General features: G+C 40.5%; 1 protein-coding gene across 5 annotated transcripts; it reads left to right on the top strand.

Annotated features, from left to right (window-relative positions):
* Window positions 1–23,971: 23,971 nt before the first annotated feature.
* On the top strand, window positions 23,972–140,911 carry ALCAM (activated leukocyte cell adhesion molecule). 5 transcript variants are annotated; one of them, XM_035116766.2, is made up of 17 exons: window positions 23,973–24,494; window positions 97,419–97,519; window positions 100,122–100,341; window positions 102,611–102,675; window positions 105,317–105,404; window positions 105,925–106,104; window positions 107,291–107,418; window positions 108,241–108,370; window positions 112,772–112,884; window positions 113,926–114,061; window positions 114,419–114,546; window positions 117,633–117,765; window positions 120,057–120,095; window positions 123,896–124,013; window positions 129,429–129,485; window positions 136,882–137,001; window positions 138,679–140,911. In XM_035116766.2, the coding sequence occupies exons 1-16, from the start codon at window positions 24,377–24,379 to the stop codon at window positions 136,967–136,969; spliced, it is 1,842 nt and encodes a 613-aa protein (XP_034972657.2). In that variant the 5' UTR covers window positions 23,973–24,376; the 3' UTR covers window positions 136,970–137,001; window positions 138,679–140,911. The 5 variants fall into 5 exon arrangements, with proteins under 5 accessions (XP_034972658.2, XP_034972657.2, XP_034972659.2 ...); XM_035116771.2 differs by lacking the exon at window positions 23,973–24,494 and adding an exon at window positions 25,661–28,229; XM_035116767.2 differs by lacking the exon at window positions 120,057–120,095 and having other exon boundaries at window positions 23,972–24,494.
* The last annotated feature ends 3,268 nt before the right edge of the window (window positions 140,912–144,179 follow it).

The following is a 144,179-nucleotide window of genomic DNA, read 5'->3' as shown; positions in this document are numbered from 1 at the left end:
GAAAATGAATTTGGAACAAAGAATTGCCCCTTTTTGGTAATAGAACCTTAAGAGCCTTAAGTCAGGAGGAAAACACCATTTCATACGGCCCAATAACTAGAAGAGATTGCAGGATCTGTGTTTTATCTCAGTATAGTCAGATTGGCCTTACACACTTTCTGGAATTCTTACATAGAAGTGTTCATAACCCATAAAGAAGTATTTTTTACTAGAAATAATCTCACACAATCCAACTTTTATTTTGATGTATGAAAGTTTCAACAGATTTGATCTTATTCTACCCACAGTATTTTATTTGCTTATTTGAAAGCTTGAGTCTTTATACCACTAAAGCCTCAATTGCTGAATCCTCAAATGCAACAGTTTGAACCAGGATTATAGTTTATTGGCTGCCTGTTGAGTGATGTTCAGATTTCTAAGCAAAATGTTAAAATATTGCTACCAGCAGAGTGACATACAATCACATGAATCCTGCTTTCTTTCTTCTCATTTTAACTCATAGACATTTATCAAGTTCTAACATGAAATATGACAGCTAAAGCTTATTAGTATGTCTAGAATAGATTTTTCCTGTTGACACAATCATTTCATTCCTCTTTCTCATAAACATATAATGCTAAACAATACCAAAATATTTTAAAAGTAAGATTATAGGGTGTATGTGAAACTCAGCCCCCCTGCAGCCCCCTGTACACTTCAGAATCTGATCCAGAGGTTTGCAAGGGGCTGGAAGGACTGAAGAGAAACTGGAAGTCAAATTGAATGTGTGGGTTTTCATTGCGCAAACAAGAAGACACCACTAAATATCATCCATCAACATTGGAAATACAATTCAAACTCCAAGATTTGGGAGGGGGTGAGTATTGAAAGCAATCCTACATACCTGGGTGAATTTCCAGGAAGAGTACATTAATCATGTCTTTTGTGATCATCTCATCTTGTTAATGAGCAGTTTCAGCTGTTGGCACATCCCGGCTGAATTCCCAATATGGTATGAAAATGCATCACAGTTCCAAGTCAGATTTTCTACTTTAAAAGTTAATGCCCTAGTCCAGCTAGCAGGCTTTGTTGCCAAACTATATGCATAGCTTGTACATGCAATAGTGCCAAACAGCCATTTAAAGAGGGTGGTCGCTGATTGTCATTTCCTGTAGGAAAAGCACAATTGCGGATTATCTGACCAGGCTATGTTTATGCAGCCAAGGCTAATGCAGCATGGTTGGGAGATGGTTCCCTAAATCCAGCAAGGTGGGAGCTACTGGAATTCAAAATACCACCAGCGTCTCCTGCCTGTATATTGTCAGACTTCAGAAGTTGAAGTTAACAACAGGATTCTGTTTTAGTGATTAAGCAGGTTCTCCCCCTAGAGGAGAACATGGGTTGCGGAAGGGTTAACAAGACATCCCAGGGTTGGAGAGGCAGGTCAGTTTGGATGGCCACATGTGTGATTGGTGGGTGTGTTATTGCTGTGGAAATTTGCATGTAGCAAATGATTGATTGACAGCCTTATCCTATATGAAGAAGAAGAAGAAGAAGAAGAAGAAGAAGAAGAAGAAGAAGAAGAAGAAGAAGAAGAAGAAGAAGAAGAAGAAGAAGAAGAAGAAGAGTTTGGATTTGATATCCCGCTTTATCACTACCCGAAGGAGTCTCAAAGCGGCTAACAATCTCCTTTCCCTTCCTCCCCCACAACAAACACTCTGTGAGGTAGGTGGGGCTGAGAGACTTCAGAGAAGTGTGACTAGCCCAAGGCCACCCAGCAGCTGCATGTGGAGGAGCGGAGACGCGAACCCGGTTCCCCAGATTACGAGTCTACCGCTCTTAACCACTACACCACACTGGCTCTCTTATATATGCTTAGCGAGCAGCTTTCAGTTCCACTTTTGCTGCTCGCAACGAATCTCCCACCTGCCCTCCTTTAATTTTAGGCAGTTTTGTATTGACCTTGCTGCGCCTCTCATGGGGTCGCCTGTTTTGTATCAAGGACCTGGTAGGAATTTTGCCACTTGGCTGATTGGCTGGTGCCAGGTGGTTTTTGCCTACTACGCTGCAATAAGTCACAACTTGTAAGGTTGGCGGTTAGGCATTGGTTCAAATTGGATGGTGGAGGGGTACGGATTTTGGTTGGGCCTGCCCCTCATGGTTGCTGCTGCCTTTAGGGGTATTCCTTTAAAGGAATCCTGGGGCTCTTCATGTTTGTCCATTTATCCCCTTTAGGGGCCAGGGCCGCACATGAGCCTCGGGGAGCATCTGAGGGTCAAGGGTGTGGGCCCCTGCCCCGATCTCTCCCAGAGGGTGCTTACCTACTGGCTCCCCTACTAGGCTAGTGGGAGTCAGATCTGTCCCAGGCGGAGGACAGATGGCAAGAACCAATGCCTAAGCAACCACTCACATTCAGTTGTATTTAAATAAAGTTGTGGCCAAATTAATGCCAAAAACCTTAAACTTAAAATATTGTGTGAAGTGTGAGTTATTGGGGGGATGTCTTGGTACCTCGGCATGCAAACATTTCTGTGATTACGTTTTCTTCCTTGGTCTGTATTCAGATGTACTGAAGCTCTTCCCATGTTGTTGTATTTTCTATTCAGGTCCTGATTATGTCAACTCTCCACCCCTGCCAAGTTTCAGGAAAAACTTGGCTTGGTGAACAGTTTCCTGTTGCCATCAGAATGACAATGTGGAAATTAGCGAGTGTGCCCTTTTGCAGGTAGATCTGCAGTTGTGTTCAGGATCCGACAATCTTTTAAATAGAATGTACAATCAAAGCAATGGGGTTATGAGCTATTACAATTTTTTAAAAGGAAACATTAATAATGTCAGTTGCAAATTATGTGCTTACAGCATGTGATGTTTACTTTTGGTATATGTTCACTCCCTCCAACATTTAGAACACCTCCAATCCAGCTCTATATGAGGTCAGGAATTCACGTATCAGTATTGTAATCAGCACCATATTCAATGCAAGTTAATTGCAAATGAGCTTGGTGGAGAAACACTTTGTAATTTTCTTTGGTGTGAATTACAGGTATTTGTCTGCATTTGCTCAGCATCGCCAGCTTCTGACCTTCACAATTTGTAAGGAGATTTTTTTTTTCCCATGGGATGGAATATTTTAAAATGTTATCTAGAATAGGTCCCTGCCATAAAGTGCTGGCTGGAAAAGAATGCAGGAAATGGACCTAAATTAAGGAGAAATATGAACAAATGTAACCATATGCTTGTGCATCACAAGACTTATGCAACAGCAGGAAGATGTTGCACATAATAAATAAATGATGATGTACATAATTAACATCCACTAGCCTTTTCCACTTGTTAGCCCTATGCCATGGCGGACCTTGAGGTCTCAAATTTTAGTGGCACCCTGTGTGATATCAAAATTCAGCACCCCCACCTCTTGCCTTCCATTCTACATCATTGTTGTGGTGCCCCTTGCCAGCCGTACTCCCTTAAAGCCACCTCTGCCCTATGTATGGAGAGCTACTAACACATGGAAGGGGGCTGTGCTTTCTAGCTCCGTCCCTAACACTGTGAGCCTGCCACTTCCATGGACTATGCAATGATCTAAAGTGGGAGTGGGCTGTACAGTGCTTGCATAATCTTCTCCACACTATTGAGAACCCTGTGTGATGGGGGCTTTCAAGCACATAAAAGGGCGTGTGCATCTACAAGAAGCTCCTTCAACTCTTTGCTTAATGCAGAGAGCTCAGAGGGATAGATTGATAGACCTTCCAAGTGTCCCTATTTTCCAGGGACGTCCTTGATTTACAGAAACCATCCCGGTTTCTGATTTGATCCCAGAATGTCCCACTTTTCCTTAGGGTGTCCCTATTTTCATTGGAGAAATGTTATGGGCTATGGAGCTATCTAACTCCCAAGCTGTCTGAAGGCAATCCTGTACAGGAAAGTTTTTAAAAAATGTTTTATTATGTTTTTATATATGTTGAAAGCTGCCCAGAGTGGTTGGGGCAACCCAGTATGATATCTGGGGATGAATAGTAAAATTATCCTAATGGAATGGGATGTCCCTATTTTCATTGGTGAAATGTTGCAGAGTATGGATTTATATAGGTGTGAAGGCATAGCCAGAAGGCACACTGCTACTTCTCTTTGTTATGTTAACCCATATTGCAAAGGGGGCTATTGGTTATTACATCTTATAACTTCTGGAAATTGGAAAGAACAGATTACCAATGAGGAGGGAACGTGTTGTCATGATGCCTCAGACCCTAGGGCCTTCCAGGATATGTAAGAAGACTCAGACGCGAAGGTGGTTCAGGATTCAATCCCTGAGGGATACTCTTGAGGACCTGAGGGATACCCTTGAGTGCCCTTCCAGGCATAACCTTCCCCTCAACCACAGAGGATTAGCCCCCAGCTAAATAACCCTTTTATCAGCTTTGCAGTTTAAAAATACAAAAACATCACAAAGTTGTCCCTTGTCCAATTTCTCAGAAAGACAATATTGTTTCTAATTACAGTAATCAATGTTACTTCTTTGGGGGGGGGGTTATGCAGTTAGCTGGTAATTATGTGTTTCACCCTTTCACTCTTTTAATTTCTGGTTATTCTTTGTAGATTAATTTTGAAAGTAATAAAAAGAAGACAAGAGAAAAGAAAATCAGGCAAGATTCCTATAAAGAGTATGGCCAGCTTTTTCCAGAGGACAGGGCCTACTACAAAATAGGCTTTGTTGGTTTTTGTAAGGCCTCGGATGACCCAAACTGCTTGCTGTAATGACAACATTTACCCATGTTGTTTAAGGAGGGAAGAAATTATTCTCAGGCCAGGCTCACTGGAAGCTCTCTGAATTGCTCATCTCGTTACCAGAACTTGTACACTCTGATTATACCTTACATGACTAAACCTATTGAGACTGCTACAGAGTTGAGCAATTACCTATAGCGGTTATACCTGAGGAGATGCTAGCTGCTAAGCTTCCCCTGAAGACTTGGTGCTAGGGTTGCCAGACTCAATAGAGGACAGGACTTCTGTGCCTTTAATTGCCCTGCTCTCTTTTGAGTCTGGAAAGCTTAAAGAAAAACCAGCAGACCCTTTGTTTAATTTCCAAGCAAAGGGTCTGCTGGTTTCTCTTTAAGGTTTCCAGACTCAAAAGAGAGCAGGGCAATTAAAGGCACAGAAGTCCTGTCCTCTATTGAGTCTGGCAACCCTATTTGGTGCTATTGGGAAAACAACACAAAACAAAGCCCCAGACAGGTTCTGTTTTATTATCAAAATTTAAAGCCACACAGTAAGGTATTCCAATGCACACTGGGCTCCTGATTAAAGCATGGATATTGGAATAAAGGTAAAGGATATGTTAATTTGTTTTAATATTAAAGTACATGTTTCCTGCATATTCAATCCTCTACATATTCTCCTCAGCAAAAGTCAGAAGAGGGAGGGAAGAATATACTTCCTTTTATCTCTGATGCATTGAAAATATTGCTGCTGTTTATGACATAATTTTGCACGTACTTCATTATGAAGAAGATCCCTGTTGGATTTGATGAAAAGCCTCCCCAGCCCAGTCCAGTATTGTGATTCCCACAGTAGCCAGCTAGGTGTCTATGGAAGCCCACAAACAGGGCATGCGGGCAAAAATCCTGTTACACTGTTGTCCCCAAGTGACTGCTAGTCAGAGAAATGGTGCTCTTGTTATACCAGATATAGTGCAGAAGCATCGTGACTAGTTGATAGCCTTATCCTTCATGAATTTGTCTATAAAATAGATTCTAAAAGTGAAGTTGGGTGGTTGTCTGTGATCATTGGAATGGAGCATGCTCCTTCCCCAACAGAAGCATGACCAAAGCACATATTGTCAACTAGGACAATTCAGTCATAGCAGCAAAATACAACCATCAGAGTCATCTGCAAACGTAAGAGCATCCGTGTCACATGGGTAGAACATTACTACTGAGGTTCAGCAGCCATGCATCCAGGAACCCTACACCATTGGCTCCTCTTCCTCCCGACACATCAAGTAGCAATTCTTTGTTTTAGCAGGGCCCATGTTGTAAGTTCTCCTAAGTGCTATATTTATATTAGAAGCATGGGATATAAGTGTTAGAGGATAGATAGATAGATAGATAGATAGATGATATAGACCAGGCATGTCCAAAGTCCATTTGGGGGCCTAATTTGGCCCACTGGCCTATTTAATTCAGCCCCCGTGGCAGTATATGTCCTTGGGTAAAATCCTTAAAAAAAACACAGCTCAGCAACTGAAAAAAGCTTTGGGGTAAAATTGGGGTAAAATTGTAAAAAAAAAAAAGCTTTGGGGTAAACTTTGGGGTAAAATTGTAAAAAAAAAAAGCTCAATCCTAAAAAAGCTCAACATGCATGTTCACTTCATCAAATCTGGCCCTCTTTGCAAAAATTTTGAGCACCCCTGATAGAGACTATTGTTTTCAGATGCCCAGGACACTGAAAAACAATGATCTATATTCAGGCTTAAGCTTAATAGATGACATTTGATAGTTCCTTCCCTGCAGAGATCCACAATCAGACTGGCTTCCTTCCTTCCAGAATCCCCCTTGCCCCGACAGTGACGTATATGTCTTGGAGTAGACTAGTAGTAGTAGAAGGCATTTCCAAAGCAGTAGCTATGAAGGCATGTTGCAGCAATATGAACTAAATCAGCCTTAGGTTGCAGATATATCAGTAAAGGGTTGAGGAGAAAGGTGTGAGTGATGAAGTGAGAGGAAAATGGAATGCAAAAAGTATAGTGGCAATTCCAAGTGAGCTAGAATGTATACAAGGTTAACATGGTAACCCTTTATAAGAGCAGATATACCTGCAACTGAGGGGTTCACTTCATTCAGATGCATGATTTGATGAAGTGGACTTTCGTCACTAAAAACTTACCGTAACACAACTTTCACTCTTTTAATTTCTGGTTATTCTTTGTAGATTAATTTTGAAAGTAATAAAAAGAAGACAAGAGAAAAGAAAATCAGGCAAGATTCCTATAAAGAGTATGGCCAGCTTTTTCCAGAGGACAGGGCCTACTACAAAATAGGCTTTGTTGGTTTTTGTAAGGCCTTCTACTACTTAGCAGCTAGCATCTCCTCAGGTATAACCGCTATAGGTAATTGCTCAACTCTGTAGCAGTCTCAATAGGTTTAGTCATGTAAGGTATAATCAGAGTGTACAAGTTCTGGTAACGAGATGAGCAATTCAGAGAGCTTCCAGTGAGCCTGGCCTGAGAATAATTTCTTCCCTCCTTAAACAACATGGGTAAATGTTGTCATTACAGCAAGCAGTTTGGGTCATCCGAGGCCTTATTCAGATGCATGATTTGATGAAGTGGACTTTCGTCACTAAAAACTTACCGTATACCACAACAAATGTGTTAGCCTTCAATGTGCCACCAGTGTGTCTGCCAATTTCCAGGGCACCCTGAAATTCTGGCCTGGATCAAAGAAACGATCAGCTACAAACATTATATGTACATATCATATGACCAGAGAAAACATGTTTTGTAACCAATGGGCTCCAAACACAATCAAATGTAAGGGTACCTACTGGTTTGTGACACTTCTATGCGAAGCTCAAATGTACAAGGTAAGAACAGGGTATCTTTTTACTTTCTAGCTACACTGTGTTAATTTAACACCTCTAGAAGATAGAAACCCAATTTAATGCATAAGCTTTCCTTTGAAAACTTTATTGAATGGTGGTGACCTTCAGATCATCAGCAGGATATCCCTGGGAGAGTGAAACAATCTCCCACTCATTTCTGAATGCTGACTTTTTAAGTGTCAGTTTTGTCCATTTAGTCCCTGTGTTTTTCCTTTGTGGGCAGCAGATGGTGGGCATTATTGGCAGGTGATGACATACAGTATATCACACTAGAAGATGAACAGAGCCAAACTTGAACATGATGGGTGGGGGGGGAACCATGCGTGTTTAATGTCAGACAGATTTGTATATAAAGAGCAGCAGGATCCAACTTCTATTCCAGGTACAAACAGCTGAAAGAAGCTGAACACTCACATCTTCTCTACCTTACCTCCTGGGAGACCATAGTTGCAGGGAACATTTTCCTTGCCAGGCTTACTTATACTATGAAGGATAAGGGGAAGGAAAAAACTGTCTAAAGTGATGGAGTACAAACCAAGTGAAGAGGGAGGGAAAGTTAATCTTCCTTCTCTAATATGACCCCTTTGATGTAAAAAAGTAGTCCTTAATTTTCTGTTTAATACAGTGGTACCTCTGGTTAAGAACTTAATTCATTCCGGAGGTCCGTTCTTAACCTGAAATTGTTCTTAACCTGAGGCACCACTTTAGCTAATGGGGCCTCCTGCTGCCACCGCACTGCCAGAACATGATTTCTGTTCTCATCCTGAAGCAAAGTTCTTAACTTGAGGTACTATCTCTGGGTTAGCAGAGTCTGTAACCTGAAGCGTTTGTAACCTGAAGCGTTTGTAACCCGAGGTACCACTGTGCATAAATGGACCAGGCAGCAAATATGGCCACCACCCTTGGATCTACTTTGGTCCTGATGGCATAACTGATATTAGGTTCAGTGTTATGTGTTGCCTGCAAAGACAAAAGGATGGAATTGACATCTTATAGTTTGTTACAGGGCCTAGTCCTGGGGCTTGTCTACCACTGCAGAGATCAGTGTTACTGAGTAGGGATGTCAAAGAATTCCAACCAAAACAGAAATGGGTGAAGAAATCGCCACTGTTTGCCTATGCACTTGTCTGGGCGAGATCAGCTTCATGCAAATGCAAGCAGCAGCTGCTAACACTGAATTTCAAAGCAGTGAATATCTCTAACAATTTAATGCAGCATCCAACTTACATTTCTTGGATGCAAGTTCCAGTGAACCCTGTGAAACTCACTCCTGTGTAAACATGCATAGGGTTACTCTGCAAATCTCATACATAACATAGGCTTTTGACTCTGTGTTTCCTTGAGGCAGTTTGTGTTTTGCTTTCTCCAGGGTTACCACTGTTTCTTACAGCAAAAGTTCCTTCCAGGGGCATGCAACACCATCTGGAAAAGTCTGTTTCCCCACCTCCTGAAACTGAGAACTTGGGTCACATTATACCTTTGTCTTTTCAGGATTCAGCTTCAGTTTTTTTGGCCCACATCTACTCTACCACTGCATCCAGACACTGTTCTAATACTTTGACTGCCTCTCCTGATTCAGATGGAACAGAGAGACAGAGCTGGGTCCCATCCACATATTAGGGACACCTCACTCCAAATTTGCTGATGACACCTCCCAGCATCTTCACTGATTGTAAAATAGCACAGGGGACAAGATGAGGACAACTCCTGCAGCACCGATAGATAGGAGCAGTATCTTATATTCCCACCTCCCTGAGTGGATCCAGGAGGAGACCATGGTTAATAATATCAAAAGCCACCAAGAGATCAAGGAGGGTGAGTAGGGCCCACCCTGCCATCTCTTTTCTTCCAAGCCTGCTTGAAACTGTACCGCCAACCACCCTTACAAGCACCTAGCTCCAAAATGAGATATTAAATGCTGAGCAAGAGTTACTTCTGGGTACAATGAGGTCTTCTTAGCATCGAGATCAAGGGAAGTAATTGTACCACTGTATTCTGCTCTGGTCAGACCTCACCTGGAGTACTGTGTCCAGTTCTGGGCACCACAGTTCAAGAAGGATACTGACAAGCTGGAACGTGTCCAGAAGAGGGCAACCAAAATGGTCAAAGCCTGGAAACGATGCCTTATGAGGAATGGCTTAGGGAGCTGGGTATGTTTAGCCTGGAGAAGAGAAGGTTAAGGGGTGATATGATAGCCATGTTCAAATATATAAAAGGATGTCATATAGAGGAGGGAGAAAGGTTGTTTTCTGCTGCTCCAGAGAAGCGGACACAGAGCAATGGATTCAAACTACAAGAAAGAAGATTCCACCTAAACATTAGGAAGAACTTCCTGACAGTAAGAGCTGTTCGGCAGTGGAATTTGCTACCAAGGAGTGTGGTGGAGTCTCCTTCTTTGGAGGTCTTTAAGCAGAGGCTTGACAGGCATATGTCAAGAATGCTTTGATGGTGTTTCCTGCTCGGCAGGGGGTTGGACTGGATGGCCCTTGTGGTCTCTTCCAACTCTATGATTCTATGATTCTTAAGGAGGGGATGGGAATCGCAGTCCAACAACACTTAGAAGGCACCACAATGGCAATTTCCAAGTACCATATGAATCTGCTCCTTTGCTTTGGTAGCCTGGAATTGCAGTTTTAAAGAACAGCTAATGTACATCCCTCATGTGTGACTGTTGAGGAAAATGGAATAAATGCCAGTGTGTCAGCCTTGGTTATAAACAATGGGACATGCAACATGCTTTGGATAGAAGCAAGAAGTGGGATAGGGATGGGAATGAACGGCTTTGGTATAAGATAAACATTACCACCCATCTTGCAGCTGTGCTGTGCTGTCCAGAAAGTCAACCTGTCTAGGCTCATACTCACAGGTAATGGGACAGGTATGCTTCCTGTATTCTTTGATTTTAGCGTCCTTGCATGCCACTAGGTCTTAAAGCAGCCTTTCCTCCCCGCCCCCGTTTGCTTTATATGCACTTGGCACATTTGCAAAAGAAATGTTTCCTATTGAGAACTAAGGTTTTCTCTCCCCCCCCACCCCCCACCAATCTGGAAATGCTGATGCAGCACAGTAAAGGACAGGCCACAGTAACAAAGGTGATAAAGTTGTTATTACTATGCTGAAACATAGTTGGTAGATTAATTTACATGGTCCTGCGTGTAGCCAGATAAAAAGGCCCCATTGATTTCCTGCTGACCCCCTTTCCCAAGTTAATGAACGAAATCTACTTGTGTCAGGAGGCAGGCCTAGACCAAAAAAAAGAGATCTGTTATTTGCATCAGCATTCTGGGGAAGATGCCGATAAGCAAGACAAATGCAAGGATTTTAGGGAAGTTCTGTCATAATTGCCCAGCATACCAATTTGGAGCACACACACTATTATTAAATCTCTGCTGCTAGCACTGCATGCTAATGGCTGGCTTGAGCAGTTCTCCTTTCTTTGCATTACTTAGCCTGCCTGTTGCTACTCGACTGCATCCGAAGGATCTTCATTCTGTCGACTACTCCAAGGAGCTGCTGTTCAAAAGTAGCTGAATCCCTTAGTGTGCCAAAGCCAAGGCAACAGGGGCAGAAAACACTAAGGCTTTATCAACTTTTTGACCGGTTTCCAGCAGCTTCCTCGGAATGGGTGGCAAACTGCAAGATTCCCAAGGGAGTTAAATTTTCAAGGAAGCAATGCCAAAATTTGGCACAGGCTGGATAGATTTGTTTTAGGGTAATTATTAGGTGAGTAACATGTGCTTCCTTCTCCCAGGTTGGTATGAGCTTCGGGATTTGCTTTTAAGAGCTTAATATCCCCACTTCATACTGCAGAGAAGCAGGAACCCCCCCCCCAAAAAATGTGGGAAACTGTCCTTAGTGTCCTAAACTGTTGAATAAAAATAACTCAGTGATGAAATTTGGTCTTTGTTAGTTACCCATTTATGTTCCCAATAAACCCAAAACCACCAGTCCCAATAACCTGGCAATGGACTCAAAAGGTTGCTGTGACCAAATAAGTCATTGTGTTTTAAGTAGGTGAGGGGAAGGTGTAGCTTGTATTATGGCTTTATAAAGAGGACATTGTGGGCCAGTGCTTTTCCTGGCTATTTTGCTGCTGAGCTTTCTTCCCCTTGTATCTCGCTGTTTCCAATTCCCCTCACTCTGAAAGATAAAGCCATTACCTGCATTAACTGCAAGTTACAACTTGATTTTCTGCTTTTCTCAGAAACAAGTCTTACTGAGTTCAGGAGGGCTTGCTGCTTTGTCAGGGTGCTTAGGATTGAAAGTGGCATCTCCAATAAGATAATTTTTATCATAGCTGCCAAGTTATCCCTTTTTTTAAGGGATTTTCCCTTAGGCTGAATAGGCTTCCTCGCGAGAAAAGGGAAAACTTGGCAGCTATGATTTTTATGATTTCTTGTGAGCTAGTGTTGTGCCCCACAAACAAAATCTATTGCTTTGCACATTTTAATAAACCCAATTTCTCTTTCGTCCTGTTTAAAGTTTTATACTTTTAATTTTGCATTTCTGATATGATCTTCCATTTCTATCTCATGCTTTCAATTATCTATCTTATGCATGACTCTAATTCCTTGTGTTCTTCCTCAAATAAATTCATTCATATGGAGTTGCTATTCACCAAAAGTATTCCTGTCAATAAACACTTCCTTGAGTCTGTGCTCCCTTTTCTTCTTCTGATGCAAGGATTATCTATACTCCAACCCTCGGGGGATCATCTCATGTGATCTCCTGCTTAAATTATAACATTTTAAGTCCAGCAGCAGTGAAATGAGTTGCTACTTCATATATATTGTGAAAGCGTAATCTCAGCAATAATATTCCTTTTGGGGAGAGAGAGAGAGAGAGATTATTCTGGAATACTTGATGTGCTTGATTCCATTTGACTCTAGCACAGGTTGTACCAGGAGGTTTTGTATACCGTACTTGAATAAGCTGGTTATCTCTGCAAGCAAAACATTGTTAATGAACTTATTTGTCTATAAGGTCCATACATCACATTTGCAAGTATCCAGCTCAAATATGCTATGTGGGCTTGTTTTGTTTTAAGTCTCCAGGCAGTATCCGTATACCATTCAAATGCACCTCTTCAATGAACTTTAGTACCCTGTTTCTCCGAAAATAAGACGTAGCCATAAAATAAGCCGTAGCAGGATTTTTAAGCATTCAATGAATATAAACCATACCCCGAAAATAAGACATAGTAATAGGTGCAGCAGCAATGCCGGCCACGGCAGGAGAAGGAGGGAAAAAATAAGACATCCCCTGAAAATAAGCCATAGTGTGTGTGTTTTTTTGAGGAAAAATAAATATAAGATGGTGTCTTATTTTCGGAGAAACACGGGTAGTGCTAGCCCAATTTCTTACATTGTCGTCCTTTTTGCTTAGTGCAGAGTTGTTATTATTAAATAATTAGTACATTTATATTCCAACCTTCCTCCCAAATGAGCCTACAGAGGTAAACAAAAATGCAGAAAACAATACCAATTGTTTGACAATACCAATTGTTTGACAATAAGCAAACAAACACTTAAAAACATTACAAACATCTAAAAACAGATCCTCACAGCTAAGAATGTCAAGGTTGCCAGCAACAGTGTATTCCGGGCGTCAAATGCTTGGCTGCACAGCAGAGGCATAGGAAGGGGGGATGTGCGATTCGCCCTGGGCGTCATGACTGAGGGGGTGACAAAATGGCAGGTGAGTGAGCGGCACATTTTGCGCCTGACGGAAGCAGCTCTTCTTGCCTAATAGCAGAAAGCAGCCCTCCTCAGCCGTGGCGAGGTGTACCCGGCCGCAGCAGCTCCGTTGCTGGGTCATGTCTGACCCAGTGGCGGAGAGCAGGAGGAGAGTGAGCAGCACTCTCTTACCCTGAATTGTGGCACATGGGAAGGCACCCTCTGCGCCCCGCCCCAGCACGCTCCGCCTCCCTTGGGAGCACACACGCTCTGGGCAGGGCGGGCATATGCTCTGCCACTGCTGAACAGCAAAGCTTAAAATTCCTCCTCAGTGTTACTAATGAGGGAGCCAGATGCACCTCACCAGGGAGGGCATTCCACAAAGTGGGAACCATCACTGAGAAGGTCCTGTTGCAGTGGTGAACACCAACAGGGCAGCACCCAGCAGTGTAGGGCCCAAGAGGGAAGCACTATTTTAGGTGCAAGTTGGGATAGTGCAACAGCAATTTTGGTGGGCACGTGGAACAGGGGATCCAAATCACTGGAGAGCTGTAGCGATTTAATAGGACTAAACACAACATGCATTCATTTCATTTGCTATGAATAATGTTTTGTCAATGAAACCAAATGTTAAACTGAGAAGAAATGCACCATATGGATGCCGAAACTGCAGCAATTCGAGATCAATCAATATTATGCTGGGTAAAATGTTTTTTTCAGCTATCTTTGATCTAAGAACAATATGTTGCCAGCTCTTCCTCTCATCTCTGCAGGATCTTTATTCTCCTAGCTTTCTTATCATTGTTTTTCTTGCTCCAAAAAAACAGAAAAAAGACATTCAGAAAGAACACTAGTTACCATCTTGGTAAACTTTGCTTACTTTACTACTTTGCCATTAGGAAACTGCCCAAAATGAATTTATTAAAATTCGTTAGGAATTCATTCATTAGGGAAGTGAGCAAACGGGAGGAAGAAGAGAAGAAGAAAGAACAATTGACAATAGAACTTTACGAGTGGTTCCTATGTTTGACATTTTGTTTAGGAATTTATAAAGTCAGAAATATAACTAATTTATTTATTATTAGTACTTATAGCTCTCCCTTCACCAAATGTTCCCAGAGTGGGTTACAAAAATAGAATGATTAAAGTAAGTACAATGTGCAATTAAAATAATTGAAAATTTAAAAATTAAACAATATCCAGCACTAGAAGAATGAAACAGCAGCACAGACAACAGTTCACAGCAATCAACAACAATGTAGGAGGGAAGATAAGCAGGTTCTTTTATAAATAAAAACCACACGTTACAAGCTCTGCATGTCCATACATAATTTGAAAAAAAAAATGGGGGGGATTTGGCTAATGCCCACATCAGCTATCAACATTCATTGAGTGACCTTAAGGCTTTATTTGGTTGATGTGGGCATTAGCCCGTTTCATTTCAATGTTTCTGCATCTCCAAATCATACAATTTGAATTAGTTAATGAGAAAATAGCTGGATAGTGTTGTTGACTTTGAGTGTCATCCAACTTTAGTTTGATAATTTATAATTAATAGTTGCAGTATCCAACTTGTCTGGATTATTGTGCACAGTACACTGTGCAATTTCCACCAAGTCAAAGAAAATATCACCTAATAGAGACTGGATAATTGGTATAGTAGCTGAATAATGAATGCACAGTGGGTCAATCTCTGAGCTCTTGCGGTTCAGTGGACATAATCTTGGAAACTTGGTTTTACTCTGCAGCCTTGGGCAAGACACTTTCCTTTGGTTCTCTTAACTGTAAAACAGAAATAAAGCTCAGAAGGCTGTTAGGAGGTGATAAGAAAATGTGACTATCTGCCCTGAGCCTCAGGCTATGTACAAAAAAATCTAGATAAATAATAATATAGTTGACTTCTGACATTATCCAAACCAACTTGGATAAGAAATTTAACTGAAATGTCATGTAAGCAGAGCTGGATATATTGGAATATTTACTTGTCTCTGGATGTTAACTGAATTACCATGTTATGGTTTGGAAGTATTCTTGAGTTGCCCATGAACAGAAGGGTTCTCTCTATCCATGGGAAATGTGGAGGGATCCTGCTGGCAGAAGAGAACCATTTCACTGATTCCTCCTCTTCTGGAGGGCAGATAAACATCCAGGGCAGATTTTTGGAGGAAGGCGGGGGCAGCAAGGAGGTGGGAGACATTCACAAATGTCACTTCCCCCTGTTCTGCCAGTGGAAGCATCCTCTGAGCCAAACTCTGCTTGGGAGATGCCTGTCAGGACAAAGTATGGGTCCAAGCCAATGTTTATGGCATGTCTCTCTTGTGCAAGGTGCTACTAGAATTATTTTGGATAACAGAAGGAGGGGAAAGGTAGATGATGTGTGTGCCATTCAGTCACTACCTACAATATAGACATGTAATAAACTACACATGCAATTTAATACTGCAAGATATAGTGCAAAGCTTGATGAAGATGTCAACTCAGTATGCAGCAGTGGTGAAAAAGGCAAATTGCACTCTAATGATCATCAGCAAAGGAATTTAAAATAAAATTGCCAGTATCATAATGCCATTATACAAATCTATGGCATGACCACCTTTGGAATACTGTGTACAGTTCTGGTTGCCCCATCTCAAAAGGGATGTACAGTCATACTGCAGTTTAAGTGCACCTCAGTTTGAGTATTTTCAGTTTAAGTACTCCACGGACCCGTCTGGAACGGATTAATCCACTTTCCATTACTTTCAATGGGAAAGTTCGCTTCAGGTTAAGTACGCTTTAGGTTAAGTACGGACTTCCGGAACCAATTACACTCATACCTCGAGTTGAGTACGCATCAGTTTAAGTACTCCACGGACCGTCTGGAATGGATTAATCCACTTTCCATTACTTTCAGTGGGAAAGTTCGCTTCAGGTTAAGTATGCTTCATGTTAAGTACAGACTTCCGGAACCAATCGTGTTTGTAAACCAAGGTACCACTGTACAGACTTCCGAAACCAATTGTGTTTGTAAACCGAGGTACCACTGCAGTAGTATTGGAAGAGATTCCAATAAGGGCAACCAAAATTATCAAGGGGATAAGAGTGATTCGCCTATGGAGAAAGGTTACAGTGTTCAGGACTTTTTCATTTACAGGAAAGGCAAGTAAGAGTGGTCAGGGGGAGAAGACTGGGAGGAGGTGTCAGAAGCTGAAGAGGTAACAGGGCTTAGTGAGCAGAGGGAGGCTGGGGCAGAGAGCAGTCGAGAATCAGAGCTAGAAGCTGCAGCAGGAGAGTGGGATGTGGGAGATGAAGAGTCAGTGGGAGATGAGTCAGGCTGATGAAGAGGCCTGGGTGTCTCCCCTCCTGTTGAGACATGCCTCCCCTTCCCCTTGGTCTACCACAGGCATCCTCAAACTGCGGCCCTCCAGATGTTTTGGCCTACAACTCCCATGATCCCTAGCTAACAGGACCACTGGTCAGGAATGATGGGAATTGTAGTCCAAAACATCTGGAGGACTGAAGGTTGCTTATGCCTGGTCTACCAGAACCAGGAGAAGCATGACGCAGGAAGAGCAAAGAGAGGCACGCAGGTTGCTTGGGGAGTTTTGCAGACTTGGGCAGCTGGGGAAAGACAGGGACTTTCAGACTCTGCAACTGGCTTCATAGGGGCAAGACCTACCAAAGAAGAGTTGCTGCGCTCATTAGGCCTGACACTACTGTGCAGATCCTGTTTCTTCTAATAAAGAGTTAACTCCACTTACTTTGTGTAATTTACTGATGACTCACTCCCCGATACTCCTCTATTTGTGTGCTACTACGGTATCAAGTTAGAATAACAAGAAACAGTAAACTGAATAGACAAGCCTTTACAATTTAAATTTCAGAGACATAGATTGAAGTCAGTACAGTGGTACCTCGGTTTACGAACTTAATCCGTTCCGGAAGTCCGTTCTTAAACCAAAACCATTATTAAACTAAGGCACGCCTTCCCTAATGAGGCCTCCCACCACCGGTGCCTTCTACCGTTCGGATTCTGTTCTTAGACCAAGGTAAAGTTTGCAAACTGGGAAACTACTTCCGGTTTTGCGGAGTTCGTAAACCGAATAGTTCATCAACAGGGCTGTTCTTAAACTGAGGTACCACTGTATATGTAATCAATGTTCTGTATGTGTTTGTAAAAAGAAGTATGGCTGCAATCTTAACAACGCTTCCTTGGGAGTAAGCCTCACTGAATTCAATAGGAGCTTTCAGTAGGTATGGTTAGGATTGCATGGTAAGCCACCACTGATCTGCACTGTGAGCTCTTCTAGAATATTCTTGGCCTGTGGTGTTCTGTTTGTGGACCAGCTCACAATTCAGATTGTTGTAAAAGTTGTGCAGGTATGCTGCTAGTGAAACATATTGTGTACATAAACCAAATAATTATCTTCTTTGAAGTTTTGAGGAAGAGAAGGACAGTTGGCTTTGAATACTTTAGCTTTCATGTTCAAATCCACTGAATCTATATTCCAATCCTCATTTCATTTCATCCTTGAATTTCTGGGATGTAGGACTTGGCACAGACTTTAATAGACAAGACTGTAGTAGCGTTCTAAGGTGTTCTGCTCATCAATATTTTCAATTGCTCCTAGTAGATATTTGATTTTAAAATGTCAGCACAGAATTTCATTAATCAGCTATCAATTGAAATTTTTAGCCAACTTTTTATTGATACATAATTCATCACTTATGGATCACTCAATCGTCTATTGTGTCAGATAACGGCAAACCCTGTAATCTATTGGGATTACACAACTATTGAACAATGTTTTCTCATTGCTAAACTGCTTTATACACTCTCATTTTTCAGGGGTTGAGGAGGGAATCCTGTTTTAGTTTAGACTGCAGTTCTATGTACAATGTAGGTGGGTATACAAGACTGCAGCTTTAGCTGCTGCTATGTAAATTTAATGAATTTTTTGAAACACCACCTTCTTCATATTTTAACAGCTGAAGAATGCAGCCATTGCACAAGGCATTTCAGCAGCAGTAGTCTCACACACAAGCTCATTCCTACATACTGCAAGTAATATGATATCTCTGCATGGAGGCTAGGGCTATGTACTGTATGTACTGTATCTTTAAAACATGCTGAAGCACCTTCTTTCCTTCAAAGAATTCTAGGTGCTGTGGTTTTCTAAAGGTTGCTGGGAATTTTAACTCTGTAAGGGATAAACAACAGTGACCAGAAGTCTCTGAGCAAAAGGATGTGCTTTAAAGACATAAGGTGTACACAGTCTTCAACAGGAGAGAGCCAAGTTCAACTGCTTACTCAGCCAGAAAGCTCACTGGGTGGTGACCCTGGGCCAGTTATTTTCTCACGTGTTTTGTTGAGCTCCCTGGGAGAAAATTGGGGTAAAAATATAATAATCAATGTACCGATGTGACAAAAGGCCATTGCATGGAATGGATTCGAATCCAAGTGAACCTCCCATATCCACATTTAATCTTGTTTCCATGTGCCAAGCAAATTATTCATATACTAGAGCATGAAAAATTTGCATGGCACAGAAGCAGATGGCTGAATGGAGTTATGGGAAGCAAACACAGACCTTTCCCTCTTGCTGTCTGCAGGCATATGGCTAGAGAAGGGAATGGAGGAAACAAAGTCTCGGTTGCTCCTAGCAAAAATCCTGTGCTGACATTGCACCTATGCTTCTACTGGGCTTAGCTCCCCTAAGTATTATTATTAAGAAAGACCATGGATTGTTTTCACTGGTGATACATATGGGTACTAATGACAAATATATCAGGGCCAGGGTCTAACGTATACATAACATGTACATTCACCGCTACAAAAAAAAAAAAACTACAGAAAAATCCAAATGTAAGGTTGGGGGTTATTTGTAAGAGCTGTGCATAGTAGTCCTTATTTATATGGTGGTTAATCTTTGTGTTACTTCTGCTGCTTTATTTCAAAAATTTGAAAAAAGTAATTGCTAGGCATTTGAAAGGTGCCACATCTAGTGATTTCCCAAATGCGGGTGGCGCTGTGGTATAAACCACTGAGCCTAGGGCTTGCCGATCGGAAGGTCAGCGGTTCGAATCTCCGTGACAGGGCGAGCTCCCATTTTTCGGTCCCACCTAGCTTCTGCCCACCTAGCAGTTCGAAGGTACATCAAAGTGCAAGTAGATCAATAGGTACCGCTCCGGCGGGAAGGTAAACAGCGTTTCCGTGTGCTGCTCTGGATTCGCAAGAAGCGGTTCAGTCATGCTGGCCACATAACCCGAAAAACCTGTCTGTGGACAAACGTTGGCTCCCCCGGCCTATAGAGCGAGATGAGCGCCACAACCCCAGAGTTGACTGCGACTGGACTTAACTGTTAGGGGTCCTATACCTTTTTTTAATAATGATAATAATAATAATAATAATAGGCATAGACTTCCATGCATGGACTGCACCATCTGCACTAAAAAGAGGCTGCTGCAGTCATTAACCTCACTTTGCAAGGACAGAACTGGCAGCAATCCAGAAACACAGTAGAGGTATTTATGTTAGGGTGGGTGGGTGTGCGTGTGCGTGGGTGGGTTTGTGGGGGTGGTATTATTTGCTTTTCTCATATTACGAACACATTACAAAACAGATGCATGGTTTTCACTGGAGTTGTACAGCTTGGAAGTGAGATGTTTCAAATAAGTGTCTTAAATAATTTTCACATCCCAACTCTGCTATTGTATTAATGATCCAATACTTTAGGAAACAAAAGTAGATGTAATGTTCACCATAGAAAAACATTCCTCTCTCCATTTGCACACCCTTGTCTCTTGCAAAGACTGTGTGTTGCACCACCTGCTCTTCTGTTCACTGAAGGCTTCAGTCCGTACTTTCTTAATCCTTCTTGATGAACCAATGACATTCTTGCTTTGCGTACCTTGCATGATACACATACAAACACAGGTTGTATCCAGCGTTGCCATTCCACTCACACAAGACTTCTGCTTGCAATAGAAGTTCCCCCTCTTCTCCACTGCCCCCCACCCTTTTGAGAGGATTTTCGGGAGCAGATTTTGGGGGTAGGTGGGCAGAGATGAGGAAGTTAAGTATAGGAGTGTAGGAGAAGTTTTCTTCCATCCTATCCACATCATACAGTAAATGAATATTCTAATACAGATACCCCAGTATCGCTGTTGCATTGCAACTATTTTACTTACTTTCATTGCTTTTTTTCTGGGGGGACGCAGGGGAAAGCATACCCCTAAACATTTTGTGAATCTAAGTTTGGCCTCATTGAGGGACAGTATTTCAATATGGGTAGGAAAATGAGAGTATCCCCTAAACATTTTCCCCCAGAAAAAAGCACTGCTTACTTTCATATTATGTTGGCATAGTGAAATTATTATGAGTATACCAAAGCATGAGCCGAGTGACTCATTCTTGGTATAGAATGAACTTGGTGACTTGGGTTACCAAATTGTCTACAATTGGGTTTTCACCCATTCCTCATTTTGTATTTCCCTTTTGAGAGTAAGATGTGATCACTTCTGGTAAAGCCCAACCACAATGAGCACATGAAAGATTATTCATAACGGAAATGTGCTGTGTGTTTTCAGACCGTCTTTTTCAAGTGGTCTCGCTCATCAGGTAACAAACAGTGCCAACTTAAGACCACCTATATCTCACCATTAAAATGATCATTTCCAACCTGCCTGAATAAGAATTTATGAAATCACTTCACTTGTGTTATAATTAATTTTCAAAGAAATATTTGCTGCCTTAGGTGCAAGGAAGCTTACTGGTTCATTAAATCTTGTTCTGCAATCATCCTTTCTAATGCTGAACTTGGTGGTCCCATTCCTATCAGCTGGGCAGTGAAACAGGGCCACCTACAGACAAAGGAGTAATTTTCACATACTCAGGGGACACCCCAGCAATAACATTAAGAATTCCATCCCTCCAGGATGCTTACTATAAGCTGTTAGGAGCTTGTGCAGCCTGTTATGATTTTTCCTTCCTCCTCCCCCAAATACATTATCCATGAACCCTGAACAGTGCTACTAAACTCCTTAATAGAAGCACTCCCATTGTGGGTCACTATTTGTCACTTTTCATGCCATACAGGTGGTGCCATGCTTATCAGCTCAACAGGGAAATGGGATGCCCTCCAGGAAAAAAATTGTTGTGGGGTGTTCAAGAGAACCTGTGTTAGGTGTGTTAAAAAATGAACATTTTTAATTTGTGTTAGGAAAAACTCAACACACACTGATGACTGAACATAATTATTGCTCTCCAGGAGGCAGGTGCTGTTAAGGATATTGGCTGGGGGGAGATGGCTGGGGGGCGCGGTAGTTGAGGAAAAGAGTAGAGGAAAATTGGCTTGTTAGAGTTCATAACAGTTTATGGTATCTTGGAGGTAGGCATTACTGCCACCATTAATTATGCTATATGTTTTTAAGGGTTCTGAATGTTTGGAATGGAATGGAGTGAAGCATTTACAACATTCCTAATTAATCACCCCTCAAATAAGTCTTTAGACTGAAGGAGCAGAGTCTAAGATAAAAGTATACTGGAAGGAGGAATGCAATTAGGACCTGAAACTGTCCCATATGCTATATACTCCCTTACCCCACATTAACCACTCAAGAGTTGGGGCTCTAAATGAGCAGCTTCCTGTTCAACCACTGGTAAAATTCAGGAATCAGCAGTATAAGGGAAGTGAACAATAGTGCAAAACCACTATGGTTATGAAGCTACTCAGGTAGCCAAAGAGCCCAGCAGTTCCAGACTCCTGAGATATGGAAGGAGAAGTTTCCCAGTTGTTTATCCTCTTCATGCGTGTGTGATAACCTAGTGAGTCCCTAGCCTGCATGCACTCAGCCCATAGCTGCCAAGTTATCCCCTTTTTAAAGGGATTTTCCCTTATGCTGAATAGGCTTCCTCGCGAGAAAAGGGAAAACTTGGCAGCTATGACTCAGCCTCTTCTTCTCTTTGCGCAAATTTCCCCATGGCATATTATATATACCGTATGTGCATTGTCAATTTAAACATTTTAAATAGTTATTTTTAAGAGCTTTTGCCACAAGAAAGGCTTCGTTCAGATAAAACAGAAATATTCTGTTTTAAATCACTGTAGTCAAAGGCATTGCAGGGCAAAGTACATCTGTACTACCGAGATACAAGGATGCGCTCTCTCCCTGCCCCCCCCTCCGCTTGATTCTGCAAAGCACCCGGGACCACTTCACATGTTCTGCTTTCCTAACAAGCGAGGGGATATCACATAGGAAAAAATAAGCGTAGAGTCTGTTCATAGATCAGCGGTGCAACAATTGCACAGGTGTGTATTGGGCTGTGAGCAGATGTTTTACTAGAAAAATTGTGCCCCAATATAATAGCATTTCAGCAGTGTGTGTGTAACCTACTCCACGCCATCAGAGACAGCAAAATAAAAAGGCTAAGAGGCACAATCCGGGAAAGCTGCAAAAGATGATGCACTTGCCCTGAAACCAGTTTCTGTTTAGTTCCTTTTAAAATCAATGAGATTATTCTAGGGAAGGATCAAGGGGCTGGCAGTGCAGAGTTGAGGATTTAAGAACAGTTTCCCTAACTAAACCAGACCCAACTCACCCTTTCCATCTATCTCACACCGACTGAGCTGTCAGCTGAAGACTTTGGTAAGATCTGGGATCACAGAGGCAGCAAAACTCATGGGAAAAGATCAATTTAAGAATTGAAAGACTCTGTTCACTGTGGAGTCAGGCTGCTGAAGCACTTTTGGTATGAAGCTCCTGAACAGAAACCGTGTTAAGTCTGCTGTAGCAAAAGCATCCAAAAGCTCTTTGGCCCTTTAGTGCCTTGCCCTATGTATGAAGAGGAGTCCCACTGGATTCACCACCAAGAAAGGATTTCAAGTAGATGCGTCTCGCATTTTTAATTCATGGTGGCTCGAGTTTTCTGCTGGCTCCTACTTTTTCCGATTAACATTGTACATACATCCTGCATCGCCCAGCTTCATGCTTCTGACAGAGGACGGTCTAAGCCCAGGCCAGCTCAGACCACTGAGAGGACAATCTAGAGAAGCAATTCACGTGCCAGCCATTTCATCTTCGAAATGGTCAAGCTTCCTTCATCCACACGCCCCACCGCGTCTCCGCGCACTTCTCCGCTCGATAATGCTGCAATCCTATGCGCCCTTCCCTCGGAGCAAGCTCCGTTGAACACAGTGGGACTTACTTCTCCGCAAACGCGCCTATGGGATCCCACAGCACGTGAGGATCTCCAGCTCGGAATCCCAACCGCGCTGTTCCCTATCGATGCACTTCCAGCCTCCTGCAACCGGCTCGCTCCCTAAATTGCCACTCCCCAGCCCTACTCCCGAGTCCCAAGCGGCAGCTCCAGCCCCGATTTAAAACCATGATGCACGAGGACGCCCCCCCCCAAACCCCACAGACGCTTCAGCAGCGACGTCTCCTTCCGCTCAGAAAGGGCTCTAAGCAGCCTTTCTCTGCCCCCCACCTCCCTGTCCATGCCTCGAGCGCGCCCTGCGGGGCCAATGGGAAAAGCTTCTCCCCCCCCCCCGCGCGCCCCCTGCAGTCGCCACGGCCTCTGGCTCCCTCCTCCCACAGCCGAGCACCTCGCACTCGGGAGAGCCGAGCGGATCCGAGGGCTCTCGGCAGACGGCGCGGGCGGGGCCAGGCGAGCGAGGGGAAGGGGCGTGCCTTCCCAGGGCTGGCCCCGCCTCCGCTCGCCGCTCTCGGTCCTGGAGCGCCGCTAGGCTGCCAGAGGGAAAGAGCCACCTGCTCGTGTGCAGTCGGGGCCGGCCAGCCGCTCGCTGCCTCTCGCTCTCTCCTCGTCGCTCGCAGGGACCGCCGGAGCTTGCCGGTGGCTCGCTCGCCCGCCGCGCCTCCAACTTCTGCCTAGAAAGTTCCCGGCGGGCGGAAGTTTCGCTTTGTAGGAGGACCGGGTGGAGGAGAGTAAAAAAAAAAAAGAAGAAGTCGTCGTCCGCGCTGTCTGAGGGAAAGCGAAAGAGCAGCTCAAGAGAGCGCGCGTGAGGAGGAGCCGTCTACGCGCCTTCGCCTGTCCGTCCGCCCGCCTTCCTTCGTCCCCTCGCCTCGGGAGTGGCAGCGCCCGAAGTCGCCGTTTGCCTGGCGCTTCGCGGGGAGGCGGGATGGAGACCCCCTCTGCCGCCGCCGCCGCCTGCTGCTGCCCCCGCCGCCCGCTGCAGCCGCCTTCGCGGCTTCTCCTGCTGCTCTGCCTGCTGCTCTCTGCCCTTTGCCTGCGGCCAGGTGAGTGCGGGGCTCCGGCGAGGCGCAGGTGGGGGGCGCTGGGGGGCGTCCGGTAGCCGCGCTCGGGGGAGCTGCTCCGGAACTTTCCGAAGGAGAGGCGGGGGCGGGCAGGGGCGAGCCCTGCGGAGGAGGCTGCAGGTGGTGGGTCTGACTGTCCCCGGGTTGCGCGCTCCGTCGGACTCGCCGCTTCTTCCTGCAGCCTGGGAGAGAGGGGCTCCTTCCCTCGCGATCCCCTTCCCTCCCTTGTGATCTCGTGGCCGGCTCGCGCCTGGCGATGGAGATTTCCAGCGTTTGGTGGCGGCGGCGGCACCTACGTAGTTGCGATTTGGCGAGGATCGATCGCATTGCTGATTAAACAGGCTTGTCCCCCAAACCCTCAGCTCTGTGCCTGCTGAACTCAGTGGGACTTCGCCCCTTTACTCAGAAAGATCGGCTGCTGCGGAGATCCTTTGGATTATACTGGTAGTGGGTGCTTTTTGAGAGATGCTTTAATTCTTCCATATAGTGCTCAGGTGTTGTTTTTTAAGGTGTGTTCATTTCCCACCCTCCAGCCTTGCAAGGCTCCGATCCTGTTACAGGTCTTGGAGAAGCCTCACTGAAAACGGGGGAGGGGTAAACTGGTTTAGGATCGCGCTACGTGACACTTCCACTGCGATTCGTAGTCCTTTTGGAACGTACCCCATTTTCAGCACAAATTAGTACGTAGAAACCAGTATTAAATATTTTCGCCCTGCATAGCCTACTTTCTTTTCTTATTTTCCCCACCCTACCTCCGAATATATGCTGGTTAAGTTTTCAGCATTTTCTCCATTACAGTTTGTGGACTATCTCTCCCCCCCCCCCCCCGCTGCTTTCGTTTTATTGTGAAAGCAAACAAAATCTGCTTTCTGTGGTTGCCAGCAACCGTTTGGCTCCCAGAGGAATCCTCCAAGATTTGTCGGAAACAGAAAAGCCTCTAGTTCGGTGGGTTTCTCCTCTCTCCCTTTCAAAGTTGCCTTTCTGCCTGTGCTGCTGGAGAGGGAGCAGAAAGAGGTGACCTCACCTGCATTTGTTAGGAAACCTATGACAAGCAGATCTCTCTGTGTGTTGATTTTGCTGTGTGTGTGTGTGTGTGTGTGTGTGTGTGTGTGTGTGAGAGAGAGAGAGAGAGAGAGAGAGAGAGAGAGAGAGAGAAGGGGTATGGGGAGGGGAAGTAAGATTCTTAAATAGCAACCAAGATAATTCAAACGGATGCTAGTTGCCAGCTAAAGGCAGATCTGTGAGGCGTGTCACTTTGGATTGTGCATTTTCAATCACTAATACTTTAAGCAGCAATATAATAAGCCCCTTAGAGAGACTTGCCATTGTATCTGCGTCTACAAATGTGGATACATAGGAATAGCAGAAAGGCTTTCCAGCCTTCCTGGGAATAGTTCCACCTCACAGTTTGGGTTAGACTTTGTTCATATGTATGAATGAGTGAGAGATTTGTTCTAATTCTCATCCAGAGTCAGTCAGCCTGAGCATTGCATTGGTGGTAGGATAGATACCTCTGATTGAATTCGACTGATCACAACATATTGAGCTAGAAAAGCTCCCTTGCAATACCTATGGCTGTTATTCAGGGCTCGCAATTTTGGAGCATGCAGCTCATTTGTTTGTTTTGTGAGCTTTTTAACTCCCACCCCCTGCAAAGGGTTGAAGCTCCCCTATGTCAAAGTCCTCCTGACAGTACCTCCTAGAGCTGTAATTTGCCCACTGAGTTCTTTTAAAACAACTCTCTGAATATTAGTTCTTCTAAAATTATGAGTAGTATTGCGTGCAAGTGAATGTGGATTCCCATCTACATTCCTTTTCTTCTGGAGCAGAATAAGTCAGTTGGAAATCTCTGGAGTAAGCGGGCTGTAAGTGAAAGTTCAGTTTGACTCCTGCTATCACTCAAGCTTCTTGGGATTTCAGCAAACAAGAAAGTTCTGAAGTGTCTTCGAAACAACCTGGGCAGTTCTGTTTCTGATTTTCTATCTGTCTCATTGTGCATGCACTGAAATCAAGGGAAGCAAACTGTGAACTGTGTTCTTCCTTCACTGTGGAGAATGTCTCATTATTCTTGTAGAAAGAGCGTCAGCCTGTGGTGACATTTTGTATTGCTCTAAGAGAGAGAGGCTTTGTGTGCCTGCCTTTAGAGTCAAGACAGAAGGGTTGCAGTGTTTTTCAATCACCAGACTGTACATTTTGAGAACTCCCCTCTTAACCACATAAAGGCCACTTTATAACTTGGGAAAGCAGAAATTAACTTTGCAGCAGGCACACATTTTTCAGGGCACGTATGCCTAGCAATACTCCGATTTGAATAAGTTCTAATTTCAATGAATTCCACTAAGTAGTCTAGTAACAACAACATTGCATTTTTTCCTGTTACAATATGCCATTAACCACAGTGTTTAATTATAATGACTTTGTGTAGCAGTCCTATTGTATTTAGAAGGAAACGAATTACAGTGTGTCATGAAACCATCTAGGTAAACTCAAGAACAATGCATGGATCAAGGCTGCAATTTTATGTATGGTTACTTAGGAGTAAGCCCCATTGAAGATGGTAAGTTTTCTGTTTGGGAAATTATATACAGGCTGCATAGTAAGTTTTGCGCTATAGAGCAGAAGAAGAAGCTTTATAGCAAAATCAAGGTATTCCATTGCGAAATAATTCCTCTGATTTACAATGTTACTTAAACAAGTACAGTGACACTTTCAAAATTCTGCCACTGACCTGCAGCCCAATCCTATGCATGTTTACTCAAAAGTAAATTGCTTTGAGTTTGGTGGCGTCTGTTCCCAGGTAAGTGTGCATAGAATTGCAGCCTTTGAAATGGAGCCTTAAATATACCTGCTCTTCTTGAGTAGTTCCATTGAAAACCATTCCCATTTAATAGCAAAGTGTTTCTATGATAAGTCACTGAGACTGCAAGCCTAAACACCATTCTAAGGAGCCTCATTGAACCTGGTGGCTTACCTCTGAGTAGACAATGGGGGGTGCTGTGAGGATGCAATCTTGTGCATGCTTACTTGATAGCAAGGCCTATTGAATCCATCCTGTTTCTTACTCAGGCTGAGACATGTCACATAGTACCGGTATATAGGCAACAGAATATATAGTACAGTACTTCATTGCATGGTGGCAGAGGGAGACCTTCTGCAAATATTAAGACATATTCCGCTTATATTCAGATTTTCATGGAACGTTGGGAGATGATACCGGTACTACCTCCACATGGTTATTTATTATTATTTATTTTATTAATTTATAGCAGTTCTATTCTGCTTCTGCTTTGCAACAGAGATGTTCAAAGTGACTAACAGTGTATAACAAGCAACATCACAGGTAAAAAAAACCCCAATAACCCTCGTCAGTTAAAATAGTCAAATGAATAACAGCACATCACTCGTCTAAAAACTAGCATAAAATAAGTGGAGGATTCCTCCCTGTACCTTCCCCAAATTTGCTCCAGAGGGTTCTGGAAAACCCCAGAGCTGGGGTTGCTGGGGGAAAGAGGTGGGAGAGGATGTTCCATTGTGTATGTCCTTGCGCCAACTGGCACTACTTCATTGGATACAGCAATTAGGTTGCAACCTTACTCTCACTTACCTGGGAGTATGCGCCAATGAATTCCCTATGGCCTACTTCTGTGTAGCAGAAACAGCAGTAGAATTACAGTGCATGCTAACAAAGCAAAGTCATTCAATTTATCCAGGGCACAGGTAAGACGAAGATAATCTAAGCTTTGGGATCAAAAAGTTCCTCACATTTGGGGCACTGCCACTAAAAGGGTTCTTGTGTATGTTGCTGCCACATATACTCCAGTAGACTGTGGCATGCGTATTACCTATTCTTAGGGAATGTAAGCATTATAGACATAGTACTAAATAAATAAATATTTCTGTACTGCACCTATTACAAAGCAATGCATAAGTGTAAATGTGCATTTTAAAACAATTTAAATAATCAGAAATATTGGGCAGAAGGGTGGTGGAAAGCCCAAGCAGTTTTTTTAAAAAATAAATAAATAAACGACTCAACAGCCCATGCCTTCCAAATAACAGGGAGAGAAAGTGTTCCAAAGGGTGAACACCACCACAGAGGAAGTCAGCTTTTGAACTGCCACCAGATGACACATAGCAAGTTACGGTATAATCAGCAAGGCCTTCTCTGGTGATTTTAATGATCTTCTCAGCCTATATTGGGGGGAAATGCACATTCAGGTAACCTGGTTCTGAGTTTTTCCAGCCTTTAGATATTAATAACAAGACCCTGAATAGTTCAGTAGCTAATAATTTGGTCACTCCATTATTCCAATCATTAGTTCAGATGTAACAACAAGCTGAGGGTTGTGTTTTGCTTCTTCCCAGAATGAGTGCGGAGAAAGTGGTCTATCACAGTGGTAAACTGTGGTTTGTGAACGATGTCAGTCTTACTTTTTCTTTGAAAATCACAAAAGTTAGGACTGGCTAGATGTTCGGTGTCTCAGATTTGAGGTGTGAGGATAGAGAGAAATCTTGTGTACAGAAGTATGGATACAGCCTGTGCAAAGTCTTGACTGCGTCCATAATGTAACAAGCCCCAAATGGAGGCCAAGGATACTGATAAAGTGATTATTCCATTTGAGGCATACTTAAAAACATTCTGGCATAAATCTTAAAATGACATCATGCTTTTCTTGGGGTGGAAGAATGGTGCACACATTTCTATTGGTGGCATATGAACCAGGAAAGATAACATAACATGTTAGTTTATTGAGCATGGTCTAATCCCCACTCCTCTGCATTCCGGTGGGTGTTAATCTGGTACTCTAAAGGATGGTTCTTTGGTGAATGTCTGCTTGGTTTGAGATTAAATGGCTTTTCTTAGCAGATGTATAAGTTTCCAGAACAGCAAGTCTATATCTATTTGCTCAACCGCTATTTGCTTTGCAGATAAGAAATATGTCTTTCCTCTGCTTTATTTTTTTGAAAAGGTGATAGATAAGATGTTGAAGAGAAAGTGAGTGTAAAGTTTTGGGCTGTGTTACAGAGGTTATCACATGTTTGGAATGGTTTTATAATGTTTGGTTAAAAGCATTTGAAGTTTTCTCAGTGGATTTGGTAACGAAACATTAAGGTACACATGAGAAAGTGAACAAAGGGCATTTGTTTGTTTTATTCCTACTTTACAGATTAAATGAATAATGCAATTAAGATTAATCTTAATTGCAGCTAAACCACAGCTCTATTACATTTTCTCATCCTGCTCTTATTTTAAACCACATTCAGTTGTGGTGTCCCCCCCCCCCCGGTCAATTCTTAAGAAGGCATTTAAGTGAAGAGAATGAGATTTCAATGCCAAGCAGTCTCGCAGTCATTTATCCTGTAGAAATCCAGGGGACATCTAAAGATTTACGCTACAATTTTCAATATAGATAGTAATGTTAGAAAATGAATGTAAAACTATACAGTTGTAATGGATGCTTGTGATAGGTTTTCAGACATTTTGAAGGAGACATTCATTTGGACATAGAATATAATGTTACTAAGTATTTTCCCCAAGTACTAACATTCGTAAATTAATGTATAGTGGATCATACTTCTGCATAGTGGTGTGTGGTTGGAGACATGATTTTGAATCATAGAATTGTCATCTGGTCCAACCTCCTGAAATGCAGGAATCTTTTTGCCCAAGGTGGGGCTCAATCCCATGACCCTGGAATTAGGTTTGAGCCCCACATTGGGCTAAAATATTATTGCATTGTAGGGAGTTGGTTTAGATTTTAATTATTTCCCATGACATTTCAAAATATTTTCTGGTGTATATACATATACATATATACATATACATAGAAATACTTTATTGTCACTGTACCACTTGTTTACAGTGAGATTCAACAAGCCCCCACCCACAATTTCTCAGTCCTTGTTACACTCTGTGTGCTGTCATACGACCACCAACCCTGAACGTCAGCTGCAATGTTGCTGTCTTCCATTCAGCAGCCTCACAGCCCACAGGCAGAAACTGTTCTTTAACCTGTTGGTGTGGCCTATCATGCTTCTATATCTCCTGCCCTGGGGCAGGAGATTAAAAAGGTGCTGGCCGGGGTATGAGTCATCCCTGAGAATGTTCCTTGCTCTTCTGAGACAACGGCCTCCCGCGATGACATCTAGCGGACTCAGGGGACAGCCCACGATTTCATCTTCACCACCCTCCATAGGGACTCTCTGTGCATGGCTGTCAAACCAGAATACCACACCGTAATACAGTATGAGAGAACATTTTTTATCGTGGACCGATAGAAGGAAATCATCAGTTGCTGTCCAACCTTGTTCTTTTGCAAGACCCTAAGGAAATGAAGTCTCTGTTGGGCCTTCGTAACCACCTGGGCTAGCACAGCATAAATCACTGAAACAGATTTAGGCAGGAGTTTTGGCATGCCCAGGAATCCTGTTTTTTGAAACACATGTTGCTTTCCAGTAATTGACATGATTCAAAATTCTGTAGGGTTCCCGTGCCTATATGGGTTTGGATGAAGACTTTGTTCCTTCTGTGAGATAACGTTTGGCAATTCCCATCCCCCTGTAGCTTCAGCACCACCTCCCGTGTGTTCCTAAAGGTTGAGGGATCCAAGAGTTGCAAGAGCAGGGGGATTTCGCAAAAAGTTGCCTAGTCTTCCCCCACCCACATACCTACATACCACCAGGATTACTCCACAGGTCAAACACCTTTCTGTTTGAGGAAGCAGGTCTTTTTCCCGCCCATGGAGTTTCACATGCTGCTTTCCATGTCAGGGAGTGTTCAGTGGTCACATGCGCAGTGGAGAATTCCCATGCTAATCTCATGAGCTTTTCTTCTCACATTAAAGAATGGGGAAGTAGTGTGTATTCTCACCACAGACCCCTTATTCACACAGAATGTGCTGTGTCATGGTAGATGTGACTTGGGATTGAACTTCACGTACTGTTTAAATCACTGTGACTGGAAACTCTGTAATAAAGATTTCGTTGGGCAATACTGCCATATTTCACCTGTAACACTAGTGTAACTGTGGTTTTTTGAGGTTAAACTTATGTAGCTCTCAAAAATCCAGTCCTGATCGCAACTTTACTTGGGCATGAAGGGCAAATTAGAGATACATACACCATGTTCATGTGCTTAGGCTCAAAGTCGAAATGGATCCTAAACACGGTGCTGGAAAGCTAGTCTCATTGACTTCACTGGGACATGCCTCCTTTTAACATGGTTAGCATTACTATGCAAAATGTGCTACATAGTTTCAGATGCTAACAGTTGGGAAATGCCCCATTCTTCTTATTCTCCCATACCCGTACTGCTCTGCATATGGAATTCCCTTATCAATAATCATCCCTACCTCGCATAACATCTTCCTTGTGTGCCCAGAACTGTGTGGCCATTACTGATTGCGCAGGATAGACCTAGTGTTTTGTAAAAAGGGCTAGGGACATATAAACAGAAACTTGGTACATTATTGCAAAACATAATGTCATACTGGCATACTGAATGTTTGTTTAGACAGATACTGGATAACATTTTGAAACTTATTGCGGTTTTTATCAAAAACCTTTCTTGTATGCTTAAGAAGAAAGGCCTTTTGAATCTGCCCACTTTCTAATTAAATTATGTAAGTAAATATTAAGGATCTTTTTGAATCTAAAATCTTGATATCCATGAAGTATTGTACAATATATGTAGATATTTATATTTTTAAGGAGTTGAGTCTTTGCACATAATCAGCACAAATGCATTATTTCATTAGCTTTTATTTCCCTGCCATTTAACAAAAATGAATATTTCAGAAGTCTTATATTTTACGATATTGATAGCCCACATGTAATAGAAGTGTAATCACACCCTTATTAATTATGTATTATGTATAATTGTACAGTATACACATTTATTCAATGCAGTAACCTGAAACGCTTCAATAGCAATTGCTGGATTTAATGTGCATAAACAGAACTATGCTACTGTTATATTAGATATGTGAAGGCCCGGAGGCTCAAAATCTCATCTATGTTGCAGAAAGAGGTTTACTAATTATATTTCAGCAACCATGTGATGGGACTTGCCCTGTGGGAAATGAGGTGTTTTTTTTAAGGAATGATAGTTAAAATTCTAAGGCTATTATTTGCTCTCCATTACCTATGCATATATTAAATTTAAAGTCTGTGGGACTTATGCAAGGTAACTAATAACAGAAGGGCCTCCTAAGGGTATTAAAAGTATGTCAACCTAGGAACATTTTAATTTATATATATATATATTTAGAAATGAAATGCAGGTTCTTTGAAGAAATATTTCAGACTGCTACTTGAGATTCATATTAACAATTGATAAGTACTATGGGCATAGCTGTCACGTTCTCCCCCCCCCCCTTTTTAAGGGAAATTCCCTTATGCTGAATAGGCTTCCTCGTGAGAAAAGGGAAAACTTGACAGCTATGACTATGGGGTGTGTGCCTTTGTGCCCCTCCCTTTATTAAAAAAATGCTTTTAAGACATATGGTCTCATTATTGCTGGGACAGTATAAACTAATAGGTAGCAAACCAGTACCACCTGACATACTAGACCACCTGTTTCTATTTCATGAAATGCAAGCTCTTAAACCACACCCTCAAGAGGAGCAGTAATTCCAGAAACAGTAACAGGGTCTGAAACTGTGCAAGAAAGAGATACAGTATTGTGGTCTTGGTGGAAAACTTCACAAAAATGTCAACCTAGTATACATCAGCTGTGAAAAAGGCAAATTGCACATTCGGGTTCATTAAGAAAGGTAATGGAAATAAAATTGCCAATATCACAATGCCTTCATACAAACCTATGGTGCAAACACGCTTGAAATATTGTGAATAGTTCTGCTTGTTGCACCTCAAAAAAGAATATTGTAGAGCTGGTGAAGGTAGAAAAGAGCAGCCAAAATCAAGGGGCTGGAGCAGCTCCCATATGAGAAAAGGTTACATTGTTTGGGTTTTTTAAATTGTTCGTTATAAAGAGGGCTTTATGCTGTCTCCCGGATCAGAGACAGCATGGGGTTTGGACTTTAGTGTCATCTATATGACACATAGCTTTGTTTTCCAGCTGCTCATTTCAAATATGCCAAAAAACCTCTTGAGAAAGTGTTTGGAGGAAGTTTTGGGATGGACGAGGACAAACAAGTTGAAACTTAATCCAGATAAGGCAGCAGTACAAGGAAAATGTCCTGTCTACATGGAGTTGCCCTCCTCCTGAAACACCAAGTTCACAGCTTGGGCACTATGTAGAAGGGCAGGTGATGCCTTAGAGGTCTTGCTCATAGGCTCACTTGTCCATATGAGAGACAGACATTTTCAGCAGGGGTCCAACATATATGAAATTTCCTTTGGAGTGATTTGACAGAAAAGACCTTTAAATGAGCGGTGGAAAAACATTTGTGCTGCGCAGCTTTTATTGATGGCCTTCTGGTGCTGCTGCTCTGAAATTGTTTTAAAGGTGTTTTTAGGTATATGTCTGGCCTTTGTTTTTATGCTGCTGTTTTAAAATTGCTTTTGGGTTGCTTTTGATGATGTTGTTTTATGATTCTTCAAGTGCTTTTCACTAGGGATGCATAAGCATTCCTGCATTTGCCCTAGAAGGGGTTCAATCTTTCTTGCATGCTCATAAAGCATGTAGGTGCTCAAAGTGTCAGTGTTTGCATCAGTTTCCAGCAGGGCAAAGGCCTTCCAAAATTCAGAGAGCTTTGTCCCTAGTAGCTGAACAGAAACTGTTGGCTCTGCTTTAGTGCTCTGTCTGGGACTGATGTAGGATCTATAAGATCAGGATGTCACATTAAAACAATTTGTTACAATGGGTATAATCCAGTACATAATTTTGGATTCTTAAAGCCAGTTGACATCAAGGTAGGTTAAGGCTGGTCATTTGGTGTTGGGAAATACTTGATCAGTTAACCAAATACTTCTCAAGTACCTCAAGCACTTATATAATAGATCTGCAATAGTGAAACATCTGCTAATTTTTTAAAAGTTAATTCTTGCTATGAATCAGCTGTAGTGAATTATTATTGGTTGTTAACAGTGTTGAATACAGATGCATGTAAATGATAATCAAGAGACAGAACCTTTGTTCTTCCAGTTAATTGACAACAAAAGAATAAACTCTAACTGCATGGCAGAATGGCCACATAATTTTCTTAGCTTTTTATAATCAGATGCTTAAAGTTTGAAGCATATGCTGAGATATTTTTATTTAACTTCCAAAGTTTTTAAGAAAAACTGCCAGACAAGATACTATTCATCATTCGCCTATAACCTCTCTCTTGTCTACATAAGTAATCATCTGGTTTACATCTAGGATTTAATTTTCTTTTATAATTCACTGGAGGAAGTACTACTAGATATAATTGCTACAATCCTATTATTTGATATGTCACAGACCACAAATTAATTTTATCTTTAGTTGCCTATTCTTTTATTTTCCCCGATAAGCTACAAAACAGACAAGTGCTATGGTTTTCAGAAGATAAACCCATTTTTACACATAGGTATTTCTTTTCTAAAAATTAAAGAATATTGCTTGTGCACATACAAAGCTACAGTTTACATCCCATATTTTCCTGTGTAATCCTTGATGTAAGACTAATTTTCCTTCAATAGATTTTATCTTCTAAATACTACTTGAATGATATTTTTTAGCTGCCAGACCATATAAGGATCGTTTTTTAAAGCTCTCTAATACATTCCGATGCAATTTCATAACCTCATCACAAGTCTGAGTTTGAGAACTAGAACGATTCTATACAGAGCATGGTCCAGGCTACACGGGCATAGCAGGTGCACTGGAGAATTCCCATGAACTCTGTAAGCCCCGTTTTCCATTCCCTGCCTAGGTATGTGCAAGCAGATGGTTGAGGGGAATGAGATCTCCGCATGAACCTCCCATACCACTCTGAGCCCTCTGTGTTCCCTCAGTAGATAATTGCTGTGCTGTGCAGCAATAGTAGCGTGCACTAAGCAAAGGGAAATGTTTGGATGGCAGGTTTGCACAGATATTCCATTGGGCTACTGGCCAAAACATACATGCCCAGAAGCAGGCAATGGTGCCAGTGAAGGAAAATGGACCTCTTATTAATGTATGGAAATTTTCCATATATGGGTTTTATGCCCAGGTTGGATGGAGTTTTGCAGTACTGTTCTCTGATTAAAGTGAATGTTGGCTTGCAGGACCGAGGGCAAATCGAATTATAATTGTGTATAGTGTATTTGTTATGGTTCTGTTATGAAAATGTCCACCTTGCAAGTAAAGTACTTAGTTCTGCTCTGTTAATATGTTAGAGCTGGTTTAGCGGTTGTACATAGGAACCCATTTAAGAGCTTTGTAATTGTGATGCCTCATATTAATTCTGATAGACATAGAACTTGCCCACAACAAAGGGGCTAGTTGGACAACAGATATCTTAAGTGGCTAATGCAAACCATATATAGATACACAGTGTTATGCTGTTGTTGACTCCGTAGATCTACTAGACATAAATCACCTATGCTTGTGTCTCAAAGCTTTCGACAACCTTCAAATGCTAGGTATTTAAACACTGTATAAAAATAATAAAGATATAAAATTCCCTTGGTTGTTGGAATCTTGCTGCATAATTGTTCCTTTAGGTTTTTAATATATTTGTGCCTTTGACCAAACTGTCTCATGTTTGCTATATAATTTTCACTTTTTATTTATTTTCCCCCAAAATGGAATTTAATAACTTATTTTCCCTAAGAGTATAAGTAAGCCTTTTGTGTGAAGGAAACTATAGCATAATGATGTGTGTTTAAAACTCCTGTGGGAATTTGCTCCAGTACCATGAACTAAAGAATACTGTGTATCTCAGCACTGACAAGCTTTACCCTTCCTTGTAGCTGGAGTTAGAATGGTTGTATTCCACTTTATTATCCAAGTTTACATTGTGCTTTTTATATACAAGATCTAAAGTAATGGAGACCACTCAGTGACCTTGGGGCACCACTTTTGCCCTTAAGAACCTGTCTGGAGCTTGAAATCAACCCCAGAGGCCCTTCTTGCTGGTCTACCACTAAGCGTTGTTAGGTTAGTGGGGACCTTTTAAGTGGTGGTCCATCAATTGTGAAATTCCCTCATCTGGGAATAGGTACAGTGCCCTCACTCATTTCCTTCTAGCTGAAGGAAAAAAAAACATGTTTGATTCCACTTTCCTTTTTATTGAAGACCTTTCTGGTTTGAATTTATCTTAAATGCTGTGCTCTACACTATTATTTATTTTTATTGCTCATTGTAAGGTGCCTTGTGTGGGTCTCTAAAAGGCATAGGTCAATTAAATAAATAGTGGTCAAATATTCATAGGAAGCTGCTTTAAACTGAAGCAGGCTCCTAGCGGCGAGGAAGAGGTGGCAGCTCCGGGGCTCGCCCTCGGCGGCTGGCCACCTCCTGCCTTCACATGCTGCGAGGGTCTGGTGAAGCATGCGCATTGCGGTGTGCCTTGGCGTGATTCGGCAGCTCCCGCTGCTGTGCCCTGAGGGCCCCTTCGCTGATGGGCCGACAGGAAAGGCGAGAGGCAGCTGGAGCCAGCGGGACTGAGGCTCTGGGCGCGGCGCAGCAGGACAGCAAGCTGATGTGGGGAGGCACCGCATCCAGCCTCCGTCTCTTCGGTGGCACCCTCCAGAACTTGGCGCCGTGGTTCCCCACGCCACTAGCCTCTATGGCTAAGACGCCCCTGGGTGGAAGTGGCAGGAACACTGAAGCCTCTGCAGCCAGAGCATCTTTTTATAACCTGGGCAACATGGACCAAGGAAGCATATTCTTCTGTTTGTTCCACACCCAGAACCCGCCTCATTCTAAGAATCAGACAAGAGTGCTGAATGGTTTCTGGGGCTGGCAGAGGCCTGAGTTTGTGTCACTGAAAATGAGCTGGTTCCCCACTGCTTGCTGTGTTGGGATGCAACCTGGTCTGCTGCAGAGGAGCAGCAAACCTACATGTGCCAGGGATTGAATCTGGGACCCTCATGTTCAATCATATGCTGTAGCATTGAGCCAGGAACCTATTCCATGTTAATCCTGATGCACTTGTGGTAGCTTGCCAGAAAAGATATGTGACTAGGCTGCATTGTGGGCTAGGGAAGTTCCTTTTAGGACTGACAACCTTTTGGAAATATGTAATGTTCACTTTAATGCATATGGAAGGGAATAGAAATATGTGCTCCCAATGTGTAGCAATATGTCTTTGTCAGCCTGAGGTATTCAAAGCTATGGGTTACAGATAACAGTATCTGATGGCTTAGTGTCAATAAGGAAACCAGGAATGGTTCCAGCATTATGAAATGAGTCCACTCTTTGGTTACCTGTAAACTCTTTGGATTACATTTTTTCTGCCCTATAGCAAAATATTGCATTTCTCAGTTTGGCTTTTTTACACAGTAGGAAGCTTGATGGAAATATTGTATACATTTTTGCTCATAGTTGTCGTTTGTAGTAGCCAAATATATAACTTTGACAGCACAATCCTAAATATACATCTTACTGAGTTACATTGTACTTTCTCCCAGGTGTGTTTAGGAGATCATATTTATCAACTGAAAGTTAGCAACCTGTGGTTATGCTACTTACCGGTACTTTAGTATGTTTTAAATTAAACATAATTTAAAAGAACAGCCAGCCTGATGGATCAGTCCAAAACTAATAACTGATTCACATGCACATCACTTAACACTGAAAATATCACTTAACATTGAAACCAGGGATGGAAGGATGTGTCAGTTCCAGTTCTTTCATTTTCTCATTTTTCCAGTCTTAAATTCAGTGTGCTCTCCACATTTCTACAGTGATTTGTGGAATTCAAAGAAATCCTCATGAAAATTCACCAGCATTCATTTTGTTTCATAATGTGTGAATTAAGTAGTTTGGGCTTTAAATGCTTCATGAACTGAACTGAATTTCTTTTCCACTGCCTTAATTGCTCTTTCATTCGTTGCTTCAGTGGATGAACTGCTTCCATTTAAAAGTACCCTGCTTGAAATGACATGCTTGTGATGTCTGTTCCGATAGTTGTTCCACACATGCCGACACAATGCTTTCATCAGCAGGTGGTGCTGCAGTCATCCTTCAGAATTTGCCTCTTAGTCTAGAAGATCCACAGTTGTGGAAGAAGATGCAGCAGTTTCTTCTCCTACTAGGGTTGTTGAGCTTTTTTGGACGTTTCTGAGCATTTTTGAGGGAAAGCAAAAATGGCGCTGCTGACATTGGTTGCCATACGTCTGGATTTTCCCAGACATTTTCCCATTTCCCCCCCAGACACTGTTTTAGACTGCAGTATTCCGGTTATGTCTGGGAAATTCTGGACATATGGCAACCCTATCTCCTGCCCTTCTCCCATTTATCCTTAACTTAAAGCCATTGGCTTTAAGGTAACATTTCTGTCTCTTCTCCCACCTTTTCCTCTTTTCAACCCATTTTCAGTTCCTGCTTTTGCACGCTTTTTGTATGGTGACATGCAGCCAACCCACTGCAGTTCCTTTTAATGTGCCTTATGATATACACCAGACCGACAAGGGAAAGAAGGGAAGTTGATGTTGGTGTAGGAAGGAGCGTTGCTGTGGGCTCTGCTCATGAGGTCATACATACATTCTCAGAGTCATGCTTGGCCACACTTTGGGGGAGTAGTTTCCATTATGCTGTTGGTACATATGAACCAAGTGTTGTTAAGCCTCTTGTCCATTTGAGGTTTCATTCTTTCTTATATGGCATGGAGATTTTATTTCTGTGATTACACGTACTCTAAAATTAGAAAGTTTCAGTTTCTGATCCATTTCTGTCCTAGCTTAGTGCATTTGCTTGAGTGCTCACGGTGTGAGCGATTTAGCTCAGTGGCTGAGCATTTAAGGTTTATTTGCTTTGGACATTTTTTTCATGTGTGAGAGCATAATATGCAAAAGGAAGAAGAATGCATTTTCAACTGCTCAGCTAGGAGTATGCAATTAACAGTTTTTGGCTGAGAACATAACTAAAAGGTAGAAAATGAGTCTGTACAAATTGCTACGATTATCTCATCACAGTTGTTTTATGTTTAATTAAAATACAAAGAAGTCCCTTAACACAGATTTGTGGTTTGGTGGCTGTTTTTAATGAGACTTTTGTGAAAGACATGTCTTTACAGATACTTATCTTTATTAGTTTTGCGATCAGCATATATTTAATTAAATGCATGGCTATTGGAGCTTGTGATTTGTTTGTTTTTGGTTTCAGTTTGTAATCTAATTCAATTATATTGTCATTTGTATGTCATTGTACCACTCCCCCCCCCAGCCCAAGAGATGTTGCAATGCTTCAGTATTATTGAAAGCATCTGCTAGAACATTGTGATTATACCTGGACTGGGCATAGTGTTTAAGATGCCTGCTCTTCCCAGTGCAAAGGAAGATCAAGGTAATATCAGATAAAGAGAAGCTCTTCTTCGTGCAGTGCAGCCCATCCTGCCTTTGTGTGTGTGATATCTAATATTGGACATACTTGAGGTATGTCTATGTAGCCTCAACTCCAAAGTGTCAAAAAGAAACACAGGACCTATTAAATGATGAAAAGCACACAGATCAATCATTGTCACTAGGTCACTGCCCCTTGTAGTGGTGTCTCTGGCTGTCCAGGTATATAATAGTTATTTGCTTACAGTTTGCCCAAACTTGAAGCTATCTAGATTCAGAACAGCTTATATTTTCCTGCCCTGCTAATTGGATTTGGTATTCCTTGCTGTGAATTTTGTTTTCTTCGGGAACTCTAGTTATTACTGTTGTTAATACCTTCCATTCTTTCAAGGTGTGCTTTGTGAACTTATTCCAGTGAATTGCCATGGAGGAGAAATTCACAAAGGCTTAACATCTTTAGAGTCCTCTACACTACCAGCAACTTTCCTCGAGAGTACCTATCAGTTCTCAATGTTGATGGGGGTAATAGACACTTCAGCTTTAGCATAGCCGATGGCTTTAAGTTACGAAAGGAGATTCTGACTAAACATCAGGAAGAACTTTCTGACAGCAAGAACTGTGTGACAGGGGAACGGGCTCCCTTGGAAGGTGATAAACTCTCATTCATTGGAGGTTTTTAAGCAGTTGGATGCCCATCTGTCATGTATGACTTAGTTGAAATTCCTGCATTGCAGGGGGTGAATGGTAGCTCCTTTCCTTCATAGTGTGGCGTCATTAGCTGTTGCCTCCCGCTTAGAGGAGAGGTTACCTACAAAGCTAAAGGGTCGGACTCATGCTACTCTTCCTTCTCCCTACTTGAGCATTGGCCCCCACTGAAGGTATGAACTAGGCAGATAACATATCTGGGAAAACACAGGCATATGGCTTGTTTTTGCTTTTTTATACTTCTAGTTTCATTGGAAGAGAAGTTGACATTGGCAGCAATCAGTTCCCCTCTTAATGCAAATACCGGTAGCAGTTTTCATGAATGACTTTCATCAGGACTTTGGTGTAGGACTAAAGGGCTAAATCTAAACCTTACACTGGTGCCACCGTCATGATCACCTATAAGCAGTGATTTAGCAATATAAATATATATAAACACAAATACAAGCACAACATCTAGTTATCTCAAAAAGGTAATGATAAACTGCTTATCCAGAATCCCTTGCTGTAGCTGAAATCTTTTCACACTAGGCAGAGTCTTGTTTGCAACAGTCTAAATTGAGTCTGCAAAGCAGCTCCTCCATTCATCTTAAGGACTGTTAACTGCATATAGTGGTTATCTCAACCACAAGCTTCCTTCTGTTTCTCACTTACTTTTATTTTGCCTTAATATCCAACCTGAATAAGAGTTCTGATGAAATTGAAAGCTTTCTCACTATTCCGTAACAGTTCACTTGCCCCTAGTTCTGCTGATGTTTCTCTTGGGATTTTCCCTCTTCCTAATGGGCTAACATTGTAACTACAGTACTTGCAATTGATGCTGGATATGTTGATTTCTAAAAACAACGCTACAGATTTTAGATTTCAAGGGTGCATAATAAGCAACAATTCAAGAGTTAGCTAACAAGCAGCCCTTCCCTCCCTTATTGGGAAGGAATAGGATACTGAAGAAATTGAAACAGCTTTCTGGCATGAAGTAGGTGCATTAAGTAAACACAGCATTCACTTAGAATTTAGCAGACGTTTGGCTAAATCAGATGCTAAGGTAACACAGGCCCTGCAAGCTTGCACTGAATAAAGTACTATATATAGTGAAACCCTACTGAAGTGAGAGAGGCTTTAGTCCCACTGAAATCAGTGGGGCTTGTCAGCAGAACCAGTCAAAGCATGTCTATTTAAGTCCCTTTTCCTGACAAACCTGTTCAAATGTACTAGATGGAAGAATGTGCATAGCCTTGGTACAACAGAATAATTTTTCTGTTCTTTGTCCCTTAGGGGAAGGAGGACAAAAATTAATTCCATGAGATAAGGAACATAAAAAGAGCCTGCTGGATCTGGCCAGTGGCCCATCTAGTCCAGCATTCTGTTCTCACTGATGCCAACCAGATGCCCAAGCACAAGAACACTCTCCTCTTCCAGGATCTGGCGTTTAGAAGCATGACTGCCTCTGTCTGTGGAAGCAGGGCAGTAACCATTGAATTTGTCCAGTCATCCTGACACAGATCTGGTGCAGTGTTTCTGTTAGTGTTTGTTTCTCTACCATTCTCCATCAGTTAGTGCAAAAACAAAGTACATGAAAAAATCACGAATAGGGAGAAAACGTTTTGCTGAAATTCTCATGGCAGTTGGCTGCCAGCCTCTCTGGCTTCCTGTAGGGGAAGAAAACCTTCCACAAATTGGATGGTGGGTTTTGGCACAGCACTTTTATCAAAGCTTTTATCAAAGGCATGAACTATGTGCAAGAATCTGAGGTAACGTCTGTGTATTTTGGTGCAATAAATGGACAATGTGCAAAACCCCTTAATTATAGCAGCCCTGTACAAGACTGCAGTGCTTTTCATTTTTGGCTTGATCTACTGAACGTGCTGTAGATCTACTGAATATGTAGTTCCTACAAACCTTTAAATAAATAGTGCTGCAAAGAACAGGAACTTAGAAGATAAAAGGACACACCTTTAAATATTTGAGAACTTTTATTAAATGTATTATTTGTTATTCAGTGTGCATTGTCATCTCTTTCAGTTGTAGCTTTCATGTTCATTGTTAGGTTTGTTTGCCTAACCTCATTGCATGCATTTACTTTTCAATGGGTAGCAGTCTAATATCTAATGTTTATTATGAGGACATGGAGTTGAAAGATTCTTTATTTATTTCCCACCATCAAGGATTGCCTGTGCTGCTTTTTAGTGCCCTTCCCTTTGGAGGCTTGTAGGTGATGGCATTACCAAGAAGCCTAAGCAAACTGGAACTCTATGTATGCCCTGCACATGACCTGAGACAGTGTGTATTTTGACTTTATTCAGAGCAATGAGTGTGTCATTATTACTCATCAATGGGGGACCCAGTGGTTCCCACCAAAGGTCCTCTGTATAGTGGCTGGGGTACTGGGAATATTCCCACAATGGTGGTGTGAACATGAATGTATCTTTAATTAGTTACAGTGGGCTTCCTCCAGCAAGCACCTACCCATGGTAGCTGGATTGTCTAAACTTGGATTTCCTGGGAAATGTCTCCACTTTGCATCATAAGGAATGTCTCGGTAACCTAGCGGCAAGTTCTGTTTCTTCAAAGGCCTTTCATGACCTTTCTGGTAGGAAATCTTACTGTGATGTATATTGGTGGCTCATTACTTGCATCTTTTGTCACTAAATGTCTGTCTGTGCTATAGACCTGTCTTCAACACAAGCAAACACAAGATCACCCTTTTAGAACAACAACCAGGAAGTATCTTTTCTAAAAGAGGGCACACACGTGTGTGAAAGATATGGATTCATGTGCACAGGATACATGTGCAGATAGGGCCCTTTTTTTGGTGGTGCCCTAGTAATGGAACACTCTTCCCCTGGAACTCACATTTATGTGTTTGGCACCAAGTTAACACTTATTTTATCCATCCATGCTTTTAATTAGAATTGTAGAGTTGGAAGAGACTGGAAGGGTCATTTAGTCCAACCCCCTGGAATGAAGGAATCTTTTCGCCCAACGTGGGGCTCGAACCCACAATCCTGATATTCAAGGGTCTCCTGCTGTACCAACTGAGCTTTCCTGCTGTTGTTAATTGTTTTCTGCTGCTGCTTTACTTAGCAATGTAAGAGGTCTTTGTGACTATTTTGCTTCCTGCTGCTCTGTGTAGTTGGAATTGGGTTTGACTTGTGTTTGTGTTATGTTGACATTTTAAATTGAAAGCCACCTTGTGGGAAACAAATGTTCTAAAGTGAAAGTTTGTTACTGGAGAGAATGGCAAACAAAAATAGAGGTCTTTGGCCTTGAAGATCTTGCAGTGAGGGAAAGTTATGGAAGTAGGGGAAGACATGTTCTCATGGCATAATCTGCTTTCATTCAAGTGAAATTCAGTATTGCAACTTAATGGTAACTTCTGCAGATGACACAATGCATTCGTTAACTGGAAGAATTTCAAAGTAAACAGTCTCTCTCTCACTCCCATCTATACCCAAAGCATATGTAGCAGGTGGCTATACAGATTTTATTCCCACTAAAGCAGAGCCTTGGAATATCATAAATTTCATTTTTAATGGATTACTGAAAATCTATGCTTATGGTGATTTTTTAAAAAAGCTTTTGAACAGATACTTTGCTTACCATACTTCAGTCATTCAACTTTGGTTACATAAATACTTCAGACTTTTTAAAATATATATATAAATGGAAAACAAACATTTCAGAGTAGTTTCTGCTCTGATAAGGATCCTTTAAAGACTGTTCTGTCTGTTTGATGGGAATCTGCAGCAGAGCTCTGGCTCTGAAGACACCTCTCATACCTGAGAAACTTTGGAAGGGTGACAATGCAGGGGAAAGCAAAAAGGCTTGGATTGTGCTAATAAAGGTTTTTCAAATGACAGCCAATTTTCCTTTATTCCATTTATAAAGATAGGAGGTTAGTCACCATAGAGTGGGTGGTTCTTGTTGGAGGAACAAGCCTTTTCTACTATCATAGAGTGGCAGTGTGATAAAGGTTGAAAAGCGATATTTACCATTGTACCTGTGAAATGTTGCAGGAGCTAAAAATAGGAGCAACCATGCTACTTACTGGAGTAACTTCCTCTGCTAGATTTGATTGGACATGGCATATTCTAAAATTTGTTTTGCACAACACAAGCCAGTATAGTTAATTCTACATTACATCCCCTATGCTCCATTTTTAAGACGGGGCGGACTTCTGAGATATCACATGGTTCCAAGCTTGTTCTGGCTTCTTCCCTCACCACTGTTTTGTACATAGTCTCTGACTTAAAGAAGAATTCAAGAAAACACAAAAGCACACTCATTACTTAGTGACACTTTAATTGACCTGCTGCCCTTCTTTTACATAGTTTTTTTCTTTATGGACCAAAATTGCTACCTGTAATTTTTTCTTATTCAGCAGCATTGGTACATATTGTAAACATTCTAGTTGTAGGAATGGATTTGAGTTCCTTATGGGGAGCTGGCCACAGGTGCCAGGCTTGTTGGCAGACCAACTCTGCACTATAAAGATGTCTAGGGCTTGCCAATCAGAAGGTCGGCAGTTCGAATCCCCATGACGGGGTGAGCTCCCATTGCTCGGTCCCAGCTCCTGCCAACCTAGCAGTTCGAAAGCATATCAAAGTACAAGTATATAAATAGGTACCACTCCGGCAGGAAGGTAAACAGCGTTTCCGTGCACTGCTCTGGTTCGCCAGAAGCGGCTTAGTCATGCTGGATACATGACCAGGAAGGTGTATGCCGGCTCCCTCGGCCAGTAACGCGAGTTGAGCGCCGCAACCCCAGAGTCAGTCAAGACTGGACCTAATGGTCAGGGATCCCTTTACCTTTACAGATGTGACAGGAAGGCTGGCAACATTAACCCTGCCCTGCTGGAATCCCTTGCAGACGGGCTGGAGACAGACAGTCAGGTCATATATCCACAGCAGTGACCACAGGAGGAGTTACTACTGTGAGGAGCGCAGATGCATCTGCCCCAGCAAAACTGGATGCCTTCGTCTGCCCCGGCTGCAGTAAAGCATTTCTCTCCCATATTGGTCTCTACAGCCACAGCAGACGCTGTGACGCCAACAGTTTGACTTTACCCCCAATAGCATACACTTCCATTGTCTCTCAAGACAGACAACCTCAACAGAAGGCAGAGGGAGGCTGGGCTGATAAAGGATCTGCTGGATTCTGTGCAAATCATGTTGCAGAAATATGACTACAGTGTGCCTGCTCTGAGCCTCTTCACTGTGAAGGTCCATTATAAAGCCTTCCATTCATTGCCCGCTCCTTCTGTCCGGACCAGTGCAAGCACCAGGCTTTGGGTGGGGCACTAAATGCAGCATTCCATCAACTCTACTACTTGTGGGCAGCGATTGCACCAGAAACCACTCCTGAAAGTAAATGCTGTTCAAATCCCAAGAACTTAAATTGTTACAACAAAGACTGATGCATTAAACCATCCAAGGAGGAAGTTAGAACCAGGGCAGGGCAAAGCATATGTGATGGCGAGCCTCTTTATTTGGCTCCTGTTGCTCGGTCCCAGCTCCTGCCAACCTACCGTAGCAGTTCAAAAGCACATCAAAGTGCAAGTAGATAAATAGGTACCACTCTGGCGGGAAGGTAAACGGCGTTTCCATGCACTGGAAAAACTGTCTGCAAACAAACGTCAGCTCCCATGGCCAGTAAAGCGAGATGAGTGCCACAACCCCAGAGTCGTTCGCGACTGGACTTAACTGTCAGGGGTCCTATACCTTTACCTTTTTTGGCCCCCTACTCAAGGCCATATTCTGTGCTTTTCTGTGCTTTCCCCCTGGATGGAATAGGTGCTTAAATTGCCATAATGCCTATTCCTTGCCTGGAGGGAGGGTGGAGAGATGTGTGGTTTGTGTGTATAAATCTCTAGTTTTTGCATGGCTAGAATGTAACCTGTCATACAAAGGTAAGAGTCCCATCCATTGCTCTGCCCACTTTTCCATCGGGCCTGCCCACCACTTGTATGCAGTCCCTGGAAGGTTGCCCTTGATGGAATGCAGCCTCTCAGATGAAAAAGATTCCCATGAAAGGGCTGGGAACATCTTTGATGGACAGGCATGGCAGAATGGACTGTAGGTTAGTTAGTAGGTTAGTTAGGCAAATCCACCACACCCAACTCCCCATCCCACCCACCTCTTTCCCCGCTTCCTAATAATGTCTCAACAAGTAAAATTGATGTGTAAAAATGATACATGGGAGGAAAAAAATATGAGACATTGCACTACTTTTGTAACCCAAGAAAATCCTTAATAAAAATTGTTGTTGTTTAGTCATTTAGTCGTGTCCGACTCTTCGTGACCCCATGGACCATAGCACGCCAGGCACTCCTGTCTTCCACTGCCTCCCGCAGTTTGGTCAAACTCATGTTCGTAGCTTCGAGAACACTGTCCAACCATCTCGTCCTCTGTCGTTAATAAAAATAATAATAATAATTTTTTAATAAAAATAATTATATTTTAAAAAGGGAAGATTTAAGTAATGCAAGTGGATTGTAATGTACATTACTTGGAAGCCTAATGTTCCTGCTATGTATATAAAGCTAATAATATTTTGTGAGTTGCACTGTGAGGGCAGAATATGAATACTTGAAATGGGGGGGGGGGAAATACACCATGAGTGGAAGTGTATGAGTAAGAGCAAGTGTGCGAGTCAGAAAACCCCATTCTTTCCTAACATTTACCCTCTCCTTCCTTTTTCTCCTGCATTGCAGTGCAGATGGAAATTACACCATCCCAGATCATGTGGTAGAGACTCAAAGACCCACAATGTTGGTCTTTAACAATGGTCTTTAAGGTCCATTGGACTTATAAACAGAGTGTATGTCAAGGATAGCATTTAGTATAGTACACTATATATAAATATAACCATCAATGCAGCTCCTCACTTCTTCAACGTTATGAATAATATAGGCATTATTCAGACTCCTATCTAACTACTTGGGGTGTTGTATATTTGAGGTGCACAGTCCGTCCGTCCGTCCCCGCCACCGCCCCTTATCTATTTTATTTGGAAGAATATAGGTCTAGATATAGAAGCACAATCTTCTTTTAAACATTCCCACTGCCTAACTTTTAACATTTTTTTTTAAAAAAGGTGATGGATGGTACTGTGTACACTTGAGTAGTAGAGTAGTAACAACAACAACAACAACAACAACAACAACAACAACATCCCCTGGGGGGGGAACACCACTGATTCTAGTGATATAGTTATGACTTATGCTGCTAGCTTGTATGAAATGTTTTTTTTAACTATGTATTTGCTTTTGCAATTTTTTGTTCATTCTGGAGTGTGTTGTGTTTATCTTATTATTATAATGTATATCATGCATTTTGCTTTTAGACCTCACAACAATAAATGCAGACTATCAAATATTAATATAGGTGAAAAGAAGCCATCAATACACTTCAGTTTGTGGCCCAAGCATATTATGCATCAAAGGCCTGATGAAGAATGCACATTTCCAGTTGGCACTGAGAACTAAGAAGTGTTTCCAGGACGAGTGTGTTCTATAGCCAGGGTGCTGAAGACAAATGTCCAAGGACAAAACTTTCCACTAGGCTATATTAAGCCTAGTCAAAGCAGTGATCTGAGTCTCAAAATACCAGGTGCCTCTTTACATCTGGATGCTAATGCTAAGGAGATGAAACTTTTAATTTATTGATAGTCATATCCATCAACAGAGCCTAGATATTTAAATTTAAATTAAGTGTTGACACTGCAGATCTGCCAAAGGATATATAATGATATCTCCCAAGTTCCTCTTTTGTGTTGCAGTCAATAAGAGAAGCAACAGTGGGTAATCATGCATTTGTGGAGAATGGAACTGGTTAAATGCCGGTGTGGGCCTGCAGTTAAATTCAAGGATTACAGTTCTGGGTATCACCAACATCTAGAAGCTGTGTGAACTAAAACATGCTACATTCTGTTCCCAACAGAATGGCTCAATTGGTTAGACCGTGGTGCTGGCAACGGCAAGGTTGCAGGTTCGATACCCATAAAGGACAGCTGCATATTCCTGCATTGCAGGGGGTTGGACTGGATGATCCCCACGGTCCCTTCCAACTCTACGATTCTATGAATATGTGTGGCACAAGTCACAGAACATGACATTAAGCATGTTCATGATACCAACAAAATACAAAATCAGCAACCCAATTACTCCCAATAACCCAATAATATAGCATCCTAAGAAGAAATAAGATGATTTTCTAAAAGAAGATGGGTGATTGCCTTCCTATATACTGATTGCTATATATACTGATTCTATACACTGATTGCTGTTTTAAATAGGAGAAAATGCTGAATGTTAAGGAAATTAAATGAAGCATCCTAAATAGCTTTTCCAGCTTCATTTGAAGTTAAAGTTCGTTAGCTCTTTTACCTGTTACTGTTTAAAGAGTTGCAAGCTTTATCGTTTTATTTTCTTTTAACTTCCCACTCACCCGGAGAGCTGCATTTTAAGTGGGAAAGAGCTCTGGGTTGCTTTAGATGCTCATCACCTACCACAGCCAAAAGCACATCAATTTCAAGGGCTCGTTCCCTGCACAGAATTGAGCACTCCTGGCAATGTCTTTTTGAAGCAGGAAATGCCAGCAGTGGGACAAAAGGCAGCTTAATGCTGTACTTCAAATAGGCAAAAGACCATCTATGCTTTTATCTATGAAAATATAGCCATATTTTATCTTACAACAATGCATGCAAATCTAATACTAAAAATTGTACTCTTTATCTGTATCCCCCTTACAGCTTGCCTTTTTAAAATTCATACTTTTGTATCCCGCCTAATTCTTAGTACTGATTTTTAACCATAAAGCGCTATGTATTGTCCGCCTCACATAATTTAAGGTTCACCTTCTGCCGGGTACCAAACCACATTGTTTGACATATCCTAGGGGTGATCTTTTGGATGTACCAGCTGTACGTTAAGAAGAAATCACATAGAACACATATGACAGGGACTAGCTCTCATTTTTTTCAATCTTAAATTTACTTCATCACATTTCCACACCACAGTCTGATATGGTGTCATTTTTTTAAGTATGCGTGAAAATTTGTAAACATTTTAATGTGCATTTCTCATAATGTTAGCATTTTATATGCAGTTCTCCCTAATATAATGTATTTGTGTGTGTTATGTTTACTAATACACATTTACTAATATATGACATTTTACAAACATTTTCTTATGCGCTTTTGTACACATTTTTTGGTCGGAGAACTACATCACAACTTTCAGCAAAGAGTAAAAGAAAGCTGTGTTTCTATTGGCACATTGTGTCAATTATCCTTGGAAAGCCCCTTCGTCCCTAGTTTATTTTGAAAAAACTGCAATATCTTTTTTAAAAACTGAGTATCTGAAGTCAGGGAATGGGAAAAGGCTGCTTTTATTTTTTGTTACTTTTAAGGTGATATTTCTTTGGCGTATTTTTATATTGCATTGAGTTGTTGTTTTTGTAAACTGCCTTGAGCCAAAATATTGGAAACATATGAAATCCAATAAATAAAATGAGGTTTCTTAATGAAAGAGAATTTTTTTAATTAAATAAACATTTTTAAAAGTTTCATCTCCTATAAATAAGGTTGTTTTCCATTTGTATGCATTTGCATGTTTTATTAAAATTTAAATGTACAGCTTTGGTAATTGAGTATCAACTTCAAACAGCCATATTGGTGCTGCTGTTTCATTACAGCTGCCTACAAACTCAAAAGGAGAGAAAGATAGACATCAAATTAACCAGAAGCTGTAAAAGTGGCAGCTACATTCTTATTTAAAGTTTGCATTTTTAAAAAATGTCTTGCACATATACTTCCCTATTGCTTTAAGGGTTGTTGTTGGCGTTTTTTGTTTGTTTGTTTTGTGTGTTTTTAGTAGAATTGGATTTCGTAGGCTTACTAGAGACAGAGTATGAGTGTTAGGGAATGGAATTGTGTGGGGAAATTAGGTGTAGGAAAAATATTATTTCCAAATTAGTCACAATGGTAATTAATCCACAGTACTGAGGACTAGAAGTTGGAGAATTGCACAACATTTAGATTTTTTAAAAACACAAACAAACAAAAACAAACTACAGAATGGTAGAATTTTCATTGGTTATGAATACCTTATTATGTTTTATTAAAGTTAAACAATTACTAGTCGCTGTATAAGATTCATAGCAAGGGGCTGTATCCAGAGAAAGTTTGTAATATTTCAGCTTCACTTACAGACTCAAGTGGCCTCTGCAGTACAAACTGTCTTATACCAACTTTGTGTGTTTTAACAACTTTGAGTAGTGTGCCATCTGCAAGCTCTCCTCAGAGGAGTTGATTTGGTGAGAGTTTTGCATGCTTTAGTAACCTTTAGGCTTGATGATTGTAGTATTCCCTATGTGGCACCTTCAGGTCAAAAGCATTGAATGATCTGGGACTTTTGACTGATCTTTCGTAATAGCTTTCAATGCTGATAGAAGCACAATGCTTTTATCATTTTTATCTTTAAGGTTATTTGAATTTTAGGGTTTGTTTGTTTTTGTTACATTGGGGCATGTTTTATAATTTTAATAGAAGCTGCCTCATGAATGGAAAGGAAGGATAGACGTCCTCAAAATAACTTTTGTAAAGGTGTGCTTCTTCTTTATTTAAGCGAGAGTAATGGGGGGAAATAGCTGGAGGGATTGTGAAAGGAAGCCACTTCCATGCATATAGAACATTGTGGCATGAAAGTGGGATGGAAGAAAAGAAACAAGGGTGGTTGAGCTTCAGCAGAATAATAAGATAATGATGAAGGGAACATGATGGTAGAAATGTAATCAGGACAGATTGGTGAAGAGCCTTTTTTATATATATAAAAAAGTAAGAACAAGGACCATGAAAGTGATGTAAAGAACAAAGAAGAGCCAGTGTGAAGTCTTAAAAGTGTAATAGCATAACTGAAGTGGTGAGAGAGAAATAGTTTTGCAGCGGCATTTTGACTTGATTGAAAAGGTAAGAAGCTGAGAAGCTAGTGAGGACATTAGAGTAATCAAGATGAGAAATGACCATGACATGAAGAAGAATTCTTGCAGCACAGAAATAAAAGAAAGGGACAGATTTTGCTGCTTTTGTAGAGGAAAAATTGACCTTAAAATTCAACAGCAGGTTTGCGGAGTCTTGCTGGGGTTTTTGAAGGGGGGGTTGATTATTACTTTCAAGAGTTCATTCAAAGTGCAGTTATTGGGGGGGGGTGAGATCATATGATGAAGCCTTATTCTTATTTCAACTGCAGATTTTTCTGTTGAGGGAGTGGGGAGTCTCTTATAGAAGGAGGTATTGATGTGATGTTGCTTGATCATGAGCCTGTCCTGCTCGCTGGCCTCCCAGCAATGACCATTAGGCTGGTCAATACGGTAACAGGAATAGGGCTTTCTCAGCTGTGGCCCCACATTTTTGAAACTCCTTACCTAGGGAGATTTGTGTGGCCTCATCACTGTGGCCCCAGTCAGTGCAAGGATTTCTGCATCTGTAACAGGACTTCAACTCCTCCTCCTCCCCATGTATGTGCCCTTTGCCCTTCCTGAATCTTCTCTGGAGGATTGGGGGGAATCCCTAGAACAGATTTAGGGTGAATGTGTATGGAAGTGGAGTCCCATTGCTCATGTGGAAGTCCTTGAGTTGACTGGACCATGGCAGTGGCATGTTGGATACAACCTTTAAAATATATATATTTAGTTGCGTATAGTATATAAGTTACCAACTTAAATAATATCTCCATCTGTAAAAGAAAATTACTTTTAAGTTACTATGTTGTTGGTATTTGACCCCTCATAGATTATAGCTAATATTTATCCTCAGTTTTGTACTGGAAATGTGGAAAGATTGGTATAGGTTTTCTGCATAAGTGGTGAAATTATGAAATAATATTGGGAGAAGTATATAATCAGTATCAAGAGCATTATTTGCTATTCCATCCATTAACAGATCATAGCTGGAAATTAAGTCATAGTTCCAAGAACATTATCTGCTGCAAAGGACACATCTGTAGAAATTTCTAACATCTGTGCTATCCTTTGGGCAAGGTGAAGATTGTTGGCCGAAAATATGTTTCATTTTTCATGCTGTAAGGAAATTACTTACTACTCTGTAGCTTACAATATTCATAAAACATCCAAACAGTAAGTGAAACTTCACCTGAGTGTTCTGAATTTTTTTAATGGCGCTAACAGGAACATACAAGCATTGACAAGAAAAGTTAAAAAGGCATTTAACTGTGTCTTGGCTACTCATTCTTTTCCTGCCAAGTTGTCACAGTGTTCTGTAAGAAGAATTTCCACAGGGACCTGGTTGTTTGTTCTTGGATGCTGTGGAGATGCTCTGCTTGACACAGTCTAAAAGAGTTGGTGTAGTATTAAAAGGGGGCTCAAAGCACATTCTTCATACATGCTGCCAACACATCTTCAAAGTTAAAATGATGGACGAGCATGCCAACAAACTGAAGTATTGGTTCAAATGTCAGTCTTCTGTCCTCTCTGCACACTCCCTTCCTCCCTCGTCTGTAGCCTCTTCTTCCTTTTGTTCCGTCTGGCGAAACATTACACAATGACTTACTGTGAACTGCCACCATCTTGGATACCGGCTTGCCGGGTGCTTTGTTCATTTTCACCAGAAGAAGGAGGCAGTGGCAGGAAGAGGATGAGTGTGTTTGGACTTGTTTACTTGTCTGCTCATTTGGGGAAGATGCAGTATGCATATTGTTTATGACTACTTTTGGTATGTTGTAGCTATTTATTTTTTCATGCTGTAAGCCTGGGAGGGGTTGGGGACATGCCGTGCTCCTTCTGGTGTAGTTTCTCCACCTTTGGTCCCCACCCTGCGCTCAGCTGTCACCTGTGGCTTCTAGAAGCTGTCAGTATGTGACAGCAGCCACACCCCGGGAACGGCTTCAACTGGCCGGCTAAGCCAAGTGAGGGTAGCCGATGGGTCTCAAACCCTTGGTGAGTGAGGGATTTCCCCTGCATGTAAAGACAGTGGGTCCAAAGGTCAAGAAGGTGGTTTCTTTAAATGCTGTAGAGGGAAATGATGGGCAGATGGAGCTCATCAACCTGGGAAGGTAGTCAATCTAGAACAGGCATGTCAAACCTGCGGCCCTCCAGATGTTTTGGCCTACAACTCCCATGATCCCTAGCTAGCAGGACCAGTGGTTGGGGAAGATGGGAATTGTAATCCAAAACATATGGAATCTTCTTCTAGATTCTAGAAGAAGGAAGACTCTGATCCTAAAGCACTGCTGTCTTGTGGGATATCTTCAGGAGAAAAAAATGCTAAGGAGTAAACCCTACACAAATCCAGAATGGAATCCCTAAGACAGTTGGATGTATTGCTCGGCTTTCCTTTGGACCACATCAGTGAGGCCAAGAGTGGGGTGTTACCTGGGCACACTACTAAGGCTTTGGCCCCAGGGAGGTCATTTTGGTGCTGCTAATGCAGTGGCTTGACTTTGCCCCCGGAGGTGCACTCAATTGTTGATGTGAGGCAGACAGATGCAAACTTGCCACCTTGAGCATGATTTGGACAGTGGAAAAGTGGCCTACAAATAAAATTACGTATGTATGTATGTATGTATGTATGTATGTATGTATGTATGTATGTATGAATATCTAGGGGGGTTAAGGAAGAACTGTGCCTGAAGCCCCGGAGAGTCACTGCCAGTCAGTGCAAACAATACTGATCTAGAAATGAACCAGGGTTCTGACTCAGGGCTTTTCCTGACTGTCACTATTTCCTGGTCAGATTCAATCACACACCAGCAAATTCAGGCTACACAATTAAAGTTGATTTTGCAATGAGCCTCAGTATAAGTCGAGTTTCTAGGTTTTTTTAACTACAGCTGTCCCTTCTCCAGTCAGCATGGGAGCTCATTTCTGAAACTGAGGAGAGTTCAAAAGTAGTTTGTGATACTGCATGGTGGTCCGGTGTTCTTTGTCAAGTCACCCTGAGTGCCACAGAAACAGTGGAATATAAATACAAACTAATAGTGCCCTTATTCCTGAAGTGCTTAAAATGCTGTCATTTGTATATCAACAAAATTATGCCATACACACTGCCCAGACTTGTGCCCCAGGGAGGTCACTCAACATGCTGCTAATTCAGCAATTTGACTTCACCCATTGTCTCCCAAGATATACGGATGCCAACAAAAACAATGCAATATGCTAATGAGAGTTTCTGCCCTGCAGGTGGCTTCATATAATTGTTAGTCTTATTGTCTCTTACACATTTTTGATGTGTGGATTAGTTATAACGATTATTGATTCTCCTGTAAATCTGCTTTAATGAGGTATTTATTTCCCTGTTGGAAGATCCTTTATTATGATTTGTCAGATTTCCAAATTGTTTTTGAAATGTTATGTTTTCATAATTACCGGTATGAATTGTAGGATATGATTAACTATTTAATAGATGGCTATCTAATAAATATTTATGGGTTTTTTATTATGAATTTGTGTTTACAACAATTCTAGGTTGACTTTATATATTGTATTGTGTGGTTTTTTGTGTAACATTTTGGTCACTTTGATATAGTCCCCCTTGAACATATATGGGAAGGTGGCATTTGTATAAAAATTTACACTGATGTTCACTCACTGTGCCTATAATTTCATCAGACAGTTAGAATTATGAAAAATATTGAAAGAGTGAGTAGCAAGATAAATCCCCTCTCATCATTCTAGAACCTGGGGTAGCCCAATGAAATTGATTGAAGGTAGTTCCTGGAAGAAGTAGGAGTGGCTGGTGGGGTGGGGTGGGGCGGTGCGGTGCGGTGCCATACCTACCCACATTGATCCTGCAAATGCAAAGATTGTACTGTAAAATATAAAATGGAAAAAGTCCCACAGATATACTTTCAAGTATGTAATATTTAACTGTTTGGTAAAGCTTATAGGAAAAATGCTATAAAACATTGTGATAATTGCTTTTAAAAAAGTAAGCTACTGCTAATTGGTTAAATAAATGTACATATGTATTTGGTATTGAGTGCCTTTTACCAGTATATCCTACTGAGATCCATGGACATTTATGATTTAGTGTCCCTAACACCCTATTAAGCCAGATAAAACCCTAGTGAATTCAGTGAAGCCAGTAGAGCCTATTGAATGCATAAGACACGCCTTTATATCATGCCACTTTGGAGATTCTTGAGACGTAATAATTTCCATTATTTTTTCTAAGATTGGATAACAGAAATAAACCATAATGTATTGGTATTCTCTGTGTCCACTTCCATAAACCTTTATAAACAGAACTATTCCGGTTAAAATAAGCACTGTATTTTTGACTGTTAATGTATAGAAAAATGAAGATTCTTGGCACGTTTGCCAATTACCCAATTATTTATGGAAAGAGAATAATTGTACTTTCATAGTACTGGACCTATAGGGATTTAACTGCAAAGATGGTATCCTCCCACCCCAGACTTAATTGATGTTCAGATTCCAGTTATGTAAATATTGATAGCAACTATGAACATTTTTTGCAAGGTTTTGGAACTCTTGCAGTGTATCCATAACGGTTAAGGAAAATGTGGGGTGCATTAATATTAGTCTAATTAACTGTGTATCAAAATGCTTATCAACAAATTTGTGAAATAGGATATGAAGATTGATGACAAATCATATTTCTAATGTATCTGTCAACAACAATTATTTAAACTTAATGTTAATAGTGCTATTGAAATGCTGGATTAAAATAATTATATTTATCACTGGGAAGCAAGGTGCTCTTGACTTTCTTAATAGAAAAGTTTAATGCATTTAGGTTGTGGTCCTATTACATGGGAGTAAAGTCTCATTGAGTTCAGTGGGACTTAAATCTGACTAGACATGCATCGCTATTGTTGGCATTCATCGGTCTTGAGAGATAATGGTGTATACCTCCAGTGGTGAAGCCACTCTGCATTAGAAGCACCCAAGTGACTTCCCCGGGGTGCTGTCCTGGGCAGTGTGTATGGAGGTCTTGGGCTGCCCAGTTAACAAGACCCCCCCCCCTCTTGGCCTCCCTGATGTAGTCCAAAAGAAAGCAAGGCAATATACTTGGCTACAGGAATTGCTGGAAAGAATAGTGCAAGGCACCATCTGACCATCTTGGGGATTCAACTCCAGATTTGTGCAGGGTTTACTCCTTAGCCCTTTCTTCTCCCAAACATATCCCGTAAGGCAGTTTTCCTTGTCCCAGGTTGATGACAGTACATGCAGAAACTGCCTTCTTGACCATTGGATGTGGCCCAAGAATATCCCCTAGCATATGGGTTTAAATCCTGGAAAGCTGGTTTGATGTATTCATTAATAAGTAAGGAGGGAATGAGAAAGAAGTAATAGTTCAACCTTCCGTTGACTTTGATAGAAAGCTTTTGCATGGCTACGTTCCTGACTTCCTTAGCGGATGGAGATGGAGAGGTTTTGCACAAAGCAGATTAATTAAACAATGCTCGGGAGTTACACTGAAAGTTACTGATTAATTGTTTGCTGGAGCTATCTAATCAAGTGCTTAAGACAAGAAAAATAAATGTATTCGATGACAGACTGTACCATGATTAATACAATAATTTATTTGCAGTCTCAATTGCTATTCCTTTCTGGCTGCAGACCAACACTCAAGTAATAAAAGGAATGCAAAAATAAAAACAATATCAAATAGAATACAGGGGAAAAACAGTTTTCCATATGACTGAATAAAAATGCCTTTCTTCCATAAAATATTACAAATACAGTATTACATATGTGTGTGCCCCATGCAATCTTTTTTTTTCAAAGGAAAGAAGAAACTTCTTTAAAGCTTATTTTCCATTCTTTGAAAGACCATTTTTTGTGAAAAACACATACTGTAATCATATAAGTTACTGGTAAACCTGCTTCTACTGTGACTTGCCACAAAAATCACTACTGTAGTGCAACCCAGGGGCAACATGGCATAGTGGATAATGTTGAACCTTGGCCTGGAAGCCTATCATGGTCCTAGTCTTGAGCTCAGATTTGGAGGAGGACCTGACCAACTCCAGGCTGCTGCACCACCTCATAGGGAATTGGACCAGTTCCTGAGGCTGGTGATCTGGGGTCTTCAGAACCTGAGCCAGGACTGTCACAGATGCCATCACATGAGCCTGATTTGCTGGAGAAATCAAGTTCCTCTTGCATCATCAGGTGTGATCCCCAGTCTTCAGGGATGGAGCTGAAGCAAAGAGATTCATAAGGCTTAGTTCACTTCCGGCCTTCGCTGGACCAAGTTGCTCACTAGAAACTATTATGTTGTTTCTGTGCTTAATCACTATTGATGTAATATGTATCTTAAGTCAGGAATGTGCTCCATGATAGCTATATTCCAAAGGTCCTAACAGAGATGATATGATTCTGTATGCAGGTTACTGGAAATCACAGCTTAGGAGAATTATGTTGTACACTGGTACCTCGGTTTAAGAACAGCCCTGTTTACAAACTGTTCGGTTTACGAACTCCACAAAACTGGAAGTGTCCCGGTTTGCGAACTTTACCTCAGTCGAAGAATGGAAGCCGAATGGTGGAAGGGCACTGGCAGCGGGAGGCCTCTTTAGGGAAAGTGTGCCTCGGTTTAAGAACGGTTTAAGAATGGACTTCCAGAACTGATTAAGTTCGTAAACCGAGGTACCACTGTACTCAGTCCTGCTACTACTTTTCATAGGCATCTGGTTGGCTACTATGAGAACAAGATGCAGAATTAGATGGGCATTTGGTCTGCAGCAGCTCCCATCAGCACCCCAAATGGTCAGAGATGATGTGAGCCGTAGTCCAATTGTGACTTGTTCTGGTTTTAATTACTTGGCTTCAGACATTCAGTTTGTTGTGTAGTTATTTTCAGCTGTTCTCTGCTTTATTTCTCAGAGTTGTCAGGAGTGTGATAGTTGGAACATAGTACTAAAATGTGGCACCGTTGAATCATCTTGTCAGATTTAAAACATTTTTATAATTTGTTATGTAAAGGTTTGCTATTTATTAAGGTACAAACAAAAATCAGTCATAACTTTTCCAATTCCTTTGTTTAATATGATACATATGTTCAGAAGTTTACATATATTTTAATTCTGCATTGAAGGACACATTTTTTTCCCTAGGAAATATTCAAATACCATAAAAAGGAATGCACAGATTTGGATTTGGATGGCCTACTTTGGTTTTTACTACAATCACAATGTCCACTTATCAAAGCCAGGTGCAAAATGGCAGCCGGCAGGAGGGGGAGAGGTGTAGTCAATTATGAGCAACACCCCATAAGTCATACACTAAGTATGTGAATACAGTATAAACATACATCTGAGGTGCTATAGATCAGAGATTCTCACACACAACTGAGTAGCAAGATCTGGTCAAAGGCAACTAATTAATACTAATCAAGTATAGGTAATGCTAGGAAATAATGTGATTAGCGGGACCCAGGTGGCGCTGTGGTTAAACCACTGAGCCTAGGGCTTGCTGATCAGAAGGTTGGCGGTTCGAATCCCTGTGACGGGGTGAGTTCCTGTTGTTCGGTCCCAGCTCCTGCCAACCTAGCAGTTCGAAAGCACGTCAAAATGCAAGTAGATAAATAGGAACCGCTACAGCGGGAAGGTAAACGGAGTTTCCATGTGCTGCTCTGGTTTGCCAGAAGCAGCTTTGTTATGCTGGCCACATGACCTGGAAGCTGTACACCGGCTCCCTCGGCCAATAATGCGAGATGAGCGTGCAACCCCAGAGTCGGTCACGACTGGACCTAATGGTCAGGGGTCCCTTTACCTTTTTTACTGTGATTAGCACAAGGGCATCAATGAGAGTTTTTCTGAAAGAATTTATTTTATTTGTTATAATCTTGTAAAAATTGGGTGATCGGGTGTGTGTGGGTTTTTTTAAATAAAAAAAACACATACAATGCACAGGTGACATTGTAGGGAAGAGCGAGGGCTAAAATTCTTATGTATGTTCTGCTTTTTCAGTGACATTTCTGTCAGCTCTTGGCATCTGGCATCATTAGGGAAAAGCAGAGTTCCAACCAAAAAGAGCATCTGTACATGCATTTATGTAGTTCATAGAAAGGTATTAGGGAGAAATAATTGGAATAAGACTTGTTGGTTCTTTTCAATAAAGTTCATAAAATTTTGTTTTTTAAAAAAAATCACTTTAACAACAACAGCTTCCTCTGCTTTCCCTGCATGCCTTCCCAATTTGTTGTGGAGGGTTGGGATGGGGGAACCCACACCACAGTAGATTTGGGAGGGTATACAAAGGGAAGGAGGGGAAGTCTTGCTTCATATGTAGAAGTCCTTTGTGCTAATGGAACAACTTCATTAAATACAACCCAAGATTTTTAATTTATTCTTTTTTAAAAAAATAGCAATACAGTAATCAGTTGCACCTTTAGGATACATTTAGATGCCATCATTGGTAACATTGGTAACTGTTTACTGGAAGATAGCCATGTTGGTCTGACGTAGTCTAAACAAAATAATAAAAAAATCCTTCCAGTAGCACCTTAGAGACCAACTAAGTTTGTCATTGGTATACCTATGACAAACTTAGTTGGTCTCTAAGGTGCTACTGGAAGAATTTTTTTTTATATTGGTAACTGTGTTCTTATGGGTAACATACCTTGTTACGATCAATACATGTTCACAAGAGTTTATGCTCAGTTTGAATTTGTAAAATCCTTTTGTGTGAGGTTGGCCTAGATTGCAAATCTTGGCAAAGAATAGTCTTTTGAGAGGCTACAGTAACTAATTATCAAAAACTCTGGGAAATACCAGTAATGTTCGTTTCAGTTGCTTTACTTCTTGTAGTAGAAATCTATGCTTGCTTCTGCAGTTCTTCTGCCAATACATTGACTTTATGTATATTGTGTGCTTATAGTTTTCCCTGTTATAATATGTTCAGCATACTATTCTATATTAAAGTATACTATATCAAAGTACGGGTAGCGCTGTGGTCTAAATAGCTGAGCCTCTTGGACTTACCAATTGGTCTAAATCGCTGAGCCTCTTGGACTTCCCCTGACAGGGTGAGCTCCCATTGCTCTGTCCCAGCTCCTGTCAACTTAGCATTTCGAAAGCATGCCGGTGCAAGTAGATAAATAGGTACCGCTGCGGTGGGAAGGTAAACAGTGTTTCTGTGTGCTCTGGCTTCCATCACGGTGTTCTGTTGTGCCAGAAGTGGTTTAGTCATGTTGGCCACATGATCCGCAAAGCTTTCTGTGGACAAACACTGGCTCCCTCGGCCTGAAAGCAAGATGAGTGCCACACCTCATAGTCACCTTTGACTGGACTTAACCGTCCAGGGAGCCTTTACCTTTTACTATATTAACATATTTAAACATGAGCATTTATGTGTACCAGTCTTTTGGTTAGTTGAGGATCATTGTGTCTCAGAGTTGCCTGTTCCAAAGTCTCAACTAGTTTACCCTGTAACTCGCTCAATCTTTTTATGATAGCATCCTATATTGTGGCTGGAAATGTTTTCGAAGGAATTGAACAGAGCTTTGTCAGCCTCCTCAGGGAGCTATGTTCCAGGAAAAAAATACTCCTGCACTGAGGATTTCCTTAATACTTTTGGAAATGTCTGTCTTTGATGTAGAGTCATCTAAAAATGCATTGATTTTACTTCAGCACTACCGGTTGGTACAATACATATGCAACTTATTTGTCGCATTTGGTGTCTGCAAAATATCTGCTGATCTTAGGGAAAAGAAATCTGTCAGATACCATAGTGATGCTAAATAGCTTGCTGGATGGTGATTCATTAAATGGTTTGGCAATTTCAACCTCCCCTGGTGCAGTATTATACATTAGTTTGGTTGACACTGGCAGCACTTTTATACCAGCATTTTCACTCAAAACTCCCAAAGTACTACAGTAAGTTACAGTTCAGCTATGAAGACTTATTTGGCAATAAAGTGGATTTCAAACTTCCCTTCTCTTTAGGAGAAATATCAATATACATTTTTAAGTGGTAAAAGCTGGTAAAATGGTGATCCTGTTTTATTCTAAGATCAAATCAGTGGGTGATATCCAGCTTATGTAATACTTGGATGAAGCCCATTTAAATAACCAAAGTAACCAAATCAACCAGTGGCTTGAAGAAATGTTAGGATTGAATGTCAGGGGAAAAAACAGCATTCAGCAGGTGAAATATTTCTGATTACTAGGGTGTTGTTTGGGGAGGTTTATTGGGGGGGGGTGTTTCTGTTAGTTTTTTGTATCTTTATTTTAGATTTTTTGTGATTTATGTGGAAGTTGTTTGGTTTTTTATTTTTTAATGTTTAATTTGTTGTCTATGACTACTTTTGTCAGGTTGTAGTTATGTATATTTTCATGTTGTAAGCCACCTTGAGCATGGTTTGAACTGTGGAAAGACAGTAACCATAAAATTAGGTGTGTATGTGTGTTTTTGGAACCCATTTTTCAAATTATTTGAGTGTAACACTGTAGTAGTAATGACATTCATTTATAATTGTCCAGCATTATAGCCATGCTTAATATGGCCTACTCAGGTGTCCATGGATTCTTTGGAACGAGTTAATCCAATCCTAACATGTAGCTTCTGAACCTGGATTTTCTCCAAAAGCGTTTTAATAAATGTACATACTTCACCTCACTTAATGTGCAGACGTGGTTATTTTAGCCATCAAAGGCAGAGTTAAATGCAAAAGACATTTTTATACTTTGAGGCAACATTATGTCAATATGTCAAGAATGCTTTGATGGTGTTTCCTGCTTGGCAGGGGGTTGGACTGGATGGCCCTTGTGGTCTCTTCCAACTCTATGATTCTATGATTATTTAAAAAAAGATTTTTCCTGTAATATAAGAATGACAAATCAAAATGTCTTTGGCTGCTTTTCTAGTACCAAGACTCTGTAATGGACCTATTATTTAATCACATAAGCCAGCAAATGAGTGGTTAGGTTAGGAGAAGATATAATGATCGCCAGACTAGTCTGCCATTATGTTGAGTAGAGAGAAAGCCCTTGAAGTAGCTTAAAAGTTCGTATCTGCAAGCTTCATGTAGCAGCACATGCCAGACAGAATAACAAGCCCAACAATCACAAAAACAACTGATGTTGAACTACAGTGCCTCTTCGTAAGCAAAATACATCTTAGACCTTGACATTAAACCAAGTAGAGCCATGCCATCACAGCAATGTGGATCAGTGCTGCGACACCAGTGAGAACCATCATTGCCAATGTTGTGCACAAAACTGTCACGCGGCAGGGAAGGTTCTTGATTTCCTGAGGCTAAGGTCAGCATGCCTAACTGGTCAGCTAAGGCTAAGCAAGGTTAAGGTCAGCACACCTAAATGCATCTTAAAAGCATTTCAGCTGCCACGGATCAACAGTAGAGATTGTTGTTTCATGGTGAGACATCTTACATTCCCCCACTCATTCAGTTTCAGAAGATGTTCCCAAACATCTCTCCCTAGAAGCACAGATAGATGCAGCTTTGGTGGAATTCTATTGCCAGGGTTCTTTGTTTTTTAAAAAATTATTTACATACAGTATTGCCTTTCATTTCTAGTACTAATGTCATTTTACTAATAGATACTACTACTAATAGACATCTACCACTAATGCCATTTTACAGGATAATAAAAACAACAAGAGAACAATAAAACCATATCAGTAGGACATCCATTACAATGGATGCCAGCAACTAGTTTAAGAGTCAGGAAAAGCTTGGGCAAAGAGGTATGTTTTTAGGTTTTAGTGGAAGCCTCCAACAATTGGTGTCTACCTGCAGTTGCTCTTCATTCCACAATGCAGACACCACCAGTGTAAGAGATTGAAATGTATCTGTTTTCCCAGGACTTTGGAGGAATTTAACGATGCTGTCATAGGTCTTATTATTATTCTGAGCTGCTGTCATTTGTGTGTGAGGATTTATAATTGGTTTTATCTGCAGCTATAGCCTTGTCATTTTATTGTATTTAATACACTGGAAACCACCCTATGATTATCATGTCTAAAAGTTTTCTAAAGAAAGAAAGAATAGTATTTTTATATGTGATCTGGAGCTGACAGACACCCTTGCTGCATGTATTTGTTTCACTTACCTGCCCAGGATATTGCAGAAGCTACAAACCATTTTGCGCATATAATTATGACTTGGTGTTTTTTAAACTTTTATTTAACCTATAAATAACTAAAGGCAACAAAACCCATGCAGCCTATTTCATTGAAAGAGTACTTTAAATTCTTATCTCACCTGCTGGGAGGCCAATTAATCCTGGCTTCTGTGTCTTTGGCTGACTCCAGCTGCTGCTAAAGGTGCCCAGAATGCATCTCTCCATATGGTGTGCGTGATAGAGGAAGAATTGTTTTTGCGGGGAGCTTCCTGGTGAGATGAAAAGCCTCCCCCCCAAAAAAAAATGCCCTCAGTGAAAGCAAATAGGTGGAGTGGCCCAGGTAAGAGGCTTACCTGCCCAGCGGCTTTTGGTGAGTGTTGATGAACTCTCTTGGCATATAGACTGTGTGGGTAGCTGAGGGGACTACAAACACATTTTCTTCAGCTCTTAGGTTAATTGATATTCATATATGGGCTGTCTTACTGAATCACTGCTGCTTTTAAACAATTGTTTTGATGCTGATATATTTTTAGTGATGTGAACTAGATAGACAGGTCCTGCTTGCAGGATACTCATAGGCATCTGGCTGTTAGAACAGGATACAGAACTGTGTGAGCTGTGGCCTAATGCAGTAGGGTGGTGGTTATGTTTTTATGTGAAATGTTTGCAAACTTGTTCTCGTTTATGAAAGGAACACATTTAAATGGAATCTTTTGTTAATTAGCTGGTGTGGATTTAATTTATGAAGTGTGTTTAATTTGAAAACCACTAGAGGGGAGGGTGTTCTTGAGCTCTTGGGTGCTGCTTGAGGCTTTCCCACAGGTTCGTCCTATGTTCTATAGCTTATGGATGACATGTTAAGCCAAACACAGCAGCAGAATGACCAGGGAGAAGCAAAGCAACCATGACCTCCTCTCTGAAAGGCTGTATGGTTGTGCTAAGCCATGGTGTTGGTTAGTGTGATGTGTGAACAAATGCCACTAAATGTGTGATGTTTTTATCGCTTACGTAATACTTTGGTTTTCTAGTTCACTGTGCATAGCTTAGAGATATTATATACACAAACATGTACATGTGTGTACAAATGATGTTATGGTCTTTAATTATAAATAAATTTGTCTTCTTCTTCTTCTTCTTTGGCAATCACTCGTAGCCGAGTAAGACTGTCTTCTTACTCGTAGCCGAGTAAGACAGTTTTAACAATGAGTCCGTAAGTGACTGTGGAGGCCAATTCTGGATCCACGCGTCCTTCCACAGTGGGGACATTGGTTTCCAGGCGGGAGTTGATCATGGTGTGGATTTGCCAAGCGTGCCTTCCTCTTAGCATGTTTCTCCCTTGTGTCCTGAGTTCAAGTGTCTTCAAAGCCCATGACACCTTTGGTAAAGGCTGTTCTCCAACTGGAGCGCTCGCAGGCCAGTGTTTCCCAGTTGTCAGTGTTTATACTAAAAAATTTTTTGCCTTGATACAGTCTTTAAACCTCTTTTGTTGACCACCAGCATTACTCTTTCCATTTTTAAGTTAGGAATAGAGTAGTTGCTTTGGAAGATGATCATCAGGCATCCACACAACATCAATGAAGTTGATGTTGAAGAATCATTGCTTCAACACTGGTGATCTTTGCTTCTTCCAGTACACTGATATTAGTTCGCCTGTCTTCCCAAGTGATGTGTAAAAATTTTCGGAGACACCATTGATGGAGTCTTTCAAGGAGTTGGAGATGGCATTTATAAGTGGTCCATGTTTCACAAGCATATAGTAAGGTTGGTAGTACAATAGCTTTGTAAACAAGCATTTTGGTTTCCCTGCAAATGTCCCAGTTCTCAAACACTCTGCACTTCAATTGGGAGAAAGCTGCACTTGCAGAGCTCAGGCTGTGCTGGATTTCGGCATCAATGTTCGCCCTTGTGGAAAGATAACTGCCTAGGAAGGAGAAGTGATTGACATTTTCCAACGTTACACCATTGAGTTGGATTTGTGGCACTGCAGAGGGTTTATTTTGTACTTGTTGGTGCAGCACTTTGGTTTTTTGGATGTTTAGTAATAGACCAAGCTTTTCATAAGCTTCTGCAAAGATATTTAGGATGGTTTGGAGGTCATCCTCCAAGTGTGTGCACACTTCATTGTCATCAGCATAGTGAAGCTCTATGACGGAAGTTACGGTAACCTTACTCTTTGCTTTCAGCCTGCTCAGATTGAAGAGCTTTCCATCTGTTCGATATATGATTTCTACTCTGGTGGGGAGTTTCCCTTTGACAAAGTGTAGGATCATGGCAATAAAAATAATGAATAGAATTGGGGCAATAACAAAACCCTGTTTAACACCTGATCCCACTGTGAATGGTTCACTTTGAGAGCCATTGTTATCTGCGATTGTTGCTCCTATTATCATGGAGGAGCCAATATATGTTTACAAATTTATCTGGGCAGTCAATTTTCAGAAGGACAGTCCACAGGGCATTACGATTTACAGTGTCAAAGGCCTTAGTCAGGTCAATAAACGCCATATACATGGGTTGGTTTTGCTCTCTGCATTTTTCTTAAAGCTGTCAAGCGGTGATCATGTCCACTGTCCCCCTAGAAGGCCAAAAACCATTTTGGGATCAGGAAGGGTCACCTTGGATATTGTTAAGAGACAGTTTGCTAAGATCCTTGCAAGAATTTTGCTGGCAGCAGCTAATAAAGCGATGCCTCAATAGTTTCCACAGTAATTTCTGTCACCTTTTTAAAAGAGATTGATAATTTTGGCATCTCTAAAGTCTGCTGGGATTTCTTCTCTTTCCCAGATTTTTTCAATGAGCTTGTGAAGTTGTTGTGTAAGTTCAATTCCGCCCACTTTGAATACATTTGATCATGGATAAGGCTCCACATATATTCTTGCTTTCTGTCTTAGGCAATCATCTTACAAGCGAGTATGAATCCATCCTTAGGTTTTTCTTTGGCTGTTAGAAGAGAGACAAACTTTAACAAATATCATCTTAGTTAGCCAAGGTTACTTCTAATGCAGCTAAAGCACAACCCTTTGTTAGATGAGTGGGGCAGAGCCATAAGGCTTCCCAACTTGCCTCTGGCATGCTCCAAAGCTGTTCTCTCTTCTTATTCCTTTTTATAAATAGCTGGTGAAGTAATTTGTTCTGGCACTGGGGAAGCTGCTAGCAGCAGTTGCTACACCACATGGAAGACAGAGTTCAATTTCAGCATTGAAGAGATGAGAGAAATTGTCCCATGGTGCTGGAGTTAGAACCATTGTACCATGTCTTGTTTGCATCTTCCTCAGCACAGAATTCACAGTGCTCAGAGGCTAACTTTGTTGAGTTAAGATTTTGCAAAGCTTAGCTGACTGTGTGTGTGTAACTTTTCTTATGCTGTGCTGTACACTTAAATAGCATTGCCTGGACATTTCTGTGTGGCTTTTCCCTTCTCTTGATGCTCTCTTTTGCAATTTGCAGGAAATTTCCTGAACTTCTTCTCTTCATGGATTGCAGCAGTACACACTACAAAAGATTAGTGTGGCTGCTGTTGCTTGACAGAGCGATGGTTCTGAATGTGCATTAGTGTTACTTAAAGCCAGTAGGTAGTAGGTCAAAATCAATGGGCATTGGTGCTACTAATGGTGTTTTGTGCAGACAGCCAACAGAAAATGCAAATAGATAAGGAAATATTTTTTCTCTTTGAAAGAGCTGAATGGCAGCCAACATATACTGAGACAGAGCAGATGTCCAATGTTATATACAGGGTGACCTGAAGATATATAAGCAACACACCTACTATTTTTGTTTGTTTGTTTGTTCATACTGCTCTTCATTTGAGGTGGTTTGCAATATAAAAACACAAAAATACACAACATAGTCACAAACAAAAACATCCCCACCCACAATAGATTAAAAGGCCATAGATTGTTTAATTAGCCAAAGCCCTGGGAGAAGAGGAATGTTTTTGCCTGGCACCTAGAGATTTGTAACAAAGGGGCAAGGTGAGACTCCCTGAGAGAACATTCCACAAGCATTCCACAAGTGGGGAGCTACCACCGAAAAGACCTGCTCTCGTGTTGCCACCCTTCAGACCAGCCTCACTCACCTCACAGAGTTCTTGTTGTGGGGAAGGAAGGGAAAGGAGATTGTTAACTGCTTTGAGACTCCTTAGGCTAGTGATAAAGCGGGATATCAAATCCAAACTCCGCCTTCTCCCCCTCTTCTTTTTCTCTCATGAAGGATCACCTTAATTTGGTAATGAGGAGCGCTCCCATGGGCTTGTGTGCTCCTTCTTTCCCTTCTGTCTCTCTCTCACACCTCCAATTTCCTCCCTGACTCCAGCCATAGTTTACTGTGAGTTCTGCACTTGCAAGCTTCATAGCAATACGTAACCTCCTGATAATGAATTCTAGTAGTGGGTTGGTGGCAAGGCACTCAGCACATTGTTCCAGTTCAGACATCATGATATGGTTAGCAAAACCCAAGAATTATAGTAGGGTAAGAGGCTGAGGAGGGACCAGCAGGATATAATATGATATATCGCTCCATCTTTAATAAATAGTTCACATTAGTGAATACATTTTAGCCATAAATTACATGCTGCTGGTGAAACTATTTCATGGTCACACTGATCATGTCCTTCCCCATCCCTTACATAAGTTCCTTAATGACAAGACACCAGCAGCTGCAAATTAAAGCTTTATTTACGAGCTGATACAAGATGGCAGACAAGATGAAGATCATAGGAAGGTTAAAATGGCGAAAATCACCAATGAGATGCACAGTCCTTAGAAAATTTTGGAACAGTTGAATAATGAAAAACATTGCCCACCTAATAGGGCTTTTTTTCTACCAAAATACATATTCTGCAGAGTGTGTGTGTGTATGTGGTTATTCATACTGTCCTTCAGCACAACAGTTACAACAGAGTAGTATATAACAAATTAAAATACTACAAAACATAATACGTAATAAAATCATTAATGCCAATTTGCAGATGTAAAACTGTATCTTATGTGAAATACAAACTCTCTCTCTCCCTCTCTCCCTCTCTCTCTCTCTCTCTCTCTCTCTCTCTCTCTCTCTCTCTCTCTCTCTGATAACACTTTCTGGGCCTTCAGGTTTAGATGCAGAAATGAAACGGGACTGCTTCAGTGCTTATTCTGATGGATAATCTACTTCTGAACACTTTACACTTCAGGATAGCAGCCAAAGGCCATACATCCAATCTAATAGTATTAGATCTCAAAGCAGACTTTGACACTATCAGTCTGGAGGTATTGCCAATACAAGACATTATGGAAAGGAATGATTTGCACTAAATTAGCTTTCCCCTTGCTGCTCAGTCATATATCATGGGGTCACAACAGAAAACGTCTTGTCCCTAAAAGCATTTACCTGTGAACTCTACTAGCACAGTATTTGTTCTGATAGAAAGCTTAAACAATACTGTCAGCTGGTGTTGTGAAGTGATTTCATCCTTATCTATAAGCAAAAGGATCTTGCATCTTTCTAATGGATGCACATGATCTGTAGGTAAAGCTTTGCCTCACTTTCACATCCTTCCTAGATGACTCATTTGGAAGCATTAAACCTTCACAAGAATTTCATAATTTGTCTGAACATTAAGAGGCCCTTTTCATTTTAAACCAAAATTAAACTGTATATTTATTAAAGCTGATTACACAGGAATAATTAATATGTTTATTTCTGTCTTTGCTTTGTTTGATTAATAATCTCGGGTGGCAGTTTAGGCTTTGGGCGGAATCCTATAGTCTTTCACCCAATCAGGGTGGGGGTGAAGTGATGACTCAGCCCACCCCTTTTTTGTGGTGACGATAACAGGGTACCCTGTTAGAGGGATCTGGAGGGACGTCTCTGTCCAAAGACCCAGTTGTGTCGGGCTAGCGGGCCTGTCATGCCTCAGACCCCTCAGCAGGAGGCTGAGAGGGATACACGCTCATTGCCTATGCCAAGGCTCCCTACATCTGAAATCAATAACGTTGTGGCCATTTTAAATCCCAGACAGTTGTCATGTCCATTAATTTTAACTCTTCCAGATTAGGCGCATCAGGGTGGGGGCTCTACAGCTAGGCACGCAATTCCTGTTCTTAAATTTACCCAGTGCCATGTTACATTCTTCAGTTAGAGTAGAAGTGTAAGCTAGCAAAGAACTCTATAGAACCAAAGACCATCCAATCCAGCCTCCCCAAGTTTAGATACATCTGTACACACATCAGTGAAGATCAATCCATACTGTTGAAGAAGTGGGACAAGAAAGGCCACCCACATGCATATTCTCAAGACCATAATATTGCTCCCTAAACAGTATAGACTGTCTATTTTTCATTTTCACTGTTTCTTGTACTGTAGTGTGACTCCTAACACACTGTGGATGTCTGTGCAAAGGTTCATGGAACAGCACTAATACTTTTTTCACTACTCCCTCCTCCTCCTCCTCCTCCTCCTCCTCCTCCTCCTCCTCCTTCCTCTTCTTCTTCTTCTTCTTCTTCTTCTTCTTCTTCTTCTTCTTCTTCTTCTTCTTCTTCTTCTTTGAATCCATTGCCACTTAGACTTTTTTCAGTTCCTTCATGCTGGTCTTCAGCAGCCATTCATAAAAATCCTGTGGAGCTTCCTTATACCAGGGTTGGGCCACTTCCCCCACCTAATTCAGTATTGTCTATCACCAGGGGTAGTCAACCTTTTTATACTTACTACCCACTAATGCATCTTTCTTGATTGTAAAATTTCCTTAGCGCCCACCAGTGCTCGATGGAAGGAGGATTCAGCTTGTGCCGTAGAACCTCCTACCGTCCACCTAGAATCCTGAAACATCCACAGTGTCTCTCCATGGTCTCAGGTGGGGGGTTTCCCAGCCCTACCTGGGGATGCTGGTGATTAAACCTTAACCCTTCCACATGCAAAGCAAGTGATGCATCGCTGGACAAAATTACTTGTGTAGTTTACCAAACAGCAGTGAATCACATTATCACTGGAAATGTAAAGAGAAAGATGGACAATTTTACCATATGTGGTAGACATGTGAGACTGTAAAAAGATTTTGGGAAAATTTATACAATGAACTGAACAAGATATTTAAGTATACTTTCACCAAAAAACCTGAAGCGTTCTCATTGGGACTAATGGGCGATGAGATTGCTAAGGGGGATCAGAGACTTCTTTTTTTTAAGACAATTTATTAAATTTTCCAATTAAACACATTTAAACAAAAACAAATCATACAACCACAAACGCAACACAACAACACATAATAAACATAATAAACACACAAAAAAATATTCTTAGCATCTAATCAATTATTACAATTTTCTTTGCTCTGCCGAGCTTTGACTTCCCTCCTTCCCCCCAATCGGTTTTCTTATCCATTCCTATCTCACAGTTCCTTTATTCCTTTTACTTAAAGTCAATTCATAGGATTTATTTCAATCCTGCAAGTGTCTTTAAACTTCTACAGTTCTTCTCCATATAGTCCACAAATTTACTCCAATCCTTTTGGAACTTTGACTCTCCCTGGTTTCAGATCCTGCTAGTCAGTCTTGCTAATTCCGCATAGTCCATCATTTTCGTCTGCCACTCTTTTTATGTATGCTACAACCGCGGCGAGAACTTTATTAGCCCAAAAGTGGAAAACACAGGATGTACCAACTATTGAGGAGTGGCAGACAAAAATGATGGACTATGCTGAACTGGCAAAGTTGACCTGTGGGATCCGAAACCAGGGAGAGACAAAGTTCCAGAGAGAGTGGAGTAAATTCATTGACTATATGGAGAAAAACTGTACAAGTTTAAAGACACTTGCAGGACTGAAATAAATCCTACAAAATGGGACTGAGTGTACAAAAGGAACTGCTAGATAGTGAAATAATAAAGCCGTATGAAGGGAGGTAGGGAGGTCATAGCTCGGCAGAGTGAAAGGAGATTAGATGAGGAAGATACGATGTAATCAATAAGTTTCATTTTTGTGTATGTTTGTGTGTATGTGTGTTTTGTTTTGTTTTATGGGAAAAATAAAAAGTATTTTTAAAAAAGAAAAAGAAGAATCCTGAAACATCCACTGGTGGGCGGTAGGGACCAGGTTGACAGCCCCTGGTCTACACAGTGTCTCTCCATGGTCTCAGGTGGGGCGTTTCCCAGCCCTACCTGGAGATGCTGGTGATTAAACCTTAACCCTTCCACATGCAAAGCAAGTGATGCATCGCTGGACAAAATTACTTGTGTAGTTTACCAAACAGCAGTGAATCAAATTATCACCATGAAAAATGAGTAAACAATATAAGCCATGGCTTCTATTCCCAGAGTTTTGTCTTAAATTGGAAACTCAGGAATTTAAATTGGGAATCTGTGGGATGCATTTCGCAGCAGCCAGTTGTTGGAAGATGTGACAGTTGAAGCAAGGTAAAGCAGTCTAGCTTTGTTTCTTATTTTGTTCATAAATTCATAGGTGCCATATTTCCAGTGAAAAGACCTCTGAAAACAGTGGGACTTGGCTAAAGATCCAAATGCTATTTGATGTGTTTGTCTGGTACAAGGGTGGAGAACATGGTGCCCTCCAGATGTTATGGATTGCATATTCCATCACCCCTGGCCATTGGGTGGGTCTGATCAGAGTTGGAGTCCAACAACATATGGAGGACACTTCATTTGATACCTCTCATCAAGTAGTCTCATAGTAATAATGAAAAAATGGATTGTAGCAGGCAAAAGTCCAATACAGTCATACCTTGGTTTAAGTACGCCTCGGTTTGAGTATTTTCAGTTTAAGTACTCCGTGGACCTGTCTGGAATGGATTAACCCACTTTCCATTACTTTCTTCTTCTTTTTCCACGCTACCTTTCCTTTTATTAATTTTCCAATTAAAACCAATTATATCACATTCATTATTTCAAATTATACACATATATATATCAATCAAACCGAATGTTATGCCAAATCATCTAGAGAATTTTTTTTTGGGTTCCCATGCTTCAAGAAATTGGGGATTCCTCGCAACCGTCCACTGCCGTCTTTTTTCTAAAGTTCAAATCGTCTCTCCAAGTTCATAATAATCCAGATCTTCCCCTTACAGTCACATAGATGTTTTCCACTTTCAACCGATTGTTTCCCAGCTGCTGAGATAAATATCAAACAAGGTTTCACAGATGTTCTTTCTCCTGTGTGGGTTAATCAGTCCAGCCTCCCCATAAATCTTCTTAGTCTGGAGCTCCCTGTTGCGTCGAAGCAGCGCCATCTTAAAAAGCTCAAATCACTTTCGTTTTCTCTCATAGCCATGTAGATTAACGATCTTTATAAAATTTACAGCTTTTCCAGGCAGAAGACCCAAACATCAAACCATAAACTCTTGGTAAATTAATGGATCTCCTTGCCCTATAGCTGAACTTAGCTTCAGGTCGCTGCTCCAATTCAAAGTGCGTCACAGCTCATAAATCCTCCAAATGCGTCTAGGCACTCCTTCCGTCCGACTAGGGGGGGGGGGCTTTTCTCATCGGCAACTCCACATCTTTAAAAAATATGCTCAGTAACAACAGTTTATAAAGTTCAACTCACACAGTCTTTTGCTTCTCTTTCACTCCAAACAAGCCAGGACATCGCGTCTGGGAAGGTACGAAGTAACTCATATGAAGAAAAATAAAAAAAACTCACTTCCCTTATCGCTCCGTCCCCATCAATCCTTCTTCCAGATGAAATACAGCCTTTAACTCCTCTCCCTCAGCAGCATAAATTTATCAGCAGTAAACAGCGCTTCTTCCCCTCCTTCTGAAGTATGTCCATAGATTTAAGCCTAATTATCTTCTTTAACCATGGAAATCCCCGCCATGCAGATTAGCGTCCGGGAGTCCTGGCCCTCGTAAGTGCTTTTCAGCCCAAGCTCCCCCCACTCCATAAACAGTCGGAGTGGGTCTGGGGGCATCGCGGGCCAGCGGCCCCTCTCCGTAACCCCCGGAGAGGGTAGGGGGTTGCCATTTACTCCCCTAGCAACCGCCAAATTCCTTACGAAGGTCAGAGGGATGGAAAACAGGTCCGCCATTCCTGCCGGCGGAAACCGGAACTCCACTTTCCATTACTTTCAATGGGATAGTTCGCTTTCAGTGGCTAAGTACGCTTCAGGTTAAGTACAGACTTCTGGAACCAATTGTGTTTGTAAACCGAGGGACCACTGTATTAAGGGTTTTGTCACAGGCACTTAAAACAGCACACTTCAGTTGCTGCATCATCACACAACCATGACTTTATATAATTGTTGGGGGGATTGCTCAGAGGTGCTGCATGCAGGCATACAAGTTCAAGTTCCTTTAGCCATGGCATAAATAAACTTTTGTTGTTAAGATTTGTCTTTGGCAGCAACATATATCTGCCATTCCAGTTTGTTTCTTGGGAAATGTACGTGAAAGCAAATATGATTGAATAGGTTCTTGAGAAGCTCTGATGGGTGAGAATGCAATATGGTTTTCTCTGTGGATAAAATAACAATTTATCATCATCATCATGACATAATAATAGCGCTTTGGCTTTAGTCTCAACACTCAAAACAAAACAAGGCTTATCCAAAATTCTGGGTGTACAGAGAATTCCGGAAGAATATGAGCAGAATTTACTAAAGATAGAATCACAGAATTGTAGAGTTGGAAGGGACTCCAAGAGTCATCTAGTCCATTCCACTGTGATGCAGTAATCTCAGCTAAAGCATCTACAACAGATGGCCATTAAACCTCTGCTTAAAAACCTCCAATGATTATGGATTATGCCTTATATTTATTGAGAAATGTCATGCTGCTTTCAGCAGGATAGACTTGAAGTAAATGAGGATCATGGAATATGGTAATCATGGAATATCAACATATGAAGCTGCTTTGTCTAGTTTATGAGCCTAAACTATTAGTCTGTCTAGTAGGCCAATGATACCTCCTCTGTCTAGCAAGATTTCTCTTCCAGTATCTCAAGCATGGGTCTTTCCACATCCTGCAACTTGAAATCCTGTCCTCTTTCATTGAAGACAATGAGAATTATACCTCAGACCTTATGCATGAATAGGCACTGTGCTTGGAAATGGGAATGACTGGCCTAAATGGTCTCAGTCCTGTATACCTGAAGGAGAGTCTCCACCCCCACCATTCAGCCCGGACACTGAGATCCAACACCGAGGGCCTTCTGGCGGTTCCCTTGTTGCGAGAAGCCAAGTTTCAGGGAACCAGACAGAGCGCCTTCTCGGTAGTGGCACCCGCTCTGTGGATCGCCCTCCCAGCAGATGTCAAGGCAATAAGTAACTATTTTACTTTTAGAAGACAACTGAAGGCGGCCCTGTTTAGGGAAGTTTTTAATGTTTGATGCTGTACTGTTTTTAATATTCGGTTGGAAGCTGCCCAGAGTGGCTTTTATTATTATTATTATTATTATTATTATTATTATTATTATTAAAATCTTTAAATATATAGCATTGATTTGTATTTAATAATAAATTTACAGAACCATTTTTATTACATCTAGATTACAAAATTATGATTTTCTTGGAGCTGATTTGACTCCCCCCCCCCTAATTTTTGATTCACAGTATGTAGGCATGTGATCCAGCCAAAGTGAAGTTTCCATTGATTTCAGTAGAAAAGATAAGCATGTGCTTTGATCTCTCCTGTTGAAGCCAACACAGTTTAAAATTATTACATTCCTGCTCATATCATTGTGGTTATTTTGGAAAAGATTCCTAATTTCAACAATTCCAGTGTGTACATTGATCAGAAATATAAATAAATCCCCTAAAGTAAGGTTGGTGTTTATCATTCCTTCATTTTGTCTTAAGCCACTGGTCTTCAACTGGTTGGTCAGGACACACAAATGTGCCATTGCCTGATCCAAGGTGGGTCACAACAGGAGCACTTCTACCATACAAATATGAGGTGAAAGATTGAGAAATGGGTCCACAAGTGCAAGTTTGGCTTAAAAGTGGGTTCTGAGTTCTATTATTGGTAAGGTTTTCCAACTTTTGTTCGTGAATAGTTTTATGTTGATGATTATTAATATGAATTATTACCTTGCTGAAAATCCTTTAGCAGTTTTTTCCCCTTGAAGAGGATATAAATTTTATTTCAGATGTAAATTGAGGAGTGATTTATTTTAAACTGATTTAGACATGGAATTTGGCAGTTCTGACTCAGTCGAGTTTTGCCTGCATTGCACCACCTCTTACATTGAATGCCTGTTTATGTATTGTCAGGTGTTGCTTAAAAGGAAAGCCCAACTAATTCTATGCAAAATTATCCACAAATAAATATGTATATTTTACATACAATAGAGTTAAACTCTGTGTTTTTGTAGATGGGGGGGAGGGGGGGAGAGAGTTACTGGTAACTTTATCAAATGTATATTTGCATGTGAGATTTGTATTGAATCAGTTAAAAAGAACCCCTCTCTTTTCATTGAAATCTCAAGAGCAAGACAGTAATTTTTTTGCCAGGGGGTTGGAAATATGTGCTGATAAGTTTGAGACTGAGATTTTCGTAAGATTTTATCTCTGATTCCAGAAGAAGTCCTGTAGCCTTCAATTGACCTCCACATGGTGATGTGATTGTGTGATGTGTTTGAAAGCACGTATTGGAGCTTCTGCTTTAATTTTGTAATAAAAAGTGTGGCACTTGTATACACTGCCTAGGTGTCTACCGTAGTACTGCACTGCATGACATGGTAAGCTTTTGTATTCATTTTATTCTCCTGCAGAATGTATTTTGGTTCATTGCATTGATTTTTCTTCGGCTGCAGTGCACCTGCTCTCTGCTTGTGGTCATTTGTTTTTCTAAAACAAAGCCACCAATTAGTTCTGTTTGCTTGGGCTTTGATCATTTTAAGTAATTAGTTTCATGATAATGAACAGGCTGATACTGCAATACTGTACTACATTTGGTTGCATAGGGCAGAGGACATCGGTGCCATGTAAATGAATAGATGAAGAACAGTTTTTGAAGGTGTTCTGTCAAAAAAAGTATTCATCCAATTGTGAGCAGTGTTAGGTTTGTTCTCCTGATACAGTTGGTACTGCATTCATATTTCCATTATCACACATATTAGAACAAATAATGATAATGTTACTTTAGCTGTAAATTCCAGGGATCATGTTGCAGTTCAGAAGTGCAAACTTTTTTTATTGTGCTTTTAAAATTATGTCAGCTAGTGAAAAGCTTTATAGAACTTTTCACCAGATCATAAACAGGGAAAATTACTGATGACATAGCTAAATAGGAAATACAGCCAAAAGTTCTCATAACATAAATCAACCATATGCTGGAAGTTATGTAGAGTTTAAGAAACCATGATCACAATATGTGAGAGTTAGATTGGTGTTTTAGCGCTCCCTTTGGGTACATGAAAAGTGAGCACGATTTTAAAGCAGCTGTTCAACTTTCATAAACAGAGACTGGAATTCTGGATTTGTTCCCAAGATAAGCTGTGCCATTGTGTATCAGCAAGCACTGAATTTGGAATAACTAGAAAGGAAAGGGAATGTGTTACATTTCTGCCCAAATGTTGAATTTTGTTGTGCGATATCTTTGTGGGGCTTCTTTTCCCTTGGTAACATATGGCACATTTTAAAGTGTTGGTATTAGCCCTGGCAACTCTGCTATCTCATGAAGACTCAAAAGGCCTATTGCAGCAAGCAAAGGGGTGTTCTGGCATAAGGTAGAAGACAAGAATTCATCATGTCACTGGAACAAGGAACTGCCAAGCAGTTCACCAATAGAATGAACACACCCCAGAATCACCTCCAACTTTCATTTGCTGTATGTAATATTTGCAGGTACCTGACATAATAGGGGCCAATAGGAAGAAAATGTATTTAAAATGCATTATAATGGACAATGTGAGGGAACTGGAGTGCTTTGCAGGGACACCACCCATTATTCACAAAAAGCAGAAATTAAATAGATAAATTCAACAGGGAGAAATTCAGCCTTCACTTATGGATTAATCAACCAGTTATGGATAGGGTTGCACTCCTCCTGAAAGAGCAGGCATTGAGTACTCCTTGATCTTGTGCTTCTATTTTGTGTACAGGTCAGGGTCAATTTCAGGGGGGGGGGCATGCCCCACATGTTCATAACTGCACAAAAATGTATACTTCAGCCGCAACACCAGCTCCACTCACAACCCTACCTGCTGGCCTTCAGGACAGCATTTTAGCAATAGACAGGTGGTGGTACTATTTTTGAATGGGTGCTAAACTAGCTCCCATCCATAGTTAATTTATATAAAATGCAGCCCCCCGGCCTATAGTGCTAAGAATTTCCTAGTCTTAGCCAGCATGTAGATTTTATACCCCTCCAAGATTATAGACCTATAGAGTCAGACCATTGGTCCATCTAACTAAATATTGTTGTCACTCCCTGGCAGCAACTCTTCAGCATTTCAGGCAGAAGTCTTTCCCCAGCCCTTCCTAGCTATGTGTGCTCTAGCAGTGAGCTGCAGCACTCATGTTCTACTGACTTCCAGATTTGACTGTTGTTATACAGTGTGGTGCTTCCCTTGAAAAGCATTTGGAAACTTCTGTTAGTGCAGCCATAACGTTGATAGAGGTAGGTGTCTGATTGGCTCTACATGGCTGTGAATTAGTTGTTAGACTCCTTTCAAGTTTCAGGTAATCCTTTAGTGGCTTGGAACCTGGGTCCATCCCTTCTTTCCTCCTGTTTCAATCCCATGTACTTTTCAAGGCCAATAAAGGTAAACTCTCTCACCACTACATGACCAAGTGGGCATTGCAGGCGCTCAGAGTTGAGGGCCCAGTGTTCTTCCACTCTCCATTGAGATTTACTTTTCTGCATCTTGGGGATTGTTGTGATTGTCAGTTTTACATTGTTTTCCTATTATGGACTACCTAAGTAACTTGGCAATTGGCTCTCTGGCACTTCCACTGTAAATTACCAAATTGCAGAAATTGTTAAGTAAATGAACTAAGTAAAGATAATGCCTCACAAGATGTACTTTGTTCATTTACTCTGGCAAATGGACTTTAACATCTTTTAATGCTTTGTAATACTGGAGTAAATGAACTGTGGCATATTTTTGTAAAAGCAATGAAATCCAAGTTATATATGGGCCTTTATTACAACTACTCTCCTATGAAATTTTCAATGGGGCAATGTGTGCTAAATATTGATTTTAAATCATGCATTAATGAGGGCATCATAGTGTTACCACTGAAAAGCAATGTATGTTTGTTATGCCATTATGTAATATCTGTTAAGATATAGAAAGGTATATTTATATTGTGATACTAATTTAAGAATAAGTACTTTGTAATTTTTCAGTACTGATTCTAATATATGTCTACTCATTAATAAGCTCTATTGAGCTTATTAATTACCTGTAAGCACCACTAAACTGAGGATTGTACAGTATCGTCAATTTCACTTAGTGTTCTATTCTAGATAGTGAAAACTAGAAATTCAAATCCTTTTGTGGGCATGCTGTCGTACTTTCTCCTGCAGAAGGTTTTGTTGTTTGTTGTGGTGGCAGTTGTTGTTGTTGTAAAGTTAGGTTTTTCTACATAACACAAATTCTCTGTCCGTGGCACCCATCCAAACATAATCCCTAAAGCATGACTTTTAGTGTAGCAAATATTTGGGCAAGAATATCAGCACACTACATCTGTGAAACTACTGAAATACACGACTTTGTCTACAGATTTCCTTGGGGAAAACTTCTGAACAATTTATGAACTCCTGGGCCATTTTCACAAGTGAAACTTAGGTCCCTTTTCAGAAAACAAAAATCCCTTATCTATAATTTTCCAAGCAAAAAAAAGCACCATTGGCTAGGAAGGGAATGAGTAAATTCGAAAAGAAAGAGGCTGGAGATTTGATCTGTCTGAACACTTGCCCCTGGTGGTTGTGGTTACTGAACCTTGAGGCAAATACATTGAGTTCTAGAGTGGATCAGTCATCCACATCAGTCCCACCCCACCCCTTAATAAAGTATAGTGGCTTGCTGTCACCTTTTGTCCACTGGAGTTTGTAGGCGAAAGGTGACAGAAAGTGGAATCCACCCGTCAGCCTTGGACTTTCCCAGTAAAGTGGGCTGGCAGCCACAGCAGCAGCTGTTTCTGGTGTTAATGAGTCATGGTGGTGCAGTGCTGGGTTTTTTTCCCTTTGTAGATGTAGTTGTTCACTTATTAAGTGGTAGGCAAAATATTCCGTAGAAAAAGAATGCAATCCTCAGCACACTTGTATGGGAATAGATCCTTTGGACATGGAAATGGGACTTAGTTCTGAATAAACATGTATAAGATTGTGCTATAAATAACCATGTGGAAGTAATAAGGTGAAAGAGAAGATAATTGCTTATATTATTACTACTACTACTACTACTTAATTTTCTATACTGTCCTTCATCCGAGGATCATAGGGCAGTTTTATTTAATTTTGTGGGGCAGAAGTCAAAACAGCACAGCATCAATAGCAGACAGCAGAAATATGAGGCAGTCTGCAAGTAAACGCTGAACTTTGAGGAGTTACAGGATTATTATTACATTTGTATCCCACCTTTCCTCCATGAAGCTCAGGGTGGCATACATGGTTCTATCCTTCTCCATCTTGTCCTCACAAACCCCAGTGTGGTAGATCAGTCTGGGGAATGGTGACAGCCCATTAAGCTTCATGGACGGGTAGAGATTTATACACTGGCCTCCCAGGTCCTAGCTGCATCATGTTTTCAGGAGGGCGGGTCATGTGTTCATAGCTTATAGAAAACAATAATAAATATCCCAGCATATATTTATATTAAGCAGTATATATTTTCATATAAACAAATGAAGCATATAGGCAGTCCATTTTTGAGAACAATTCCATTAGATCTCACTTTAAAGTATGTGTTTTAACATGTCTGTCTGCTTGTTTCTTCTAATAAAGTCTCATATCCTTCATATAAGAAAAACCTTATTAGTACTGATAGAAAAGTGAAAATATAGCACACTAAACATAGCTAAACATACCCAGTATCTAAATTCTTGAACTTTAGGGTCAACTAGTTGAAAATTCTAAATGAAGCTGTGCATAAAGGATTAATTTCTTTATTATTCCCTTCACATATTTATATTCTGTATACCATAATCACTTTTCTTTACACTGAAGATTTAATGAGTTAAATACAGGAACCACAGCTACAACCTTTGCAGATTACAATTCAAGCTTAAGGTTTGTTGCACCTGCAGATAAGATCATGCCCAAATACCAGGCCACTTTCAATGCAACTAAACCGTACATCACACAATTGAAGAATGACTAACTGTGAATTTTTAGTAGCTTCATGAACATTGGCCTCATGGTAAACAACATCATTACCAGGATTCTGCTACTTACGTGTAATGAATTACATCTATGCCAGAAGGCTATTATACTGTACTTTTATTCCGATGCAGTTTTCTTGTCTCATGACATTCAGCAGTACATATAAGACTGATTTCTCCCATCATGTGTGTTTCAGCTACTTGTCATTCAACAAGTAAGACTTCAGGTACGTGTGAAATTTTAAGAGGGCAAAAAACACCCCATCTCTGAAGAGTCGCTTAAATCTAAGGAAGGCTCAGAGAGTCACTTATTTAGCATAAATCAGAAGATTCCAATCTGACTCATGGCATTATACTTTCAAAGAGCTCCCCTCCTTTCTCTGTTACCTGTAATATTTTACTTTTAGTCAAATGATAGGGTTTGTCTCTAGGCAACCGAGACCCTGTGATGATTCTAATTAAGCTATATTATTTCATCTGCATATTTTTGTCATTGCTTTTGAAAACAGACATAATCTCAGAAAGCCTATCAACAAGTCTCCCATAGCTGCATTATCCACATCATGCACTTATCTACCACAGAGAACATATTTATGCAATTCTCCTGCAATCAAATTTAATAGGATCAATCTACATTGCTCTCTTCTCATTAAGGGTTTTGTTTATAAAAGGCTTTGTTGAAGTTATTATATCTTTGGGAAATAACTGTAGCTCCCTTGTCTGTTTCCAACAGTTAGTATTTTGTACACACAACAGGTGCTGTAAATGTGGCTCATGTTTTATCTATTGCAGCCAATGCCTTCAAAAAAGAGTGATCTGGATTTTGAACGATGAGAGAGTTCTGGTAAAAGGATAGCCAGGTATTACAATGAACAAATAGTTGCAGAATAAGTTATTTAACATACTCTTTATCCAAGTTGGGGTAATTTTGCTGAGGTACTTTATATGAATATTATTATCTTTGGCATAAGGACAACAAACTCTAGATGTTGCTCCTCTCCCATAAAGAATGTCATTAGCAGCTAAGAGGTGTGTGTATATCCATGTGTTCAATTGATGGTGCACATTATTTATTTATATATTATTTGTAAAATGGTAGCCCAGCTCTTTCATTAAAAAGTGGCTTACAACATACTCTCTAATATATATTTGCCTATACAGTGGTACCTCCGGTTGCGGACAGGATTTGTTCTGGAGCTCTGGTCGGATCCCAAGGTTTCCGCAACTGGAGGGACTGCTTCTGCGCATGTGCGCGGTGTGGTAGAGCGCTTCTGTGAATGCGCGCAGGGTGAAGGGTTTGCTGTGTTCGCATCCTGAAGGATACGCAACCGGAGGTGTGCACATCCAGAGGTACCACTGTATTTTTGCCAGGCTGCAACAGGGAGCCACATCAACTGCAGCATGGTGAGCTGCTGAGGAACGAGCAACGTTTAAACCACTCTGTGAAGCACCTTCCGCCCTTCTTTAAAAGAAGGTGGGATGTTAGAAAAGCTTTGTGGGGATGTGGGGGTGAGCTGTGAGTGGGTGAATGAGGTGTTAAAAGGAGGAGGTTTGGTCAAGGGGAGGTGGTGAGGGTGTGTGGTTTTTGGTGGGGTTGATGGTGGGGTTGATGGGCGGAGGGGCAGCAGTCCCTAGTAAACGACAATAAAATCAGTCTGTAAGCATCTATAAAACAGTTAAAAACATCAGCAGATAACATGGTATAAATAAAATTTCATACTGTCAATGCCTGTCTCAACCACCATTTTCAGAAGATATCTGAAGGACGTCAAGGACAGTTCCTGCCATACCGTGTAGGGACTTCAGGGCAGGGCAGGGCAGGGCTTGCTGTCTCTAGAGAATGCAGTGGAACCTCAGGGGCATAGGAAATCACCATAAGTGTTCCATCCGAGGATCTCAGTGATCAAGATGGAGTATAAGTAATCAGGTATATAAAATATATTCAAATATTCAAATATATAAAAGGATGTCATATAGAGGAGGGAGAAAGGTTGTTTTCTGCTGCTCCAGAGAAGCGGACACGGAGCAACGGATTCAAACTACAAGAAAGAAGATTCCACCTAAACATTAGGAAGAACTTCCTGACAGTAAGAGCTGTTCGGCAGTGGAATTTGCTGCCAAGGAGTGTGGTGGAGTCTCCTTCTTTGGAGGTCTTTAAGCAGAGGCTTGACAGCCATCTGTCAGGAATGCTTTGATGGTGTTTCCTGCTTGGCAGGGGGTTGGACTGGATGGCCCTTATGGTCTCTTCCAACTCTATGATTCTATGATTCTAGGTGGTCCTTATGGTATTTTGGGCCAAAGTTGCTTAGGCCTTTGTGAACTGGGACAAGTACCTTGAACCTGTCCCAGTAGCAAATTTGCAGCTGTCTTAGCCATGGAGTAACATGTTGCCAGTAATGTGCTCCTGGCCTCTGCATTCTGAATTACTGTATCATTATGCTTGTCTGTCCGTTGACCTGCAGCATCCTCATCTAGATCAATGAATCCAGCTGGTCTTCAGTGGCAGCTTATCTTTAGCAGACAGTCCTTCCACTTCCACAAAACAGTGCACTGATTTTCCTCACCCAGCCTCCAGGCTACTAACTGCAGACCTCCATGTCACATCCCATTCTGTTCTGGAGAATATTCCAGCCCTCAGAAGCAGCTTTTCTGGAGAAACGAGAAGCTCAGGTGGGTGGAGGGGATCAGAGTGCAGAAGTTCTTTCCACTAAGGCATTTTGAATATAGTCCCATGCCAGCAGATTGTTCTCCCAAGGTTAGCTCACATGCTTTTACCCCCTCCTCCCACTCCAATCTCCAAGCTTTTATCTTGGCTCCAGACCTTGTACACTCTACTTGCTTTCTCTCTGTAGTGGGCCACACAAACCTCCATACTCCTTCTAAAGTGCACCTTTAGAGAAAGGATATGAACATTTGGAAGAGTGTTGGGTGCATAAAAAGGAAAATACATTTCCAAAATGCTTAGGTTTTTTTTTGCATTTCTGAATGAGCTAGCTTTGCATATCAATGCCACCATGATATGCAGGTGTTTTTTAGGAATCTTAAGTTTTTTAGGAATCTCAAGTTTTTTTAGGAATCTTAAGTTCTCACTTCTTTCCTCCCTTCTGAATGTTATATTTGACTCAGGGCTCCTACATAAAGGCCACATCAACTTGATAATTGATTAATGGCAGCATAAAATGGAAGGAAAGCATCAAGTTCCTTAGTAAGCAGTGTTAGAAACTGAGATATGAAAGCTATGAACTAAATGGCATCTTAAGCCTAGGTTATGGGCACCACAACAGAATGCCTTTTTTTTAATTAACAAGATACAAAGCTGAAAATGAATGAACATTTTCCACATGGTCTAGTCCTCATCTGAAGACTTCAAAAAACAAAGCCATGCTTCCCCGCCCGCCCGCCCCTAATATTCTTAAGAGGGTTCCTTCTCCAGTCTTCAGAAAGTGGCTGGAAATGGGGAGGCAAAAAAAGGTCCCCCGTTCCTTCCACTCTGCAGACAAGCTCTGCAGACACCCCCTTTCCTTCATATAAATATATCTTTTTGGCACTACAATTAACACATATTAGAGGCCTATACAGCTGATGGCAGAGACACCCACCTTGAGTGTTCAGTTTGCAAACCTAAGACTTCAGTGTCCTTCAATGATCCCACTACAAAAATTGTTTGGATTTTAAGCATCACTCTGAGAGTTGGAAGTAGGTAACACTGTAACATGCACTACTTAAACCAAACCTATTTAAGCTAATCTGAGACCACATAGCACAAAACACTGCCTTTCTATAAGGCCAGGGATCCCCAAACTACGGCCCGGGGGCCGGATGCGGCCCAATTGGGCTCCCAATCCGGCCCGCGACGACGCTCGCCGCCGCCCACTCTTACGGCGCGCAGCGTGGCGGCGCTCTTCCAGGTCGGAAAAAAATGTCGAAAATCCTTTGTGCGCATGCGTATGGGCCGCTCCCGACCCAGAAGAGATCATTTCTGGTGCACTTCCGGGGCGGGGGAGGCCCATATGCATGCGCACAAACGATTTCCGGCGCCGGCCCGCACGGACGCGCACTCCCCCGCCCTCCGGCCCGCCGCGCGATCAGCGCGGTGGGAACCGGCCCAAAGCCCAGTAAGTCTGGGGACCCCTGTATAAGGCCAACTGAGAGGTAGAACCTATAAGCTTGCCTGATGCTGCAGCGATCTCTTGGAAGTCCAGCAGGGAGGAATTTCTCCTCCCATGCCCTCAGCGCCAGTTTTGATCTGAAATCTTAGGCACAGTACTGCACCAGGAGCTCACAAACTGCTCGCTTTAATGAAATTTCCTGTCGCAAAACATGTCTAGAACAATGGGAGTTTCGAACGCTGTTACTAAGCATGGTGTTGTCACTCTCCTGTTCTAGAGAAAACAGGACACTGTTCTTTGGCAGTCTTCCTTATTCTCATAGAGTGCTCTGAGATAGGGATGACTTTGCAAGTGGTTAGGAATTCTAGATACCTGCAGTCCAGAGGTGCATTGAGACTTCCTAATGCTAGTTGCTGTAGATAATACAGACAGGCTAGCAGGATCTGAAGAGGTAGTAACAACAACTTTGATGCAAAAAAATTGTGATATAGTTGCATTTTTTGTTTATCTTGTCTTTATTTAATGTTGCTGTTGTATTTTATTGTGTTTGCTTAAGCTGTTTAGAGATTTTTTATGAAGTGTATCACATTTTTACAAATAAAGTCTAGGATTATGCTAAATATCTATACTGGTGGGCACCTTTTCCATTTAGAGCATGTCAGAGCATCCACCAGGGTAGTCCAGATGTTTTAGACAAAAAAGCCCATCATCCCTAGCTATTCGCTGTCCTGGCTAAGACTGATGGAAACTGTAGTCCACATCATCTGGAGAATCTGGCTTTCTTGGGAGCTGTAATTTGGCCAGGGTGCTGCCAAACTTCCTTCCCAGTTCCAAGGATTTTCAGTGGAGAAGTAACAACTGCAAAACCAATTTAACTCCAACACTATCATTACTGAATCATAAATAATTTGCAGAACAATTCTATACATTTCTATTCAAGAGGGAATAAGTCTTTAAATGGACTTAGCTTTCAGGTTGGTGTGCATAGGAATGCAGCCTTCAGGAGACATTGCACTCATACACAATGCATGGTTATGAACTGATCTCAAAATGCAAAAGCGCTTAATGTGATAATAGAAGTTAGGAGAGAACATGGTGGATGGGTGCTTGAGGCATAAAATCCTTCACTGTGATGTTTGTGATTGGGTAAGCAGGATAAGAGGAAATCCGCAATAGAAAATGACTGGAATAATATTACTCCTCTGTTTTGTTACATTTTTGTCTTTTCCATTATTCATCAGAAACCACCATCAACAGTTTTTAACCAGCACACACTAGAATCTAAGGAAAAGGATGGCGGTGGGAAAACACATTTCCAATCATGATTTTCCAAACTCTATTCTTGGAAAGGACACTTTCCCACCACATAGCTCTTCAAAGATACGTGATAATTTAAATCACTGACGCCAAATTTCCAAGACTGTAGCTTTACAAAGATATACCCAACTCTTATGGAAACACATTTTTGCCAAGCTTCCAGAAATTCAGAAGTAACATCCTTGATCATTTTTTTTCTATAAAGCACAGTTTGATGATTTTGTTCTGCCAACTACATAAAAACAAACAAACAACTAAATAAAGTTTTAGCACACAAAAGGCCCAGCAGAAGAGCTAGGATGAGAAATTTTCTTTGATCAGATTAGAAACTCTTCATTCAACACCCTCTGGCAGCAATAAAAATATGTAGGTAATAGAAACTCTAGAGCAATTTTATTTTAATGCAAAGTCTAATAAAAGAGAAGATTCCATCTAAATAATATTATGAGGTAGAGAGGTGAGAGGAGAAAACTAAATGGGAGAAGATAGTATGTTCTCGTATTAGAGAGTAATGCACTCTGCCCTTGAGGTTGGTCCATAGGCTGTAGCTAGTGCAGAATATGGCAGCTAATTTGCTTGGAAGGGGAATATAACACTTGGTGGATTTTGCACTTGCTACCAATCTGCTACCAAGCCAAATTCAAGGTCTTGATTCCTTATATAACCAGTATATCACTGTGTCCCAAAAACATCAGAAGTCTGCTGCACAGTCATTTGGAACAGGGTTTTCATTGTGACTGCTCATGTTGTTGAGATACAACTGTGCCTACAGTCTGTACTTTCCAGAAACAACTGATGCCATGTTTGTTTTTGAAAGCTTTTCCAGGTCAATGAAATGTCTCTGCCTTAGCTGTTCATTTTGTAGAGCAAGCCCACAACTTGTGTGTGTGGGGGGGGGTTCCATTCCACGGAGTGTGCCAAAAGCTAAATTCATGTACAGTCAAAACCCATTGGGTTCAATGGTGGGTGGGGTTGCCAGTGTCATTTTCCCCAAAACCTCGCCCAGTTCCATCCCCTTTTTAATTTTTTGCCATGCGTCTAAAACTGAATATTGACAAGTTAAATCCATGTAAGTTGTATTGTTTTTGAACCTTTGTCTTTTGTTTTGTTTTCAAAACAATTCTAGCAGCTTTTAAAATACAGTTTCTAGCAGCTTTTATGGTATGTTTGTGAATTGCCCTGAGACACATGCAGAAGGCAATTAATAAATCAAGCAAACAATAAAATGTCTTTCCCCCCTCCAATTCTTTTTGAACATTGAGCATTATCACCTTATTTTTGTAACTGAAATTCTTGTAATAAAATATTAACAATAATAAAATAAACAGTGAGCCTGAAGAAAATTTCTGGAGAACCAGGAAGCTTGCTCACTTCCTTGCATTTTTAGTTACTGTTTTTCTTCTGTTTTGTGGGGGGAAATAGATTTGGGCTAGTATTTTGAAAGGGGTTAAAATGGTGCTTTGAAATCAGGAGTGTGGTGAAGCACAAATAAAGGAGAAAAGCAACAGGAAGTTGCTGGGTGTGAAGTGGAAGCATAGAATTGTAGAGTTGGAAAATACCCAGAGGGTCCAATCCCCTGCAATGCAGGAATCTCAACGAAAGCATCCATGACAGATAGAGCCATTCATGGAGACATGGGGAAAAGAGGGTAGTTTTATTGGAAATCACTAAATAAAAGAACAAGAAGTGGCTCCATGGCATGGAAGATGTCTATTAAGGGTCAAGGTGCATTTCATAGTGACTTTCTTTTGTCTCTCTCTCTTTTTAGAATAATAATAATAATAATAATAATAATAATAATAATAATAATAATAAATAATTTTTTAAATTGTAACAACAACTTTTCCACAAATCTTAATTCAACCATTTATATATCCATATTTCTCCTCTCCCCCCTCTTTGGCTCCCCCCATACCTCCGTATTGATTTATTAAACAAATTCTATACCCTGCTGGTTTTACCTCTTATATAATTCTGAAAGTTTAGTCAAAATATGCCAATAAGTCCAAATCTTTAAACTGTCTTTTTATATAGTTTATAAATGGTTCCCACTCCTTTTTGAAAGTGATGTTGTCTCTCTCATGTATCCTCTCTGTCAGCTTAGCCAGTTCCGCATAGTCCATAAGCTTGGCTTGCCATTCTTCCTTTGTTGGCGTTTTCTCTGTTTTCCATACTTGTGCTAATAAAATCATTGCTGCTGTTGTCGCATACATAAACAATCTCCAGTTTCCCTCTCCTATATCATGATCTAAAATTCCGAGCAGGAAAGCTTCTGGTTTTTTAACAAAGGTTTTTTCCAACATTTTTTTCAATTCATTATATATCATTTCCCAATATTCTTTAACCTTTTTGCATTTCCACCATACATGAAAAAGTACCATCTTTCTCTTTGCATCTCCAACATATCTTAGGTCCTGTTTTATACATGTTTGCAATCTTTTCCAGGGTGATATACCATTTTCAAATAATTTTCTCTTAATAGTATACAATCTGTAAACTTTAAATTTATTTTCCATTATCTTTCCCATTCCTCCAACTGCCCAATATCCTAAGCCCATTTTATTTGTGCCAATTTTACCATTTCATCTAAAGTCTCTCCATATAGCAAAATGTTATATACTTTCTTCAATAATTTAATGTTTCTCTCCACAATTTCCTTTTGGAAGTTTGAGACAGTATAACTAAACCCTCCTTTGTTATCTTCTTTAAACTGCTCATTAATATGCCTGTGATGCAACCAATTTTGTAAAGTATCTTTCAAGTTTTCATAACTTTATAATTTCAAACCTTTCTCTTCTATTAACAAATCTCTATATATTGGCCAATTTCCATTTTTATTAAACGGTTTCATTGCTATTGCCTCAACTGGAGACAACCACCATGGTATTTTAGGTTCTAAAAAATCTTTGTATTTATTCCATACCTTTATCAATGCTTTCCTTATTATATGATTATGAAGCCCCCCCCCTTTTATCTTTCTCATAGCATAAATACGCGTGCCAGCCAAATTTGTTATCATGTCCTTCTAAATCGAGAATTCCTTCTCTTTCTAATTTTATCCAATCCTTCAACCAAACAATGGATGCCGCCTTTTTTTCTTTTGTCTCATAATAGGCAATTGAAACTTTAGGGCCCTAATATAATTTAATTTTTAAATTGCTTTGTGTTAGGGTATTGGAGATACTGCATGAGACTGCCTAATAATTGCACACTTGTTTCCAGTATTACCTGTTATTCCTTTTTCTAATTCTCACAATTAAATTGTAATAAAAAGAGGGAGTATTTGGTGGCGGTGGGGTGGTAAGGAGAGTCTCCAACTGAAGAGGACTTGCTGTCTTTACCAAAATATAGGCAGTTCCCCGCAGAATCTCATTTGTTTCTAAATGAGAAAATACGGTGGTAGCAGTAATACCACAAGGCATCGTCTCCTCAGTCATTACATTACCTACTGTTAATTGACCTGGTTCCTTTAAAACTTCTAACAAGCTTTTGCATTCATGCCGATACTTCTTTGTATTACATCAGGAAGCCTGCATTTTCCACTATCTTTCCACTATCGTTCCACTTTGCTGAAAATACCATTTTCTCTGCTTTAAAGCAGGATGTAATTGTTTTCATTATTTTTTTTATAAAAAAAATACTTCATAATAATGGCCCAGTGTAGAAATAAGGAATATATGCAGGTAGGCATGCACTGACAGCCTCCCCAGGGTTTAGAAGGGAAAGCCAGATGAAAAGATTTTCTTTTCAGCTCACAGCAGAATCTGTACTGGGTAATAAAATATTTACATCAAGTAAGCAAGCCATTTAGCCTTCCCTTGCCCTAATTAATTTCGAGGGTGGTGGGGATATCATTTATACATACAAACAAAGTGCCACTTTTTAGGAATGGACACTGTAGACAAGTAACTTTAAATAAAAAAATCATCGGCCACGTGTGAGGACTTTTGCTTAATTTATCTCTGATATTCCTCCCCTCCCCCCCCAGTAGCTAGTAAACCATTAAGAGGAACCGAACAGCAATTGAACAACAACAACCCAAACATACTGTTTTCTGTTGATGAAGCCAAGCTGTTTAGCTTACAGAAAAGGAACAAAAATAGCTATTATCTGAATAGCTAAGGGATATCCAGGGGTGAACCAGTTCTGATTTAAAAAAACAACAACCCACAATATTTATTAAAAAGGGACTCAAGGAGACCTAGATGCTCCCGTTTAATTTTTGCACTTCTGGAATCTTAGAAAGTGTTTACAAAGTGTATCATACCTTTAATGCCATTTTAAAGTGCCCTGCTCCCAAAACATACTCCCTCCCCCCTTTTAACCAGCATCTTTGTTACAGCTTGGTTACACAAGTTGTACACCTACTCAGTCAAATGGTTTCTTTTTCTTTCTTTCTTTCTTTCTTTCTTTCTTTCTTTCTTTCTTTCTTTCTTTTCTCAGCAATGGTTATGAACAACTTTTACTGGAGAAGTTATCTGTGACCCTGGGGTGGAATCCACACTGAATAGACTTTTATTTGTGAGGCATCATTTTATTGTATTTTGCAAACATACAGGTGAAACTCAGAAAATTAGAATATCGTCGAAAAGTGCATTTATTTCAGTAATGCAGCTTAAAAGGTGAAACCAATATATGAGGTACATGCATGACATGCAAAGCAAAATATGTCAAGCCTTTATTTGTAGTAATTGTAATTATTTGTCATTAGGTGGGTCAATTATAAATGGAATGTAATTAATGAAATGTAATAGCGATGTTTATTTTTGTATTATTGTACAAAATATTACTGTTTTATTACTGTGGAATTTCCAAAAGAAAGCATTTGTTAAAAATAAAATAATAATAAGTTGCATTACTGAAATAAATGCACTTTTCGACAATTTTCTAATTTTCCGAGTTTCACCTGCAATTCCTGCTCAAGGGGTACACTATGGAATACAGCGCTTGTTTATAAAACTATTTCATGATCTATTCCATGTGACATGCCACTGGAAAGGGCAGTGAAAAAATGGGAAGGCCTTAGGCCCTGTAGTAATTGAAATCTAAATCATGTGCGTGCATGTTTACCTCTGCACTGGCATAGTCAGTAAATGCACTTTAATAGAAAAAGAGAAAGACTGGATCCCCAGAAATGGCTTCTGGATGGTAAAGCTCACTCTCTTGCAAAGACCCTTAGGGTTAAAGGGATCTTTGTGGAAGAGTGAAATTATACCCCCTTCCCTGACCATTTCTGGGGATACAGCCACTTGTCCACCACCATCTCAATCTTGTGCAAGTTAATTAAGAGAATTTATCCCCAGTGCAAGCCAGTGGAGGGAGAAAGAAGAAACTGGACCCACAGAAATGATGAGGTAGGGGTTCAGAATCTACCTGAGAAAGAAAAATGTGTGTGTGAGAGAGAGAGAGAGAGAGAGAATTGCAGAAAACAGGGCAGAAGTGGCCGTATTACTACAAGTTGGGGGTCTGTGTGTCAAGTGTCATGAAGCACCAGTACAGAGAGAAACCTGCAAATTTGTATTGAGGTCCATTTGAATGGAAGTAAACCCCATTAAACTCGGTGGGACACTTCTGAGAAGTAATAATAGGATTGTACTGGAATAAGAGGGTCAAATTACTGAACCATTAGATGTTCAGGTGATTCAGAGCACTGCTCCTGAACACACATGCCAGCTTGCTTGTTCACTGGTAAACGGATTATTATCATTATTCACAGGCCTGTTTACAATATAAAATTGTAAAATCAAAACACAGAATACCTAACATAATAAAAAACAAAACCCAATCATCCCTCTCCCACAAACACATTTAATAGGCCATAGATTGTTTAATCAGCCAAAGGTCTGGTTGAAGAGGAACGTCTTTGCCTGGTGTCGTCCTCTATTCTGAATTTTTATTTCATAGAACATTTTCTGGCTCAGTGAAGGCATCAAATGAGTTTCCCCTAGAAATACTTTAAATATCTTCGATGACAGGACTTTGACACTGAATGTGTGTAGTAATAAGATTTATGTGTGTTTGCCAAATATATACTAGATTTACTTAACCCCAAAGTGGTTGGAAAGAGCAGCTGAAGTTGGTTGAAGTGGGAAAGGTTTCTCTCCCTGCCAGGCTCTAATCATATGCTGGAGAGGAACAGGGTATGGTAGAACGTTGGCTCAATATTTATTACAGAAGTCTGCATTCCAACATGTTGTATTTATACTCTCTGCAAGAATAAATATAGAAGGGGAACCCAGTGCTATAGTTCTGGAGCAGTGCAAATAGAGGTTTGTTTCAGTGTCTCTAAAGAGGCACCCAGTAGGGCAGAGTATGAAACACCAGCCCCATCCATCATTAAAATCTCATCATGACACTTTAAGAGATATGTGTGCTTTCAGCAAATCATTATGATCTCGGTTGCCAAAGGCGGTGGTACTTTTAGCTGCTATGCAAGAATCCATGGATGGCACAGCTGCTCTAACACAAAACCTTATAGGTAAGTTTCTGCTGTACCACTGTGGGGATTTGGGCTGCTATGACATCACCTTGTACCAGTCCAAGAACTCTATGCTCCAGATCTATTTTATGGCAATGCCACTACCCTTTCCCTACTGATAGAAACTAGTTCATTAGGGACCACCATGCTATTTTACAAAGTTCTGCACAGATGTTTTATGCTGTTGTACTATGTACTAGTTACTGGAAAACCATTTCTTTGCGTTGGAGGCACTGGCGGATGAAGCGGGGGGGGTGGGGGCGCACTGCCCCTGGCACCACAATCCGGGTGGGGTGCCATCGTGGCTGCCGCCTGCGCTGGGCACCACGCCCCCGCAGGCAGCACTTCATGCCCCCAGGATGCGCTCCAGCCATGCCCCCACCTGCTCTCCGCCCCCGGTTCCAGAGCTCTGGTTGGAGGACTTACTGTAAAAATGTGGTGGGGTATTTATACTGAAAGTACTTCTGCATTTTGTGGAATTGCTATAGTCCAATATTCAAACCACGTTGTTTTGGGTAGCTAGTTCCAGAAAGTTAGCTGTATTAGTTAACTAGAATGGGTCCAATTGAACCCTCTGTAATGTGCACCGAAGTGTACATTAGCAGGAGAGCAAATACTCTTCCTTAAAAATGGCCACATTTATTGCAGCCTTCATAACTAGATACATTAATCTGTTACATGAAACATTGTCCTTCGTAGTCGCTTCCTTCTGTTTATATCTAGTTCACATTTCATTGCTACTTAGAAATACATGTGTGTACACAGACATACCTGATAGGTAAAGAGTAATCGTCCTTGCATCTCACAACGCATGTTTTTAGCCCGAGAAAACTTAACACCCCAAAACATTTGCTAGTCTTTAAAGTGCTACATGGATTGTGTTCAGTTTTGTCACTTAGATACAGTTGGTTACATTAGACTTTCAAACAAAGACACATCATTTGTCTTTGCTTTCAAACTTGCTGTGTTTGAAGTGCTTTTAAAAAAATCAGAAGGGGTGTGTGTGTGTCTGTGTGTGTGAATGTTCACTAGTGGTCGTGTCCTGACTGTTGTCAGCCTACACATCTTCCCCCAAAAGTGGTTTCATTCACATTCCTGAAGGTCTGTGTTGACTGGTAGTGTTCACTTGTTACCGTAGCAACTTGGAGGGGTTAAAATGTATTGTTAGAAAGCAAAGCAAAAAGATCAACAGTGAAAGTTCAAACAGTGAAATGTCCCCATGGGGACATTTTTTCCCCATGATGGCATTTAGTGTACATTAACAGGAGAGCAAATACATTGGTACCTTGGGTTACAGACGCTTCAGGTTACAGACTCCGCTAACCCAGAAATAGTACCTCGGGTTAAGAACTTTGCTTCAGGATGAGAGCAGAAATCTTGCTCTGGCGGCGCAGCAGCAGTGGGAGGCCTCATTAGCTAAAGTGGTACCTCAGGTTAAGAACAGTTTCAGGTTAAGAACAGGCCTCCAGAATGAATTAAGTTCTTAACCCGAGGTACCACTGTAACCGTTTTTATCAGCTGCAAAAATGTTCAGTCTCCAACCTGAGTCCATCCCAGTGAAAATTCTAACAATTATGTGGTGTTATTTTCTTTTTTAAAAAAGATCAAGACTTTGCTGTGATGTTATTCAAGAGAGAAATGGCTCTAAACAGTGTTTCTTCTTATTCTTGGCACTGTATCAGAATTTCAGGATTTGAAGTGCCAAATTGAAATGCCATTCTTCTTCCTGTACCCTCGCAATACAATTTTATTGATGTTCGGGAATGGTTTTTCTTCTCTGTGAGATTTTTTGGGGAGTTTTTAAAAGATAAATGGTCATTAATCTATAAACATTATATGGATCCTTTATGTAACTTACAATTTTTGCATTTCTTTAGCGCCATCTAGTGGACTTAGTGTTGCATCCTTTAAATTAGAAAACAACTGTTTTCAACTTTAGCTCCTGATGAGATTTCCAAATTTTAATTTAGAATATGACAAAAAATATTTTGGCTGGATGCATGACTGCTCACATGCTGGAGAAAATTGCCAATAATTTGCCTTATGTTAAACAAATGCTGACAAAATTGAAGTCTATGATGGCAATTAGAGTGCAACACAGTTTATGGTTTTCTTTGCATCTCTGTACATAGATGAAAATAGGGACATTATTGAGTTTATGTAACACTCCTTTTTTCATACTTATTTCCCCCTATTGCACAGAGTGAAACCATTATTTGTCTGCTGTATGTATGTATGTATGTGGTCATTTATGCTGGAGTAGCCTTCCTGAGATGGCTCCTGCAGCTTCTGTGTTAGCAAATTGAACATAGCAGTTTTCCAATTATATCCTTACATTTATATGTTCATTTATGGGCCCCTAGGGGGTCTGCATTCTTCAGAATTTAAGAATGCTTAACAGACTGCTTATCTCTGGATTGGATATGCTTATTATAGAATAGATATCCATTCAGCAGTAATTACAGCCTGGGTTGGAGGATAACAGACAGATAGGAAAACTAGCATGTCTTAATGTCCCCAAGTTGCCCAACAGAGGCAGTGTTTTGTCAGGGACTAGTAGTAGAAAATAGGAATGCCTCTGGTAAATTGGCACAGTGTGTTTGCTCCCAAACTACTTATGCCCACAAAATTACTAGCCTGTAAAAGTTCTTATTAGCCATCTAAGAGACTAGTCAACTGTGTTTCCATGCTAGCCGCTGAAGAATGAAGCCCTCTGCTTCATGGCCACCATGGAAATACTAGCCTCTTCATCATTTTGGCATCTGTTGGAGACTTTCCTCTTTCAACCAGCCTTCTAGGTAGATATTTCTGTCCCAGTTGCTATCCATATTGGATTTGAAATTGTTATGAAATATGATTTTATATGTTTTATTGTGTTGTGAAATTGCTTCATGATGCTTCATAGAGAGTGATTCATAATAAAATAAAAATATTGTTATTATTTGTTTTCAACCAAGTAGGCTGTTGAAGGACTAATAAATCATTCAGTGTCCTCTGTTGCCCATACATTTATCTGCTGGTTCTGTAAGATTTTCCTTCTTCCATGCTTGGCATGCAAACAAAATGGATTGTAGAGTATGGGTGGCATAGTCCATCCCTTGTCTACCTGCCCAGTGAGGGCTTGTCCACAAATGAGTATTATTTAGCTGTTAATACAATTCCCCCAACCGTTTGAATTAGACTGAAGTAGTTCACACCCAAATGTATTTGAATTTGTATATGAGAAACAACATTGGTCTCCCATTCATGTCGGTAGGTGTCTCTTTTTGTGTTTCTTCCTGCCTTCCAAATGGTTGATTCTGTTATGCTGATTAAGTAATGAGGGGCATGTGTGCAGAAAACTGTGTGTGTACCTTGGGTATTATTATTATTATTATTATTATTATTATTATTATTATTATTATTATTAAAAATCCTCACAAAAGCACATAGTCATTCTGCATTTTTAGTACACACTTGTGCAGTTTTCTGTGCAAAGCTGAGGGATCGAAACATAAGGCTGCACTCCTTCAGGAGCGAGCTAGAAATAGTTATGAGCAGAGTCGGAGATTAAATGGAAGCAAATTTTCAGCAGACACTTGGTTTGCTGTGCAATAACTGGCGTAGACGTTTTTAACTTTACTTGCTTGTGCCGGTTTCTGGATTGGCACATATCAAAGGGCTCAAAACAATGGATAGATAGATAGACAGAAGACAGAAAGAAAGATAAACCTACACTCCTTTGTTCAGAAGCACACTGAAATAGTTGAAATGGAATGTGAATGAAACCAAAATGAATGAAAGCATGAAGGACATAGTGGGTGTGGAAAGTGGAGAAGCAGAAAGTGACGATTGACCCACCCACTCAAAAATGCTGAAACAAATTGGCACAAGCCCCCCCCCCAAAAAAAAACAGAGGGTGGGGGTGAGTCTTGGTAGCAGTGAGGACTCCTGAGACCCCAGCATTTGCCTATGTTTTCTGCTTTGACTAGGTCAAAGGGAACTTATTGTTGTTGCTCTTTCAACGTTTCTGTAATGTATGAATTTCGTACCACTGTTTTTAAATAAGTCAGTTCTTCCATTGAGAAAGAAATAGCCTCATAATATAATTCAGTAACTTCACGGAGTTCAAGTAATTGTAATGCACTCTGAATTGAGCCGAAGGTGTGTTAGTTACTCTGGAGAGGCCCTATAAATGAATCTCCTATCCACTGTGCCAATTTTGTCTTCAAGATAAGTGAAAATGGGTTTGCTAAATTGAACTGATTCTTCTACTTTACAAAATGTCGAGGCTGTTGTCCCCCATTGTACTGCTAAAGCAGCTACTGCCCCAGAGAGCTAGCCAACTTTAATCTCACTCTTTTAAAATGTCCATGAAGAAATCTTCCACCAAGTGCAGTATGTTGTACAAATAAGGAAATGGATGTTTAGTTTACCCTTTCCTAGTAACTTAAATAATAAATTTACTAGATTTTGAAGACAAAAGTTGTTGTTTTTAGCCATAGACAAACTATTAACTGGAATCCATAAATATAAAATACAGTGCATTAAATATTCCTTTCTCTTCCTTTTTAATAGGACTTGGATTGTACACAGTAAACACAGTATACGGAGATGCCATTATTTTGCCTTGCCATTTAGAAGTTCCTAATGATCTTAGGTTTGGAAAATGGAAATATGTAAGTATAGCTTATATCCAGTTGTTTTTGTTACTGCAATGTGAGGGCAAGTTTGTGAGACTGGTGGTGAGAAGAAGTATATTTGAGCTGATGCATGTTAAGGACTTGTCACACTTAGGGAGATAAGAGATAAGAGCCATCAATCTGCACTGAGTAATTTTGAAATGTATAATTTGCTTGTTATAGAAAGTGATTCATTGCAGCGAAAAAGTTATCAGCATCTATTTATTATGTTCAGAATGTTGCACACACTGCGGCATTTTATGCTCACTACAGTAATGTGAGTTGAGTCAACAGAATCAATGGATGTGTTTCATTTTGCATCTGAAAGTGCATGGAGTTTACAAAGGGGACCTAATAAAGGCACAGCAGAGTGATGATACAATTGTCAAGGTTCCCTGAGAGTACTGTAGGATAAACAAGCCGTTCTCCCTGGTGTTAAAAAAAACCTACAATTGTGATGTATATCATGCTCAGGGTCACAGAATGACTTTCCTTGATGGTCTCTGCAAAAATAGGTGTAGAGGAGTGTGTACATGCATTAATGTGAAGGAGCCCAGTGCAGTACACAGAGGTTTTAGAAATGCAAAATGTCAAGCTGATGTTAGTATCAAACCAAAGTGTCAATGCAGTTGTTTGGTTAATACAGCAAAGTGGCCAAAAGAAGACTAGGCTGTGATAAATAGAGACCAGCAGGTAGGGCTTGCAACAAAATGTTGCCATGTGGCGTGGTCCTGTTCAGTGTTCCTTCAAGGAAACACCTGTCAATTCCCTACTCTATCACCTCAAAGTCAGTCAGGACTCCAAAGCCACTGACCACACCATTTTTGAGCTCTCCCTCTCTCCCCACAAGAGTTTTTTTTTTCTCTAATTGTTTTGTGTACACAGCAAATGTAAGTTTTGCCAAGCCTTTTGATATCTCTTGATTTTTAAGGGGTACAATTGTAACTACTGAAGTGAGATCAGATTGAAGTAGAACTGTGACCAAATGTCAGAGTGTGGTATGTTCTCTGTTCAGATTTCCAGCCATTCAATTTCACTATACCTCTGGTTTTTCTTCCCCCACCCTCAGCAGTTATTCAGTATTCAGTGCTTATTGAACATGCTCACTTCTCATTGGACTGCCTTAGTATATTTCTCTCTCAGTCTTTCCTTTAATAAATAATGGTGACAAGAAAGTTCTGGGCCTTTAAGATAAAATAAAATGGATAAATCACTGGTACAGATGGCATCCATCCAAGAAAACTGAAATGTGAAATTGTGATCTTCTACCAATAATATGTTCCTTAGACTGGTCACGTTCCAATTCTCAGGTTTGGAAGCCAAAGTAACACCAATTTTGAAAAGGGACCCGGGGAGATGGAAATTGCAGGCTGGATGCGGGTGGCGCTGTGGGTTAAACCACAGAGCCTAGGGCTTGCCGATCAGAAGGTCGGTGGTTCGAATCCCCACGACGGGGTGAGCTCCCATTGCTCGGTCCCAGCTCCTGCCAACCTAGCAGTTCGAAAGCACGCCAAAGTGCAAGTAGATAAATAGGTACCACTACAGCAGGAAGGTAAACAGCGTTTCTATGTGCTGCTCTGGTTCACCAGAAGCAGCTTTGTCATGCTGGCCACATGACCCGGAAGCTGTACGCCGGCTCCCTCGGCCAATAACGCGATATGAGCACCGCAACCCCAGAGTCGATCATGGCTGGACCTAATGGTCAGGGGTCCTTTTACCTTTACCTATCTTAACATTTTTTCCAGACAAAACTGGTGAAAGCATTATCAAAGATAAAATTACCAAGCATACAGATGAATGATGAACCAGCATGGCATCTACAAAGTAAATCCTATCTAACTAAGCTATTGGAATTCTTTGGGATTTGTCAAATAAGCATGTGGACCAAGATAATCCATTATACATTGTACATTCTCAAACAGCTTGATAAACTAGGGTTGCCATATTTCAAGAAGTGAAAATCTGGTCACAAAAGATGTTGAGCTTTGAGGGATTTGTTTTTTTTTGGTAGAATCTCAAAAACCACACTGCCGACATGGGCTGCCATACGTCCGGATTTTAGCGATTTTTGCCCGGACGCTGTTTACAAGGGCTGAATACTGGCTATGTCTGGGGAATTCTGGACGCATGGCAACCCTAGATAAACTCCCTCACCGAAGACTGCTGAGTAAACTTAGCAGCCATGGTATGAGAGGAGGGTTCCTCTTAAGAATCGACTAAAGAACCAGAACCAGAGAGTAGGAATAAGTGGACAGTTTTCACAATGGTAGTGGGGTCCACCAAGGATTTGTATTGGGACTGACGCTTCAAATAATGTTAAACAATGTTCATAAGTAATGTGGAGTTAGGGGTGAGCAGTGAGTGGGGCAAGTTAGCTGAGGACACCACATTTTCCAAGGTGCTATTATTAAAAACCTGCAAGGAGCATCCACCACCTCTTGTGGGAATCTACAGTTGTATTGCTCTTGAATGAATAGTTGGTGCAGTGCCCTTACAAATTCAGTATAATTTAATCAGTTCATAATTTCTTTCGTGTAATTTTAGAGAGGGTACTAGATAGATAAGAACGCGCCAATAGACTTTGACTCTTTTATTCTAGGAAATGGCAAACAAGGCTTCGGAGTTTATTGCCTTCCGATCTGCAACCAAAAAAACTGTACAGTATGATGATGTCCTGGAATACAAAGACAGATTAAATCTCTCTGAGAATTATACGCTATCAATTAGTAATGCAAGAATCAGTGATGAAAAGAGATTTGTGTGCATGCTCGTAACAGAGGACGATGTCTTTGAACAGCCCACAATAGTAAAGGTGTTCAGTAAGTACCAAGTAATCTTATTACCTGCCAACAGGGATGTTCACTAGTGTGTGGCCCTTACATAGAAAATTCCTGGCATGAGATGTCAATAAACCATACAGATGGGTCAGGGGTTCTGTAATTCTGTTTATAGCACTCATATAACTGAATTTTTTAGCTACTGGTGTCTAAAAAGGAACTTCAGATATTCACCTCTGCCCCAAGCAAGCAAAGTGTAAAGGCATGATGGTGACAATTCCAAAAAAGTATAAAGATGAATCTCAATTTAAACTTAATTTACTTATGTAATTGCAAGCTTCCATAGATTGCAAATAAATGGCAAGAGAGCCATGCTTACCAGGCTCTAGGGGCTCTCATGAGATCTCGTCCACAGGGTTTCCCTTGTGCAAAAAGAGCTTCTATGCCCTGCACCTTGCTTACAGGCCCTGGAACATTCACCTGAGGCCTCTGGGAACCTCCCGCAAGATCTCATGGGAGCCTCCAGAGACCTTGTGCAACCTTCCCACAACCCTGTAAGCAAGGTGGAGGGCTTAAAAACCCTTTCCATGAAGACCTTTCCCTTTGCAGAAATAGCTTTGTTTTGGACTGCAGTCAAAGAATACTTAAACATTAGGGACAAGCCCCAGTACACTGCTTTGTTTACTGAATGGAAAAGTGGTATATAAATGATTTCAATTTATAAGATATATAATATAATACTTTCCTTAGTACCTCTTTTAGCCTGTAAGCATGCCCTGCAGAAGTCATAATTGCCTTATTGATTGATTGATTGATTGATTGAATCTATATAAACGCCCTATAGCCGCAGGTCTCAGGGCTGTTCACAGAATAAAAACAGAATATAAAACCACAAAATACATAATCAAAATAAAAACAATAACCCCCAAAGGCTGCAGTACAGTTGTTTACAGTAATTATGCAGTTTCAGCAGTTAAGGTGCCAACCATCTTACCTCAAGTCGCTTGGAATGTCTTTTTCTGACGTACCTGCTACCATATGCATCTTTTCCCATCACCCTTTGGTCCTAATTATCAAGAGCAAAGCAAGGCCTTAAAAATGTAGAGTTTTGAGATGACGACAGAAGAAATCTAAAATTATTTGTGCTATATAATATATAAATTTTAAAATGGCTATTAATAAATACTCCCATATCACCAGTTGTTGCAATTTAATGTTGTAACCTAGCATTTGATCTCCCCTCTCTTGGTGAATGTTCTAAAATCCTGTAAACAGAGTTCCATGCTTTGACTAAAACTAAGAAATGTCTATTATAATTGCAAATCTGGGATTTTTTTGCAGGTAAGTTTAATTCTTCCACTGTAATGCTGCCCTAGATGCATTCCGAGTAAAAATGCATAAACTTTAAATAAAGGGATAACACTTTAACCTTAAATCTTTAAAGGGGGGGGGGGATTTATGACTTCATGGTTAATCTGCTTCCCATATTGATGGTTTCTGGTAATCAAATGAATCAATGTTTTATTACTGGATTAGAAGCCCAGAGTGTACCTTAACAGAAACTCCTCTGTCGATGCAAGCTTTGAGACATAGACTTTATTTGAACTAGACTAGACTATCATTCTGGACCCAGGTGGCGCTGTGGTTAAATCACTGAGCCTAGGGCTTGCTGATCAGAAGGTCGGCGGTTCGAATCCCTGCGACGGGGTGAGCTCCCATTGCTTGGTCCCAGCTCCTGCCAACCTAGCAGTTCGAAAGCACGTCAAAATGCAAGTAGATAAATAGGAACCGCTACAGCGGGAAGGTAAACGGCGTTTCCATGTGCTGCTCTGGTTTGCCAGAAGTGGCTTTGTCATGCTGGCCACATGACCTGGAAGCTATACGCTGGCTCCCTCAGCCAATAATGTGAGATGAGCGCGCAACCCCAGAGTCGGTCACGACTGGACCTAATGGTCAGGGGTCCCTTTACCTTTACCTTTTAGACTATCATTCTACACCCAGAGGTGTGATAGCGCAGAAAGCAGTTTGCCCCAGTATATGTACAGTAAGTGAGACAATTGCAGCAAGTCGTTTTTGCTTACACCCTTTCGTCTCTCCCCCTTCCCTTTTTGTTATTAAAGCTAAATACAGTATGTATATTTGAATATCCTTCTTATTTATATGTTTAGATTTTCCTTTTGTGTGTCCACATTATTATTATTATTGTTGTTGTTGTTGTTGTTGTTGTTGCACGTAACTAAATATTTGGAAACATAGCTCAAATCTTAACAATTTATTATGTGATAGTTCAATTTTTTTATTTAAATTGCAGAACAACCATCACAACCTGAAATTATAAGTCGAGCAACATTTTTAGAAACAGAACAGCTAAAAATGGTAAGTGAGCCTTCTCCGTTAAACTCCTTCAAATTGTCTGCTCTCTTCCCACCCCCCTCCCGCCAGTGTTGTAAACGGCCATTGTAATCATCAATACAAACTTCCCTGGGCTAATTAATACAACCTACAAGCTTCATACAAATGTATGTATCCAAACCCAAAGCCTCTGAGGAACATATATAAAACCCTAATGGTTAAAGCAAAAAAGGGGTTGACAAATAAATGAAACAAAATACTGGATAGGATTTGGCTTATTATGGATTTATTACTTGAGTGTTCTTTCTTAAAAGGAATTATGTAATACTTCTAACCTTTCTATATAGTAAAACAGTAAGGCTGTTGTCAGCTGCAGTCCACACAGCCACGATAGCTCCAGCATAACAACAGAACAGCAGGCAGCTGATCAAGCAAGCAGCACAAGTAGCAGGTGGCCCAAGCAAGCTGTTCAAAGGTGGGTTGGAGGGACTTCAGAGGGTGATTTTGTAAACTGCTCTCTGAAGCTGCACCCACCCCCTTTAAATTGAGTATTGGGGCAAGATGTTTACGGTTTGGGATGAACTGTGTCTGGATGAGACGGAACAAGTTGTGTGGGGTAATAAAGGTTATCAGGTGTAAAGGAATGAAGGTTTGGCCAGCTGTGGGGCAAGGGGGTTGCAAAGTTGTTGGTGCGGTTGGTGAACAGGTGCAGCAACCCCTATTATTAAAAATTAATGTTATAATTAACTTAAGACACAGTGTATGCATATGAAACATCCATATGTTTCATATGGATGAGTAACTCACCACCATATAACAAGCAAGATAAGGCTGTAGTAACAAAAACTTTTATCATTGGTTCTAGCAGACAATGGCCCTTAGTATAATAAAGTGTTGCTATAGTTCCCAACAAATGAACAAATGGACTTTTATTGCCTTGGTGTGCCATAGGATGTTTCATATGCTATGGCCCTCGGTGCTTAAATGAGTGATGCTGTTCAATGAGACAACCATGCATGACTCATTTATGCTCCTTATTGCCTTTTACACAGCCATTTGGTGTTACCGTAATTCCTCCTTACAATAAGTCCCAAATTAAGAGAGCAGTTTTTCTCATACCTGCTTGGGATAATGAAATAAGAGCCACTATGTCTATATAAAGGAGTGCTGGCATTTGCTGATTTCTATTAGGGTGGGGAAGAAGGTTGCTTAACTGCATCATTTGTGTAGTGAATAAATAAAGCACATCCTTGTTTTACCTGTTCCATTTTGTAAATACTGAATCTGGAAGAAAACACAAAAGTCCCAGTTCAAATGTTAACATTATTGTTGGGCTACAACTGCTGCATAAGAAACATCAGTTGTTGACCCAATGAAGTAACTGATTTTTCCCGTAGACACTGCCAATAAAAAGCAGGTGAAAGCTCAGCAAATGCAGACATACAGCTTTTTTGGGTTGTCTTGTTTGTTTTTGTGATTGTACAATCAATACAAATCTGACTGGCTACTAACTTAATCACTACTTAACACACTCCCCAAAGAAAATCCAGATAGATCAGACTCTAGCTGGACAAGTCTGCCATTAAAGTCTGCCATATAGAAGCTAAGAGTGTGTGTTTTCCCACCCTGATTGTTATCTCTTATTGTGTAAGTTGCTTTTTGAGGAAGGTTGTTTTGGATGTTCAGCACACCTTACACCTATAAGCCCTGAAGAGACTCAAATAATGCTGTTCAGATACCTGCTTTTTCCAGATGCAGCCACACTAAGAGCATCAATGAGGGCGACTACCATAAAAGCCCATTTGTTTTGTTAATTCCCAGTGATTTCCCCTCACTTTTGATTTAGGCCCAAGCAACATGGGGCAGGACCATCTTTCTTATATCAGCAGGAAAGGAGTGGTGAATCTTTCCACCTCCTGTGTCTTACCTCTGAGCATTTGGTTGCTCTAGTCACTTTTCTAATACTAGAAGTGAGCTGGGAATCGGGGTGGGGAAGTGGGTGGAGCAACAGACAGGTAAAGCAAAGAAGAAGGGGCGGATTGGTGCTTCTTATAGATCCTTCTACAGTTAGAATAAGACTTCTTGGGGAGATACATGGAGGGAACATAAGTCCCTTGATATTTCATCCATCTGTACGATAATATTAAACCAGTTGTCAGGTAAGTTGCCCTCTATAGACAAGCAGCTTCTTGGAAGAGGAGGAGGGGGAGGGGGAGGAGGAGGAGGAGTGTGAAATGATGGCCTCAAGAGGGATTTATCTGTGCTAGCCCCTAAATTGTGGGAGTATCTTTCCACAGAGGTGCATCTTCTAAGCAATCTTCATGATACAGCTTTTGCTGTATACTGAAGACAGAGCTCTTTACCCTCGCCTTTGATAGTTAAGGTATTTTGTTTTGAGGCGCCAAACTCTCTTGCTGAATTTATATTGTTCAGTTATATTTTCATCATATTTATGTGTTTTATAGTTAATGTTTTTATTTGCTTTTATAATTGTATGTTTTATTGTTGTAACCCATTCTGGATGGGTAAGAAATACTACTACTACTACAATAACAATGCAGAGAACAAATTTAATTCCTTGGATATGTTGGGTCCAATGGCTATAAATGTAGCTATAAATGAAGACGAAACTGTAATAATTTGAACATTACTTTGCATTTTTAAGCTTGGGGAATGTATCTCTCAAGATGGTTATCCAAAGGGAAACCTTACGTGGTTCAAGAATGGAGTTGTTTTGCAGCCCACTGAAGAGGGTAAGTTTTAGAATTTAGTGTGAATTCTTCTGGTTTGCATTTCTTCACAAATTGGTATTAGCTCATATCATTTTAGCAGGTCATTTAGACAATTCACAATTAGACTGCATTTATCCATCTTTATCAAAAATGTTGTACTTAGTACTTTGACTTGATGTTGTGATTTGATATACACATGTCTCCCTCCACCCCCACAGTAACTCGACCCAGAAAATGTTTTTTTTTTAATGTAATCAGTGTACAAAATATTGTTTTGATAATGTCATACCTGGAAGTTTTTGATCCCAATAATGTGTAACAGCTTTACCTTAATCCTAAATATATAGGATTAGGTTGTACACACTGTCTGCCTACTTTCTTATTTCTTTCTGCAGTCTCTGCCCAAAAGTGTCAGTTCATTTTTAAGAGTATCTGTGACTATCACATCATATATTTAAAAATATTAGGACAGGCTGGAAAAAAAACAACAACAATCAACAGTTGTTCAAGTTAGTGAAAATCATACATTTTCTTTCAAAAGCTGTTATAAATGAACAAACAAAAGTGAATCAAACAACTGGACTCTACACCGTGATATCTTCTTTGGAATATAAGCCAACAAAGGATGATACAAATGCACAGTTTACCTGTTCGGTGACGTATTTTGGACCAACAGGACAAGAAACAATACGGTCAGAATCAGTAGCCTTCGACATTCACTGTAAGTTCATAAATACCTGCCTCTATACCATTAAAAGACCATCTGTTTGCTTTGAGGGATCCTCCTAGTATTGTTTTGTGGTGGCTGTTGCTTTTAGGATTGGTTCTCCCTAGCATATAGGCTTGCAGTTTTCGCTGGATTAACAAATTAGAGGTCAGGAACTGACAGGAAGGATGCGAACAAATAGGTTGCCCTATAGTTATTTAGGGAAGGCGTCACTGCAGAAGGGTGTCTTGAGGATAGGTTGGACTTGTTGAGGCTGTTTCAGGGACATGGAGCAATGTGGAAGAAGGTTCCAAGATAGGAGGGAATAGTTGAAAAGGGAAGTGTAGTAAGGAGTTTGACATTGCCTATTGCAGCAAAATTCCATTTTCAAATGTACTCAGACATAAATATTTTGTTGCTAATGGCCTTCCCCAAACTAGCATTTCTACTGCAGCTTGAATGCCTATTCTTTTCTCTTGTTCAAGCTCCTGAGGCACCTGTTGCACAACCAGCAATGAGAAAATATTATCCCATGTCCACATGATTCCAATACTTAAAAAAACCACATTTTGTTTTGCTTTGTTTCTAGAAATTGAGTGGTTCCATTGCACTATTCCCACAACCCCAAACCCAAATGACCACCAGCAGTGTCACCACCTATTCACTTGCAGGGGCATTTTCTGCCCTGCTATGATTACTGGCTAAATTGTCATTACTAGCTACTATTGCATTCCATTTGGTACTTGGCAAAAACTTGAACTATATTCCAGCAGCATTACCAGCGTGGCTCCAATAGTCACACATATTTTGGATGTGACTGTTGTAAGCAACTATCGAACGGTATTCTATAATTAATAACACCCCTGGCCTGGGTCACACATTTCCTGGAGAAAGAGTCACAGGTTACAATTCTGCAATGAAACAACTCATTTCAGCAATGCCCATTGACTCACAAAACACAGGCATGGTTTGTCTTTACCTGCTTGGAGAGTAGAAGGCTTTAGTTCTTGCCAGGGCGACTGTGTGCTGGGATCATGCAATAGGCTTTTCATTAACTTTTTTATGCATGTAGCTCTTGAAACAGAAAGGGGTCTGGAAGCCTTTTCATTATTGTGATACTTAATGTTGTTAAACACTTTAAGTATATGGAAGAGACTGAGGGTTTTTTAATATATAAAAACTGAAACATCTGTCTTTTTAGATCCTACAGAGAAGGTTAGAATTCAAGTACTTACAGAAAGAAATACCATTAAAGAAGGTGATAATATCACCCTAAAATGTTCAGGAAATGGTAATCCTCCACCTCAGGAATTTTTCTTCTACATTCCTGTAAGTATTGCCTACCTGCCATGATTTGGGTGGTGAGGCAGGGAGGGGGTGCTATGGATTCGTGTTACATACAAAATGGGCCTATAATAAACACTACTCTGAAGAAACATTTATAATTTGCCAATCTAGGTGTAGCAGTTTTCGACTTATTGCATTTTCTATGTACATTTTCCTAAAATGACATTGTTTTAAGACTATGCATGTTAAAGATTTTGGGTATTCAAACAGCAGGTAGCTGAAATTATTTGTAGTGAGGTTTTTTCCATTTACAAAACATTTATTTCGTCAAAACCTTTATTTTCAAGCTAGCTCTCAAATTCTTGTTCATTTTCAACCATTCTGAAATTGTGCAGCAGTGAATATATTCTGTGATATCACACATCTAGCAACGCTAATATAAAATCTAATGCAGTGGTACCTCAGGTTAAGAACTTAATTCGTTCTGGAGGTCTGTTCTTAACCTGAAACTGTTCTTAACCTGAGGTGCCACTTTTCATCCTGAAGCAAAGTTCTTAACCCGAGGTACTATTTCTGGGTTAGCGGAGTCTGTAACCTGAAGCATCTGTAACCCAAGGTACCACTGTACAGTGTCTGGGTGTGGACATTTACATATTTTATCTGGTGAAAATCCAGATAATTACACTACTTATCAAATTATAAAATTGATCACTAAAAACTGGCCATGATAGTTTGTACACTTCATTGACAGAGAAGTGAAGTCTGCCATACTACTATAGTCTTGCCGCAATAAAAGTAGCTGCAGAAAATAGAAACATGATTTTCCTTCATTAGTAAATTTCTCTATTAAACTTTCTCTAAAAGGGGGAACCAGACCCTATAAGAAGTTCAAGTCTTTACGTATTGACTGATGTTAGAAGAAATGCAACAGGGGAATATAGATGTTCACTGACTGATGAGAGTTTGATGGATTCCACTATAATTACAGTACATTGTAAGTAGTTTTGTCTTTGTTTTCCTTTTAAAAGTGCATGTTATTTCATAACAGATGTCCTTTCTTAGCATGTTCCATGCCCAATCTAAGTGTTTTTATAGGGGTCAGGTCAAGGAAACTCAATGGCTTTTTTTGGACATCATGCTAAACCATGGTTTAATGAGACATGAACGAGCATAGCCTTTTCTTGGCTTATGCGTCGTCGTCCCCCTCCTGCTCCCACACAGTCAGGAGAAGTTTGGAAGCTTTGACTTCTACACCCAGAACTGCAGGTAATGTTAACTATGATTAGTTTAAAGAAGTCAGCTTCAGAAACCATGGTTTGAAATGAGCTTGTTAATGCTAACCACAGTTTGTCAGTCTTGATAACACACACACACACACAAAATGCAATTAAGTAAAAGCAGAAGCAAAAGCTTCTAAACTTTGCCATATGGAGGGAACTTGAGAGTCCAGGAGGCAGCTGGGATCAAATAATAGCTTAGCTTGATTTAGAATGCAATCTTCATGTGCTAACTTAAGTTTTTTAAAGCTTGGATGTGCAACTCAGGCTGGTGATTTAATTATATACACATATCATACCTTCTTGCTTCTAGTGATGTGCTATGTGCTTTTCTATGATTCACTGGTGTTTCATTTTAAAACTTCATGCAGTTTATTTTCATTTCTTTCTATTGGGATTTTACAGATCTGATAATAATAATAAAAACTGGATAAAGGGGAACAAATGTATTATTCAACAGCTACAATGTGGTCTTTCAACTACCGGATTTTAGGAATGTTTTTGCTGAATATAAAATGCCCAGCATTTTATAACCAGGAAATCTTCTTTTACATCTTTTAAAGTTATTGATTTAATAATAAAATTCAGACTTGAATGTTGTCTTCAATCCTCTTGCTGTTTCCTACCTGAGAAACTGTTACTGCAAATGATTATCCATCTTGCAAGATGCATGGCTAGAGACACCACTGTATGGGGTAATCCTCAAGCTAATCATCTTCCTGACATTTTAAGATTTCCAAATGGAAGGGGCATTGCTATGGAGGCACTTGCAAACAAGTGTAACCCCACTTTCCCCTACCATATTTATAGTCTGACCTACAAGAGAACGTCCATCCAATATGATTTATGGCAACAAAATACAAAAAGGAGAACTCAGCAATACAAAACTAATGTATAATGTAACAATATAAAGAAGTGTAGGCATTTCACACATTTATTTAAATAATGCTTAATTCATATTGGTTTAGCAAGATGAAGGATCCAGTTTTTGCATTGTCGCTTTCTTACTTTGCATGCGCACTGCAACAGAGATTGATTATTTGCTAGCACTAAATTAAAATTTGACTTGTTTTAAATACAGCAGCTACAGGCAACCTGTAGAATGGATTATTATTATTAGAATGGATTTCTAATAATCCATTAACATAGCAATCGTACAGGTTGTTTCTTTAAATAAATAAAAAAACCATAATCGTTTGTAATTTTTCGAACATTCCTTTTTCTCTTCATACAACATCAAAGGCAAGTTTTATCATACAAACCTTTAGATTAAAGGATCACCAATGCAAAATATATTTACAGAATTGATTGGAAAAGGGGTGCAGCATAGATAGAAGGAATATCAAGGCCCCCCTGCACATGATCTCTAAGTGTTTCTCAGAGCTGTAGACTCTCCCTGCATAAAAAGCTTCTTAAGCAGTTGCATACAGTGGCAAAGTCATGCATAGCATGTAATTAGAAGTTTCCAAAGCAACCATCGAAACAGCAATGGAATGATAAAATTTGGGATTCTGCTTGGCAGATGCAGCAGGGACGAATACTTTAAAACAAAATGGGATTGTGGCACTATGTTTTCTATTTATGTCCCATGTGGAAGCTCCTACAGCTTCTGATCAAATCCAGTCAAGTACAAATCCCTCTATTTTTTTCTAATTGTGATATATACCAGTATGTTGTGTTACATATAGATTTAAAATGTGCTATATAGCGCTATGTCCCTTATTAAATATTAGGTATCTATTTTTCATTAGCTAGTAGACTTTTTCTTAGTCTATTTCACTCATCCCACATGCATATCCATGGAATTATTATTATTATTATTATTATTATTATTATTATTATTCAGGGTTGTTGCCAATGAGTTTCTTTTATTCCTTTAGTAAACTTGTTATATTGAAATATAGGGTGTTCTTTTTGTTGCCTGTATTTTAAACTTTTGTTTCAATATAAAATAATATTAGATGGCAATAACTTTAATTAAACATCATATCTATATTTTCACCAAGTTGGCATAAACCATCACCAAATTTCACTGCGTAGAAGAGCAGATCAAGGATGATGGCATTGGCCAAGTGGGGGCTCAGCTTAATCATGAAAGATCCATGTGGTGGCCTGGCTGGTGATGCAAGGATTAGTCCGTGAAGTTTCAATCTTTCCTAGATGTAGGCCAATAATTTAATGAGTTCCTGTTTCATCTCATGTGTGTGACAAAATTTTAATGTGGGTCATCTTTTCTGGGCACTCAATCTGAGGTTTTAGCCTGCTTCAGATAAATGAGGAAACATAGAAAGAAAATTACCTTGGGATGAGGACAGTCTTTTTCTTAGCTTTCCTAAGCACATAGTGCTTAGAGGAAATTTGGGAAACTTAAAAGAGCAAGCTCAGTCTTTGACTCAAGATAAAGAAGTAGTAGTCATAGGGATATGTTGTCCTGTGTTTTATGGCTTTGATTCAGGGATCACATTGGGGGGAGGTGTGGGGAGAAGCAGGATGGGACTTGACAGCAGTTGCTAGAGTGTTTGTATATGCTTATGGGTCTGCTAGGTAAGCAGCTGCAGAGGCAGATAAGATAAGCATTCCTAGGTCCACTGACAGTAAAGAAATGAGGCCTGTATCAGTCATGTTGCAGGTATTACTAGCTATAAATAAGGACAGTTACCGTAGCAGAGTATAGGTTTGCGTTCTCTCTTGCACCCTCTGGCTCTGTGCTTCCTTTGACACTGTTCCTAATGGAGTTCGTAAATGAAAAATGTAGATGATGTCACTTTCCTGTTGAGAGACTTGAGCTCTTGCTACTCTCACTGGTGAAGATACAGGAAGAGGAGTTTGCAAGCTTAAGGAACATGAAGCACTTTAGTACTGACAATGTAATAAAGCTAGAGAACTTTGGTCTGCCTAACCAGATACGTTGAATTTTTTTTTGGTGGTTATCAAAGTTGTACGGGTCTAGTGGAATGAGAGAAGGTGACCAGAGGCTGTGGAAGGCGCTTTATCTGTTTCCATAGCTTTTAAGTAATTACTAGTGCTAAACTAAAATATGGAAATATGTCTCACTTCAACTGGAGTTCACTTCAAATAGTGGCAAAGTGATCTAGCAAATTTTCTGGGGGTTATAACTTTTTCAGTGAAGTTGTTGAGGTTCCGGAATGTCCCCTGAAAGCAAAACCAGTAGAGGAGGAAGCTGTTTATAAATGCCTTTTGTTCCCCCACCACCACCCTCATTTTCATCGTTCCGAGCACAGTTCAAAGTGTTGGTGCTGACCTTTAAAGCCCTAAATGGCCTTGGCCCAGTATACCTGAAGGAGTGTCTCCACCCCCATCGTTCAGCCAAGACACTGAGGTCCAGCGCAAAAGGCTTTCTGGCAGTTCCCTCATGCAAGAAGTGAGGTTACAGGGAACCAGGCGGAGGGCCTTCTCAGTAGTTGTGCCCGCCCTGTGGAATGCTGTCCCATAAGATGTCAAGGAAATAAACAACTATCTGACTTTTATAAGACATCTGAAGGAAGCCCTATTTAGGGAAGTTTTTAATGTTTGATGCTTTATTGTATTTTTAATATTTTGTTGGAAGCTGCCCAGAGCAGCTGGGGAAACCCAGCCAGATAGGCAGGGTATAAATAAATGTTGTTGTTGTTATATACATCCCATAGTAAGGAAATGCTACACACATCTCAAAACAAAACCTGTCATCCTTCTGACCATTATACAAGATTATTTTTATATTTTAAGATTGCTATTCAGGTTTCACCTTCGCCACTAACAGAAACACTCACATCTAACAAAAACATTCACACACAAATACCCTCCTTGTACGCCTCCCACCATCTACCCACTTCACATAGTTTTCTTTATTCGCAAATGCCTTTTGTTTGTCAAGTGATACACCCAGGAAAATGTGGTGTTTCACTTTCTGCAACCTAATAATTACATAGATGTGCAAATATTTTGCTTCCTTCTTTTGGAGATTATTTTCTGTCCTATTGTATGAGGGAATTGACTGAGACTTTGAGAAAATGCAGTTTAACTGGAATTAGCTGACAGCCCCCCCCCCTTTTCTGTAAGCTCACTAAATGAGCCATATTTATGAGACTTTTATCTGACAATGCTTTCTCCCCCAATAGATCTGGATTTGTCACTTACTCCCAGTGGAGAAGTTATTAAGCAGATTGGAGAAGCACTGCCTGTATCCTGCACAATCTCTTCCAGTAGAAATGCCACCGTATTCTGGATGAAGGTATATATTGTTAATAACCCTGCTATTGTCAACCTGCTCATGCCAGCTGCTAACTCTTTAGATCTCATCTGGCTTTAAAGAACAATAAGCAGCATTCTACCCGGAACTTCAAAAGGAGGCTTTCATCTACATACAAATTAAATTAAATCACACTTCAATATCAATATAATTAAATATTATTTTGAATATGTTAAGATGTAGTACACTATCAGGTCTTTAAGGAATAGGAGATGTGGAAGCTTGTTCAAATCTGATCACCTTTTTTTTGTAAAATTAGGTAATTATATATTTGTAATGGCTTCCAGAAACACACAGGAATAAATAGCCTTGCTCAAAAGTATGAGTGAGTTGGATACTTGTAGTTCTGCCTACTTTTGCTGCAGTAAAAGATAGTAGCAATTCTATCTGCATGCTTTGCATGCAGAATGCTCCATGTTCAATTTCCAACATCTCCAGGGCTGGGGAAGAGCTCTGTCTGAACACCTGGAAAACTACTGCCAACTTAGTACTGAGCTAGAGAGACCAGTGGTCTGACGCTGTATAAGGTAGCTTTCTATGTTTCCCCTCACATATTTGCTCTTTGGGAACATCAGGGTACAAAAGACCTACAGATTGTGGTGAATAGCAGGGATGGAGAACATGTGTTCTCCAAGAAGTTGTTAGACCACAAGTTCTAGCATCCCTGACTACTGGCCATGCAGGCTGAGATTGATGGGGGTGTTGTTGTTCGGTGGCACCTGGAGAACCACAGGTCCCCTCATTCCAGCTCTATAGAGTCAGGGCAAGCCAGCAGTAGTTGAGGGTGAGAGAAGGCAAGAAAGGCTGTCAATATCAGGAGAATGCATGTGCCTCGCAAAGAAGCGATCTTCGCACCAGGGCGCCCGATATGCTTAAGACGGCCCTGCTGAAAGTACTCAAACCGAAGCGTACTTAAACCGAGGTATGACCGAGGTACAGTGCATGAAAAAAAACTGTTAGGCACCTTGTCCAAAGGTGTGCATGTCTTCAATTTTCACTGCTTAGCTTTTTCCTTTTTATCAGGACAATACAAGAATGAAAGCAAGTCCATCGTTTTCAAGTTTACAGTACCAAGATGCAGGAAATTACATCTGCGAAACTACTTTACAGGAAGTTGAAGGGTTAAACAAAAGGCAAATTCTTACGTTGATAGTGGAAGGTATGTGAGGCTTACTCTTTATCTTAGAATGTTGACTACCGTATAATTTTCATGTTGATTCATCACTTTGAAATGCCCTCCCAGAAAAACAGCACTCAAGTCTGACCCTGAAAATTTTTAAAAGATAAAAAAGTGTGTGATATGTTTGCCTGGTTTTTTTTTTTAAAAAAAAATTGTACAGTTTTCAAACTTTTGGTCTTTCTTGGTTTAAATATGATGGTTTAAGTGAATTATTTTAGACCTTGTTTTATTTTTAAATTGTATTACAATTTGATTATTGTTTTTGAATCCCTTGGGAATTTAGTAGGAAGAACAAATGGAACATTAATTCGAGAAATTATCCATTTTGTTTTTAAGGAAAGCCACAGATCAAAATGACAAAGAGAACTAGCACAGATGGATCATATAAAATGATAGCCTGCCATGTGGAAGGGTTTCCCAAACCAGCAGTACAATGGACTAGCAGTGGAGGTGTCATAAATAAAGCAAGTAATTTTCTCATTACTTCTTGCATATTCCTTTCAGTTATAGCAAAAGACAAATATTAGAGGCATGCAAACATACCTAAATCCATTCCAATATTACTTTACACTTCCATCTTGTGTATTCCATTCCTTTGTAATTGATTTATTTTGCATATGTCTGTGTTCCAGTTTACCATCCGCTGATGAGGAAATATACATATTTTAATGTGTATTTTTATGTAGCACACAGTAGAAACACACGTTTCAGCTACCAACAGATATTTACAAATCAATTATAATAGCCAATCACAAAACTATCAACAGCTGCATTTCCAAATGTTTCTACTCAGAAGTAAATCCCATGGGATTAGGATTACAGCCGCCCTCACTGCCTTGATTTCAGGCATTGGCAGTGACGACAGTTCAGTTATATTAAGACAGGCATAGGCAAAATTGGCCCTCCAGATGTTTTGGGACTACAACTCCCATCATCCCTAGCTAACAGGACCAGTGGTCAGGGATGATGAGGGTTGTAGTCCCAAAACATCTGGAGGGCCAAGTTTGCCTATGCCTGTATTAAGACAAGAAAACTTCAGGTAAGAGTTGGAAGGGAAATAATTTAACATTTAATTATGCTTTTAAAATGAAGATGTAGGATGGTTGAAACCAGTCGGCCAAATCTAGGTGGTTCTTCTCACTTTGCTAAGGAAGCTAAAAAAAATCCAAACGAAACAAAATATACCACTTCTTTCCAATGAAAAGAATAATGCATTCCATTGCTTTTTTAAAAAATTCAGAGTGGGAAGCAGTTTAAGGCTGAAATCCTAACACCACTTTCTTGCAAGTAAACATTATTGACTTATGATGTCTGGTTAGGATTGCAGTTATAATGCGTACAGGCTGCCTTTGGCAATGGACACCTATTCAGAAACAAAGAAGAGGCATATATCAGTAAATATATAAATAATTTATATTAATTAGCAATTTATGTATTTATATATGTTTCATGGGTGGTATTAATCTAGGTTTTACTCAGAGTCAATCAATTAAAATTAATGAGCATTACTTAGTTAGGTCCATTAACTTCTTTGGGTCTTCTCTAAGAAAAACTCGGTTGAATACCACCTTAAAATGTACATGGGTTTTTTTGTTTTTTAAAAAACAGTTCACTGCAAATAAGTGTTTGAGGGTGAACCAAGTGTTTGTTTGAACTCTGGGTGGGAATGCAGAAGCTGAAAGGAAGGGTGTGCCAGAAGGAAAATGAATTGATACTGATACATAGATGTAGATATATATTTCTATCTTTGTATTAATGTAACATTTTTATGCAAAACTATGCATTTTTGTAATGTTTTGTGTAAGTTGTTGTTGGTTCAGTTTTTTGCACAATGCTTATTAATATTGTGTATACAGTGGTACCTCGGTTTACAAACACAATTGGTTCCGGAGTCTGTACTACTAAACCTGATGCGTACTTAACCTGAAGCGAACTTTCCCATTGAAAGTAATGGAAAGTGGATTAATCCGTTCCAGACGGGTCCGCTGAGTACTTAAACTGAAAATACTCAAACCGAGGTGTACTTAAACCAAGGTATGACTGTATATTAAACAGTATAGAAATTAAATAACCAAATAATCAAACTAACTAAGGCAGATAGCTTTCACAGTACAGTGGTACCTCTGGTTACGAACTTAATTCGTTCTGGGGGTCCGTTCTTAGCCTGGAAGCATCTTAACCTGAGGTAACACTTTAGCTAATGGGGCCTCCCACTGCCGTCACGCCGCCACCGTGCGATTTCTTAACCTGAGGTAATACTTCTGGGTTAGCGGAGTCTGTAAGCCAAAGTGTTTGTAACCCAAGGTACCACTGTACAAGTCCATGCCACAACAGGAGTCAAACAGGCGGACAGGAAAGAAAATCTCTTGATAGCTCATTTTTGACAGATTCCTCCCATATCTGTGAGAAAGAAACTACAGTTCCCACAATTCTTTTAGTAAAGTCATGTACTTTAAATATATGGTGTAGATCTGCCCTTAGTATGCATTGAAGTGTACCTAGCAGTAAGCCCACTGAAATGAACAGGATTTACCTCTGAGTAGATATGTATATGGTTGTGCAGTTGCACTGACTCTTAATTAATACGAAACCACTTTACATATAGGTACCCTGGTTTAGTTGAGTTAACAAATTGAGCTGCTAGTAACCTTTGTTATACATAGGCAACTGATTGTAAGCAACCAAATACAGAATCAGGCAGTTTTGTGACATATTATTATTATAATTTTGCATGTGGAATGTGAATGAATGAATGAATATGTATTATTACGGCCAAACAGCCAGCATACTAAAACCAGAATTTCTGCACAGTTCTTTACAAAAATGATCAGAGTGGAATTTAACAATCAATATACTAATTAAATAGACTTAAAATGTGTATCCAAGGAGGTAAGAACTCCTCTTAAGAATTTAAAGGATAAGAAAATTTAACTATAAGCTGTAACGATTTATGGCTGTTTCTGCAGCTGTGTAATCTTTTGCTTTCTTTGACTTATGCCTATTGCTTAAATCTAGCTACATTTCTAGTGACATATGGATTCCAGTCAGACAGGAGGTAATTTAACTAATATTCCTCCGTCCTCCCTGGTACTTTTCGTACAAGCGGGGTTATATGAGAGGCTCTGAGATCTGTATAAAATCTACAATGGAATAGAACATGGCCCACTGTTTCAATCTGACCACTCTTACTTGAGCAGAAACACTTGCCATGAGGAATCTTTCTATATCTGCCTTCCAATAGTGCAGAAAGTAGAATGTTCTACAGTGATTGGGAGAAAATGTGTTGGGGGAAGGCAGATACAGTATTAAGTTTTAATTCAGAGTTTAAGTTGAGTGTAATTCTAGAAATTTTTGAAAGAAACCTAACTCCCATGATAAACAGTGCTACCATTTGTGTGTGTATACAAACGTACACACACGCAGAGTACTTAATTTAGATATTTAAGCAAAGCTACTAATGTAGCTTTACACACACACACACACACACACACGTATACGGAGTCTTTGTTCTTTCCACAAACTTTCAAAATATTCTTTTTTCCCCTTCCAGACAGAGGAGACTAAATATGTAAATGGAAAGTTTACTAGTAAAATCAAAATTGCTCCTGAAGAGAATGTTACACTGACGTGTATTGCGGAAAATCAGCTGGAAAGAACTGTGACCTCTTTGAACGTATCTGCTAGTAAGTACTTTTATTTTATTTAAAAAGATTTAAAATGGCAAGAGCAGGACTGATGGCTCTTTCATCTTTTCATCTACTTTCACATAAAATATCCATCACTGTCCTCACTCTCTCGTGTGTGGCTCTGTGGTGAAATGTTGTTTACAAGTTGCTTCATTGTCCTCACATAGACAAGGAGAAGGGGAAAGCGTACACTTTGCAACTCATTTCTCAGAACTGGGTTGCCATGGTAAATTTCTGACACTTGTTTCTTTTTCGAGAAGATGCCCAGAAATGCAAAATGAGTTTGGCTACACTAATACACTTCTAGCTGATAAGTCTCCATGCCACAGAAGCCCATCATAAATCAGGCTTTTGTTAACTATTAGTTTTTCATGCACAGCCTGCTTCATTCTGTTCTGTCATTGGTTTCTTTTTTTGGTTTTTTGGTTTTGAAAGCTTTTCAAAATTATCCGAGATGTCACCACTACCTTCTGTGCAAGACCAAATAAGTGTTCTAATTAAATTCATCAGCTTGGACACTTGTTCATTTAGGAACAGCTCAGCCTGCCTATGGCAATCTCTAGGCAGATTTACCTGACATTCTCCTGCTCCCTGGTGTTTCGTAATTTAGATAATGTGACCAGCAAATGACTTCTATGCACGTTTACTCAGCAAAGGGTACCACTGTGAAGGTAATGTATGTAGGGCTACAGCCGTAATCAATTATTAGTTCTAGGTGACGAAGATGTTGCCTCAGCGCTTGAGTCAGAATAAATTATCTTTCCAGCTATACCCTGTAAGCTTCCAGATGACCTCTGTGAAAATATACTGAGGAATCCCAGTTTTAATTTTTAAAATGTATGAATAGCCCTCAGAGTTCAAGATCAGGCAACATCTGTCCCCCTGTATGATCAGTCCACCACCCTTTCATGCAAATAGTCATGCAAGCTTTTCTTTTTTGGTCTGAATAGACCTGGGCAAATGGAAAGCCAATGGTCATTTTAAAGACTCAATTTGGCAGTCACTCTGTATTGAGCTATGACATTCCAGTTGAAAGTATCCTACAACCAATTCACCGGGAATGTGAATTGGTTTAGGGGCTCCCCTCCCCTCATACCTCCATAAGAGGCCGTGCCACTCATGCACTTAAGTTATTTTGAACTGTTCCCCTGTGACACAGAGCTATTGGTATACTAGGCATTTCCGCAATAAAAGTGGAAATCTTCCACCTTAAGCTTCACATGCCACATCCTCAAGTCACTATTCAGTGTCAAATGCATACACCATGCCACATCCATGTGTGAGAGGCCAGCCATGCTATGGTGAATTTCTGTGCTGCTGCTTGCTGCCTTAAAAGAGAAAAAGAAAAAAGCAATCGGTTCACAATACCTTGTGGCCATCAGAGGATAATTAGGTTGCTTGTCACTAACAAAACCAACCACTAGATACCTGTGACTCACAAGCACATTCCATGAGGAAATCGCAGTAGTAATGAATTCTGTCTGGTGAATTATCAAGTTTCCCAGATAAAAAAATCTGGAGTTCTCAAGGCTTTGAAAATATGCAATCCCTTCATCTGAAGTATAAACTGTGAGGGCTGGGCATAACCAATAAGAATGAAATGCACAGTTGCTGCACAATAAACAGGTTGGCTTAGAAGACTAATCCTTAGCTATTCATGAGATAGTGACCATCCTATCATGAAGCCTTGGCTGGGGAGCTTAATTTCCTGAATTTAGAGAGAGTGCCTTGCACTGTCTGTCTCTTCTAGATCTCCCAGCTTTGTAAATTACATCAGTTTCTGGGAGTGCAGTTTTTGCTGTTGAATTTGCAGTAGGACTTGCATGGGCATCTCCTACAAATTGTGATGTGTCCCTTCCTGGCCTGTTTATTGACTCCAGCACACACATTGATCAAGGGATGTTTGGATGAATTCACCCCAGGGTGCTAAAGTTTAATCAACTCTCTGTCTACAGTAATCAAGTGATGAAAAGTCAGCATGCAGTACAGGGGAACACATAAATACTTCTTCTGACTAAGCATTTGTAAGATTAAACTTGTCATTTTGGGAATAAAGCGCTTTCATATGATACATTATAGATATAAAGTAAGGATTGCTGCCTAAAAAAATAAGATTAATCATTTTGTTGTGTGGCTGATGCTGCATTAAGTATGAACACTTCTGGCTCAGCTGAAAAATAGATCATTTTATTCTTAAATAAATATCATAGCAGATTGGAAGCTTTGAAGGTGACTTTCATACATCAGCAGCTTTTTTTAAAAAAACACATTTTTCCCACCCTTTTCAGTAAGTATTCCTGAATCTGACGAACCAGAAGAAAAAAGTGGTAAGTACATAAAAACAGAACACCACTTACTTGGCGCAGTTAGATTTTTAAAATGCTTTATTCACTTTCCTAGCCTACTCCATCCTTAGGAAAGGACAGGCTTCTTCTTCTGAAAATAAAATGTGAAATTTTAAGGCTGCAATCCTAAAATAGAGGGAGCAAATTACAAAGGCAGTTTAACTGGTTTATTGAGTCTCTTGCCTACGTATGTATTCTAGAGCAGTGTTTCCCAACCTTGTGCCTCCAGATGTTTTGTGACTACAATTCCCATCATTCCTGACCACTGGTCTTGCTAGCTAGGGATGATGGGAGTTGTAGTCCAAAAACAGCTGGAGGCACAAGGTTGGGAAACACTGTTCTAGAGACATTTAGTCCCCACCCCACCCCCATTGGAGAGTGCCAGGGACAGAAGTAATATGGATCCCAGCCGCTTTCTGATTGCTCCCTTTCAGCCTTTCTGACATCTGACTTCAGAGAAGCCAATAACATTGGGGATCTCCCTCTCCAAAACTGGAGCTCTGCCTCAGATGTTGCATTTATCCAATATACCCTATGACCTCTAGAATGCTCTCCAGGGGAATTGCACCCTTAACATATATTTTAAAATTCTGAAAGGATAGCTGGACATCCACCAGTTTATAATATTACTGGTCTTGGACTATAAACGAGTGCTAGAAGATATTAAGACTGTCCTACTCAAATCCTTTATTCCAGAATATATAAGCTGATCCCTCATCTAGTTCTGGAGTAAGGAACACAACCACATACTGTATGTAGCATCAGAGCAAAGAGAGAGGGTAGTACTCAGCTTTGTTTTTACTCAAGAGTACACCCATTGAAATTAATGAACATTATAGTACTGGTCCATTGGGCCAGATTCAACTCAATAGTAGAGCTCCTGGGAGCCAGTGAAACAAGTCCTGCTTGTGTGATAGAGCTACATTCTCCTTCCTCATGCCACCCCAATCAGTTGAGGGGTTGGGAGAACCCCAACAACAGTGAAGGGGGGGGGAGAGAGAGAGAAGGGAGATTTCTCCGTTGGGCAAACAGGAATGTTTGCACTGAAGGAGTAATTGTATTACTGCAACATTCAGTTCCACCCATTAATTTCAGTGGGTCTAATCTGAGTGAAACCTAGTTAAATACCACCCAGGGTTAGAAGGAAGTCGAATCCTTATAATTCAGTCTATCTGTGGTAAGAACAATGACAACAACATTGTCAGCAACAACATAGATTTGTCCAGTGATACAAGTTCCTAAAGCCATAGCTCACTAGTGGAGCTTTACCTTTGTATGTAGAAGGTCATATGTTCAGTCCACAGCATATCCAGTGAGGTCTGGAAGAGACTTCTATCTGTTGGCAGTCAGTATAAACAATAATGAGCTAGACACGGACCAATACTCTGAGGCAGGATTTTTATGATCCTAAGTTCCAACATCAAAATTCATTCACTAGAATGAACATTTGGTAATCTCTAGAAGTCTCTAAGGTGCTTCTATTCTAAGGTCTAAGAAATCTGCAGTCTGTAGAACTGTCCAAAGATCGATCTTCTGTGTTCTAGAAGCATTTTTTTCTCTCTATTCAGAACCAAACAGTAGTGGTGCTTCTGAATGATGGCCCTCATCTCCTGACTTCAATAAGTAAAGGCTGTCTTGTATTCCCCAAAATGTACAGCCTGCGCACCCAGCTGAGCATGAGATCTGAATAGCTCAATGTTGAAATGCTGCCTGCGCAGATGAGTACGTCCTGAGAGGAGGGAAAGTGGGACAGCAGAGTGGCAGCAAAAGCACACACACATACATGAAGCACCTCATGCTCACAAAATGCACCTCATAATGCACAAAATGCACAGATACCCTAAACAGAGAGTCAGGAAGTGTCACAGGCACACCCTTGGCCAGAAAGCACCCGCATACAGAATGAGCAAGCATCTGAGACACACAGAGAGAAAGAAAACCCCTCTCCCATCTCGGTTTGCTTTTCTGTGTGGTCTGGGTAAAATTTGCAACCTGTAGAATTCCTCTAGAATTATTTTGCATGGCATTTTCTCAGAACCGCCATCAGATTTAAAGCTGAAATTGACGTATATGGTCTGCACACTAAAAGCCACTGATCCAGTGCTTGCCAACATCGCCAGTGCTTGCCAGCACAGCAGATGGAACCTAAAGCATGGATCCTTCTGGATGCTCAGTATTTTTAGAGAGACACACCCAGGAAATGTATCATACATAACCACTTTGTCCCTTGATGTGTTCTGTGCTTTGATGGTGGGGCGTTTTAGTATCCTGTGTGAGAATCATGATGGTGGGGGCTGTAATTAGATCCATGTTTTTTGTGTCATCGCTGCACTGGTGGGCACTGGATCTGTGATTGAAGCAATCTTTAATTTGATGGCTGTTTGAGAATGGGCATCTCATGTAATAATAACCATAGCTACCAAGTCTCCCACTGAAAAATGCGGGATCAGCAGCGGCGCAGCAGTGGAAGTCGCTTCTGCGCATGTCCGGACATGCATAGAAGCAACCTCCGGTGCCGTCGCTGCCCAATTTCCGGTGCCCAGACATGGGCAGAGCAGCACCGGAAGTCGCTTCTACGCATGTCCGGACATGCGTAGAAGCGACTTCCGGTGCCGCCGCTGCCCAATTTCCGGTGCCCAGACATGGGCAGAGCGGCACCCAAAATGGAGCCTCTCTGACAGGTAGGAAATCTGGGGCATTTCCAGGATTTTATTCTATTTGAGATCACAGCGGCAAACGGATTAAAATCCGAGGGTTTCCCGCGAAAAACGGGAGACTTAGCAGCTATGATAATAACCATGCAAGTTATTGATTGTCCATTTCTGATTGATTCTGGGCACAGCAGCCATTTCATGATAGGTGTTTCCACCCACAGCAAGTATTTTATAATGGCACTTTCCCTTAATTCTGAATGTGCCCAAAAGCCTAAGAGTAGAACTCTCTGACACAGACACTTCCAGACTGCAAAAAAGAAGGGGGGAAAGGCGAGGGAGGAGAATATTCAGATCAAACAAGTTTTCATGTGCTCCCGTTCACATCTCAGTTTTTGCAGAATGCTTATTTACTTTTGATCCATTCCATCAGGCTCTCCCTTAACTGTCACCTAGCAGCAGTCATTCCATCGTGCCATAGTAGAGGGAGAAACTACACTGCATGGCTTCTCCATTGGCTCAACTGAGAGACTAGTCACATTCAGCTCCTCCTCTCCTTGAACTCATTCCATTCCAGCTTCTTGCTTCTAGAACTCTCTAACAATGAACTAGTAGTGCCTGAGTTTGGTTTTTTCCTACCCCCTCCCCAATCCCTTTTCCTATTCTGTCATGACCCCCTTATTGTTGATATTTATAACCTGCTCTGGCAGTCCCTTTTCAGCTAAGAGCAGAGTAAAAATGCTTTAAATAAGTTAAGTCTCTCCATATTTGCCAAACACTGGCAAATCGGGAAAGAGAGGATTCTGGATTTTTTTTATTTAAAAAAAATTGCTTCTAAACCACAGGTCTTTTTACAGTTAGTAGACTGCAGTTATCTATAAAAGCTTTATGAAACTTTAGGAGTGGTCCCTGAAATAAAATGGGGCTATAGGACCTTTGTGGAGCAAATGGGTTAAGGATTGCAGCCAGTTAAATCACTGTCAGTACCATAAAATGTGCATGCTATCATGATGCTCTTTTTCGATCAACTTTTCTAGTTTAGAAACACTTTGGGATATGTATAATCTGTAGTCAGTTTTCCATACTTTGTTTGATCAAACACTCCATCATCGTTTTCTTCTTTTGTTTTAGATGATAATAGGGAAAATGTTAATGACCAGGCAAAGCTAATAGTGGGAATCGTGGTTGGTCTTCTTCTAGCAGCTCTGATTGCTGGTGTTGCTTACTGGCTATACATGAAGAAATCAAAGTAAGACTTTGCTGATAAAATTCTTTTAACATTTTATATTTTATAAAAGATACACTCTCTTTGCCAAATTTACTTTATACAGCATTCAGAAAACATAGTTAGGAGTGTGGATGTGATCACCCAATCCATGGCCTTCTGTACGTTCATTTATTTTAAACATTTTGATACAGCCCTTCATCAGAATTGATCGCATGGTGGTTGGCAAGGTGAACAGAATACAAATACACTTAAAAAAAAAAAGACAAGGATGAGTCAGCAGTAAAAAGAACTTTAGGTGCCTGTGTGGATTTTGACTGCTGCCTAAAAGAATACAACATGGCTTCCAATACAACATGGCTTCCAAGCAAGCGTCCTGAGGAAAGCACATTCTAAAGCCAGGCTGCCACAGAGCTGACAATTCCCTCTCTCTCGTTGCCACCCCTTTTACTTCTGACAGGGGAGAAATGTGGAAGGGCATCAGCAGATGACCTAAAGGCATGGGCAAGTTGTTATGGGACTTGGTTCTCACGTACCTGGGTCCCAAGCCATTTAAAGCTAAGGTGCAGATTGAACACTCATGTAGGATAAATAGGTACACTTGGAGACTGGGGTAGAGATTAAACCATCTGCCTGCCTCTCATGAGCCCAGTGCCCAAGGCAATGACAGGGAACATCTCTGACAATTCTCCACACTGGCTGGAGCTGCTGGAAGTTGCAGTTCAACCACATTTAGCAGGCCACAAGTCCCCCGCCTCTGACCTAAGGTGGCGGACAGGTTGTGTCCCCACTCCTCTATATCCCAGACATAGAATTCAACCGGTGCTCTTGAAACCAAGCCAACTCCTACTGTTTACATAAATCCCAATTTTTCATCTGCATAGCTTTTCCCATTGTTATGTTTATTTGTTATGCTGGAGGAAGGGGAGATGCTGAAAACTAGCTTTTGTACATATCAATAAATATGAAACAAAACTGTCACTTTTATAAATATAGCTTTAGACATTTTCACTCAGACTCCTTGATAGGGATGTAGGGCAAGCATGCTAGTCATGAACTATACAAAAATGAGAATGAGAGCTTAGTCCACTACATTATATGCATGAATACAGTCGTCCCTTGATAGCCTGTAACATTACATGATGACTGAGGATAGTAAGCAGAATGTTTTTAAATGACTGTTAAGATGGATTTAGAATAGATAACCTCATTGGTCATGTAAGGATTGCAGTTATTCCATGATAGTCTGAGCATTTGAAGCTTTCATCACACAATGGCATGCATCACATCTCATAAGACTAATAGTTGTCCATGGAACTTCACATTAGCTTTAATCAATCACAATGTAAATGGGTGGTTATTTGGTTGCTTAATCTAGCCTTAGTTGAGCCTTAGTGCACATGAGCTTACTAGAGGCACGAACCTTACAGCAAATTAAGCTTGCCTCTCATGTAATTCTAAGAAGGAATGAGCAGGTGTGGGGTAGGAGGTGGTTGCTTGTTCAGATACTTTCTCCATAGGTAAATGCTATATTAAAAACAATACAGTATCAGGTAATATAATGTGGTACAATTAATATCATGGAAGTTGTGTTTTCAGTGTATGAGAACTGTTGTTAGGAGCTTTGTATATAATGCATCAAGATAAGCTCTCAAAGCAATGTCAGTAGAATATGTTTCAACTATTTACTTATTTCAAAACTAAGTCCTCTTCTACAAGTTCAGTTTTGATAATATGAATGGTTCTCACTCACTGCAAGTGAACAATTACTTCTTAAAACATCCTAACTAGGGTGATCTTCTAGTTAAGCTTGGGTTTTGGGTTTTTTAGAGAAAAAAGTGTTTGTCATCAGTGAGAAAAGGACACATGGACTCTCTCTTACATAAAAAAATAAAATAAAAAAAATGTCCAGTAGCACCTTAGAGACCAACTAAATTTGTTCTGGGTATAAGCTTTCTTGTGCTTATACCCAGAACAAACTTAGTTAGTCTTTAAGTTGCTACTGGACAGTTTTTTTATTTATTTCGACTGCGTCAGACCAACATGGCTACCTGCCTGAATTTCTCTTACATGCTGTTGAAATGGGGTCTAGTAATTTAAATTCAACAATGACTCACCTTGCTTTTGGGTACTCCCACTGTGGTCTAAACCACTGAGCCTCTTGGGCTTGCCGATTGGTAGGTCAGCAGTTCGAATCCGTGCTACAGGGTGAGCTCCTGTTGCTCTGTCCAAGCTTCTGCCAACCTAGTAGTTAGAAAGCATAGCAGTGCAAGTAGATAAATAGTTACTGCTGAGGCGGGAAGCTAAATGGCGTTTCCATGCACTCTGGCACTCATCACGGTCCTCTGTGCGCCAGTAGTGAATTAATCATGCTGGCCTCATGACCCAGAAAGCTGTCTGTGGACAAACCCTGGCTCCCTCGGCCTGAAAGCAAGATGAGCGCCACACCCCATAGTCGCCTCTGACTGGACTTAACCATTCAGGGGTCCTTTACCTTTTACCTTTCCAGGAATATGGCTTGGAGGGGCATTGGGCGTTTGGAGTCTTCCCACAGCAACTACCTTTCTGAAGGCTACTTTCTACAGTTGTTTACCATGGGTTCTGTAATGGGTGGACTGCACCCAATATGGAGTCTTGGTTTGGCCTGAATCTCCTGCCGCTTCCACCACTGTCGTGCTTCTGAATCTAGCTGCTGCAAAACCACAGGTTTTATTCATCCTATCCAATTGCCTGAATTCCTCCATTGTTGGAGCATGAGTGAGACTAGCCCTTTCCCAAGCACAAATATGGGTAGAATAGCTAGCGCTGTGCCTCTTCTTTATGCATTGATTTATGCTTTAGAGCTACATTTACATAAGTACATGCACTACTCACATAGGGTCTGTCTGTGCACTCTGTGTTGAAGATGCTTGGACTATTCATCCAGCAAATAATCTATGTAATATAGGTGGAAAGCAGGATAGAAGGAGACAAACCTAGACAGCATCTTAAAAAGCAGAGACATCACCTTGCCGACAAAGGTCCGTATAGTTAAAGCTATGGTTTTCCCAGTAGTGATGTATGGAAGTGAGAGCTGGACCATAAAGAAGGCTGATCGCCGAAGAATTGATGCTTTTGAATTATGGTGCTGGAGGAGACTCTTGAGAGTCCCATGGACTGCTAGAAGATCAAACCTATCAATTCTTAAGGAAATCAGCCCTGAGTGCTCCCTGGAAGGACAGATCGTGAAGCTGAGGCTCCAATACTTTGGCCACCTCATGAGAAGAGAAGAATCCTTGGAAAAGACCCTGATGTTGGGAAAGATTGAGGGCACTAGGAGAAGGGGACGACAGAGGACAAGATGGTTGGACAGTGTTCTCGAAGCTACGAACATGAGTTTGACCAAACTACGGGAGGCAGTGCAAGACAGGAGTGCCTGGCGTGCTATGGTCCATGGGGTCACGAAGAGTCGGACACGACTAAACGACTAAACAACAACAGGATAGAAGGAAATGATGCAAGTAGAAGAACAAATAGATCTCTGCTGCAAGGAGCTTATTTAATTTGCATGCCAAAATTAAATTACATTCCAGGATTTTCTTTCTAAAAGTAAAACCTAATCAAATCTGGCCTTTTCTCTGGTTTCCACAATGCATTTCATCCTGCTTCTTTGGAACATAACAGGTGCCTTGTTTTGCAAGTAGCAGAAGTATAAGCCAGGTTGTTAGCCAAGGGCAAGGGCCATAGCTCAGTGGTAGAGCACCCTCTTTGCATGCAGGATTTCCCAGGCTCAATCCCCAGGCTCAATCTCCAGGTAAGACTCTTGTCTGGAACCCTGGAGAGCTGCTGCTAGCCAGTGTATGCAAAATGCTAAATGGACACGGGTCTCAGTGGGAGGCAGGTTTCTATGTCCCTAAAGGAACTTTTCAGAGAGCTGCAGCTATAGAGATGTAGGAACTCCTTTTTAACCAAGGATGGGGGGACCTGTTATCCTTCTGATGTTGCTGGACTACAATTCCCATTGGTTAGGCTGGCTGGTGCTGATGGGAACTGAAATCCCAACAGCTTCTAGAGGACCAGAGATTCCCTATCCCTGTTTAAAGTACATATTCCTATGCTAGGGAACTATTGCCCTATGCCTAAAGTTCCTCCTCTCAATTAATACTAGCTTTAAGATTACTACCCTATAATTACAAACCCACATGACTGAATATCACTTTTTTGAGGTCAGGTTGTTCGTCAACAGGTATGCTAACGGTACTACATACACCCACTAATGTGCAGTTGAAAAAGTGTGTGGTATGAAATTATCAAATTACACTTTCTCTGACCATCACTGCCCTTCATTGGCTGTTGTTTTTGAAAGGCAGTGATTATTATTATTATTATTATTATTATTATTATTATTATTATTACGTTCATCAGACTGGGTTGCCCCAGCCATTCTGGGTGGCTTCCAACAAATCAAAACATCAAACATGATCAAAGAATCAAAGAAACATAGAATTGTCACACGTTGTGTTTTAACTACATATTGTGAGGTTAACGGCTCTCGTGTTAGCCACTCTCACTATAGCTCAGGCTTTTCTTGTCCTCACAATCCACTCTTTTAGCTCCAGAACCTGGATTGGGGGTCTCCATCATCTATAACAGCCAGTAATTAGTTGGTCTTTGTCTCAGTTTCCTTTCTATATGCTGAGGTTACTTGGGTATTGTCTCTCAAATAGTCCATTCTCCTTTCATTTCAGGTTCTATCTTCCAGATTCCTTTTCTTAAATGTCTGAAAATTGTCAGCTCAGCCACCTTCTGTCTCCATTGCTTTGCTGGGCTCTGTAGGTGTAGGACTAGATCTGTGCCCGATTGCAGCAGTTCAAGCTGTAGACGCTCACTGCAATCCAAGTGCTGCGATGGCTTCCAGTGTGCTATTGTAGCAAAAGAAACAGCAGCATTGGCCTTTTCTTTGCACAGTTGACTGTAACAGAGTCCAAAAGAACACCAAACAAGGTTGTCAGTTGCTCAGACTAAATAAGAAAAGGAACAATTGGTTTATTTTCAAGATGTTTAAAGCAGATAATGAAGCTAACAGAGCTTAGACAGATTATGTTGGGAACTAAGTGAAATTATTTGTTGTTAAATTATAGATAATTACTATACCTGCCACTTTTGAATAAAGCCTAATCACTTGAATTATCACTGCAGGCAGTATTCTATTTTCAGCATAACTATCTCTTAGTATAAATCATTGTTGCTGCTTTCTGTGCAAAGAGCAGGGGCATATTTATTTAATAAAATGAAGGATTAGAAACAAATGCCCAAAGAGATGGAAATGCTGTCCATTTTGGAAATCTTTCCTGACACACACTATCAGTTGCAAATTTTGGTGTCCATATAGGCTCCCCTTCTCAAACAGTTTTTGAACCCACCATTGAACAATTATTCACATGATCTCTGTCCCCAAAGGGATGTCAACGGAGAGCCTCAGAAGGAAGCAGCACAGAACATTCAAACACTCCCGAGGCAAGAAAGTTACTTCTTTATGTGTGTTGTGGTTTGTAGACTCTCTATTGTCTTGTCATACCCCTGTAGCAAGAACTTGATATATGACCCTGACGGATGCTCAGATTTTATAGTTACCCATCAAAACATTTTGCTTTTTATAGCTAATCTGAAAACAAATATTGAATATGGTTCCCTTAAGGGTGTATTTATGGTGCTCATAGTAGACATTAGCCCTATTCGGATGTTACACTTGTGTATAAAATCAACACACAAATGGATAGTGGGGCAACACTGATTATCCCCTCCCCTGATGTGTTACAAACAGCTGCACGCACCAAGTCTTCTACCCAACCTAGAACACTGATCATGCAGGGTTCTAGGTTAGATGGAAGCCTTCATGTGAACAGCTGTATACAAGACAGAACCCTCCTCCAGATGTTTGTACTGTATATGTGTATACTCCGTGGTGCAAAAGTATTCAGCATGGTCCCATCCCACCTTGGGTGTTGATTTTACACATGACCATATTAGCAGCATATAGGATTATATGCACTCTTAAACCAAATGGTGGGTGGGCATACATTAACCAATTCTGTCTGAATGAAATGTTGAAGGCCTGCCCTTCTACATCTCTGTTTCTGTCTGTATGTTTATTTAAAAGGTTATGTGTCAAACCTATAATATAAATGAGGTATGAAGAAACTCCCTGTGTAGGCAGCAGTCAGGTGTTGTCTAGACAAGCGTCCCTTTAGGCATCTTCATTTACAGATCATCTCTCCCAATGAAATGTAATAATACTAAGAAAACAGGCCATTTCTTCCTTCAGAAATGCTTGTTTTTCATGTGTATGTACATATAAATTGAACTCAACATTTTATCCAGGCCATTGCTGGAACAGGCAGGAAGTAGGTCACGTTAAGACAGGAGTGGGTTCAAATTAATTTTAGAATATATTGGGATGGTGGGGGTTGTGTGGAATGCTTGGCTGAAAACTGAATTGCAGCTACTTTTTATCACGAAATGCACAGAAAGGCCTTGGAACCACTCACCTGGCATCTGAGTTAATTGCTAGTATCTCAGTAAAATATATTTCAAGTGATGCTAATGATACAGAGAGAGACCTGCTGAGCGAGTAAGTGATATATAAAATAGTGAGGCAGTTTAACCACACTCTGATCTTCTTAAGTGTCACATAAACTTGCAGATGTTGTTGGACTACAACTCCCATCAACTCAGCCAATGTTCTTGGGTGATGGGAATTGAAATCTAAAAGCATCCTCATTGCTACTTTTCAACAAGTTCATATAACTATTCCAATGTGTTTCAAAAAAAACATGTTTAATGTTCATGCTTTTCTTCCATACTAAAAACATCACTTGCAGTGCTACTCATACTTACCTAGAAGCTAATCAGAAGCATTGGGGTTTCCTGCTGAAATCCTTTTCATACCACAAATGTTGGTTTTGTTTTTTTGGAGAGGGGAGATAGTTTGACGCCCCCTCCAGACAGCAATAATGTGTTATCATTGGAGAAGAATTGCAGAACAACTGATGAAGCAGAATTAAATCCTCCATTAATGCACTATTATTGTGTCAAAAACCTGTTGTGGAATATGCCAACCAAAACACCAAACTGGAGAGGCAGAAAAGCAAAGCTTTTAGGTACCATAACCACAGCTTCTGTGTAATTTTTCAGTTTAGTGGTATTATTTGGGGCTGATCTTAGATTTAACACTGATGCATATAAAAATGCCAGTGATGTTATTAAGGGCTAGGATTGCAAAGATTTTTCAGGGGAATGTGAATTTAGGCCCCTCAGCCGGACACAATATTGGGGCTAGGGGAAGTGGCAATGTCCCAGGAACATGCTTGACTTCATTTACATGCATAGGATCTAATATATAATAATATATTCTATTATATTATATTATAATATAATATAATATATAACATAGATGCTATAGTTATCTCCCACTTGGATTACTGCAATGTACTCTATGTGGGGCTACCTTTGAAGGTGACTCGGAAACTACAACTAATCCAGAATGCAGCAGCTAGACTGGTGACTGGGAGTGGCCGCTGAGACCATATAACACCGGTCTTGAAAGATCTGGCTCCCAGTAGGTTTCTGAGCACAATTCAAAGTGTTGGTGCTGACCTTTAAATCCCTAAACGGCCTTGGTCCAGTATACATGAAGGAGCGTCTCCACCCCCATTGTTCTGCCCAGACACTGAGGTCCAGTGCCGAGGGCCTCCTGGCGGTTCCCTCGCTGTGAGAAGCCAAGTTACAGGGAACCAGACGGAGGGCCTTCTTGGTAGTGGCACCCACCCTGTGGAACGCCCTCCCAACAGATGTCAAAGAGAAAAACATCTACCAGACTTTTAGAAGACATCGGAAGGCAGCCCTGTTTAGGGAAGCTTTTAATGTTTAATAGACCATTGTATTTTAATATTTTGTTGAAAGTCGCCCAGAGTGGCTGGGGAAACCCAGCCAAATGGGCGGGGTATAAATAATAAATTATTATTATCATTATTATTATTACTACTACTACTAATCTTCCTGCTTTATGTGTAGCGGCAGCAGAAGAGAGCTTGTAGCCTCTCATCCAGCAAGTACCAGCCAGTGTGGTGTAGTGGTTAAGAGCCGTGGACTCGTAATCTGGTGAACCACATGCAGCTGCTGGGCGACCTTGGGCTAGTCACACTTCTTTGAAGTCTCTCAGCCCCACCCACCTCACAGGGTGTCTGTTGTGGGGGAGGAAGGGAAAGGAGATTGTTAGCCACTTTGAGACTCCTTCTTCTTCTTCTTCGCCCATGACACAGACATGCACACTATCCTGAATTCCTCTGGAATGATGCATTGAATATCTACATATAACTTATCCAAAATTATATTGTTTTGTATCTTGTGCATGTCTTTTATTCTTATTTGATCCCATGAGCCACCTTGAATCATAGAAGCAGCCTGTAAATATTTTAAAATAAATAGCTGTTTCATCTACCATTCCATAGGCATGAGATAGGGAGGGAAGGGGGCAGAATGGCAATTGGGAAGTTCCTTTGCTGTGACTGCTGGTGCCACAAACCCCCTTCATGAATGAATGAATGAATGAAGATGATGATGATGATGATGATGATGATGTAGATGTACCACCACAGTAAGCATGTTAACCCTGTGAATTGGGAAGAGTTAGGTTTCAGGAGGGGCATTTATAACTTGTAAGATTCCTTCCCCCCACCCCACTCACAAGACCAGTCGATGACAAGAAAACTTTTGTGGAAATACTATTTTTTTGTGACAACAGAAGAAAAACCAGGAAAAAAGGCAGAAGAAAGAGCCTTAACCTTTAATGCCCATTAATGTAACCAAATTACATAGTCAGAGATAGATAACTTCTGTCCTAGGTACTTTATCTAGTAAAATCTCCCAAGCGCTATATTTTTACAAAGGCTAACTTCTCAAACCTCATGACACATTTCATTAGTATCCTAGGGGGTTTGCTTAAGTATATTATTAGAATGACTCATTTTTCTGTCCAGCTAATCTCCATAGCCTGGATATTGTAGCAAAAATTGACAGATAAAGATAGGTTAAGGCAAATGTGCCTTTTCTGTAGAGATTAGGAGGTGCAAACTTACTGCTTTTCTGTTGTTGTTGAGTATGTTGCCATGTCCCTTTCTGTCCTTTAAAAGCATTTTCTGTAATAATAGTTTATAGAAAGTTTGGTGTCATTGCTATGGAGATGGGGGTGGGGCAGCTTGAAACTTAAAAACAACCTTTTCAGCATGTACTCATAACAGTAAATTTAAAACCATTGCACTTGGCCATTGCTTTCTGTTACAGATCATCCTCTTTTTGTAATTTGAAGTAATGAATAGTGATGAGTTTTTTTCAGATTATGCAGAATCTGTGAGGAGTGGCTCATAGAACCAGCCCTCTCTGCATATGTCCGAAACAGAAAACTATATCCTAAGTTTGTTTATAAGGAGCATATCAGAAATGTACCCACTCTTTCATTTCCTGCATTTCATATACCTAACTCCAATTTTCTGCCATTTTTATTGAAAGCCCACTTCAGTGCATTATCCTCTTGCTAGCAAACAAAATCTCTGAGATGACATATCCATTATCGGGGATGATGAGGCAATGGCATCAGCTAACCTCCTGAAACAGACATCTCCAGTAGAGTAATAACTATCAATTAGATAGATTCTAGTGTGATAAGAAACAAGCAAAACATGAACAAATACTTGTATAAAGGAAAAGCACATAGTAACCCATTACAAGCACAGGACAGACCCATGCTCCCACGCTTTCCCACCTGATTAAATCCCAAGGTTGTAGCAGAAAAAGGAAGAAATGAGATGAAGTGGAATGGAGGACAGGAAATAGGCAGAGTCTCAAAACAATATTACCCACCAGTGATTGTCCACTGGCAGAAAGGACTTCTGCTTGCACAAGAGGGTTGTCTCTTTCCTGCATACTCCCAGAAGCTTCTTTGGGGGATTCAGGGACCTTCAGGAGCAGATTGGGGGATACTCAGGGAGCTGCACAGAGTGGAGTCCATCTACAAATAAATGATCAACACAGATTCATTTACTACTACCCAGTGCTGGGAATAGACACAACATTGCTTCCAGTGAATCACCACCACAAATAAATTATTCTCCCGCAGAAGACAGTATGCTGAAATGTAGTGGACATACTGCTTTTTTTTATGTCTGTTTACTGCCCGAGCATCATTTTGAGGCTTTGCATTTCTCCATACCACTCATTTAGTCCCACCAAGTAGTTTTCAATTGAGAGCAATGGCCCTTCAAGAAAAGCTTGCCAGGCTTTTCAGATACCTGAGGTCCCATTTGCTGCTCCCCTCCCACTAAGGACTTTATGCAAGTCACTTAAGTAGAGCCCATTTGCAAGGGCTGTCATTGCATTTATGAGTCATTTCGAAAATTGCTATCCAACTCCAATATAAAAATCTAGCATGATAAAAACTAGTAGGAGGCACTAATGTTGCCTTGTTTATTGCTGGGCATAAAGAGGCTGCAGTGGTTAAGGCAAACCTTAACTTTAAGGCAGGAGTTTTGACATGTGACCATGGATAGTGCAGAACAAACGCATAACAGGACTTTGGAGTTCAGTGTTTTTTCTTGCTTGAAATTAGTCCCTATTCCTTTCACTCCCCCAGTTGTCATAAATAGATTCTCTGTTCCTGTTGTTCCCACGGGGAGCAGCTTCATCCCTTCACTTTTTTGTGCTGGTTTGGTCTGTGTGGTGTGAATACCATGGGGAACATGCAAAGCACAATAAGCACCACTATCACAGTGCCAAGAAAAACCAGCAGAATTATGTTGGTGGAAGAAGATAAAGCCACCTGACTTTGCATGTTTTTATCCTCTCTGCATGGTGAAAGCACCACTTAGAGATAGAATCAGCACAAAAAAAGAACTTAGGAAACCATCCTTTTGTAGAATAAAGTGGCAGCAGAGAAAGAAAGAAAAAAACCACCACTCTCTGCCTAGTCTTGGAAATGTTAAAATGCATCCTGCAAATTCTGGTTATTGGTGGGTTTAACCATTAGGCAGAACACTTACAGCCTACAGCCTGACATTTAGAAAACACCTAAAGGCAGCCCTGTTTAGGGAAGTTTTTAATCTGTGATATTTTAATGTATTTTGGTATTTGTTGGAAGCCGCCCAGAGTGGCGGGGGAAACTCAGCCAGATGGCTGGGGTATTAATAATAATAATAATAATAATAATAATACTTTTCAGCATACCTGTATATGCTGTTCTTGGTATCCTATGCATTTGAAAAGTTAAGCCACTTCAGCCTTCTCACCCAAGGCCATGTTGAGCACCTGCAGTCACAGCTCTTTTTTCTGCAGAAGAGGCATGCAGGTGTTTAAGCTGCCTTTGACACAAGTGATATTGCTTGTATCACTTATATGGATTTGTCCATTTACATTTTAAAGCCCAAGTCTTTAAAATGTTATCACACTAATACAGGAGGTCTTTCACTTCACCAGACTCTGAAAGCTGCTCTCACATGTAATGAAAACTTTTGTATGGCATTATGTTTAAGCTACCCTGTTCCTGCACTCAATTAATACATCTGCCTTTATAAAAAAGGGCACCTTCTGGTTTAAGTGAGTCATGCCTCCTTTCTCTCTTGAATATTTGAGGCATTTCCAGGCATGGGTGTTTGCGAATGTCAGACATACTCTATCAGACACTCACAAGCCAAAATGGGATTGCACTGATCCCTGCAGGAAAGAGCCTGGGTGACATCAGCACAAGGATACAGTTCTCAAACGTAATCCAATCCAGAAGTCTGTTTGAATTCCGAAACATTTGAAAACCAAGGCATGGCTTCTGATTGGTGCAGGTGCCCCAGAAACAATAGCCAACAGCCACATCAGACATTCGGCTTCCAAAAAATGTTCGAATTTCGGCATCCGGAAGCTGAAATGTTCAAGTACCGAGCCATTTGAGAACCAAGGTTCTGCTTTGGAAACATTTGGTTTCCTCTTTAGAAAAGCAAGCACCCAATCAAGTGAGCTGCCACAGGGTGGGAGGAGACAAGGATAAGAGGCCATGAGCTGCTAAAAGATCAGAACTATGTATTGTAGTGGCAGAAGACCCTACTCAGAAGAAAGTTCTGCTGTATGGAATGGGGTTTGCTTCCTAATAAGTGTGTCTAGTATCGTTGCTTAAATATGGCTGTGGGGAAAAGGTATTATAGTGCAAACCTTGTCTTGGAGAAAGAGTCATGTGGAGACCTGTACAGGCAGTCAAGGTATTCTACACATATGAAGCCACGTGGAGACTCCGGTTATATGAACTGGGCCCTAGGGTTTTTTCCCTGTTCCTAGTAGCTATCATGCATAATGAATAGAAATCCCACCCACAAATTTACTTCTCGTGCAAAAGCTAGTTTAGAAAAGGGTGTGTATTCTTTTTTTTAAAGTGTTTTGCAAGTCCTCGTTCATTATTATTTTTCCAACTGTATGATTTAAACTTCAAAAAGGTTTTTAATGCACAAGGAGGGGTTGCCATGTTGATAAAAAAACACTTTGATGTTAGCAACAACACCACCTCGAGAAAACATGAAGAAAATCTTCCTAATGAATTTGTATGAAGAAGTACAGGTTATTAAAGCAAGCATAGCTCAGTCCAGGTGTAGATTATAAATGAAGGTGGCAGAAATTTTAAACTCAATTCACACTAAGCTTATGTGATGTTATGGCACTGTTCACTACATTAAGCTGTTACATTTGCCAGCGTAGTAATATTCATGTATTGATAGCTGAACTGTAAGAATCCTCTCTCTTGAAAAGCAGGAAACATTGTGCATTGATGCAACAAAGGGGAATAACAAAGCAAGATGTCACACTACTTTTATTTGCATTTTAGGTCAGCCTCAAAACATGTAGATAAAGACCTTGGAAATATAGAGGAAAACAAAAAGTTAGAAGAAAACAATCACAAATCGGAAGCTTGAGATAGAGAACTTGTCAGTCACCACCATTCCAGGTAGGTGTGAACAACTTCATAATGTGGATTTATCTGTGCTGGGTATATGGTTTGAATGGCTTTTAGTCTCTGCATTGCTGAACTGTTTGTACTATTTACCCATCAAGATGAAGCCAGGTTTATCTGCTCAACATTTGGAATGCCTTCAGAAATGCTTTCAGTTCCTTGGGGCTTTCTGTGGTGTTATTTGAAAAACAAACAACGGTTATCACCTCATCAAGAGACAAACTGTTATCAATAGAATGCTAACTATCTTGGGCTTTCTCGCTTTAGCACCACACTGTTCACTAAAATAATGGAAGCAACTCCAGGGCTAAGTATAAACTCCTGGGTGTCTTCTAGGTAGAGACCAGTGTGCCTGTTTTGACTGGATATGAACTCCTGGCTCAAACAGGCCACTCTGCCCAGCACCGATCACTGCAATTTATCTATGTCTCTGTACACCAGGTGCTCAGTGCTATTTGTTTAATCTTTCTCTCGAAGTACAAAAGCTCCAAAGAATATCTAGCCATGACAGATTACATGTAGGTTGTACTGCTTCAAAGCAGTAAATTGGGCTCAGTTCATTCTGATGGCAGTTCTGTACCACTGTGAGGAGACTTTCTTTTCGGAAGCCCTGTGCTAGCACTCTCCAGAAACAAAGTATGAATAGATTTTCGGTCCAAAAAAAAATCTGGAAACATTTCAGAATGAGTAACACTGGGACCAAGACTCAAGAGTTAGACAGTGCACATTAAAAGTACATCCTGGGCTTAAGTGTAGTTTATTCCTTAAAGGTAAAGGGTAAAGGGACACCTGACCATTAGGTCCAGTCGTGACCGACTCTGGGGTTGCGCGCTCATCTCGCATTATTGGCTGAGGGAGCCGGCGGCGGCGTACAGCTTCCAGGTCATGTGGCCAGCATGACAAAGCCCCTTCTGGCAAACCAGAGCAGCACATGGAAACGCCGTTTACCTTCCCGCTGTAGCGGTTCCTATTTATCTACTTGCATTTTGACGTGCTTTCGAACTGCTAGGTTGGCAGGAGCTGGGACCAAGCAACGGGAGCTCACCCCATCACAGGGATTCGAACCGCCGACAATCTGATCAGCAAGCCCTAGGCTCAGTGGTTTAACCACAGCGCCACCTGGGTCAGCTGCAATTTCCAGCACACTTTACATTCTACACTTTACATTCTACACTTTACATTTACACTTTACATTCTACACTTTACATTTACACTTTACATTCTACAGTTACCAATATTTGGGGGTGGGGTGGAGGAAGGATGCTTTAATTGTATGCAAGACAAGATCTCCGTACAAGACAAAAGAGCTAAGGCAAAAAAGAGAAGGCAGTCAATGTTTAGGAAAGCCTCAGGCAACAGGGCCAGCACTGATCAAGGGCTTGCTCAGCACTGTCATGGCCCCTTTGTAACTTTTGAAAAGTCAGTCGAGAGATTCAAAACCATTTATGATTTTGGAAAATATTTTTAACACTTGGTGGCAAATTATAATCCACTCTTCATTGTTGTGTGTTTCACGGTGTTCTATGGTAGCCTTCTTTTATTTCTTCCTTTTTTATTTTTATGGCATGCATTTTATGTGGGGAAACTAATACCCCTCGCCCCCCCCCCACTTGTGTATTATCATCAACATACAAGTTCACCTTGACTGACCTTGTTATTTCTCATTTTCAGAGAATAAACATAGACCAACTGAAGCATGAACATGGATTGTATTTAAGATATATACAAAGACATGACAGCTATTCATGGTTCAAGTATTACACAGATCATTCTATCAAGTTTTCAGAGGAATTTACACAGTTATCTCAAGCTTACAAAAATATCAGCAAAACTAATTTTGGCGGCAGCCGTGATAATAGGTCACAAGTTTGTGTTCTGTTTGAATATCTTTTTTCTTTTTTTTCTTTTTTTTTGTAAATGTCTGCACTGAAGATTTCTTTTGGTTTGCCTTTATGTAAATTTTTTACGTAGCTATTTTTATACACTGTAAGGCTTTGTTCTGGGAGTCGCTGGTAATCTGATGTATAGTGTAATGTTTTTATTTCCATTGTTTTTTGCACCCTTTAAAGAGGTACATTTCTAATTCTGATTGCTATCAGTAAAGCTCTTACTTTGCACAGCAAGTATCTAATTTATAAGATTGCCTTATGGGAAATGAGACACTTCTCTCTCTGTTTTTCAATCACCACTAAAGGAAAAAGGGGGGAATAAATCTGTAAAAAAATAAATAAGTAAAAGCAAACTAACCGGTTTTTAAAATAATTAACACCTGCTCAACTACAAAGGACATGTATATAATTTACAAAAGGAGAGTAAGGTATTAAGCAAGATTCATGTTGTCATGTATACAGATGTCCTACTAACAAGTCTTTTTTAGACAGGAAAATCTTTTTATTGATAGCATTCTGGAAAACTAATTGTTATTGCAATTCCATGATATATAGTGTGAATGACTGAAATTAAGAATTAGTTCTGAAATATTTTTGTTATCCACTGCCTTAAATATTATCTATCTTTTTATTTTAAAAGGGAAAAAAAGATCAGTTGAAATTGGAAGTTTTTGGGTTTTTTTAAGTGGTCATATCAAAGCTGCATTTTTCCACAAAATAGAATATATATTTTTGTGTGTGTGCGTTTTTGTTAACTACACTACAGATATTGCACCTTGAGATAATTTTAGTGTTTTTAACTGGTACATAATTTATCAAAAAAAGTACATGAAATTGTAACAATGAAATGAAATCTATGTATCTTTAGTTACATTCAAGATTGTAACTTTATAAACCTGTTTTATGCTTGAGAATTTTTTTAGAAAGTTAGCATAAAAAGAAACATTTGAATAGATTGGGGCAAATAGCAGCATTTAGCAGTGCTCTTTAGCGAAGAATAGCATCTGGGAGAATGTGCTAGATAATTTTTGATAACGGCAGGAAAATATTATTGGAATGGAAGTTTCTGTTTACAGATTTACGAGCCAGGAAAACAGGAAGATTCTGTAGATTGCGGGGAGTTTAAGAAGACGAAAAATGGAGATGGAAATTAGGAAATGTATTTTGCCACTTAGGGGAGAAAAACACTGTTGTAAATTTGTAAAATGTTAAATGTCTGGGCAGTAGTGACTGATGTCTTAAATAAAAGCTTCCTGTAGTGTACTGGCATGGATTAAATACATGAAATGTCCTATAAATTCAATACTGTATAAAATATTACAGAAAAAAACTGTTAAAGTCCTCTCTGCATTGGTTAAGGCTTTATTTGGCAGGGGAACAAAAAATTAATCTTGGTCAATGTTTAAACCAAAGTTAAAAGGGGGATAAAACCAAAGTCATTTGTTTTGCATGGCAAAGCCATTTATGATATCTTTGTAAATACTGTGTTTTTTCCTTTCTTCTTTTTTTTAGAATTTTGTTTTTTTAAAAAAAAATCTAAAATTTTTAAGCACCTGTTTTCCAAAATAAAATGTGAACACACACACAACAAACTTTATATATAATTTTGTTTTGGCGTGAAGACATCATTGCTTGTAAGGAAGATTCCATTGGTGTGAGTACAGTAAAGGGAAAAGACTTGCACTGCAATATCATGTCTTTAAATTTTATGAAATGTAAGCATACAAAAGTAGTCCCATTAACAAAAGGATCTCTCCTGATCTGTAAGAGAGCCATGCAACTGACCAGACTTGAAACAAGAGTGGACACCAAAAAATGAAAGTGCTCAACTTCTGCATCCAGTGTCATTATGGGAAATCAAACTCTCACCTTTTGAATTTCTACTGGCCGTTCCAATGTAATTCTTGGGGGGTGTTTTCTTCACTGTTGACATCAGACATGTTTCCGGAATCAACAGTACAAATTAATTGTTGCAATTCATGCCTGAAAGACAATAAAAGTGAAGTATGTTTTCACATTCCTGTCTGACATTTCAGTTCAAGTGGGATATTCATACCTGCATGAAATAGCTCAGTAATTCGGTTGGCATGGGTTCTGGTCAGGCAAATGTTTTTGCACATGCATAACTTCAGTCAGTTAGTGCCAGGAGACTGGACAGCTAGGAGTTTTAGTACAGAAAACACTGGGAAGCTACATGAATTTATTCCTCATGCACACAGCAGGATAAAGAGATGGACAAGACAAAAGGGGATATTAAAGTACCGGTAGCAGAGAAAACACATTCAGGTACACATTCCAGAGAAAGTAAATACACTCGAGTCCTATGGTAATCAGTGAGCCACAGCACACAGTGGATAACTCAAGTACTATTGTTTCCACTGGGATTTTTTTTGAAGAACTTAACTTTTGCTGGCTTGGGTCTGCCCATGAAAAGATAGGGAAGAGTAATTGTGCATGTTGCATACTGGGTAGAAAGACTAGAAAAGAGCTTGGGAAAGGTCCAAGTCTCATGGATGCAAGCTACCCAGAGAACTCTGAAATGCTCTCCAACAAATTGAGAGATGCACATCTTCCCGGCCATGCTCACAAGAGCACAGTGCCCCAAAACAGGCTGTCCCAATTTAACTGGGGCAGTAGAGCAGTGCGCTTTGATATTTAATGCACTTAGGCATACAAGTATGGCTGGATGGAAAATGGTAAGCAGGCTCCTTTGACTTCCCTTTCATTCTGTGATTAAAGAACGAGTCTGACTGGCGGACTCAGGTGAGACCTTTGCTGTTTGTAAATGGTTTGCAGTGTGACAGATGACAAAAAAAATTGTTAAAAATATAGAAATTTAACAAAGGGCTATATTAAATATTATTAAAAAGATTGTAGGAAAAAGTACCACATTTGCAAGTAGGCGGGTTTGGAGCAACAGGAGGAAGAGAATGGATTAGGCCTTGGAAGTATAGGGCAATGAAATGGGGCACAAAGCTAAAAACGGGGCTGTGAGGCTTCCTCTCTACAAGGAAAGTGACTTTGGGTCCCTACCAGGTTACGACCTCCAACTTACCATATCAACTGTCATCACTCGAGTTCCATACAGGAACGGGAAGTATCCACAATGGGAGTGAGACTAGGTATGCCAGGCAAATCAGCCTCACTGTCCCCAATGCTTTCTACCCACTTCTGCTTGAATGAGAGTAGAACTCTCCCTGCAATCAGAAACCCAGATAAAAGAAGCTTCCCAGTCATGCAGCAAATTCTACTCACATTGAAATGAGTGTGCCTAGAAGCCCCCTCCAGACTTTTGAAGCAGGAAAGTTAGGGGCTCAGCAGACACAGATGTTGGCGAAATGGGTGTCATGTGCCACCCAAGGCGTATTACACAGCTCGTTTCTTGTTCAAGCATATGCAGCTAGGGGCTTTGGGGGACAGGGCCTCAGGCTCCTAGCTAGAGTGCTACATCTTGCTTGGGCATAAGGCCTGAACGGTTTCAGCCTTTTTCAAAAATACTGTAGATGGTTCAATAATTCTCAATAATTTAGTGCCGTTATCTAGCTCACACTCTATTCTTCTGTATTATGCACCTTTTCTCAGGGCAGCCTACACAATGGTATTGTATCTACTAAAAGCAAACTCGGTGTTCCAAATTCTGCTCCTTACATAGCCAAAATGACACAAGAGAGAGGTGGTCAGGTGGTTTTGGGGAAGTGCAAAATGATGATGGAGGAGGAAGAGGAGGAGAGTGAGGGGCTGAGCCTGTCAAGAGAGAAATATAGAGTAAATGGAATAGTGTCGTAGAAGGTAGCACTGATGGATTAGCTGTAACGCTGAACAGGAACACACCACACTACAACATTTTGTTGCAGAACATAGTAGTATTCCATATAAGCCTATGGCCATGCTAAAGATGTCGTTTTGATCCATGCTGCTTTTGCATCTATCTACTCTCCCTTTGCATCCTGTATCCATAATGTATTGGATTGATCTATGGTTAATCTGACTGTTCCCCAGGGATGCCTGGCAACAGGGTTAATTTTGATTGCCCTCCTACCATCAGTCTCCAATAACTATGGCAAGAACTGTGAAATTGTGTATCCACAAGTATTGATTGTATTTGCTTTTAACAAAACACTGTCTGTATTCATTACAAGCCCGAGTGGCCTTTGAGTTATTTCTCTTTGATCCAGATTATGGGATTTCCCCATAAAAACTGCAGTGTGGGAGAAGTTGCAGCTGGTCCGATTCCCCCACCCATGCAAGTTTTAAAGGAACAGAAACCCATGTGGCTCATAATTAAATTTTATATTATTTATATTCTGCTACATTCCACAGACTCGGAGGTGCTAACAGCAGGTTGTCCTATGTTAATACTGCTGCACGTTTAAGTGGGATTGAAAGTTTCTTTGGAGCTCTGCCTAGGAGGGAGATAATTCTTCACTCCCAGGCTTTGGAGTGTGCCCAAGCAGCAACACGTCAACTGAGACTTTGGAAAAGGTGACACAAAGTAGGTTGGTCTGCAAGCAGATTTTGGGCCACCAGTGTAGACAGTGTGGCACTGATATTCTCCAACAAGAAAAGTGACTAAATATTCCATATGTATCCAGGGGCATAGCAAGGGAGGGGCAGGGGGTGCTCCGCCCTGGGCAGCGCGCGCTCCCGAGGGTGCCATGGTGGCTGCCCCCCCCTGCGCTGGGCACCCTGCCCCCAAAATGCATGTCCCACCCCCGCAGGTGACGCATCCTGCCCCCAAAACGCGCACACCGCCCCCGTGGGCAATGCGTACCGCCCCCAAAATGTGCATCCCATCCCAAAACACATGCCCCGCCCCCACGGGTGACGCATCCCGACCCCAAAATGCACGCCAGCCCCACCTCTGCCTGCTCTCTGCCCCGGTGGCGGAGCATGAAGCTACGCCAGTGTATGTATCCCCAGCTGTTGCTAATGTAGCTTGTGAAGGCCAGGTTACATTACAAATATAACAGACTTCCTTGCAACCTGGACCCTGTGGCCAAGGTTATATTTCTTGAGAGCAACTACCTAGGCAGCCAAAATTTGCAAAAGCAGGAGAAGAAAGTTATATACATTTTTTTAAAAAAGGAATGTGGGTTATTTGTAACAGATTGAGGAGAGGAGAAATCAAGCAACAGCCACTCACACACCAACATAACAATGCTACACATAAATTTCAATTTGGGATTAATGAAAGTAGAATCTATAGCAAAGAACTGCCACCAAAATATAGTAACAATGTCCGCTTTATATTAGTACCAATAAAGTTCCCACAAGGCACCAAAC

Source organism: Zootoca vivipara, chromosome 4 (genome assembly GCF_963506605.1).
Source record: "Zootoca vivipara chromosome 4, rZooViv1.1, whole genome shotgun sequence".
NCBI lineage: Eukaryota > Metazoa > Chordata > Lepidosauria > Squamata > Lacertidae > Zootoca > Zootoca vivipara.
The sequence above is the reverse complement of the archived record's forward strand: the minus strand, read 5'-3'. Positions and strand labels throughout refer to the sequence as shown.

Bases quoted from the DNA above. Each gene is read 5' to 3' on its own strand.
- ALCAM (XM_035116766.2), top strand. From the start codon at position 24,377: ATGGAGACCCCCTCTGCCGCCGCCGCCGCCTGCTGCTGCCCCCGCCGC. The intron at 24,495-97,418 runs GTGAGTGCGGGG...CCTTTTTAATAG, and splicing joins TGCCCTTTGCCTGCGGCCAG to GACTTGGATTGTACACAGTA. The intron at 114,547-117,632 runs GCAAGTAATTTT...TTCCCCTTCCAG, and splicing joins GTGGAGGTGTCATAAATAAA to ACAGAGGAGACTAAATATGT.